Source organism: Pseudochaenichthys georgianus, chromosome 2 (genome assembly GCF_902827115.2).
Source record: "Pseudochaenichthys georgianus chromosome 2, fPseGeo1.2, whole genome shotgun sequence".
NCBI classification, from domain to species: Eukaryota; Metazoa; Chordata; class Actinopteri; order Perciformes; family Channichthyidae; genus Pseudochaenichthys; species Pseudochaenichthys georgianus.
Window position 1 is genome coordinate 6437373 of NC_047504.1, and position 142483 is coordinate 6579855.

The 142483-nt window shown below is 43.3% G+C and overlaps 10 protein-coding genes and 1 long non-coding RNA gene across 21 annotated transcripts; 6 read left to right on the forward strand and 5 right to left on the reverse strand.

The window, feature by feature from the left end:
• The first annotated feature begins 8243 nt into the window (after window positions 1–8243).
• LOC117458637 (double-stranded RNA-specific editase 1-like) lies at window positions 8244–17620 on the forward strand. The gene is made up of 10 exons (XM_034099230.1): window positions 8244–8322; window positions 8444–8518; window positions 10621–11555; window positions 12333–12447; window positions 12590–12758; window positions 13028–13182; window positions 13274–13442; window positions 13942–14123; window positions 14447–14625; window positions 15686–17620. The coding sequence occupies exons 1-10, from the start codon at window positions 8268–8270 to the stop codon at window positions 15860–15862; spliced, it is 2211 nt and encodes a 736-aa protein (XP_033955121.1). The 5' UTR covers window positions 8244–8267; the 3' UTR covers window positions 15863–17620.
• A 2527-nt stretch (window positions 17621–20147) lies between these two features.
• Window positions 20148–25034, forward strand: cep70 (centrosomal protein 70). The gene is made up of 16 exons (XM_034099266.1): window positions 20148–20278; window positions 21250–21349; window positions 21501–21624; window positions 22276–22510; window positions 22630–22805; window positions 22888–22947; window positions 23036–23129; window positions 23202–23290; window positions 23364–23441; window positions 23610–23688; window positions 23771–23908; window positions 24050–24202; window positions 24290–24458; window positions 24539–24647; window positions 24731–24810; window positions 24945–25034. The coding sequence occupies exons 1-16, from the start codon at window positions 20276–20278 to the stop codon at window positions 25001–25003; spliced, it is 1746 nt and encodes a 581-aa protein (XP_033955157.1). The 5' UTR covers window positions 20148–20275; the 3' UTR covers window positions 25004–25034.
• Window positions 25035–28272: 3238 nt separating this feature from the next.
• On the forward strand, window positions 28273–31559 carry sowahcb (sosondowah ankyrin repeat domain family Cb). Its single transcript, XM_034099278.2, has one exon. It carries the CDS (start codon window positions 28424–28426, stop codon window positions 30047–30049), a length of 1626 nt encoding a protein of 541 aa, XP_033955169.1. The 5' UTR covers window positions 28273–28423; the 3' UTR covers window positions 30050–31559.
• Window positions 31560–32475: 916 nt separating this feature from the next.
• On the reverse strand, window positions 32476–40233 carry dhrsx (dehydrogenase/reductase (SDR family) X-linked). The gene is made up of 7 exons (XM_034099324.1): window positions 40109–40233; window positions 34727–34834; window positions 34408–34476; window positions 33857–33958; window positions 33557–33764; window positions 33241–33448; window positions 32476–33157 (listed from the first exon to the last, which is right to left on the reverse strand). The coding sequence occupies exons 1-7, from the start codon at window positions 40206–40208 to the stop codon at window positions 32984–32986; spliced, it is 969 nt and encodes a 322-aa protein (XP_033955215.1). The 5' UTR covers window positions 40209–40233; the 3' UTR covers window positions 32476–32983.
• On the reverse strand, window positions 34973–40198 carry LOC117458645 (E3 SUMO-protein ligase ZBED1-like). The gene is made up of 2 exons (XM_034099239.2): window positions 40109–40198; window positions 34973–38220 (listed from the first exon to the last, which is right to left on the reverse strand). Exon 2 carries the CDS (start codon window positions 38169–38171, stop codon window positions 36129–36131), a length of 2043 nt encoding a protein of 680 aa, XP_033955130.1. The 5' UTR covers window positions 38172–38220; window positions 40109–40198; the 3' UTR covers window positions 34973–36128.
• Window positions 40228–43807, forward strand: LOC117458761 (uncharacterized). 7 transcript variants are annotated; one of them, XM_034099420.1, is made up of 11 exons: window positions 40228–40352; window positions 41119–41201; window positions 41493–41601; window positions 42199–42228; window positions 42523–42567; window positions 42640–42669; window positions 42853–42882; window positions 43054–43095; window positions 43298–43318; window positions 43482–43616; window positions 43693–43807. In XM_034099420.1, exons 1-10 carry the CDS (start codon window positions 40244–40246, stop codon window positions 43592–43594), a joined length of 612 nt encoding a protein of 203 aa, XP_033955311.1. In that variant the 5' UTR covers window positions 40228–40243; the 3' UTR covers window positions 43595–43616; window positions 43693–43807. The 7 variants fall into 7 exon arrangements, with proteins under 7 accessions (XP_033955311.1, XP_033955319.1, XP_033955335.1 ...); XM_034099428.1 differs by lacking the exon at window positions 42640–42669; XM_034099444.1 differs by lacking the exon at window positions 41119–41201 and having other exon boundaries at window positions 40287–40352.
• A 3552-nt stretch (window positions 43808–47359) lies between these two features.
• LOC117458805 (uncharacterized) lies at window positions 47360–50089 on the reverse strand. The gene is made up of 4 exons (XR_004553448.1): window positions 49875–50089; window positions 48886–48950; window positions 48603–48668; window positions 47360–47795 (listed from the first exon to the last, which is right to left on the reverse strand). It is a non-coding gene; the product is annotated as an uncharacterized lncRNA (long non-coding RNA).
• Window positions 50090–57846: 7757 nt separating this feature from the next.
• Window positions 57847–69868, forward strand: cd99 (CD99 molecule). Of its 5 annotated transcripts, none has more exons than XM_034099519.2 (13): window positions 57848–58065; window positions 59891–59920; window positions 60760–60822; window positions 61855–61887; window positions 62283–62336; window positions 62525–62566; window positions 63340–63393; window positions 63563–63640; window positions 65024–65044; window positions 65124–65144; window positions 67794–67910; window positions 67999–68052; window positions 68177–69868. In XM_034099519.2, the coding sequence occupies exons 1-13, from the start codon at window positions 58002–58004 to the stop codon at window positions 68203–68205; spliced, it is 660 nt and encodes a 219-aa protein (XP_033955410.1). In that variant the 5' UTR covers window positions 57848–58001; the 3' UTR covers window positions 68206–69868. The 5 variants fall into 5 exon arrangements, with proteins under 5 accessions (XP_033955443.1, XP_033955436.1, XP_033955410.1 ...); XM_034099529.2 differs by having other exon boundaries at window positions 67797–67910; XM_034099552.2 differs by lacking the exons at window positions 67794–67910; window positions 67999–68052; window positions 68177–69868 and adding exons at window positions 65273–65358; window positions 65451–65576 and having other exon boundaries at window positions 57847–58065.
• Window positions 69869–70289: 421 nt separating this feature from the next.
• On the forward strand, window positions 70290–77531 carry gyg2 (glycogenin 2). Its single transcript, XM_034099507.2, has 12 exons — window positions 70290–70452; window positions 71072–71210; window positions 71294–71468; window positions 72004–72166; window positions 72294–72420; window positions 72654–72813; window positions 73076–73231; window positions 73470–73589; window positions 73750–73881; window positions 74031–74138; window positions 76650–76742; window positions 77274–77531. The coding sequence occupies exons 1-12, from the start codon at window positions 70446–70448 to the stop codon at window positions 77397–77399; spliced, it is 1506 nt and encodes a 501-aa protein (XP_033955398.1). The 5' UTR covers window positions 70290–70445; the 3' UTR covers window positions 77400–77531.
• Window positions 77532–83506: 5975 nt separating this feature from the next.
• mxra5a (matrix-remodelling associated 5a) lies at window positions 83507–94573 on the reverse strand. Its single transcript, XM_034099564.1, has 8 exons — window positions 94397–94573; window positions 93680–93908; window positions 93382–93511; window positions 92668–93058; window positions 88544–92512; window positions 87222–88140; window positions 86795–87121; window positions 83507–85801 (listed from the first exon to the last, which is right to left on the reverse strand). The coding sequence occupies exons 2-8, from the start codon at window positions 93868–93870 to the stop codon at window positions 84211–84213; spliced, it is 7518 nt and encodes a 2505-aa protein (XP_033955455.1). The 5' UTR covers window positions 93871–93908; window positions 94397–94573; the 3' UTR covers window positions 83507–84210.
• An 11595-nt stretch (window positions 94574–106168) lies between these two features.
• Window positions 106169–126037, reverse strand: prkx (protein kinase X-linked). The gene is made up of 8 exons (XM_034099574.2): window positions 125374–126037; window positions 119247–119415; window positions 118455–118718; window positions 115301–115420; window positions 112034–112129; window positions 108349–108406; window positions 107250–107327; window positions 106169–107120 (listed from the first exon to the last, which is right to left on the reverse strand). The coding sequence occupies exons 1-8, from the start codon at window positions 125513–125515 to the stop codon at window positions 106995–106997; spliced, it is 1053 nt and encodes a 350-aa protein (XP_033955465.1). The 5' UTR covers window positions 125516–126037; the 3' UTR covers window positions 106169–106994.
• Window positions 126038–142483: the final 16446 nt, after the last annotated feature.

The following is a 142483-nucleotide window of genomic DNA, read 5'->3' on the forward strand; positions in this document are numbered from 1 at the left end:
AAAAATAAAATACATAAGAAATCATTGTATTCATATCAGATCTTTTTTCATTTCAGAGCAAGACATTGGTGAATCCTTCCAGGCGGGGAAGAACACTGAAGAACACTTACAGGTTGGTATCCCTTATTTATTTGGTACACATTTAGAAATAAAAAAGGTCAAGGTCCCAAAACTCTGGATACTACATTTCCCACAATGCATCTTTTGCTTAGAAGCCTGAAATAAGGTCAGTGGTTAGCACGAGCTGAAGAGATGTTCACGTTTTCTTCCATAACAGAAAATATGTCAGTAAAGACCCAACTGGTGTCTGAAGCTTCTGTGTGTCAAAACGGTTGATGACAAGTGGTCACGTGAAGTCATGTGACCGTGATGTAGCTCCTCTATAGCCTAACATTAGCTTATTGCTTCTGCCGATTGCATTTATTACAAAACCTTTTAAGTATCATTGGCGAGGGCAATGGAGCGATTCTTGCTTCTATACCGTCCGACAAAATGACATCAACACTGGACCACTCTATAAAAGGACACATCTTTTCAACTTCATGGCATCGAGATTGGATTCAAGTGACTGATCGCTGTGTATATGACAGGCCAGAGGGTACTTCAAATGAATGTGTCCCTTTAATGTTACTATTTGAATATTATATGACTTCAATAAGTTGCTGTTTCCAAACTCCATATGCTTTAGGTCAGGGGGTCCCAAACTTTGCCATTTGCCACTCCCCCATATAGCATTATCCTCTGGCGGGGACCCCCCCTGTTGCCATTTTTTTTTTTAAATGATGAGTACATTATGATGGAAAATATGACAAATTAATCATGCAGCCTAATACATTTTCTTACTATATATTTGTATTAATAATTAATAATCAGTTTTTGTTCTAAAACATTTTTGTATTCATCTTTTGTTTGTCATTCACTACATTCATTGTGTCTTCTGTCTAAACATTCGTAACACAATATTAAACAGTAATATCAATAGTAAACATATTTTTAAAGCATTTTTAAAGTGATTTCTGTCTTTATAATATTATATAATCTTGAACAGTAATATGAACAATTAACATATATTTTTAGCATTTTTGAAAGCTACTTATGCCTTAATAATATTATATATAATATTCAACAGTAATATTAACAATAAACATATATATAAACAACAATATTTGCTACATCCGTGCTCTCAGCTGCAGAGCAAAATATTCACTTGCTCCAAAAGCTGAGCAGATACTCAGTTTCACTCTCAGTAGCGGCAGCTCGATTCTGATTGGCTTGAAGGGCGGTCGTGTGATTTAAAAACAAAAAAATAAAATATGAATAAATGAAAAATATTAAAAGATTGGCATCAAAGGACACATACAGTTGCAAGAAACCCTTTGGAATGACCTGGATTTCTGCATAAGTTGGTCATAAAATGTGTTCTGATCTTCATCTAAGTCACAACAACAGACAAACACAGTCTGCTTAAACTAATACCACACAAACAATGATATGTTTTCATGTTTTTATTGAACACACCATGTAAACATTCACAGTGCAGGGTGGAAAAGGTATGTGAACCCCGAGGCTAAAGACTTCTTCAAGAGCTAATTGGAGTCAGGAGTCAGCCAGCCTGGAGTCCCATCAATGAGACGAGAGTGGAGGTGTTGGTTAAAGCTGCCCTGCCCTATAACAAATACACACCCGTTTGAATTTGCTATTCTTAAGAAGCATTGCCAGATGTGAACCATGCCTCGCTCAGAAGAGCTCTCAGAAGACCTACCATTAGGAATTGTTGACTTGCATAAAGCTGGAAAGGGTTCCAGAAGTATCTCAAAGCCTTGATGTTCATCAGTCCACGGTAAGACAAGTTGTCTATACATGGAGAAAGTTCAGCACTGTTGCTGCTCTCCCCAGGAGTGGCCGTCCTGTAAAGATGACTGCAAGAGCACAGCGCAGCATGCTCAATGAGGTGAAGAAGAATCCTAGAGGGTCAGCTAGAGACTTAAAGAAATCTCTGGCACATGCTAACATCTCTGTTGACGAATCTACGGTACGTAAAACACTGAACAAGAATGGAGTTCATGGGAGGACACCACGGAGGAAGCCACTGCTGTCCAGAGAAAACATTGCTTCCCCTTTCCCCCAAACTTTGCGTGACCCCTTTGAGGGGGGTCGGGGACCCCACTTTGAAAAACACTGCTTTAGGTTACACTGCACACCTGTACACAATGTAAACAAAAACGCCTGTGGGGGGGGGGGGGGGGGGGGGGGGGGATAGTTGGGGGATAGCCTGTGTGGATAGTTTGTTCTGCAACGGATGGAATCCACTAGAATAATAGGTACCCTGCATATTCTGACATTACTCTATAGTTATAGTACGGGTGTCTTTTCCTAAGGTTCCCTTTAACTGCAGCCCAGCAGGGGGCAGTGCTGGCTTTCTTACTGTCATAGCATCCTGTAGTTTGAGTGCTTTGTCAGTCATCCTTTTACGGATCATGCATATCTCATAAAGCCTGTATTCCTGCATTACAGACAGATTCACAATGTAAAGGAAAATGCACAGAAACAAATATGAATGCATGTTTTTCTTCCACTGTCCAATGATCTATCAAAGACCCGAGGTTTCACCAGAAGCATGTTTCAGATAGAAGTCCATTTGTGGTTCTCTTTCGCTGCTAATGCTCCGATTGGGAGGATTTTGTGTGAGTGTTCCCTGCTCTCATTGTAGCTGCTCCAGTGTCATGAAGTGAATGCGAAAGGCATTGTTTGGTCTTTTTTGAAGTGTGCTCCAAAGCCAAGTTCAGTGTGGATTTGAGATTGGGGATGAAAACATAGAGGAGAGGCAGAGGAGGGGAGGAGCAGAAATCCCTCCCCGTTTATCTGACAGCAGCGAGCCCATGTGCCGGCAGCCCCTCCCCCCGCTCAGTGTAAAGTTGTGTCTGCTGAGCGTCGGGCTGAGTGAGCCTGAGGGAAGCTGAGGGGACACACCATGGCTCTGCTGCTGGACGGCCCCCCCCCCCACGGCGGCTCCATGCTGCCTGAGCCACCGCAGGTGCAGGAGGAGGAGGAAGAAACGCTCCGAGCGCAAAGGTACCTCTGGGGGAGGATGGGGGTCAGGGAGGGGCCGTTTTAATCATCTGATGCCACTAGAGCTTTTGTTGGTGGTTATCTTTTCATTTCTTTGACTTTCAACTTTATCCTAGAAATAGCTTCATATAATAGGTTTGAAGTGTAAATGATGCTTTTGTTAAAACTCTTTTAGATGTTAGTAGAATCAGGTTTATTGCCAATAGGTTAACACATGTGAGGAATTTGCCTTTGTGTTTGTGACGATAGACGGACACAGTTAAGAAGATACAAAGTAAGAAAAGCAACATTATTTACATGAAACCTGGATATACCAATAAACGACATACAGTATACTATGAGAAAATTACATCAAAGAGGCATGAAGAATGCAACTTCATATTTTGTTAATCCATACTTCATATCAATATATGTCTTGATCATTTTGTTAGTGCGTTACTACTTCTATTATCAGAACAATTATTTCATGAAGTTCATGAAGTGTATTGCACTGATATTACAGGGTAACAGATATTTGATATATGTTGAAGAATGACTTTTTTTGATATAGACTCCCCTGATGTCGTTATGTTAGGGGAGTAAACAAAGGAGTCCAATGGAAGCTATTCTGGGTGTTTATCCTTTGCAGACCATTTGCATGCACAGAAAGCTATATCGCGTGAAAACTCTAAAAAGCAGAATAGGGGCTCTCTTTAATTACAATACTGGAGAGATATTTTCCTATTTTTGCAGAAGCGTTTCCTTTACCCCTCAGTCCATATAAGTGAACATGTGAGTCTCACAGCAGCACTCTTACGTCCTGTGCACTACTGCAAACCTCTGCTCATATGTTTCACTGGCTGCTGAAGTCAAGTGCACTAAATCCTCAAATTAATTCAAATTCCGGCTCTGGCCACAAAACGCAGCGCGGCAGGTACACCCAGATTTGTCATATTTGTATCCCACTCGGGAATATTCAATTTGTCCTAAGTGTTATTCATAGAGAGTGCGCTAAACAGTATTAATGTGTAAAGGAATGTACATACTTTGCATGCGGGGCGCGAGAGCAGCCCATCGTTTCCGTGTCCCTGCTAAGCGAGGTGTTGTGAGATGAACTGAAGTGTGAGTTTAATCTACTGGGAGCAAAAGTGAATTTCAGACGAGGAATAAGCCGATGTGCTCTGAGGCGTGGACGGCACGCTGCTAAGGGATGTGTCTGTCGGCCCAAAACCGCAGCTCAGATCTGTGATACAGCCCCCCCCCCCCCCCTGAAGCTCTGCTGATAACCCACCCTCTCCTCAGGCTCCGCCACCCCCCATCACACAGGTGGAGCAGGAGGCAGCTCCCAAGCATCGAGGCAGCACCTGTCTTTCACATTGACTCTTAATTGAAGCAAGATTTGTATTTAAAATGCACTCGTCGTATCAGATCAAATCGGAGGCAGGCGAACCGTGTGAATGTTCCTGTCGGGCGTCACATTTCCCAGATCAACAAGAAATGATTCATCGTAATGAAATGCAAAGGCAGCAGCAGATCCATAAAACACTTTCTTTGATGATTCGTACACAAGTAGTAAAACGTCATAAGCATGTCCTTAGGTGAAAATATAAATGTTCCACTTATTAACTTTATGGATCATCCTTGGGATTCTTCAGACACAAATGATGCCATTTCTGGAGCCATGGAAGTACTAACCTTCGAACATTCCGGGGCGAAATGACATTACGTCCATAAATCCATAAATCCACCCTGCCCCTCCACCTGCCTGTCCATCAGCTCCGGCTAATCCTGATGCCATGGGGTGTGAAATTCAACATCAGCCGTGAGCCCCAACTGGGAGATAGCAGGTTGCTGGCCTGGCCCTGACTGGGGTGCAGAGCACAGTGATAGCCATCTGTTGTGCGCGGCGGGGCCGGTGATGCAGAGAGAATGGGGGGGAGGAGGGTCAGCGAGGGTCTTTCAGGCAGACCTTCTGAGACCCTATGGAAAATAAAGAAAGTCAGAAAAAAGGACGAAGCTCAAAGGTTGTGGCGGCTACACATGTTGAATTATTTGTATGTATGTAAGTGTGGACTTCCAGGGAATCCACACTGTTGTCCGTCACTCAATTGGGCAGCAAATCATTTATTTTCCATTCCCCAAATGGGAGTAGTAGGAAGATGTAGTCCCGCTCTAACCCTTGTTGCTCCACTGGCTCCGCAGCGTGCATGTCTCCGTGTCCCAGCAACCGTTTTCAGGCCCAGGGGGCAGGGCTGTGACAAAAGCGTTAAATGGAAATGCGAGTGTGTGCTAGGCGAGCAGTGAGGCTGGGCGATAAAGTGGCACAGTTGTGCTAAATAGACAGCAAAGACCCCTGAGGCATGCAGGGACATATCTCAGTGCTACATGTCTGTATTCACAGCTGGAGGTATAGACAGCTTCCATGCAGTCGCATAACACGTTCTGGCAGTGGCTATATATCTTTTTTACAATTGTATTCAGCTCTAAAGGATGGGATGTTTCTCAGTCAGGTTGTAAGACTGAGAATGTGTGTTCCATTTGTCCAGATCCTGGTCACTTGGTGGTCACTGGTCTTCCAGATGTGTGAGCTTCAGCTCAGTCCCCCAAGCAAGTCCCAAATGTCCCATCTGAACCATTGTCCGAAGAGAAGTTGAACTCCAGTAAAAAAAGAGGGAAGGGGTGGCGGCTGACCCTATGGAGCTTCTCCAGGTATCAGTCCAGTGTCTATGATTTTTCCCCCTGGAGTTTAGGGGAGTGTTCGAAGTATACAGACTCACCTGTCACACATCTGTGCTCTCAGAGAATCTCCGTGTGTCTTTAAAGAGTGTGGTGCTCACTTCCAGCTAACCTCTCATGACCCTGACATTTATTTCACATGTGGCTCCTGTGGTTATTGGCCCCGAGGCTTCATTCACAAAGCGCCATCCCAGCATTCTGTCTGCCTGGCCGCTGCAGTGTGGAAGTAGATAATCCTCCTAATTGCTTCACCTCTTCTCCTTGGCCCCCGGTCAGAGGGCGCTACAGTGGTGTGAGCAGTCTGCTGTCAGCAGCACAAATACCTGCTCAGGACTCCGGTGGTGTTAGTGCGTGGAACTGATACAGCAGTGGGCCTGCAGCCGTCACAAAGATTTCACAGTGGGAATGATAGAAAGATGCCAGTGTCCTTGGGGAGCAGTGAGGGGTTTATTTTCTAGCAACTTTGCCGTTTAAACATTTCTCAAACATACAGATATGTGGAGAGTCGAATACCTCTAGGTCTTCATTCAAAAAAGATAGCATAAATGAACATTGATGTAGCCTTATTCATTTATTTCCTGTGATTGAATACGGTGGTTTTACATCACGCAGACCTGTTGTGATTCTTATTGTCATCTGCTGTAAATGTCACATCTCAATCCGACTCCAGAAGCCTGTGAAAGTGACATTAAAGTGACTTAATTCATAGTAGTCTGTCAAAATGTCAACTTTACAATTATTTGATGAACGGGTGAATGTTAGCCCCACGTGTTTCTAACTAAAGGAATACACATGTTCCCTTCTGCTGTGACTCTACGATCCTAGAGTTTCTGCTCCGTCCCTCCTCATCCATCATCTCATCACCTCCAATTTCTGCACGCCTCAAAATGTCATTTCACGGGGCGAGGCTGGAGTTTGCGTGTGAGAAAAGCATTGTGTACAACAACGTCTTTTTCTTTTTGTCTCCATCACATGTTTGAGTCCACCGTGTTTTCCCTTTTCGCTGTCTGCTTCTCCTCAGCATCAATCCGTCTACATTAGATCGCTAAAAGAGTTCTCTGACAGCTGTTTGCAGTTGTCCCCCCCCCCCCGGTTCTGACTGTAACTCGCCTCAAGCACCAGAAAAAGCCTCTGAAATCCATCTATCACTGTCGGCTCAGTCGCTGATGGCCGTGGTCCACATTCTCTCCTTGTTGATGGGCTCTCCTTAGGGCTGCACACGAGGAAAACATGGGACATGGATATATGTAATGTTAGGTTTCTTCAGAGGAGAGAGATAAACATGTCTGCTTTGTTGCTTCTTGATTGGTTTTCGCTTCAATGTCATATTCTCCTGTTCCTGCTACTGCTGTTGTTGGAGTGTACACAGCGTCAGTGTGGTAGTGCGGTGATGCATGATCCGAGGCTACGCAGCGTAAATAGATTTATTCTTTCCTGCTTATCTGATAAACGTATTCTCCCTATGCCATGCATGGGAGGCCACGGGTTCCCTTAACATACGTGCCACTTCCCAGTCTGCACGTTGTTTATCCTCCGCCGTATCATCTTCTTTCCAATTTGGAGACGGCGCTTTGTATATATGCTCAACAAAAAGTGTTTCATACTGCATGATAAAAGTCCGATGATCTGGATATTCAACAGTATTCTCCCATCATGCAACACAGTGGGGATGTCCACTTATCCTGATCCCTTATTGTAGGAAAAGGAGAAACCTTTAAAACACTGAGATAAAGCAGAGTGTGTGAGTCTGTAATGAGGTACACAGGGTTTCTGAATAATACAAACACTCAAAAGTTTTACATTTCTGTGACAATCCTCGCTTAACTCCATTTCTTGGCATTTTACGTCTGAGTTCATTTCCTCCCCGCACTATCTGGAGAACCTGAGCCGTGTTCCCCTTGCTGCCGTCTCGCACAATAGAGCGGCGGCGGCGGCAGCCTGATAACGTTGTCATTTCTAATGTGAGGAGCCAACAGCTGAGTGGCAGCGGGGCAGGAGGACATATCTGTCGACAGAGAGCGATTACACAGCGAGTGCGAAGCCTTGCCCAACAGCCTCCGTTCCTGTTCCAGAGGAAGGCAGGTTTCAGTGGCTTGAATTGAGCTCGCTGAGTAAAGAGTGGAGAAGGGATGACGTTTAAATGTAGGACAAAAAAACCTTTGAGGAGGAATCGAACAGGAAGGGGTAAAACACATACAGTAGTGACTTTATGAGGTCTTCTGATATGAAAGAATCTTAAAGTGTGAACACCATTTTGAGAGTAGCCCCCTGTGTACGCTGACAGCCCACATGTCAGTTAATCAAAGATAATGATTGCGTCATTTCTGCCCGCCGCAGTTTGTTTATTAGCACCGATGGCGTGCTGAGTGACAGTTCCCTGATTAAAACGCAGGAAATAATCAGCCTGGTGTCTTATCAGCAGACAGACGAGGACCTGTCTGCTGACAGGAGTAGGAAGGGCCGGGTGGAGGGTGAGCTGGGTGATGAGGTGTGACATACGAACAAAGGAGAAGTGCCAAAGTGACATGTGTTCAAAAGGTTTGTATAGACATCTGCGGCGCTAACGGTTCCAGCATGATGGAAGGACTGATCTGCTGATTTGAAATACCTCCAAAGTGTACTTTCCACCACTGGTAACCATGTGCTGTGTGCCCTTCAGGTCGAGTGGGAGATCGGACCGCTCCAATCCAACAGAGGCTGCCCACCGCTGAGGGGGGGCAAGTCAAAAGCATGAGTGAGTGATCCACGTGTACATTCATGCTTTATTACATACTGTCCAGGTTGTGTACGAGATGCATGCAGGTAAAGGAAGCACTGAGTTAAATACCCATGGTGCATTGAAAATATACCGTCCAATTCCTTTTGGCCAGCTCAGGGGGAGGTCGGAGCTTAATCCCAGGGTCAGGGTGTATCTACTGTGAGCTTTCACTCCACTTTGATGGTCCATTTCTCAGCTTTTCCCGTTGCTCTAAACAAAAAAAGCCCCCTAAAGCCCCCTCTCTGGCTCTGTAAGGTAGGTCTATTTCAGCCCTAACACCGCCTGACCCACGATAAGCCTCGATGGGATTTTATGGAAAAGACAGATTCCAAGTGAAGTTAATGCAGGGCAAAGCAAATCAACAAACAGCTTCACTTTCATCTCACTCCATTCAGGTGCCTGTTGAAAGCTCAATCAATGGGAAGCGGTTTGATAAGTTGGCTATTTATTTGCAAAAGTGATAGGATCAAGCTTCAAGAAGCGTTTTGAGAAAGGGGCTGCTTGTCAGGCTGAAGGGAGTCTGTTTGCTTGGGATCCAGATAGCCCGTTTAGCATCGTGACCGGTGCTGCTGATGCTAACTGACGGGCTTCTTTAAGCACTTTCTTTATGTGTGTTGGCAGTAATCCTGTCCCTGCCCCATGTAAGCCAAAGTGAAAGCATGGGGAGAACATGTGGATTATGGCCGAGTGTAGGGAGAGTTGCTCAACGTCATCCGAGAGCTGCTTGCCTAAAATCCTAAACAGGAAGTCACGTAGAAGACATTTCAGATGCAAGGTAACGTGTTGATATCTCAATTGGACATGCCAAGGCACATTTGGAAGCATTGACCTTGCAGCCCAGTGAATTCTCTTTTTAATGGATAAAGGGTCTGTTTCTGCTTCAGTGATTGTCTTTGAGCCACGGCAACAATAACAGCACGTCCCCCCGCAGACCTATAATCATCCCCCCCCTCTGGTTGCTCAAGGCATTATCTGCTATTGTGTTTTTTCATGTTTCAGCTCCGTCCCCCTCCGGCACGCTTGTTATTAACTCTGCCCGCAGTCGGCATCTGGCTGTGACTGAACGACACACTCTGTGCGAGCACTGCCCTCTTTGGTTTAAGAGGAAGTCATTTCAAATGGAAAACAATGCTAAATGTGGCTAACAAGTCAGTTGTTTACAAACGGGAACATTGTGAACATTTCACTTGTTTTGAAGTGTATTGGCCGTGTTCAGTCAGTCGGTATTGTAAAGAGAGAAAGAGGAACTGTGAATGAAAGATTTTGATAACCTGCTGAAATACGCTAAAACATTCTGAAGGGAGCTCGGTGCTAAGATATTTGATCATTTTTTAATATAAACATATGTATTTTTGAAGCTTTTCTGTTGTCTTTTATCCAAATAATCCACTTCCTGCTCCTGCTCAAGTGTCTTTGTCTGGTTTTAGATGCTACAAGTGAATAATTTCTCTGGTGTTTCTCTTCAGGCTCAGTTGAAGTACTGCATTATTTTGGAAAAGTTGACACCCCTTGTTTGCACCTCCATCTCTCCCCACAACCTCTCTAAACCTGCGTCTTATAGGATTGTTTTCTGTCCTGAGCACCGAAAGGAGTAACCTATCGAGCTTTTGCTGGAGGATGTTATAAATGGAAGTTTACATTAAGTTCCATCAGCTTTGTTAACAGGGCCGGGTGATATGTGTTCCCAAGACACCATCGTCCAGATAACGACATGTAGAAATAGTTCTCAAAGCTCCTGGTGTAAATAGTTTATCCTTTAGTTTGCTAAGTATGAGTATAGAAATAGCCTGCATGCTAATTAAGGTTTTAGGGGAAGTCTTTAAATGACGATTTACGTAATTTTGTATACATTTGCAAATATTACTTATGTTTGTGTGAAACACCCTCATTACATATGAATGTGTTTAGAATACACTTGTACCAAAAGCTAAACTGCCACTATACATTATATTTCAATAATAATTAAGGAACACACATCACTTGTTCAGTTGCAAAGAAAGGTAAAGGAATCTCTAAATTTTACATTTACAAGATCCTGCAACGAAGGCATTGTAAGTTACTCTTTCTGGGCACCGCAGGTTCATGCAGCACAGATGTTAAGGAAAATCGCAACTTGGACAACCTCTTCTCCAAAGAGGGGGTTGCGGCTGAGGCTGCTCAACTCCCCAATGGGAGTGCTGGGGGTGGGAGGAAACGTCCCTTAGAGGAGGGCAATAATGGGCATGCACACTCCAAGTACAAGCCCAAGAAGCGTAAGAAAATCCCCGGGCCCATTCTGCCTAAGAACGCCCTGATGCAGCTGAATGAGATCAAGCCGGGGCTGCAGTACAAACTGCTCTCTCAGACCGGGCCGGTCCACGCGCCCGTCTTCGTGATGACGGTGGAGGTCAACGGGCAGTTCTTCGAGGGCGCTGGTTCCACCAAGAAGAAGGCCAAGCTGAACGCAGCAGAGAAAGCCCTGCGCTCCTTCGTCCAGTTCCCCAACGCCTCTGAGGCCCACATGGCCATGGGCCGGACTCTGTCTGTCCACACGGACTTCACCTCGGACCAGGCCGACTTCCCAGACATGCTCTTTAACGCCTTCGAGACATCCCCCCCCGCAGATGACCCCTTTTATCTCACGTCCAACAGCAACGGTTCCTTCAGCTCTTTGGGAGTCGAGTACCCGTTGCTCCCCTCCCCCATCCCGAACCTGATCCAGGCCCCCTTACTTCCAGTCCCCTCCACCTTCATGTCCCCTACAAGCGGCAAGAACCCTGTCATGATCCTCAATGAGTTGCGGCCGGGCCTCAAGTACGACTTTGTGTCAGAGAGCGGGGAGAGCCACGCCAAGAACTTTGTCATGTCGGTGACGGTGGACGGGCAGAACTTCCAGGGTTCTGGGCGGAACAAGAAGCTGGCCAAGGCCCGGGCGGCGCAGGCTGCTCTGTCCGCTCTGTTCAACATGCAGCTGGACCAGGCCCCGTCCAGACAGCCCATACCCAGAGAGGGACTGCAGCTGCACCTGCCTCAGGTAAGCAGGGACCAAGGTTAATGAGTGCTGAAAGGCCCCGTTACTTTCCTTACTTATTTTTAGGAGTAATAAACCCGCAAACTGGGACTAGTGAACGTTAGATAATGTGGGTTTCCCAATACTGTTACCTAAACATCTACATTGTCCATTATCCAGATGTGTTAGGTTGCACATGTGGTCTGCCAACTCTGCAAGTTAACGTCATATTTAGTGGTTTACCAGACGGCAAATAACCATAAAGCAGTTTTGAGGCATGTCGTGATTTGACAGTCGCTCCCAGGTTAGATCTGTCGTCTTACGAGACGGTTGTTCGTAGCCAACCTGACAGCGTGTGAGTGAAGACGGCTTCAGGAGAGACAAGTCCAATTCACTGGGAATCTATTTACACATAGGCTAATCCCCGGCTGTAATCCATGCACACTGATAAAACAGCTGCTATCTTAATTAGCATCACCCTGTGAGTGCTATTCAAACACTGCTGCTCATTATAGCAGTCTCTCCGCTTTACTTCCAGAGCAGTGAGTGAAACAGAGGATCTGTTCTAAGCCGCTCACATCCTGCCTGTCATCCACACCCAGTGCAGCATTCCTAATTGAAATATTCAATAATAGTTCCGGGGCAGATAAGAAGAGCTTTCACTTTCTTCTTATCGCATTGTTGTCTCTTCGTCTTTGTATTACCCAGAAGCCGCAGTCCCCATTTTCAACCTTCTGCTCAAAGTTTCATTTTCCATCATTTTGCTTCATGTATAATCATTTGATTTGTTTTGGTGCTCAGGTTCTGGCAGACGCCGTCTCCCGCCTGGTCGTCGACAAGTTCGGCGAACTGACGGACAACTTCACGTCGCCGCACGCTCGGCGGAAAGTTTTGTCAGGGGTCGTCATGACAACAGGTGATTTATTTCGTGTCAGTCAAACCCAATGGAGCTGCAGCATTATTTGTCTTTAGCTGCATTTTCATTGGGGAGGGTCACAAAACACCTGACTCAGCAGTTTTATGTACGAATGTCAGGACTTCTTTCCTTTGGCGTACAGGTGCCGATGTGAAGGAGGCTCAGGTGATCTGCGTTTCCACGGGGACAAAGTGCATCAACGGTGAATACATGAGCGACAGAGGGCTGGCTCTCAATGACTGCCACGCTGAGATCGTGGCTCGCCGCTCGCTCATCAGGTTCCTGTACTCGCAGCTGGAGCACTTCCTCAGGTCAGTCACACTCTGTGTCTGCACACGGCTACAGTTCTTACCGCAATAGGAAGAAGCAGAATTTTGATTTAGAACGTTTGTGAAATCTCAAGGAATATCAGAGAATCAAGATAGTTCTTAATGTGTATCAGAATCAGGTTTATTATTTGTGTGTAATAATAATTCTAGAATTCTGATTTTACTTTAGAATTCCCAAATGTTTAATTGGAACAGCTGTCAGTTTTGCTGTGCATTCATCCCTTTTCGTCTCCTGCGTGTCAATCCTCCAGTAACCACGAGGAGGAGCAGCAGAAGTCCATCTTCATCCGGTGTGACAGCATACAGGGCTTCAGACTGAAGGAGAACGTGCAGTTCCACCTGTACATCAGCACGTCCCCGTGTGGAGACGCTCGCATCTTCTCCCCGCACGAGGCCGGAGTAGAGGGTACGCAGGAAGAATTATGATGAAGATACATGAACATAATTTGCAAACCAAAAGATCTAAAGTGTATTCTTCCCCCCCCCCCCCCCCTCAGATTATGGGGATAGACACCCGAACAGAAAGGCCCGGGGACAGCTGCGCACTAAGATCGAGTCTGGAGAGGGAACCATCCCGGTGCGCTCCAGCAACACCATCCAGACGTGGGACGGGGTCCTGCAGGGGGAGAGGCTGCTCACCATGTCCTGCAGCGACAAGATCGCCAGGTGTGTGTTGTATCCCGAGCCTCACACACACTGTCAGCAGCTACACTACGTAGCCATGTTCCTGGGACGAAAAAAGCCGTTTGAGTCTGAGCAGTTGAATCAACATAACCTCTCGCGCAGCTTTACCTTGCTGCCCTGCAGACACTCTTGAGATGTTGAAGGGTGTTTTAGAGCAGACCACTACGATCTGATGAGGATGTGCACGTGTGGAGAGGATGAATGATCTCCGTGTCGCGCTGCAATCACTCCAGCTCGGGTCCTCGGGGGCCATCAGGCCGCCGGAGCTTTGATTAGACCACTTGAAACAGCAATGGAGACATCAGATAATGTAGTAATCTGTAGATCACACCCCGGACGGGTCTACATTCTGTCCCCAGAGTCAAACTAGACATGTAGAGGCAGCGTTCAGTTATTACGCTCTGAATATCTGAGCTATAAAAAGAAACTTGCCTTGCCTAAACCTTTGGGACTTACTAATGGGCGCTTGGTCCCCCTCCAGGTGGAACGTGGTGGGATTCCAAGGCTCTCTGATGAGCTACTTCACGGACGCCATCTACTTCTCCAGCATCATCCTGGGCAGCCTGTACCACGCGGACCACCTCTCCAGGGCCATGTACCAGAGGGTGACGGAGATGGAGGAGCTGCCCCCGTCGTTCAGCCTGAACAAGCCGCTGCTCAGCGGTGAGACGCACTCCACCATGATCCCACTCATCTGTCCGCACACATCTGGAGCTCCTTCACTGAGGGGCAGCGAGGGTTTGATGGGAGGTCAGGGGGGGTCAGAGGAGAGGGTCTCAGGGAGATAGGGTAAAGTATGTTAGGAAGTCAGGAAATTAAAAATATTTTAAGTTTACCAGTCAACAATCACCAATTTAAATTAGGACTGTTCAACATTATTAATAAATTAACTGTGGGGTCAAAATGACGCTATTTGCCTCTATATCTAATGGGAGTATAAAATGATGTAAAGATAGTGAGTTGAATCCATCCCCTCCCCCCCTCAGGTATAAGTAACGCGGAGGCTCGTCAGCCGGGGAAAGCTCCGAACTTCAGCGTGAACTGGACGGTGGGGGACCCGGGGCTGGAGGTGATCAACGCCACCACAGGGAAGGACGACCTGAGCAGACCCTCCAGACTCTGTAAGCACGCCCTGTTCGGACGCTGGCAGCGCCTGCACTGCAAGGTAACACCACCCCCCCCGGGACCCCCCTCCCAAACTCCGCCTCTCTCATTCACACACCTTTATATCAGGACGAGCCACTTATCTGTGACTTCTCCTTCATCTGCTGTAGGTTGGATTCTTAGATCCCACCTGCCAAGTGAATAATATGTTTTATATGATGCTGCATTGATTCCTATGTTCTGCCACTAGTGTGTGTTAAGTTTCAAAGCTCTTTCCGTGGTTGCTAACAGTACAGAATCATTTTACAAATCAGTCCATTTACCATTTATCCTCTTAGCTAAGTGCTTTTGTGACTTTTTAATCATTCTTGTTACATATGTTTTATTTTGTGCCCATGTTTTATTTAACCATAGTAAAGTAAGAGACCATCTACAGGGGTGTCAAACTCAAGGCCCGGGGGCCAAATCCGGCCCGCGACTTCATTTCATGCGGCCCCTCAAGAGCTTGCAAAGAATATAATATGTTTATTATACGGTTACATGCCGATTTACAGAAGCACGTTGCCCATAAACTACATATCCCACAATGCATCTCAAATTTGACTTTTTTCTCAGAATCTGGCTTTTTTTCTCAGAACAAGTTTTTTTCTCTTATTTTCTTCAAAATATTATTTTCTTCTTAGAATTTGCCTTTTTCTCAGAATTAGATTTTTTTTTAAATCATTTTGTAACATTCTCAGTGAAAAGACCTGCAATGATTTGCCCTAGACTTCTGCTTTCAGACATAGTTCATTATGAAGTTATTACCCTATCCGTCATATAATACATTATTTTATATATATTAAATATTTATATATGTATTTTGATATATTATCTTAAAGTTACAACCGGCCCTTTGAGTGCAACCACAATGCTGATGTGGCCCCCGAAGAAATTGAGTTTGACAACCCTACAGACTATTTTTATTAACTTGCCTCTTTTTTTAATACGTAAGTCAAGTTTCTTATCTGCACTGTCCGTTAGCTGTAAATGTCCTCGCTGCTGGACAACTTAATCCTTTTCTGATTCTGATGTAGTTTCATGATTCTCACAGCTAACGTGTGTTCTTTGTGTGTATGCAGCTGTCCTCCACGCTGCGGATCAGCGCGCCGCGGCCCGTCAGCTACAGCGACGCCAAGCTGGCGGCGGTGGAGTACCACGATGCCAAGCAGTCGCTCTTCAAAGCCTTCCACAAGGCGGGCCTGGGCGCCTGGGTGAAGAAACCCATCGAGCAGGACCTGTTCTCTCTCAACACTTGAGACAGGAAACAGACTGCTGCTTCACTTCCTGTACGGGGAATCCTCCGTGTGCGTCGTCATGGACTGGCCTGAAGCTCTATAGCTCCTCCCTCTGCCAGCACAAACTTATGCAACTTTAAATATGTAAAAACAGACATTGGGAATGGAAACTCTTTAGCACTTGTTTGTATAAAAATAGGGATGTATTTCTTTTGCATGTGTGATTATACCAAATTGATTCAGTAGAAGGTTTGTCATCGTGTGTCGGTGTTGTGATATGTTGGAAAGGTCCTCCTAAGGGTTGTTTCTGCTTTGCTGCAGTTCTTACAAACATATTTCCATTCTTCTCAGAAGTCTAGAATGACAGGAAAGACTTTAGAATGCGATTCTACAGATCCCCAACATGTGGAGTCACAATCCTGCAACGTTAGGAAGGCATGCATGTGAATGTGTCTGTGAAATAACACACAGCTTCCTGTTTTAAAGGCTTTTTCAACAGCTACATTTGGTCTAGGTGTACCTGATGGGAGCCAAGGGGAAAACACCATGTTTGTATGTAATGTATGAAAAGGAGTATTGTGTCATTTTAAAAGTGACCGCACTATAAGGATGGATTAAAGTGGAATCATAATATATTAGTTTTTTAAGTCAAGGTAGCTAAAAAGTTCATATACCTTCACTTTTTTCACAATACAAAAAAATATCAGGTTACTTTGATTTGGTTTGCAGTAAAAACACGAGGTATCCATCGAGTTTAAAACACATTTAAATAGTACCCCGGCACATTAAACACTACTAGAACAAACATGAACAATCAAATAAACAATAAATGAATAGGTGTTGCTTTCACAGCATCTACGTGTCAAGGAACATCAATTAACAAGTGATAACATATATTTTTATATTACTTCACTCGGTAGAAATTGAGAATAGATATGTGTCATTTGAGCTCTCTGAAACGGTGTCACGACTTTTTCTGGACTGTTTAGTTGTTCCTATGTGATGTCATGATGCATTTGAGTACGATTAGCCTCTTTCACATCCGACAAACCAATTAAACTCTCTTGTCGTGTTGCACTAGATCAGGGTCATGACCCTTATGCAATGAAACTCAACAGCAGTGATGGTCCATATGCAGCGATGCAGGAGTGATGTCACTGTCACCACCAGTAAAAGCTCACCAAAGATGTCAGCAGATGACACTTTTTTTATTTTCTCTCTTGTTTTACACTCATTCAGATGTACTTTTGTATTCCTGTGATCTGCCTCTATGTGGTGTTGATGTGTGACGTTCAACTCTTTCAAGCCAAACAGACCTGTGTCCTCGAAAGCACCGAAATGATCTCTACTCCATGTCCTGATTTAGCTTGTATTTAGAACTGTGTTTTTAATGTTGTAAATTCCTTTTTCTGTCATTTTTATTTGCTGTTAATCTCCTCCAAACACACACAGGGCATACTTAACCAGTTGTTTTCTTTTTAAATCTTCCTGCTTCTATGTATTGCTGAAAATGTGTCTGACCTTTGAGCATGTGCAGACCTGTTCCTCGCTCCAGATTGGGCCCTCTGGGGTTTTACAGGGGTTTCCAAAGGGAGGAACTGTTTTCTCCATTGCCTGTGAGGTACAGCTGGAGTGAACGGTGCACATGTTGGTGCTGGGTGAGCCTCACTACTTTACATGAACAGATGTGGGGCCTGATGCATGAGCTCCGCCTGTAAAGCATGAGAACTATGAATATAAATATGTAGAGTCAAGTCACTGAGCTAGAGATTTAATAAAATGCTGTTACAGTCATGTGGATGGTTGTCTGCTTTTAATTGAGGCCGCTGCTTTGGAACCAAAAGGTTTCCAGTTCAAGTCCCAAATTGGTACCACCACACATTGGGACTCCCAATGTAGGTGTGGTGGTACTTAGAGTTACATTTACTGTACTTAAGTACCTAAAATGTTGAGGTACTTTATTTGAGTATTTCCATTTATATTCTACTCCAGTTTAAAGGGAGATAACACAATGCATAATAATTCGTTTTTATACTTTAAAGTAAGATTTTGAATGCAGGACCTTTACTTGTAATAATTTGACAATAATATATTGGTACTTCTTTCACCTCGCATTATGACATTATCAGTGCTATTTTATTTATTTGCCCAATTTATCAATACAATACACCTACAGCAAATATAATACAACCCACTCAAGAGCCAGAAATATGAAGCAAAAGAAAACATTTATTGTGAAAAGCACAACTTTCTGTTTCACAGCATGACAGTCAAGGTGTCAAAATGATGGCGTTTAGTTAAATCTTGCTGCCTTGCTTTTGTTGTTGTTTCTGTCTATTTTAAGCTTTTTTTGAGCGCCATCTCCACAGACGCCTGTTAGTGTGTCCTATCAGCCTGCAGCACCTGTGCAACATGACAGAGGAAGATAATCTGTGTGTGGATTACCTGTTTTCTGCAGAACCAGGGAACAGACCCCTGCAAAAACATGCCTTGCTATATTCACCGTTTTTTGGGATGTGTTTTTGCCAAAACCTCTGGCTCCATTCCTCTTCCTATAGGTCACAAACAAGAGCAAAGTTCGGAACAGGATTTCCAGGCAGTGGGATTTGAGCTGCAAATTAGAGAAAATAGAAAGCTGCTTCAAGGTGAAGTGGGATTAGTGAAAACAGCTCTTTATACTTCTCCACCTTCCCCAATGTATCTGCAAATTACGTTCCCTGGCTAAGCCTCTGACAGGGGCCATAGAACAGGCCCTTGTCCTCTACACATTTTAATACTTGGGAAGTCATTTCTTAGCAATTCTGTTCTGCTCTGATGATTCCAGTTTTTTCAAGATATATCTGCCCTGCTGGCTAAGAGCTACTATCCACAATTAGGCTACAATCAATTGACTTAAAGTGCCCATTGGTAGTTGATACAATCACTGTTGGTTTAACTAGCAGATTAGATTTGCACTACTTTCTGAAAAATACCCCAGTAGACTATCATCTTGAAGCTGAAGAAGCACATTTGGAGCAGAGCCGGGGTGTCTCGTCCCCCTCCATCAAACTCTGTGGCTGGGTGGTCCACCCATAGGACATCTTCTCATTTGTCGCGGCTCGTTTCCCTGGCGATCAAACCCCATTAGCCACTTAATGGGCCTCTGCACGAACGTAATGTACATACAGTAACGCAGCACTCAGCAGAAACTAATCCCACCACCTTCTTTTTGAGTCAAATCAGTGCAATTATCTTAGCTGCTGAATACCAAAGTGGGATATTGAAGCTTCCTTGAATGCACTTCTGGCTTATTTCCAAGTATATATTATGGTAATATTATGACTCGGAGATGATTTTCTTCCCCTTTTGTCATTGTCGCACTACACGCTGTCTGACATTCGTCTTCCCTGGACGTGAGGTCTCGCTGTGGAGCACCTACTGTACCTGGCCCTAATGTACCAGAGTCTCGTTTTCACGGATCCAGAGAGGAAAGGCCACCAGCGTCTGTTCCTGAATAGAGGCAGCGAGAGCCTGGCTACTCACTGTGTCCGCACATACATCAACTCCACTGAGCAGAACATTTAAATGGAAATGTAGGCCTGCCTTGATGGAGTCGAGGGTCCCATTGACCTGTGCTGTATGATTTATGGCGGGTGATTACGTCACCTCCATTCTACCTGGACCACTGAGTTCATCACAGGCTCCAACTCAAGCTGCAAAAACAACATCACTTAATTTGACTATTTATTACCTGAATGTAAACATATTGATGTACATGGACTATTGTGTCATCATACTGTGTGATGAATATGGTTTTATTATAGCCTACTTTAGTTTAGTTTCTCAACCTACAAATCAAAATCACCCCCTCCTTTAAATAGACTTAGCATATATGCACATTAATGAGGATGAACTGTTTGAACAATACAGGGAGAAGGCAGTAAGATTTAAATACTGTTGAGATATTTGTAGATGTTGCATTGTGCAGACGCGCTGAGACATGTCTGCCATCCTGTGGTAACTGGTGTTTAGTGCAGCTGTATTCATTCTGAGAATACAAAATCATTTTTATTGAATGACCATGTACTTGGTATCAAAACTAATGTGATTTTCTTTCAATATGGCTAAGTTCAGGGTTATCATTATATCTTTGTGATATACTGAATAAAAGACTTGTGTACATTATCAGTGCCTTAGAAAGAGGAAGGCTTTTCAGGTAAAACCTTTTTGGCAGTTGGTACCACACGCTGATTGGTGAAGGATTTAAATGGCCACATCCCATTGGTTAAGCACGATGACGTCAGCGCGCAATTGTTTGAATCACGGAAGAGCCACACATGAAACGTAAATGCCTGACATAAACAGTGAAGTTACGCTTATTAGTTCACAAACATTGACTGTATAAAGGTGCAAAACTATCGGATAACTCTGCAGCTGGTAACGGCGACACCAACAATGGTAATACATAATAATTCATGTCTTATTTTCATTCATAAAGATCTCTTTCAGGACCAGACACACCGCTAATATGAAGTGGTACCTTGTTAGCTACAGCCAGAAGCTAACCGAGCTAACTAAACTAGTAAAGGACGTCAAAAGTAAAGTAATAAAGGGTCATTATATACTAATATTGTTAGACCTTTGTATAGGAACTGCATATCAATAAGCTATCAGCTGGTTCTTCATTTCTGTTTGTTTTTGTCGGTTTAACTTTAAACCCATGGAAAGCTACTCAGATCTAAGTAGTAATGACAATACTATGTTACAAGTAGAATTTCTGCTTTCAGAATCTTACTTAAGTAAAAGTACAAAAGTAATGGAATCCGAATGGCCTATTTCAGAATATTGCATACTAAATAACTTAATTATGTATGCATTAATGTCTCATAACTGGGAAAGGTTGAGCAAATTAAATATAAAACAACAGCAGGATATGTTAACCTATATTTTTAGGTTACCATATAATTTTTATATCTTAGTTGATTTAATTTTGCATTGGCTAATAATGTGAATCTTTAAAGTAAATAAAGCTGTCAAAAAGTGCATCATTGGCTTCCAAGATGTAGTGGAGTAGGGGTATAAATGTGCATACATTGAAAATACTCAGGTTAAATGAAATAATACAGTACTTTAGTAAATGTACTTTATAGAATTCCACCACTGCTGAAGAGGCGTGTGTGTGGAGGCGTGGATCGCCTTTCAGTGCTGCCTGTAGTTCAGCCCTCCAGCTGGAAGACCTGCAGACGCTTTGAGTTGCTTCTGCAGTGTAAGACATGGACAGCAGGAGAGCGACTTTGCTGCCAACAAGAAATAAGACATATGTTTATCTGTGGACTTCCAGGCAGTTTCAGGTAGAGCTCAGATGTCATCAACAGCTTCACATTGCTCTGTAATGTTTGCGTGTACATTGTGTTGTGTGTGTGTTTCAGGAGGAGCAGGCAGAATGGGATGGGGTGAATAAACTTCTGCAGCATCACGGTTTTAAGCCCGTGTATTTTTCAGATCCTGTAGAGAATAGGAATATTTCTGGTAAGAGGCAATAGCTCCCATCCCTTGTCAACATTTCTGAGTTTACATAAATGTATTGGATTTAATTTGTCTATAAGAGACATTTCCAGATACCTTTTCTTTTGGAAATAGACAATATTTATATGTTGTGTGAATCTTCATGTGTCTTTAGATCTGATTCTGCTTGACAAGAAGTCTGCTGGTGAGATGAGGATGACTATGAGGACGATGCTCACAGACTCGGACAGAAGACAGGCTCTAATCCAGGAGCTCATCAAGTCCAACAGCGAACTCAAGTTAGTCAAACTACCAACCAATTCATCCTGAAATGTAGAGGTTTATCCCAAGAGAGAAGCATTATTTGAAGTACCAGTTTGACATCAAATAAGATATTTGTAGTCAAACAGGAATCCGTTTATTAGCTGCATAAGGTTAAATATGAAAATGTCATTATATAAAATAGCATCATCCTCCTGGAATGTATGGAATTATTTAGATTGATCTGAAACAGCTGAGGGTCTGTCAGTGTACATGCCTGCAGTAGATGTTACTGATAGTGTCCGTATCTACTTAATAATGCATAAGCAGACCACCTGTCCTCCTGCTATCTCATCTCATCAGAGGAGTTTGACAGAGATACAGCTCAGTGCAGATATGAACACTCAGTGAGGGTGGGGGCCGGGTGGGGGGCTGAAGGCCAGGTGGCTAGTGGGCAAAGGGAGAGCAGCTGACTGGAACACTGCTCTTATTTCTCCACAACACCTCCAGGGCAAGCAATCGTTTGAATGAATGTACTGTATGCTATGTCTGAATGCTTTTTGTCAACATCAGACATCGGCCAATCGGCTCGCTGATCACTGAAGCTAATGTACTCGCAGCATCTTGCTTTTTAGAATGTAACAATGCACTTGTTTGATCGTTAGAGTGAATCTTGTGTATGTGTGTAGAGAGGAGGTTCAGGAGCACATGAGGGGGGCCGCTCAGCAGTCTCAGAGGGCCACAGAGCTGGAGGGGCTGCTGGACGTGGTGAGGACCAGGGTCCAGGACCTGGAGGACCGCTGCCTCAGCAAGGCCGTCCAGCAGCACAGCCACACTCAGCAGCAGCAGCACAGCCACACTCAGCAGCAGCAGCACAGCCACACTCAGCAGCAGCAGCAGCAGCAGCAGCAGCAGCAGCAGCAGGTACGTCCACAACACACAATGATGACAGACATATATGAAAATAAACTAATAGATGGTGAATATTGTCAATTATTAGCTTCAGTCAGAAAACATGGTCTGAGAGAGAGATGTTTGTGTAGAAACTGTGTCAGGTTCTGGAGCAGAAGCTGTCCAAGCAGAGGGAGGAAGCAACCGACCTTCAGAGGAAACTCTATTTCACCGTCAAAGAAGAAGAGCGACGCTCGACCCGACAGAGCCAGACCTTCCAACACATCTGTAACAAAGTCAGCCAGCAGAACTCCCCCGCAGACCAGCAGTAAGAGCCTGACACGCGCCATAGCTTTTAAAATGCATTGTGATGAGATGTGATGAGTTGCTGCTGGTTCTTCTCTCTGCAGGGTGTTGGATGTGATTGACTTCTATGAGACCAAAATGAGTCAGCTGCTGGATGAGCTCAGGTAACACCCCCCCCCCCAAATCTGACCCTTTTATTACAAAATACTTTAGTACATAGACAACAAGACACACCAACGTTCTTTCCCCCAGATCTGTGAAAGCACAAGGTTCTCAAGTGGCTCATCAGACAGGAATCAAGAAGACATCCAGCAATGTGACTCCATCTTTCAAAACTATTCTCAAGGTAGCCTGACATGTGTGTTTTTCATATTCTCTCACTTAAAGCAGTACTTGATGCTCTTGCATTCCTTCCAAGGCATACCACGAGCAGCAGAAGGGAAGCCAACGTGAAATAGAAGAGCTAAAGAAGGAGGTTGAGCGCCTGAAGAGAGAGTTGGATACAAGGTGTGTGTTCATTAAGTCTCCAGCAGAAGTGCTTGGATATGAGTAATCCCACTGACGGTGTTCCTCTGTGTAGGCCCACACTCAAAGAGGTGAAGTTCTACAAACACAAGCTCCGCCGGTTGGAGGGCTCAATGAAACACAATGACCAAAGGTAGGAACTCTAAGGAAAGTCCTGTAAGGCACCGCTCTGATTTGCTGTTTCAAAAAGTAATATCCATCTCTGTTTCGTAGCCACACCTTTCTTGTAACTGAACCCCTTCAGTAAAGCATATGTAAGCCTCAGTATCCAGTATTTGATCCATTTATTCCATCTGTTCAGTTCTCCTAAAGAAGACCTCCCTTCAGATATCAGTGAGAACATCAATGACCAGGGCAATTTAAGCGCCTACTATCACCATGTAAGCATGTCCTTTGTTCTTTCTGTTGTTCACCCCTCCTAACAAAACACAACTAACTGTGATTTTCTTTCCTCACTACCAGCTGTTACACGATATTAAATCGCTGGTGTCTGATCCCAACGCGCCTCTACGCCTGCACAGAACCAAACCGTCCTCCGTTGAGTTTCACACCATCCTGCCCACGCTGGAGGGGTGGGCCCAGCAGCTCCACCTGCTGAAGGTAAACTCCACCTGCCCAGCACTGTAGGACTCGCCTTCACCTGATGCCCGTGCGCATTGCATAACCCTGTGTGTTAGCCACTATTCTGTGTTCAAAAGGCACATGTCTACAATGCTTTTTAAATGACTCATTTGTTGGTAGGATCTGCAAAGAGGATTAAATAAACTGAGTGTCAGACTGATGCCCTGGCAGCCCTCTGATGGGGGCCATGCTGCGTCAGAAGTGGTGAAGATGGAGGACATGATGCTGCTGGTGGACACCATGCTGGAAAACACCGCGACTGATGATGAGAAGGTACAACACTGCAAGACTTTTATACTACCTACTCAAAATAAAGCTGTCTCTCATTGGGTGTCTTTGTGGTGCCGTTTGTCCTGCCAGGTGCTCAGGAGCCCCACCCGCTTCACCCTGGGCTCCATGCTGTCTCACTTCCAGAAGCTGTTTGACGTGGGCTCGCTGAGCGGAGTGTACCCGCGTATGAACGAGGTGTACAGTCGGCTGGGAGAGGCCACCAACACCATGAGGAACCTGCGAGACGTCCTGCAGCTAGGTGGGCTTCAGCTGGAATCCAGGCTTCATGTATTCCTCTCTGATACAATGGAGTTAAATAGTGTTTTCTTTCCCCATCAGACAGCAGGGTTCCTCCTGCAGAGGTGGTGAACCGCGTGGCCTCGCTGGTGTCCTCCGCTGAGCACACCGCCGGACTCCATGATGTCCTAGGAGACGCTGACATTGACAGGTTCATACATTTGGAATATGAGCTGCATTTTAAGGCCAGGTGTGTACAAGGTGACAGTAACCCAAGATGCTTTTGTTTTACAGTATCATCGTGAAAGTGAAGCAGCACGAGGAGTTCTTCCCTGCTTTCCATGACCTCATTCTGGATATTTTACACACTCTAGGTAATATAACACAATGCAACACGTATTCCACATTAATACAGAGAACATATTCCAGCAAAGAGAAAAATAAATAAAGCATCAAAAATGTTGACCACCACTTATCATCAAAATAAAACCTTGTGTGTGTATTCCAGGAGTGAGACACTTGGACGACATCCTTCCAGCTCTGAGGTCTCTGAAACACACAGACTGACGCTCTCACTGCTGTGGTGTGTGCGTAATGCTTGTGGTTTTTGTTTTTAATTAAATTAAATATTTTGTAAAAAATGACTGAAATGTGGATCATTTCTTTATCTACTGCAGCAGCAATAAATTAGAAAAATGTATTTTGAAATGCATTGCCTGGAACATCTCCAGTAGATGGAGTGCAAAGCTATGAGAGGCCGTCTAGCTCACAACTCGTACTTGGTCTTACAAACAATATCAGAATCTCACACATACACCATTAAACTCTTTTATACATATTGCTAAACACTTTTACACGCACAATCATACTCTCTTTCACACACTTTTGTCTGGGCCATAAATCAAACTGACTTACATACCAAACTGTATTTTCTTAGAAACACTATTATTCCCACTTACATACAACATCATACTACAATATAATACTCTAGTAGTGTATGCAAGATGGAGAACTTTGTGTGTGTGAGAAAGAATGATAGTGTGTGTGAGAGAGGAATTGTAGTATGTATGAGGGTATAGTAGTGTGTGTGAGAGAGAATGATAGTGTGTGTGAGAGAGGAATTGTAGTATGTATGAGGGTATAGTAGTGTGTGTGAGAGAGAATGATAGTGTGTGTGAGAGAGGAATTGTAGTATGTATGAGGGTATAGTAGTGTGTGTGAGAGAGAATGATAGTGTGTGTGAGAGAGGAATTGTAGTGTGTGTGAAAGACAATGCAGGGTTGCGGTCGAATAGTCCGTTTCTCTTAGGAACCTTCCTAACGGAGTGAAATGACCCGGAAGTACCTCCGTGGCAGCCATGATAAGAGCCGTTCCAATTCTCTAGATGAAAGGAAAGGAGGTTTCAAACTTCCTTTATAACCTCCTTTAGTTTAGGAACCACTGGAGGAGAAAATGCTGCCCCACAATGCCTTGCAGCCACAGCATTTGCCGTCACACAACATTCGGCAGTTCATAGAAACAACCGATTATGACCGAGAAATGATATCATGAAAGTTACGGTGCTTATTAAGCATTTTAAAACGTATGTGGTAAGTTGCCAAAGTGCTTTGTTTTGAACGTTCATCAGTATTATAATCAAAAAGAGAAATATACGTTTACATTTACTGAAATGATCAAATAAAGTCAACATTTCAGTGTTTACTGAGCTGTGTGGAGTTTGTTCAACTTTTAAAATACTATACGGTGATAGATGTTAAGGACTAACGTTTATAATAAATACATTTGTATTTCTTTTAAGATATTTTCATACAATAATATGTATTGGGATCATTTGTATTCATGTGGACCGGAGGGAGAGGGTGACGAGCATACGTTTAACTTTCCTTTTTTATTTCAATTCCAACTTTGGTCATGAAGAATATGTTTCTCTGTTGTCCACATTCATAAAGCAAAGCATCAGAGCACGGTGCAGAGTCTCCAGATGAGTTTACACTACAGTAGTCCCTCGTTCTTATTAATAGTACTTAATATTCGGCCTTTCATTCACTGCTATTCTGTTTTACGACTATTGTTATTAACATGAAATACTATTCCCTCTTACAAAGGTTATTATTCTGTCTTACATACATTGTTTACCGATTACACACATACTACTATCCTCTTTCACATACACTATTATAATGTTCTATTAGATTATAGTTGTTTGTGAAAGACGATAGTGGTGTGTACGAGAGTATGATGGTGCGTTTAAGAGATTTTGTTTTTGTGTGTGAGAGAGAATAGTTATTTATGTATGATAGTAGGATAGTAAATGAAGGAAGGAATGACAGTCCGTTAAAGACGGTATGATGCTGTGTGTGAAAGAGGCTGGTGGTGTACATGTGAGATTCTAATATTGTTTGTAAGACTAAGTATGAGTTGTGAGCTAGACGGCCTCTCATACAAAGCAGATCTTTGCTGATTACATGGTAGATTTTACGTACATAAATGCAAAAAAGACAGGTTACCCTCAATTTCTTTGATTTTTTACACAAGTTTAAATAATATATTTCAACTTTTAAGTACTATAACTGTCAAATAAAAGCATTTATATAAACATAAGAAGTTAAAGTACTTATGCAATGAACTAATACATAAATATATTTATATTAACATTAGAAATTAAGGTAAAAATATGCACCCTGTACAACAATATCAGAAGTGATTGATCCACAGCAAGCTGACCCATCAGTGTGCATTGCTGTGTCAAGAGGTGTGCACATGTGATTCTAAAACAAGGTACCTGCCCTGAGCTGTCGGCCCACTATAGTTCTTTCAGACTAAATGTTGAACTCTGCAGCAGCAAAGGTGTCTGGGCACGTCAGCACATTCTTGCACACACTTGGAACGTGTTCATCCTGATTAATTAGGATTTCTTACAAGAATTGAGTTCTGTGTGTTATATCTGTTGGATCAGAATCTGAGATAAGGCTCATCTTTATGCTGAACTTAAACATAATCACAATGTCCAGAAAATAATTGTATATAATCTATGTATTTTTGCTATTTGTTTGTGTTTGGCAGTCAAGTGTTGGTTCACTGAGCTTTAACTGTTATCCTTTCAGTTATTTAAAGATACTATTATCTTTATCTATAGGAGTTGCTTATTTTAAAGCCACCAGCAGCTGTACTTTACATTATTTCTTTAATGTCCATGTATTTAAAACATTTTTGAACCAATTGATGGTATGCAGAGTGCAGACTAAAACCAAGGGGGGCAGATTTGAGGTGGAAACCTTGGAATGTATTCAGCCTTTTTTCGCCCCATAATCATAGGATTACGCAACGTGTAATATTCTTCACAAGCTCTGACATGATCTTGCTGAGTCAGGAGCAGGATCACTTGTTCAGTCCTGTTGTGCAACGCAGCAACCACGTTGTTTTCCCATAACAAACAGTACAGTCATTACTCATTCAAAAAACATCAATAACCAGATCTTTCAATCAAGTTTGAACCATAGACTGGTTTGAACCATGGTTTGAACAAACAGTGGTTCAGTGCAAAACTGGAAATCCGACAGAACCACTTAAAAGGGACCAAACAAATAACGTTAGGTTGTATTACTGTTATATCATTTCAAACATATTAAACTTTGAAAGGCTACATAATAACACAAATATATATTTAGAAGTGTATCGCAACCGCAACACGAATTACGTTTTAACTACTACATATGAATGGTACGGTGTCAGTAACCCCCCTCTCCCTAAAAGCCAATGGTACAGTCCTGCTCGGTTGCTAGGAGGCGGAGAACGCCAGAACAGTAGAAATAGACCGCAGGGAAAAGCTCCACCTTACTTGTCTCATTATATATGCATGACCTGTCGTCATTAACGGTTCTACTGTATTCAGTTCTGCCCCGGTCTGACTCGGTGAACATTCGGGTGCGGGACACAATCACAGTATGTTGTTATTAGCGTGATTGAAAGTGTTTTTGTTAGTTTACAATGGCTTCCGAGTGCACTCAAGAGACAATTCTGAACTTTCTAAAGCAGAACGGGAGCAAAGTGAAAAACGCCGATTTGATAGCGCATTTTAAAGCCGTATTCCCGGAGCAGCCGGAGAAGAAAGCGGCTGCCCGTCAGACATTTAAAAACAACGTTGACAAGATTGCTTTTGTGAAAAGTGAGAGTGGAGTTAAATATGTCTGCGTGAAGAAGAAGTTTCTCGGATCGGAGAAGGAGCAGCTGAGTGTTACCGAGGACGAGGCGGTGACGGTAGGCCTGCACACGTTACATCCAGAGGAACTAGTTCACCGTTATTATACCGCAGGTGCACCACACGGCACGCAGGCTCGTGCTGATGACGCGGCGGACTCAGCCCTGCACACACCTGGCTCAGGTTACGGAAATGACAGCCAGGTTAGAGTTCCGCATGTTTTCCCCTCTGAAACTATTCACCCGGACATAACAGCCGACAACAACAACAAGTGTCGGGAGTTTGTTTGTACAGGTGAGATGGGTAACAGAGGAAGCATCAAAAGAGAGAAGTCCAGGAAGGAGCAGGAGAGAAATGCGCCTCACGTCCCTGAGATATCAGTGACTGAAGCATCGCCTCTCCCGGCAGAGGGGCCTGTGTTCACCCTGCCTGGGCCTGTACACACCGCTCCTCTCAGAGACACTCTGTCCCTGGAGGGCCTGCAGGAGCAGTCTGATGAAGAGGAGGAGGATGAAGGTCAGTCAGACACACACAGTTTGTCTGGCAGTGAAGGGGAAGGCAGCCGGGAACACTTCATCCAGGCGATGATGAGCTGCTCCCCCCAGGTAAGCATGGTGTTACGCAACTCTGTCTACCTGTCCTCCAGGAGTGATGGGGACTCGGCCTCCTCGGGCATGGACGACGAAAGCAGGACGTCAGTGACCCTTGACCCGCTGGAGCACGAGTGGATGATGTGTTCTTCAGATGGGGAGTGGGGCAGCTTGTCCCAGCTCCTCTCCACGGATCCCAGCCTGGTCCTTAAGAAGGACTTTGTCTCCGGGTTCACCTGCCTGCACTGGGCGGCCAAGCAAGACAAGCCCGAGCTCATAGCGCTCATCATCAACTTCGCCAAACAGCACCATGTTCCCATCAGTGTTGATATTCGCTCCAACACAGGCTACACACCGCTGCACATCGCTGCCATGCACAACCACATGGAGGTGGTGAAGCTGCTGGTGGGGGCCTACAGTGCAGACGTGGAGATCAGGGACTACAGCGGGAAGAAGGCCTGCCAGTACCTCACTGACAACGTGAGCCTGGACATACGGGACATCATAGGAGCGTACGAGCATTCTGAGTCGACGAACGCAGAGAATAGAGATGGAGGCCGCTGGAGGTTCTCCAAGGTTCTCCAGTCCAAGCCCCTCAAACTGCTCACCCCCCACGACGATGACTGTGTGGATGGAGAGGGTCGACCCAGGCAGAAGGTGGTCCGCAGGAAGTCTTCCCTCAGCAGGATGAAGCCCAGGCTGCAGAAGCTGCGCAACAGAGCATCGCAGATCGTCCACAGCACGACGTTCCACGACCCCGAGGAGATGGAGGACTCTGGGAGAAGGTCCTTTAGGTCCAGACCCAAGACAAGTTTCTTTGGCTGAGACCAGGGGGGGGCACAGGGGGGCGGCAGGTAACGCACACAGTGACGACAGTGGTTTACAGTAACAGACAGAACAGACTATACGTTTTGAGCTGGGGTGCAGGGCAAAGCTCATAATTACATACATGCATATGTATTTACTCTCACAATGCAATCATTTTGATGCAAAATACTTAAAAATCAAAAACTAGGCTAATAAATGATCAGTTTGCATCAATAGGATGTGAAGTACCTTTCCCCCTTAATATGATGGAAATACTCTTTGCAGCAACAGTGCACTCAGAACTCACTCCTGTCAGTCCCTGCAGCCTGTATCGATGCACCGTACTGTAAATGCTCATAGTGTTAATCAGTGAAGGCTGATAACAGATGCTGAAGAGTGCATGGTGTGTGCCTGCAGGCCCGCTGACACGAGAGCCTCCTGACCTTCAGTCTGTTGTCTGCAGGAATATGTGTGCGTCATCATTACAGAGGCCATTGGCTTAACATACTGTAATCTGTGCTGAGGATGATTCTAAAGCATGCCTGTAACTATTTGGACCAACATGACGTTTACAGCCTCAGCTCTGTGGGCAAAGTCGTGTTAATATCCTCTCTCAACATTTAGTCTCCAATTTGAGGGTTAAAAAAAAGTTCCAGTCCTCTGCTGGAAGTACTAAAGCCATCTGTGGAATAATCCTCCACAGCACTGGCGTTTACAAATGCTTTGCTGAGCGGGAATGTACGGTATGGTACAAGTTGTTTAACACGTGTACAGCATGAGGTGGTTTATAGATCCAGACTGGATCAAAGCAGCTTGCACGGCAGCATCAGGTTGTCAACATAGGAGTCATCGGACACATATCTCTACCAGTGATGGTGTGTGAGGATGGGAGCTTTCTACATGTGTCAGTGCTTAAGCTAAAGAGTGTATTGTTATGTTAGCCACTCCTTTGCCTGTGTGACCACACGTTAAAACCTCAACCTGTTCAGTGTTTACAGCGAGCGTTTGAACGTGTTGGAGGGATGTTACATCCTTTTAAATAAGGATAAAATAATGAACTGTACACTTAAACTGCTATTAATGTTGCTTCCTGTAACACCACAAGGATCGCTAAATCTGGCTATAACTATATATTCAGTATTTGGTCTGTTAGTGGACTTAAACCCTCCAGGAATATTTGTTGTGTGTATTTAAAGTGTAAAATATTGACAGTACGCCGCTGCTCACTGTCTCATTGTTATTAAGTTATCCATGAACAAATCCAGTGTGTGTCTACAGTTAACCTCACATTATTTGTTGTCGTCATTCATCTCGGTACTATATCTTATTTTTTTTTAAATCAAAATGGCATCTTTAATCTTTTTGTATTCCAGCTTTGCACATTTGTATACAAACGGCTAATAGATTTAATTTGCACATTGTGATCTGTTACAAAAGTTTTACTTTTAAATTACAAAACTACTTGTACTGGTACAATAGGGGTAATTGTAATGATGTTTTACGCTGATTTAATAAATAATACTGTACATCAGTGCAAATCTATAAAAGACTGTCTGATTTAATTATTTTTTGGTTGCAAATGTAAACATATGGATGTCACCTAAAATCTTCACTTACTAGCTTTATAATTAACTTATTTGAAAGCTGCAGAAACAGTTTACTTGGAGAACATTTAGTTAGATCAATATTGTCATAACACTGTTAAATAAATCCAGAATGTGAGTTTGGATAAAAGCGTCAGCTAAATACAATGTCATGTAATGTTAACGGTAAACAAACCGTTTTCAGTTCAGCCACTAGATGGCAGTGCAGTGGAGGAGTCCTCTAATCTCTGCTGCTGCACTTAGTGCCCGTTTGTGTTGAATGAAGGCTTTTCGTTGTGTCCTAAACTGCACAGGGCACTCAAATCCCAAAAACTCCACGTTTGTTTTAAGGGAAATCTGAGCAGGACTGTGAGGAATGATGTAGGCATGTTTTCTCTCGGGGGGGGGGGGTCGTGGAAATGTGCAATAATTGGAGTGAAGTTCTTGGCAGAGGCAGCCAGAGGCAGAGCAGTTCCTCGTAGATGTTTCTAGAGAGAGAGAGAGAAGCCTGCGTCGACTCTTAGCTCACAAAGGTTTCCCTGTCATCATGTTTCTGTCTGCTCTCAGGGTTAGTCTCTGCACCAAATCCTCTTTGCTGGTATTCCACAAGCAGGCCAACTTGACTGCTAAGTGACTGCTTAGTCAAAACTAACAAATATATCTATAACCTAAAATCTAGCTGGATAGGTTTGGTATTACTCATTTCAGATAGATTGTTAAACCATAAGAAATAGCCACAACATTAGGTCTAAAGCAGCATTTTAAAAGAGGCACATCGAAACATCAAACCTGCAAAAATAAATTAGAGGATAACATAGTTTATAGATAACACATTTAAATAACTTCAGATTTCTGGGACTCTTCAAGGCTCTATGTTTATTAACAAGGTAATACATTGGACAATCTATTGGTATAATATGTACAATACAACCCAGTGGAAAAAGGCATATATCACAGTGATCATTGTAAACCATTATAATCAATAAATTAGGCATTTGATTAAAATACATTCCGAAGGTGATGCACAGTCGAATGTTAGTCATTTGGCATCTCAAGCATTGAACCGTACCACAGTATAAACCATAATAATACAATCATTCAATATCCTTCCTCTTATTATTATTATCTGCATTTACATAACAGTTGATCATTTTTAAGGTCATTAAAGTAATGGTGAATCTTCAAGTTATTTCAGTTTGATTTCTAAACATTTTTACCAGAGCATCAGCACTTACACAACATAGATAGTGTGCGCTACAGTTAGCATTAGCATCTGTGTCCTACATGATGGGACAAAAGTGCTTTTCAAGTTTGGCTGCCGTGAAAGCTTCAAAGGCACGTGTGTGTGTGTGGGGGGGGGTTAGACCTCCTAAAGGCCCACCAGCTCGCAGCTCTTCTTCCACAGCTCGGCCTGCAGCTCAGAGTCGTAGGACAGGGGGGAGGACTGCCTCTTCTCCCCGTTGTACAGGTAACACCCCCCCACCCCCTCCATCTCAGAGGCGGCCGCAGCGTAGACGGCGATGGACGCTCCCTCTGCCGGAGTCTGAGGTAGGAAACCGTGATCAGAACAATTAGACACTGGTAATATTGAAAACTTAACATCATGCGTTGTTTTCCTCGCAGTACCCTGAACAGGATCTTGGCCACAGGTTTCTTCATGGCCTGAGCGAGGCTCCACAGGTTGTCGTACAGCGCCGTGTCCACCATGCCAGGGTCCACGGCGTTGGCGATCACCGGGAGCCCCCCCGCCATCATCTGCTCCTGCAGGTAGTAGGTGAAGAGGACCAGGGCCAGTTTGCTCTGCGAGTAGGCCCCATGGGAGCTGTAGCAGATCCTGGGGGGGGGGGGCAATACTAATTATCATTCTGACATATTTGTTTTTTTAAGATAGAGAAAAACAGATAAAGCTTGGGGTGTGAGTTTAAAAAGTCTGATGTCTTACCTCCTGTTTAGGTCGTCCAGTTGCACCACCCCTGCGTAGTGAGTAGCGGAGGACATGTTGATGATCCTGGAGCAGCAGCCCCCCCGCCCCGACCTCTTCAGGGTGTCCAGCAGCAGGTTGGTCAGCAGGAAGTGGCCCAGGTAGTTGAGCCCAAAGTGGAACTCAAAGCCGTCCTCCGTGTTCCTCTCAGGCACCAACATGGTCCCCGCTGCAGCACACAGAGGACAGGTTAGTGCCACTTTGTTATAATGGATACTGTGACCCCCCCCCCCCCAACCCAACCCCTGCAGTGCACCCTACCATTGTTCACCAGCACGTGGAGCGGGAGGCGGCGCTGTTTGAACGCCTGGGCAAAGTTCCGCACCGACTTCAGCGAGGTGAGGTCTATGTAGACAAACTCAGCTGTGAACACAAAGCCACACAACACAGGATTGATGAAGGGTGCGAAAAGCTAACGTTAAAGTAACAAAGGTGTCTCCAGCTATGTTCAGGATTGCTCTCTGGGTAAGTGATCTCTCCATGTGGATAAGAAGAAGAGGACGCGAGATATCATGTCTCCTGTTGCCCTGGGCTCATGTCCTCTGTACATCTTTATTTAGATACTGGCTATAACACAAACATATTTCTCTCATATAAAGCTTTACTCGTGGTTATAAAAGCTTATACAATGTACATTTCCCCTCAGTGGGACTAATACAGGTATTCTGATATTCATTATTAATATTCAAACGGGGGCTAATGTTTTATATTATTAGTAAGGATTTGATGGCTGTTTTCATAACTGAAACTATCCAGACTGCAGTTATTTAAACCTTTGTAATCTGCATTGATGTGTTGGACAGAGACGTTACCTTTCCCCTCGCATCCTTCCTCCTTGATCCTCCTGACGGCGGCGGCCCCCTCCTCCTTCTCGTTCCCAGCTGGAGGTGATGGAGATCACAGAGGGTGGGTGTCCAGCACAAATGGACTCACGCACAATGACTAACGCTCATCTGTTTACAGTCCTAGCTATTAAAGATGTTCACTACACAAGGTAGGCTGCGGCCAAACTCTTTGAAACATTGTAAATGTAGAAATAGAAGCTGCGCTGAAGAGATGTAGTTAACATGTATTAAGGGGTAGCAGGTCGATGTAATGAGGCTCGAGGCATGTGAATGGACAGTAGCATACCTATGATAACATGCATGCCAAGGCTGGCCAGGTGTCTCGCTGTCTCATAACCCATCCCTCTGGTCCCCCCCGTCACAACGGCCACCCTTCCATCCTGCCTGGGTAAGACTGTAGGAGGAGAGAGCACCACAGCATTATGAAGCCTGCATTCACCTGCTTTCCTGGAGTCGAACAATATGTTCTACAATCACAATGTATTCAAAGAGAAGCAACAATAAAGGAACATATGGACATCAACCAGTCAGGCACATTTTGAAAATAAAATCTTTACTTTTTTTAACATTTCCTTCACATCATAAAAGTGCCAGTGTTCTGCAAAGCAAGTCATTTGTCAAACTCTGCCATTGATAGGGTTTGCAATACAGTACAAAATCCAGCCCCACATGATACAAAGTTCAGTCAAAGAGCCTAATTCTTTTTTTAATATTCCTAATTGATTACATAATAATAAAGATCTCCCAGCTGCTTCTGCTGTTTATTTCCGTTAACTACATTTTCTGTACAGACTTAGTAAAATCCAAAATAAGTTATTTTAATAGATATTTTAGGTATTTGGTAATATACCAAAAATAATGTGGGAAATGAGAACTTTGATCTGATGTGTCCTGGCGGGTCAAAGAGCCTATCTACTGCTCAAACCAGTCATTCAAATCTCTTAAAACATCTGCAAAAACAACATGCTGGGACGAAGCTAGTAGCTAAGACCGGCACAGACCCAGACTCAGCCGACGCCACTCCACCTCCACCTGAGCAACAGCGGCTGGATTTTAACCAAGGGACTGCTAGCCAGGGAAAAGTCGATGAAGCCATTGCACTGTATGTTGTAGAACACATGCAGGCTATTGCTACAGTGGAGTCACCCGCTTTCAGGGAGCTAGTTAGCATGATAGCATGTCCGGGCGGCACACGGCATATGGGACGGAAAACTTTTTCCAACTACCTGGAGAAAGAATATACAAAAATGTAAAGCCAGCTAATATCGATGCTATCCAGATTGCATATAATGCATGTCAAGTTGATCAACAGATTGTATTATTCTCCAATGCAATAACAGTACTGAAATGAAGGCTATAAGGGCATTAATATAATGGGAGCCCTTTTTTTAAGTAACTAAAAAGTAACTTTTTAAAGTAACGCATTACTTTTTGGTGTAAGTAATCAGTAAAGTAACTGAGTTACTTTTGAAATGAAGTAACTAGTAACTAGTTACTGGTTTTCAGTAACTAGCACAACACTGGTGATAGCACGAGATGAAAAGCAGATTACTTAAACCATTAGGATTCATCCACAGACATTGAAGTGATAACAATCTTCTTATCTGAAACGTTTTAAAGATATGCAACAAGGCATTTCCCCACAGTGTATAGTGTGCAGGGAGTCACCAGCACTCTCTGGCAAACAGTCATTCCACCGGCGGACCGAGACTACAGTTTCCTTCCCAAACATTGTCCAAGTCATCCTCACAGGGCTCAGGCTCATAGTAGCTCCGCGAGTTCTCGTACAGGAAGACCTGGTGATCCACTAAAGCTGGAGCTATGCGGTTCCTCTTCCCACACAGAACCGTCCCAGAGGAGCTCAGCAGCCGGTGGCATGGCACACTGGTGGCGGGAACACACCAGTACTTCTGGAGCACCTTGGGGAGGGTGGGGAACAAGAGAGCATGGCTGGACCACCACAGCAGAGGGTCTTCATTCAGACCCAGGACTCTCTGTGATTTGTAGTTGCTCAGCTCCTCCACCACCTGTGCGTGCAGCTCCTCCTGGCTCTGGTCTGCATCGGACTGACAGAATATGGCGGCCAAAGGGTTCTCTTGGGTTGCGCTGCCGGCGGACTCTCTGTGAGGCCTTTTGCTCGGTGGCTCGTCAGACACCACGGAGAAATCTTCAACGCATGGCCGCTCTCCAATCTGCTTCTCGAGGATTGCTTTCGCCTCCTCTATGATGTTACTCTCCACCTTGGAGCGCTCCTGTGTGGACAGGAAAGGAAGCTTTTTGTACCGGGGATCCAGGAACGTAGCGATGTTCAGGAACGTTGAGATTTCTTGTGACAGCTGTGTGTTTTGTGAATAAGTGCTTGATAGGACCTTTGCTATGACTTCTTTGGCCATGCCGATCTCTTTGAGGTCCCCTTCATTGACCTTAAGGGTGGTGTTCAACAACATATGAAGCACTGGCCTGACCATGCTAATGGTTGGGTACCTGCAGGAAGTGAACATATTTGCCACTACTTTAAAAGGCTGGAGCACTTCAATCAAGCCCGCTAAAAAGGTCCAGTCAGGGCCATCGAAGCTGAAATGATGGCTGCTGGAGCCCTCGATCAGTGTTGCCGTTACAGCCACCTGTTGCTCCTTCAGTCTTTGTAGCATCGCCAACGTGGCCAACCAAGACCTGCCCCTGTCTGTGATGAGTGGGCACTGAGCGAGGCCATGCTGCTTCTGTCTCTCCCTCAGCAGGTAGATTGTCGGTCCTCTAAAGTGATCAACAAGTTTCCTGCAACTTCCCAAAAAGCTGTCGACTCGCGGCAGCTGGAGCGCTTCATCCATGGCGCGATTGACGGTGTGTCCAAGGCACGGCATTTCTACTGACAGCTCCAGGAGAGAGCATGCTTTCACTATGTCCACAGAACCATTTGTGGTGGCCCCGATGACTTTATGAGTTATCCCCCATTCCACAAAGGTTTCATACATCGCTCTGGTGATGTTCTCAGCTGTGTTGTCGTCCCGCACTTCAAACGTTTTAAGGCACTTGTTGGTCATGGAGAAACCAGTTGCACTGTTGTGATTAACTGAATGCATTGAGAGGGAGATGTATGTCCTGTTCTGGGTTTGGCTTTGCCAGAGGTCTGTAGTGACCCCACAATTCAGAACCCCAGCAAGCTCATTAAACACCATGTCCCGGGTTCGGCAGTACATCTGAGGAAGCATCTTCAGTGCCAGGTCGCTCTTGCTCGGTGGGGAGTATCCAGGATCGACGGTGCTCATCAAGGTCTTGAAAGTAGGCTCTTCCACTACAGATACAGGGTACAACCCCTCGCAGATGAAGTTGATGACGGCTATTGTCAGATCATTATGTCGTCTGTTTTCATAGTTTAGGTTCTGCCTTAGGTTGGTGTCCTGGGATGGTTGCTGAACGTGTGTTCCTGTAGGCTCGGTCTTTATCCTGGAGAATGCTGTGGCAAACGCCTCGCGCATCTGATCCGTGTTGCTCTTCACAAACTCACTGAACTCCACAGGGTGGTTCTTCTCCAGGTGGTACGAAAGATTGGACGTGTTTCCAGAGTAAGCTATTTGACTCATACATACTCGACAGTATATTCGTTTCCAGTGCAGAATGCAGCCATCTGCATCTGTGTCGAAGCCAAAGTATTTCCAGACTTTGCTTTTTGCCCGTGGGTGAGCTACCAGATTGAGGCCAGAGCATGAAGGTCCTGAACTTTTACCCTCCATGGGTTCCTTTGGTTAGCAATCCACTTGGATGCCTTCACTTACTGAGCACCTAACAAGAATAGTGAAATAGACATTTGAGGATGTTGATTAGACATTCTAGCTATTTGTGAAGCTATGCTGACTGAAATGGGATTTTGTAATCCATCATAAATGTTAACATGCACACAAGAAACTTGATTACAGTGATCGATCAGATTTAAGCCAGAATATCAGAGAACTTGGGGAATTGTTCAAAACTTCACATGAGACATCAGGATTCATTACAGGACCGTAGCTCGGTGTACATAATAAACTGGCAACTGAGTTTATTTAAGCAGGTTTAATAACTTTATGGAAAGTCAGTTATGAGACATTGAATTGGATTTGATTAAGTGCATGCAGAAACAGTTTAAGAGGGTAGTTCAACATTTGGATAAATATGCAAATGTGCTTAACAAAAGTTGAATGAGACATTCATTTCATTCTGCAGTTTCTGGGCTAAGATGACCATCTTTTGGGTGCACCTGAAGAGCCAGGCAGAACAACTGGAATGTTTGCTTCATTTATTCACTTACGATCTAGCAGTCATGATGCTGGATATTCCATAAAAACACCAAGAATGCAGGAAATCCCCTTATAACTTTTAAATAGCCGGCATTCTTTGTAAGATTACGAGCATATAAAGCTCCTCTCAATCCATTTCACAGTCTGGGGACACAATGGTCCTTTTTCTGTGTATTGATCCCTTTCTACCATCACATGCTCTTACGCAAAATATTCTGAACTCAAAACAACATCACACTGAGTGTCTAATACTACAAGATAGCAGCTAACAAAGTGTTCGTTGTTTTCCGTGTTTTGGTCCACTCACTAGGAATTTCCTAGTGAGTGAACCAAAACAACCAAAGTCCTATTTAACAGAATAAAGGGAACTGAAAGATCAGATTTTGTTTATTATTATTGCAAAAAAAAATGCTCTTATTTGTGATAGTGAGAGAATAAAAGCTATTGAGCACAGCTTGGGTGCCTGTCTATTTCTTAATGTATTCTAAATGAAATGCTGTTTGCCAACACAAAAAGTGATATCGGTATCGGAAAACCGGTATCGGGGAATGGAACCTATATGAAAATATCGGGATCGGAAGCTAAAAAATGAGATCGGGACATCCCTACTAGGAAATAAACTTAAGTTAAAAGTCAGTTGTTTGTTTTATAGTGATATATACAGTATATGTTACGGGTAAAAACATTAGTTTTAGAAGTGTTTCAAGTGTTTGCATGTACACGCACTATATCAATATCAGAAAATATCCTTATCCATATGGTTAAAGTATTTTTAAGACTTACTTTTTTTATACACATACACTGTGGACAAACCTGTTTTGGGTTACATATGATTCATAATTATGAATGGAAGCATGTTATCTATTCTAGACTAGAGCGCTTGTATTAGACAGTATGGCAGTGACATGCATTTATAGAGTTTCACCAAACTCTTTTAAGAAAAGCAACTATTTAGTATTAGCTTGTTGTGCCTTTTGAAAGTAAAAAAATAAACATTATGGAGATCTGGTTTTATAATTTGTAATAGTTAGAGATTACACATACATGATCCTTCTGCAGTGGCGTTTTACAGATTTGGTCCACATGGTTTCTGTTATTGTTTTCATAGAACATTATAATAAACTAACGTTATAACAAGTGAACGACACCTCGTCATTTATTCAGATGGATGCCGAAATCATTAGAAGACACCATTATTACATTTTAATAACTCAGGATCCATCAACTATGTTTTTTTGTAGATTAAATTAGATAATCTATTTGTAAATTGTCGCATTTCTAACGGAGTCCGGAATAGAAACCAAACGTACTATAACTAGCTGAAATATACAACACAAATATATAACGTTAGATTTGCAGGAAGCAGACATTTTTAAGATATCATTTGAGCTGACCTGGTAGTGTAAAAGACTTGTTGAACATCTGATAGATGAGGACTTTAACTCCGCAAAGATAGAGCCGCAGCAGAGGCAGCAGCACTGACAGCAGCCACATTCCTCCGCCTGATCCGGAAGCGGTGCTCCTCGGTAATGAGTCCGGTTCGGCGCCTGCACGGGATTTATCTGCCCCATGGTTCCGCCTCAGATAAACTGCGTCACAAGACCATGCACAAGAAGCCACAAAGCTGCAGATTAACTGGTGAGCAGAAGATAATAATAATACACTGTAAAAGTAACAGTACTGCATTTAATATGGTGCTGAAAGTATTAGGATAAAAAAATACACATTGCAGAAAATATATAAATGTAAAGCAGCAAATCTTTATATTTGACAAGCTGGTGCTATGAAATGTTTTCCCCCACACATACGTAAAGGGGACCTATTATGCAAAATCCACTTGTTCATGTCTTTTATACATAAACATGTGTCCCCTCTGTGGAAAGAGATTCTGAAAGTTTCAGGAAAAAAGATTCTCTCTCTTTTTGTCCTGATCCATTTATATAAAAACCTGTCTGAAAATGAGCTGATCAGGACACTTTATGATGTCATAACGATTTGTTGGCTTGTGTTACCATTAGCCAATAACCAACCAAGGTAATACAGTATGGACAGACGTGCAGCTGAATGGGGGGGCTGTAACTGTACTCAATCGACACAAGAAACTCTTTAGTATGTTTCCAAATGAATTGCTCCATTAAGATGAAAACCATCAGTTTTCAAACATAAATGTTGGTTTTGATCAAATAACTAAACGGAAGTCATTAAAATATCCAAAACGCTGGCTATGACCATTTATATACAGTCTATGGCTATGACCCATACTTAACTTAATTTGTGTATTATTTTGTTTATTTTAATAATGAATCCAGAGTTCCCCACAGACAATTTTTTTATAAATCACATGTTGAATATGAACAATTACTTTTTACTTTTTATTTTAAAAGTCTTTTTTTTGTTTTTGTAGATCAGCTACCAAGCAACAGTCGATCCAACACGGAGCATTTTCATTGGCTGGGACCCACATATAGTTCATGCAATGGTTTCTGGGTAAATAAACACTTTAATGGTAGGCTGTGGATTCTAATCAGTTGCCTGTTATGATATGTACATTCCTGAATACAATTATGAAAAAGGTAATTTCACAATTGTTACTAATGGTCCATAACAAATGATGTAAAACACCAACAGGGAGGCTCCTTGTAATGTTGATACTACAAAACAAGACAAGCTCACCACTAATTGTTCTGTTCGTTTTGAAATAATCTTTTTTCGTCAAGTAATTTTTTTCGCAATACCCCTGTTGTAACAGCCTGCCCCACCCGGCGTGTTCTTTAAAAGGTGGAGGTCAGCTGCACCTCTGGATCTCTTCGAGGAAACACCGTCACCATGAAGTTCAGTCTGAGCGTCGCTTTCCTGCTGCTGGTCTCTGGGACCGTCTCAGCCAGAGGTAAGGTCTCTCTTCTCCATAAATGTCGTTTTTGTATTTTAAATGTCATTAAAAGGCATTACTTTCCTCTTTAGATACATTTTTTTCATTTGTTTCCACTATGAATGCTTTCTTTCTATGTTCCATGTACCACCCACAAAGTGCTGGAGCATAACTAACATGCATTCATATCAGCCTAGGGAATATTTAATAAACTAAGTATAGTTAAATGCTAAATCTCTGCTGTTATATTAGTTATTATAACAGAATGATAAATCCAAGCATAGGTAACACTCAGCCACACACCGCTTATTCAAAGGGTTTCAGATGGGGTGAAGTTTGTTAATAAAGGTCACCAATATGAAAGCTTATTTTCTCCAGATGTTATGGTTATAACTTATGGTTGACAGTTCTAGTTTTTCCATCCATTCATCCTTTATCTGTAAGTCTGTTATACATATAAAAGCTTTTTATCATGAGGGGAGAGATTACACATACACACCCTTATTTCAAATAACAACCACAAATCCCCTCTCCCACTCGTTTCACAACAACCTAAAGCAGGGAGTGGACCTTACATCTTGTGTTGTAATGACTTCTTCTGTCTTTCTCAATCAGGGTCCCTATTTGATGGCTTTTTCGGCAGAGGTGAGTTGCTTCAGTAAATGCAAAAATATTGATAAACACTTTGGGTGGGTTTGAATTTGAGATTCAATCAAGTTGAATTCTCCTCATCACTACTGTAGGTCTAGTTAATAGAATGACTTGATGTTGTTTTTCTAATCTGTAGCAATCCCCCAATCTCTAATTTATAAATGAATGGTTGTTTCCCGACTAAAGACGGTAAAGGTTTGCCATTGTTAGCATGAATCAGCAGTTTGATGCTCTCACTGCTCATGTGACATGTGTGGAGGGAAGAATAAAAATGTCTGTACTTTCCAGGATCCTCCTCGGGACAAGCCAAACCGGAACCTACTAAACCCACTGGTGAGAACTCTTCACTCACACTTAACATATTCCCACCTCATTACGCTGGTTATTCAATCTTTATTTTTTCAGGGTTCGATCTGGCTGATGCTCTCGGTCCAGGTAATTATTTCTGATATAAACTACGACTAAGCTTTGTGTAAATGGACTTTATTCAGTTGGTGGCAGTACTTCATGTATTGTCCACAAGAGGGCAGCAGAACCACCCAAACACACAGCACTGTTTAAAAACCTTTTTTGAAATATATACTGTGCCATTATCTATTATACGTTTGTGCTCCTCAGATCCCAAACCTACCAAGATTGCTGGAGGAAGTGAGTAAATCCTCCCTTTCTTATTTAATAAATTATTGACATACAAAAGGATATTAATGTGGGGTAAAAAAATCATTCTACAAAGACAGCATTGTAGGTAAAACTCTTTATTTTTTCATGTCTCTTTAGGTATCGAATTATTTACAACAAACATTTATTTTGTCATTTCAGACGCCGACTCTAGATTCCGTATTGATTACGCTCTCCGTCCAGGTAAACTCATTTGTTGAATACAGACCTCTCCCCTGCTACAGAGTAATTGTACATTATACACTTTAATGCTGCTATTTTACGTTACACATTTATCTGATTTGTTAACATACTTGGAAGGATGTTGGAGATAAGCACCTCCGACATAACCTCCCTATGGTTGTTATTGATAACTAATGTTGTATCAATGCTCTTGTTCCAACAGCTGTTGCACCCAGTGCTGGATGTGAGTCTGCTTTTACTCTGATATGATACTAGAGGTAGGAGAGTTGTGTAGGGACCACAGGGATTTACATGCACTGGATACTACCCGTCTTTTATTCATAGGCTTCTATGTTATTTCTTCACTTATGACCAAATCAGTGACACCTTTCTTCGCCTTCTCTCAGGTAACTTGGAGTTAGTCCAAAAGCTGAATAAGATCATTGAGAATCAGGACGACGAGCTGCGCCTGCTGAAGCAGCTCACTGCCCCCAAATCTCGCTTCTACGGGAGAAGCTGAGTGTGGAGATTCAGGAGAACTTGTGAGTAAAATATATTTTTATCTAATCAAACAAAGTGGCAGATTTATTTCACTGAGTCTTGCTTGTGTTTTTTCAGACATGAGGGGGAGGAGGCTCGGATGACGACATCTTCCTGAACTTCATCCTTTAAATAGAATACAGCGTGTCATTAAAGGAGGAGAGTACTATCAATAAAGATGATCAATGGTGAACTTCTGTGTGCCAATCATTACAATAATCTAAACTTGACCATTGTGGTTTTGAATGAGTCTATTCGTGTGTTCACATTCAGGACACAGGTTCGGTAATCAAAAGAAAAAGGAAACTTGCTGTAAGATAAAATCGTGGGTTATAAAAAAGAACTATTCAGTTTAAAATGATCTTAACAAATATGTAAGGCAAGGCAAGTTTATTTATATAGCACTTTTCAACACAAGGCAATTCAAAGTGCTTTAAAAAAAATGAAAGACATTAAGAAAATGGCATTTAAAATCAGTCATTAAAAAGAAAAGCTAATAAAAGAAACATTAAAAGAAAGAATACATGGATAAAGGTTACAGTGCAGCCTAAGATATACCCAATCTTTAGATAAACCTACCTTTTGTACCTAAAATGCAACACTAAAACTCTGTATAAGAACAACAAATCAAAACTAGGGTGGGCTGAGGCCAGTCAATGGGGTGGCAGGCTACTTCACGTGACGCTAGGGTGCATCCAAATACTCACCAGGTGTAGTCACAGCCAACGGGCTCCTCACGCGTGCCCCCCGGTGCTCTTCACTCCAAACAGTGAGGGTGACTAGGCCCTTCCAACCCTAAAAATAGCTCACCATGTGGCAGACAAACAATTCAGGCGCTGCCTTACTCACCACAGGAAGAGGTTTTGGATACTGAGCTTCAGGACAATCTGCAAGGATGTAAGATAAGATAAGATAAGATGAACCTTTATTAATCCCCGAGGGGAAATTCAGTTGTACAAAGCAGCAACAGAGTAAGCGTGAAAAAAAACAGTACAGCAAAGATTCACACAGATCAATAAAATCTAAAATCAATAACATAAAATCAAGGAAATAATGATAATAATAATAAAAGACTATAAAAATAGGAGATAAATAAAAATAAGAGTAAAATAACTGTCAGCATATATACATATTTCGTCATCATCTAAGTTATAAAGTGCATAATAAGTTAAAGTGACAAGTTAACATGGGTTGTGAAAACAGTGTATACTTATGGACCAGTGATTTAATTTGATTTCTTTATCATCATTAACCCCTTGTTGTGCAGCCTGATGGCTACAGGCACAAAGGACTGTCCGAGGCGCTTGGTGCGTTGTTGTGGAGGGATGAGTCTGTGGCTGAACGTACTCCTCGTCTTCACTAGCTCTGCGTGGAGTGGGTGGGAGGGGTTCTCTAGGATGCTGTCGAGCTTCCTCCTCCCCTCTGCCACCTCCTCCAGATTGTCCAGTTGTACTCCAACTACAGAGCTAGCCTTCCTCACCAGCTTGTTCAGCCTGCCAGTGTCCCTAGTGTTTGTGTTTCCACCCCAGCACACCACGGCAAAGAAGAGCACACTGGCCACCACAGACTGGTAGAACATCTGCAGCAGCCTCGTGCACACGCTGAAGGACCTGAGCCTCCTCAGGAAGAACAGCTTGCTCTGTCCCTTCCTGAAGAGAGCATCGGTGTTGTCTGTCCAGTCCAGTTTGTGGTTCAAGTGCACTCCCAGGAACTTGTAGCTGCTCACCACCTCCACATCCTCCCCCCTGATGGTGATGGGGGTCAGAGGCCTCTTGCTGCTCCGCCTGAAGTCCACCACCAGCTCCTTAGTCTTGCTGATGTTGAGCTGGAGGTGATTGTTGTCACACCAGCCTATGAAGTTCTCCACCAGGGCCCTGTACTCCTCCTCATCGTCATCTGTGATGCAGCTGACAATGGAGGAGTCGTCAGAGAACTTCTGTAGGTGGCACGAGCCGGAGTTGAAGCGGAAGTCGGAGGTGTAGAGAGTGAACAGAAAAGGTGACAGCACAGTTCCCTGGGGGGCCCCGGTGTTGCTCAGCAGCACGTCAGACACGCTGCCCTGCAGTCTGACATACTGAGGTCTGCTGGTGAGATAGTCTGTGATCCAGGCCACCAGGCTGCGATCCACCTGCATCACTGACAGCTTCTCAGCCAGCAGGTGTGGCCGGATCGTGTTGAAGGCGCTGGAGAAGTCGAAGAACATAATTCTCAGTGAGCTGTAGCAAGTTAGCATAGAAATACTAGCAGAACTGAGAACAGTATCCTATATTTTAGTTAGGCAGAGCAAAAGGAAAGAACAAAGGGACCCAGGTGGCTTTTATACTCTAATGAGGGGAGTGTTTGGGGGAGGAGTCAGGCCTTGAGGTGCACGACTCACTACATTAGTACGAACAAAAGTTATTGCACTCAAATTACCCCTACAGACGTTGACTATCAAAAGCAGACTCATTGAACTGTATTCCACAGTAATGATATCACTGGTACAGGCTATGTAATATAAAGAAGTATTCCCCAGGTCAAAATATTTGATTTGATTTTGTCTGTACAACCATCCCAGTAATGTTCCTGTGACTATGATGTGTGTGTATAGCTCCACCTGGTGGTCACTCACTGCACATGCTCTCCCTCCTGTCTGCAGAGCAGGTTCAAGACTTTTCTTTTGGTCAAACACAGCAAATAGTTAAGTTCTCCAGTCGTTTTCCATGTATGTATTTAATACATTCTTTTAAACTATATTCTTTGAACTTTTAAATGTTTTTTTTAATGTTTTTTTATGTAACTCCCAAACAATAGAAAGCTTCACAGATGAAATAGCTTAGAGAGATACACAACCGCTCAGCAACCCTAAAGTCTTAGGTTCGATCCTCGTGAGGTGCAGTGAGTTTTGAAAGCCAACACCCAAAGTGAAGAATTAGATTAGAAAATGAAACGAAGAAGAGCCACAACAAGTGGCTCAGAGAGATACAACACTGCCCCTAAAGCTAAAGGTTGTTAGTTCGATCCTTGTGAGGTGCCTTGTTTCTTAAAGTCCATCATCCCAAATAAAAAGGCAAAAGCACTTCAAAACCTTCTCGTACTGTGTCAGGTCGAATGGCTCAGAGCGTGAGAAGACTGACGGAGAGACTGAAGGTCGTCGGTTCAAGGCTCTTCAGGTCCAGTCATCTTTAAGGTCCACGAACCCAAATGAACAAGACATAAGCTCTACGAAACAATAACGTCTCAGGTCAAATCAGAGGTGCTTGGGCTGTGTATTTTAAGGTCCAGACCTGAGGTGAACATCTCAGATAGGCCAGGGAACATCTCACTGCGTCAGGGCGTATGGCTCACTGTGATAAGAACCCGTCTTGGAGACCAGAGAACGTGAGTTCAAACCTCGGGTTTCCACTGGGTTTAAAGATCCCAGGAGTCTGAGTCTTGTGCCGTGCAGAGTTTTAATGTGTCTTTCCCGTGATGAAGAACTCAAATACAAGCAACAGCAGAGAGCTGTCATCAGCTCTCATAGCTCAGGGAGATAGAAGGGTGCTTGGTAGACCAGAGGTTGCAGGTTCGATGCAGAGATGGAGATGGACAGAAGGATAATGATAAAAGGGACGGGTAATAAATACATTAATAGGATGTTGATTAAGGGAATAGAATAAAGGAGGGTTAGGAAGTAAGAGAGAAGTGAATAAGACACTATCTTAGGAACTGGAAATGAACAAAGGAGACCAATGTATTTTAACTTAAGAAACTTTTTTTTATTCACATTTATTCATTTTACTCATACATAGCAGTGCAGCCTTTTCCCCAAGTCTGCTAAACGTCCCCAAGTCTGTTAAGTCTAATAAGCGGCCGATAGGTGGCTGCCGGCTCTCACTGCACTCCTGTGCAGGGCCCTGCAGTCACTGCCGATAGTCTGCTAAGTCAGTAGGCCTGCTAAGTCTGCTAAGTCGGGGGGGCTGACGTGGCTGGGGGGGGGGCCGCTCGGCACCCCAGCCACCGCCCCAAGTCGGCTAAGTCTGCTAAGTGGCTGTGTGCTCTCACTGCAGCCACATCGATAGTCTGTTAAGTCTGCTATACGTCCCTCAGGCTGCTAAGTCTGCTATACTTCCCCAAGGCTGAAAACGTCCACAAGTTTTTCAGAAACATAGGCAGCCGGGGTCTTAATTGATGGCGTGGCGGGGGGGGGTCCTCTCTTCACTCTGTGGGAAGAAAAGAAGAAAAAGACACCATGAAGTCAGTATAGCTAACCCTAACCCATGAAAACATCGTATTTTATGTGGAAATAAGGCACGGTGTAGTGCGTAGACACAAGGCGTAGTATAGTATGTCGATAACGATGACAGAAAAGTAATAATATAGCATTTCGAAAAAATTGAAAAATTAGAAACGACATAGTAACGACATAGTATGTATGTCGATTTTTTGGGAGAAATGCAACAAAATAATAAAAATATATATTTTACGCCATAATAAGGCACGGCATAGTGTGTGGATACCAGGCGTGGTATTTTATTTTGTTAGAAATGACCGAAAAGTCATAATATAGCATGTTGGAAAAAATGACAAAGAAGTCATAACCCTAACCCTAACCCTAACCAATGTCGGAGAAAACATCGTATTTGATGTGGAAATAAGGCACGGTGTAGTGCGTAGACACAAGGCGTAGTATAGTATGTCGATGACGATGACTGAAAAGTCATTATATTGCATTTTGAAACATTTCAAAATATTTGAAACGACATAGTCGATAAATGTTGAATGTATGTCGATTTCAAAAAGAAAATGCAAATAAATAATCTAAACAATTATTTGATGCCAATTATTTGATGCCATAATAAGGCACGGGATAGTGGTATTTTATTTTGTTAAAAATGACCGAAAAGTCATAATATAGCATGTTGAAAAAAATGACAAAAAAGTTATAACCCTAACCAATGTCGGAGAAATGCTAAAAGAAAACATCGTACAGTATGTCGAAAATATCCTAAAAAGTCATAGTATAGTACCGTAAGTTCTTCAGAAACTCAGGAAGCCACCGTCTTCATTGATGTCAGACGAATGTCCTCGCAGTCCTGTGGGGAGAAAAGACTCCATGAAGTCAGAATAGTAGATCAAAAATGTCAGTAAAAACTACACAGTATAGAAGTTTTAGAAAAAAAACATAATATATTAGGGTGAAAAATGTGAATAAAAAATGACATAGTATAATATAGTACTATCAGAAGACATTTTGAAATTAACGACATAGTATAGTATGTCTAAAATATCATAAAAGTCATAGTATAGTACTGTAAGTTCTTCAGAAACTCAAGAAGCCACGTCTTCATTGATGTCAGATGAATGTCCTCGCAGTCCTGTGGGGAGAAAAGAAGAAAAGACACCATGAAGTCAGTATGTTGAAAATATTCAACAAAACGACATGGTGCAGGGGTCGGCAACCTTTTTGATGTGAAATGCCATTACAAAAAAAAATTGTTATCAGCGTGCCAACGATCGTGAATTATCAACGGGGTGGGGGTGAGAGGAGCTCGACGCTCGTGAACTGTCAACAGGAGGGCGGGGGAGCCTCGCTGCGGAGAAGCAGTGTGTGGACCTGTCAGCGCAACTTACATGATGCCGAATTTAACAAACACATTTAAATAATTGGTTTAAACGGCATAATAATAAGGACCATCGTCCGTTCTGTGATTCTCCAGAACACACATGTTATGATATTAGGGTCATGCAGAGTGAGATGAGATCGCTGTCCCTTTAAGAGAGAGAGTGAGGGGTGTGGCGTGTGCATGTGTGTGTGTGTGTGGATGGTAGAGCGAGCGTGCGTATGTTTCTGGAAGTGAAACGAGGCAGCAGAAAAACAGAGGTCTGTGGTGTATTTTGTAGCATATTATTTCGATGAGAGATGAGCAGATCGCCACTGGGCGTTCAACTAAAGACACAGCCACGCAGCGGCCTTTGTACAGCTCCTTATGGGTACTGCAATTAGTGAAGTGCTTTCCTCTGTGGTGAAACGATCAGCACGGCACCACGGAGGAAAGTCGCCTGGAGTTAAAGAGAGCGGGGCTGCGTTGCGTGCATGGCTTCCTTCTGCAGGTAACGGGGAGACGCACCCAGGCGGCGGTCTCGTTCAGGAACCACATTTTCTTTTTAAATATTTTGCACACTTATTCCTAGTGTGCCACTGGTTATGGTGCCGCGTGCCAATGGTGGCACGCGTGCCAGGGGTTGCCGACCCCTGGTATAGTATGTCGAAAAAATCAGAAATGGTCATAGTATAGTACCGTAAGTCCTTCAGGATCTCCAGAAGCCACGGTCTTCGTTGATGTCAGATGTACTTGCACTCGGTGTTACGGGAAAAGAAGAAAAAGACACCATGAAGTCAGTTTAGTAGAATGAAAATATCTATAATATATACAAATGCAAAAAATCAACATAGTATAGTAAGTTGACAATATCATAAATAGTCATAGTACAGTATGTCGAAAATATCCTAAAAAGTCATAGTGTAGTACCGTAAGTTCTTCAGAAACTCCAGAAGCCACCGTCTTCGTTGATGTCAGATGAATGTCCTCGCAGTCCTGTGGGGAGAAAAGAAGAAAAGACTCCATGAAGTCAGTATAGTAGGTACTGATTGGCTGTTCAGCTAGCGAATCAGTGCATGAGAAGCGAAACGGAAGTGAGGGACCCAAACAAACTATTAAGAAGGCAAATCTGAGATTTCATTGAGCTCCAGCTCTCGACACAGGTTCGGGAAAGCCCCGTGAGCTTCTCACTGTAGAGTGAAAATGGAACGCACACGCTATTTGTTGTTTGTTTATATCACGCAGTCTGTCTTCCGGTTGTTGCCTCTTTTGAATGACGAATACAAACTACCGCCGCCTGCTGGAAAGGAGAGTTATTGCCACTCACGCATGCGCAGTTCGTACGTGCTACTTGGCCGTCGGCTGAAGTCTTTGCGGTGTGTTCCAGTGCGACACATGGCCAAGACGCAGGAGACGCGAGGCGACGTGACGTCGGGGCGTGTTCTTCGGTGTTCTTTGGTGTCAGTTTGATGTGTAAGGAGCTTAACACCCTCTCTTGTAAATGAGCATCTTGAAGGACACTGTTCGGGGAACTATTTGTCCCATGCAGCCCTGTATGTGATGACTACTTTCATTCTTGCAAGGATAATAAATACATGTATCCTGATATTGAAGAGCAAGCCGGTGACGAGTGATATTTTTCTAACAAAATGTCATAGTCAAGTATGTCATAAAAGGCATAAAAAGTCATGATATGTCATAAATAAATAAATTCATAGTTTAGTTACTCATATAAATCCCACATATTGTTCACTACAATGTGATTTAGTGATAGTTATATGTATAAAATAACGGAGACAAACCTGAACTCCTCCATAGTTCCCTCTGTAAACACCAGTCCATCTGCAGACCTCCGAACGCTGAAACACAAGACAAAGAAAGTCCTCAGGATTTAAAGTTGCAATCATTTCCATTTGAAAAACACACATTATGACATGGTTATAAGAAAGGTTTCGTAAAAAGGTTATTAAAGGACTGATAAAGGAAACATTTTGTACACTATTAATACATATCAGGGTTTCCCACACATAGACTATACTTGGGCGGGCCGCCCAGGTATATTAACGGCCGCCAAAGTATATTTCAATACCCATTTAGGTTTGTTTTTTTATAAAAAATTCGTCCGTGACCACGACGCCATCTATAATCGATTAACTTGAGCACAATGATCCCTCGCTCTACGCCTCCTGTACCCAGTCCCGAACTGGCCATCGGGAGGACCGGGGGGTTTCCCGATGGCCTGGCCTGTTAAGTGGCCTGCCTCACACAGGGTGACTGGCTGTCTACATGATGTGGCCTGCCAACATGGCCACTGTCATCATAAATCAAAGCCCTTGATTGGTCTCTGTGTGTCATTCAAGCTCGGGATATCCTCAGTTCAGGTGAGGTTAAGGACTCTCTGAGTGTTTAGATAGTTAACTTAATCTAAGTTCTCAGTAAGTCTCAAACGGTTTGGTCACCATTTATGTAAACACATATTTCCATTTGAGAGGGTAGTGATTCGTAAAATATGCATGAATAAAAAATAAAAAGTTAACTAGGTGAAAAAAGGTAAGATACATTTTTAAAACTTGTTGAGAGCTAAAACTAGTCTTTGCTGCTGCCTCAAAGAGGAGGGAGACAGGAGAGGCTGATTCAGGAGCACAGACACACTCACAACTATAAAGAACCAAAAATAAATTAATAAACAAGTTTCAGTGTTTTTTCATATTGGAAATGGGATGTTATTGGTTATGGCCATGATTTTATGATTATTTAAATGTATACAGTTTTGTTTCATATAGGTGTTTCCATAGATCTAGTCTCTTTATTTTCCCCTCAAAATGCACCAGATTGATGCATTTCACTCCAAATTGTAAAAATCCCCCTTAACCAGTTGTGATTAAAACACATCAATAATCATGTATAGGCTATATATATATATATATACGATTCTGAAATGGGCCATTATGCATAAGGGGTACTTTTAATTTGGGTACTTTAAGTATAGTTTTATGCAGGACTTTTACAAATAACAAAGTAATTTGTAAATGTAGTATTGTGTGTAACTCCACCTGGTGGACACTAACTGCACTAAGTAGCATGTGCAGTTAGTGACCACCAGGTGGAGTCACACACACACACACACACACACACGCACGCACACACACACACACACACACACACACACACACACACACACACACACACACACACACACACACACACACACACACACACACACACACACACACACACACACACATCATAGCTACAAGATAGGCGCATTATGAATTAAAACTGCACCCTAACACCACTGCAGACAGAATATATCTGCTGCTAAACATACAACACAAATGGATTAAATACCTCGACAAACCATGTTTAAGCTAGAGAAAATGTATTAAGAGAATCATGTAAGTGATGTGTGTACATTATCAGAGCCTGTAAACCGGAAGTGCTCCCCCACTGTCAACTACAGTAGCGAACATATCACACAGTCCATTAAAAAATAATAATGAAATGTCATGGTACTTCTCACAGTATTTTATTATTTCGAAGTGAACATGACTCGGGTGAATTTGACAATGAGCGGTTTGTTTATTCGGCTGAACTGTAGCAACTGCACCGGCGTTAGCATAGCTGTAAGCTAACACAGCGGTACCGTGTGTGTGTTTGTTTGCTTATTTGTTCGCTTATGTGTTTGTTTGCTTATATTTTTCACATATGTGTTAGTTTGCTTATTTGTTAAGTTTGTGTGGACGTTTGGCCATTGACTGACCTTTTAAATCACAGGAAACTAGTTATCCAGTCACTCTTCCGTGTGCATCTCGTGAGCTGGCGAAATTGTTGTGAGCTGTTGCCATTGCGTCATCCGTATCAGTCAGCTGACCTTGGCTATGTGGCTATCTTGGCCAGTAGGGGGCGGGGCGTATACAGGTCATACCATCCTCTGGGGGGGCCATGGCAGAATAAACCATCTTCATGTGTAGTTTGTTACCAGTGAAGTGTGCCTGCTAAAGTTGGGCTATCCATGGCAAATAATTGTTGTCATAGTCATTGGAAATTGTCTTATTCTCACCTAGTTTACTTTATCATCTCCCCCGGCTTCATCACCATGCCTACCACAATCATCCAAACCAAAACAATACAAGGAAGATGGAAGCAGATTTCCAAACCCCTCTTTCTACAGTGTAGCCCTCACCCTGCCCTCCTATGATGAGAGGAGCAGGGTGGTGGGTCCTCCCTCCCCTTCAAAGCCTGATAGGGATGTGTGTGTACAAAACGCTGCAAACTGATATCTGCTGGGTCCAGGCTCAAGGGCGCATGGCACTCTCAACTCTTTCCAGGACATGCCGGGGCCCTGCCTGCCTGTAGCTTTGCCGATATCTGTGTTGATAGGTAATAGATTAAGACAGCTTGTTACAAAAAAACGGACTGATATTGTGTTTAACGAACTTAAACTAGCTTTATTAAATGTCAGGTCTTTGGCAGGAAAAACATTTTTAATCAATGATTTTATCACTGAGCACAATCTCGATTTTATGTTTTTAACAGAAACTTGGATTGAAGAAAATAACAGTTCAGCTGTTCTTATCGAATCAACCCCTCCCAACTTTAGTTTTATGAGTCAGGAAAGAATGCATAAGAGAGGAGGTGGAGTTGCTATTCTGTTCAATGATTCCCTTCAATGCAGAAAGACATCGTATGGAAACTTTGCTTCTTTTGAATATGTGGCCCTTCAGCTGAAATGCTCCTCTCGAGCTGTGTTCCTAAATATCTATAGACCACCCAAATACTGTGCAAGCTTTTTTGATGATTTTACCGAACTGCTGTCTATAGTGTGTATTGACTTTGACCGTCTAGTCATTTTTGGTGATTTTAACATCCATGTTGACAACCCTCAGGACAGAGGGGCTAAAGAACTGTTTTGTGTTCTTGATAGCTATGGACTGACTCAGCATGTGACGGAGTCCACGCACAATAAGGGGCACACTCTGGACTTAATTATCTCAAAGGGTCTGAATATCTCTAATGTTGCACTCTCTGACCATTCCTGTGTTTTCTTTGAGAGCTCTATTTCTGTTCACACAAATGTTCAAAAAGAGGTAACCACAAAGCGATATTTAACTGAAAATACTAGGGAAATGTTTACTCAGAATTTTTCTTCCACACTTGCCCCTGCTAACATCTCAGTAAATGAGCTAGTAGATCATTTTAATTCAAACATTTAAAATGTTATAGATGCCATTGCAAAAAATAAAGGAAGTGTCTGGCAAGAACATATCTCCATGGAGAAAGGCCATGATCGTGAAAACAGAAAAAAGAGAATGTCGAAAAGCTGAACGCAGGTGGCGAAAAACAAATCTCCAGGTTCACTTTGAAATCTATAAAGAGAGACTTGGCCTTTATAATTTGGAATTGAAAAATGCACGACAATCATTCTTCTCTGACATCATTACCAAAAACAAAAACAACGCACGTGCCTTGTTTGCTACCATCGACAGACTAACTAACCCCCCAGTGTCAGTAGCCTCTGAATTTCTATCCACCAGGGCGTGCAATGATTTTGCCTCCTTCTTCACTGACAAAATTCAGAAAATCAGACAAGCAGTCAGTGCCTCTGCATCAGGAACAACAAATATGTTGTCTCTGTGTCCACTTAACATCAAGTCAAACACCATGACACAATTCCATCAGATTAATGATAAAAACCTAGAGGACATTATACAACTTCTGAAGTCCTCCTCCTGCTGCCTTGATATTATTCCAACAGGATTTTTCAAAGATGTTTTGCCTTGCAGATCTACTTCATATAGTAAACAAATCTCTTCACTCAGGTATTTTTCCACAGGCCCTGAAAACTGCAGTCATTAAACCGCTCTTAAAAAAGAATAATCTAGATGCTTCAGTAATGAACAATTACAGGCCCATATCAAACCTTCCATTTCTAGGTAAAATCATTGAAAAAGTAGTTTTTCAACAGTTGAGTAATTTCTTGCATTTAAATAACTGTTTTGATGTGTTCCAGTCAGGCTTTCGTCCAAACCACAGCACTGAGACTGCTCTTGTAAAGGTCTTCAATGACATCCACTTAAACACAGACAGTGGCAGAACTTCAGTGTTAGTATTATTAGATCTCAGTGCTGCGTTTGACACTGTTGACCACAGCATATTACCAGACCGACTGGAAAACTGGGTGGGACTTTCGGAAACAGTTCTAAATTGGTTTGAATCCTACTTAAAGGACAGAAACAACTTTGTTTCTATAGGTAAAATACACATCTGAGTAATATGACATGTGGGGTACCTCAAGGCTCAATCTTGGGGCCTCTTCTCTTTAACGTCTACATGCTACCATTGGCTCAGATAATGAAGAACAACAAAATAAGTTACCATAGCTATGCGGATGACACACACATTTATGTAACAATTTCACCAGGAGACTATGCTCCAATTCAAACACTGAGTAAGTGCATTGAACAAATCAATGACTGGATGTGTCAGAACTTTCTCCAATTAAACAAAGATAAAACTGAGGTAATGGTTTTTGGAGCCAAGGCAGAACGTATAAAAGTTAGCGCTGAACTTCAGTCTGCAATGTTCAAAACAACAGATAAAGCCAGAAATCTAGGTGTAGTCATGGACTCTGACCTGCGTTTCAACAGTCACATTAAAACAGTTACTAAATCAGTCTACTATCACCTAAAGAATATATCTAGGATTAAAACACTAATGTCACAGCAGGATTTGGAAAAACTTGTCCATGCTTTTATCTTCAGTAGACTCGACTACTGCAATGGTGTCTTCACAGGTCTCACTAAAAAATCTATTAGAAAGCTGCAGCTGATTCAGAACGCCGCTGATCGAGTCCTCACTGACACTAAGAAAGTGGATCACATCACTCCTGTTCTGAAGTCTTTACACTGGCTTCCTGTGTGTCAAAGAATAGATTTCAAAATACTGCTGCTGGTTTATAAAGCACTGAATGGTTTAGGCCCAAAATACATTTCTGACCTCCTGCTAAATGATGAACCATCCAGATCTCTCAGGTCTTCAGGGACTGGTCAGCTTTCTGTCCCCAGAGTCAGAACTAAACATGGAGAAGCAGCATTCAGTTGTTATGCTCCAAATATCTGGAACAAACTCCCAGAAACCTGCAGGTCCGCTGCAACTCTGACTACTTTTAAATCCAGGCTGAAGACTTTTCTTTTTGTCGCTGCTTTTAATTGAACTATTCATATCTTAGACTGCACTGTAACTTTTATTCATGTATTTTTTCTTTTAATGTTTATTTTATTAGCTTTTCTTTTTAATGACTGATTAAATGCCATTTCTTAATGTCTTTCATTTTTTGTAAAGCACTTTGAATTGCCTTGTGTTGAAAAGTGCTATATAAATAAACTTGCCTTGCCTTGCCTTATATTTATTGTAAACATTTCTTTATAGGCTATATATGAATGCTGATTTTTAAAAATAATAAACAGTTTATCTCACATTTTCGACATACTATGCCGTTTTTTTTCTTACATTTTTTTCCATGGACAAAACATGTTTAACCAACAGAAAATGTATTAAAATAATGAATGTATGAAATGTGTACATTATCAGAGCCTGTAACCCGGAAGTATAGTAATCTATATATAGATAGTATAGTAATCTTTGACATGTAAAAATATAGAAACATTTCTACATACAATACTTTATTGTTTTTTCACCATATTTTCAACATACTATACTACGTCGTTTTCTTTACATATTTTTGTCATCATAATGTTTAGTTTGTTCACAGAGGGGACTATGCATAGTGCATACCAAAGTTAAGCTATCCATTGCAAATAGATATTCTATAAATACCCTTTAAAAACATGCTTCTCTAATGAAAAAGCCAGTTTACTTTAAAATTCGAAAACAATGCAAACAGTATGTGTGCTATACATTTCTTGTATGTGTGTATATTCACTTTCAAATCCTTATATATTAGTTCCTTTTTTTGTAGAACTAAATCACAGTGTTTATGTATGGATAAACCAATTTAGAAATAAACCTGATTCTGATGCATTGGACTAGTCCCTCTCTCACACACACACGCGCGCCCACAAACACACATTATAGTTAGAATTGATATATTATTGCATTTAAATAACTTTAAAAGGTTTGAAGTCAACACATCTGGATTCCGTGGCAAAAAGAGTAAATATATTTTTATATTGTATTGTAATAACATCATCACTGTCAGCCAGGTTCAGATGTGTGTGTACAGCCGGTGTCTGCCCTGCAGGCGGAGATCTGCCTGTCCACGGATAAAGCGGAAGGATGCTTGAAACGCTACAGACATGCTACTTCCGGTCACCGAGCTAGCGTTTAGCATTCAGTATAAAACTACATGTTACAACATTAATGATAGTTAATTAAGCTTACAAAATATTACGAAACATATTTAATATTTGGAAAATGTAATGAAAGGTCAATGTAAAACAATATTTTTTTAAAACATCATAGTATAGTAGGCCTATGTAAAATAAATCATGAATGTCCAAATAAGTCATAGTATAATATTTAATCGAAAAACAGGAAAAAATCATAGTACAATCGAATATTATATCGAAAATATAATCTGACTACACGCATGCTATTTCTTAGACAAGCGTGAAACGCCCCTCAGCAGGGCTGCCACACCCTTCATAGGCAAAATTGAGTCATGACTGTGTAACAGGACACCAGAGCTGCTCTGCTTTTCACTGTGCACAAGAAAGCTGGGTCCACAAATACCTGCCAGCTGAAGCAGACCGTTTAAAAGTAAAGTAAACTAAATTAAAACTCGAAGGAAGTAACTCTACAGTCACCATGAGGCTCTGTTTGAGGATTGTCTCCCTTCTTTTTGTTGTTACTGGGACTTTAACACAAGACGGTAAGCTCACTACGTCTATTTTTATCCCAACTTGGGTTATTCCTACTTTATGTTTATGGTAGTGTTCGTGTCTCTTAAAGTGAAGCAGGAAAGCATGCCTTTTTTATTTGGTCCATAGTAAATACTCACATAATACACAGCATAATAGTGTCTGCAAAGAAAAGCTTTTATATGTTTTGCTATAAAATAATCAGTGTTTACTACTAGTGATGGTGTTGAAGACTGTCCCATTTTCCATCATGTGGAAACTGTGAAAGGTTTGGGAAGATTAGGAAGATATAATCTACTCCTGTCCTGTGATTGAACATCCATAAAGGACTATATGAGTCATGACTGACCCAGCTGTATTCCTCTCAGACACACTGAATGAAGAAGTGAATCCAAATTGAGTTAATTATATATAAAATAGGTAATTGCTCTTAAAAGAGGATACATTTAGGATAGTTGTTTCAGGATGAAACAGGAAGGTGAGGTTCAGTTGTTCTATAATGCAAACTTGTAAGGACTCTAAAGCCGAGGACATGAGTCAAGGTCCCTTAATGTTCCCCACCAAGAAAACTAGTAGACCACTTTTTAGACTATTATTTTCAGTGTATTTGAACTGTTTAATAGTATTTTATGTTAACATGACTCTCGTATTTGAGGGTTAAATGCTAAAGAATGTTATCTATGAACTAAATTACCCTACTTTCTGGAGGTTCTGGAATGTGAACTCCACCCATGTTGCCAAAACCCGCCAATACTTATATATTTGCTGCACATACATTAAGGTTATCATAACAGTGAAACAGCTGCAAATACAGATGAGAAAATGCACATACATTTCAATGGGCTCATTATGTAACAGACAGTTTGGGTAGGATAATAACTGTACATGGATTATTACAAGACTATTAAAAGACTGAACATTCAGAAAAAACAGAAACATCCCCCAGTGTAAATTAAAAATAATTATAACCTGCTAAAAGAAATACAATTAATTTATTTGATATATACTTGTACAGAATTGTCTGTGTGCCGTGCATCGCTGCTTCCTGTTTAAACCAAGGAGGGCTGGCAGAGAAAACCACAGGCACGCATTGACAGGAAGATGGCATGCTGTCTTGAAGTCAGTTTGGTTACTAAGTCACGGACGATGTTTGATATTTAGCACAGATTTCGATTCTGCAAAATGACTTATTAAAGTTTAATTTGCAGTAAGATCATTTTTTCTGGAATAGCATCTGGAACAGTATAAACACAAGGCCCCAAAAGAGAGCAAACACCCATTTTGAAAAATATTCAAAACTGCCATAGCTGCTGTTCCCTCATATTGAGGCAGGGAAAACACATGTGAAAATCTATTGTCAAAAATATATTAATATATAATAATAAATATTGCAATTCGTGTGTTAAAGCCTTACTAACCCACAGACGGGACGTATTGACCGAACGTATCCGAGGGTTGTGTCAAATGACAGAAGAAACATGTTATTTCAGCCAAATGCTTTGTAAAAGACAGATAGGAGTACATCCTCACAAGTTCATTGTAAGATTACCCTGTGTGTGTTTCACTGTGACACCGTTTTAAATCGTCCTGGGCAACGAAGTGTAGGCATCTGCTTCTCTGTGGGGAAACAACTCACCGAGCAGTGACTCATTTGTCAGAGCGTATCACTCAGTTGCCATAGGAACCTGCAAATACACTGTCTGACTGAAGCGTCCAAACACAGAACACATGTGCTTCCACTGTGGACACAGAGAGAGATTCAAACCCTGACTCAGCTTGAACATGTTTCTATCAGTGTTGATTATTAATGTCTGATTAATGGTGTACTCCTCACAGGATTTAACCTCCTCGATGCTCTCGATGAAGGTGAGTGGCCGTCTCTGTGGTGCAATTTGGCACCAAATTCATGCTTTTATGAGTGAAACAGTTATGCATCCAGGGTTGGGGATGATTTAGTTGAAAAAGCATATCTTTTTTTTGCTCCTAAACATGGGAGATTAAGGCCAATATAAGAGCACTGTATAGCTCTAACAAAGTAGGTACAGAAGCACTTACATCAACAGAATCATCATAACAAAATTATTATAAAAACATTTTTATAAACAGTAAAGAAAGCCTTATAGCCCACACATTTGAATCACTCTTAAGGGGTCAAATGTTATTCCTCACTTATATATTTTTGACAAAATACATTTTCATCATGAGCTTTCATTCAAATGTCATTGTTGTCTTAAGGGGATGGATTTTGCTCCATTGTCAGTCATGTCCTATGAAAATGATGAACCTCAAACACATGTCTGCTGGGGAAGGTGAATGTAACACAAGCCGTTAGGTGGAATTTGAAGGCTCATAGACACTGGCCTTCTGAATCATGACGTCTGTCCCCTGGAAGCATGCGGTGGTGCCTGAACCTGCCTGGGGTTTCTTAGTTTGCATTGTTGGGGATGTTCTTGGGCGTCGGCATCTCTAACAATTTAGCAACCGAGTGCCAGATAGCACACTAAAACGCTACTAAAATAGCAGACACAGCGGTAACATATTACATACATAGCTTCTTTTAAAAACAAGAGTAATCTGTGGAATGTTTACAAACCACAGCCTACTAATCCTACTAACCTGTGACACTTTTGGTACATATGGGGACGTTTCAGAGAAAATTGGAAATGCTAACTGTCAGAAACGGCTCCTTTATTTTTATTTCTTAGTACCACCTACACCTGCGAAACCCAAAGAGGAACCGAAGGCCCCAGAGGATCCTATAAGTGATGGTATGTATCCTTCCACCTGTCACATTATTCCATGTGTTATTACAAAAAGCCTATCAGGGAAGCCACCTTTTATTTAACCTGATCACAGTATTCTCTCTTGTGCGCACACTATCACAGCAATATCTCAACATGTCATTTTATTTCAACCGAGTTCGGCTCAGTTCTATTAGTTGTTATTGTACATTAATCAGGATGAAATGAGTGCGAACACACGTATCAGACTGCAGTAAAGGGTGTTTTCCAAATGCCTTGTATTACTTTAGACCCGGCAACTGTATTCTAATCTACAACACCACATCATGACTGCACCACTGCATCAACCAAGGCTTAAAACCATGACCTAGATTCTCTCACTCACACACACACACACACACACACACACACACACACACACACACACACACACACACACACACACACTGGCTGCATACAAAATAAGCCTGTCTCCACTGACTGGCGCTGAGTCATGAGGGAGAGGTGTGTCTTGTGACTCAGTGCTAAAACAAGGTATTGACAATGGTGACAGTTATATAAAAAAAAAGACGTGTGGCAGGTGTACACACACACACACACACACACACACACACAACACACACACACACACACACACACACACACACACACACACACACACACACACACACACACACACACACACACACACACACACACACACACACACACACACACACACACACACACACACACACACACACACACACACACACAGCCCCAGAGGTTGTGTGACCTTTGTTGGCAGTACATACCATGAATCCAACATACAAGAATTCCTCACACGTGACATTTGGTGTATTCTATTCTTTTTTTCTGTGTGATTTTTACGGTGTGGTTGAACCTGATGGGTTGCATTGTTAATGTGTGGTTGCATCCCTATATCGCAGCCATGAAGATGTGTGCGTGTGTAAATACTGTGCAAAGTGATGAAATCACTAATCCTGAACAAAAGGTATTCCTTCTAATGGAGCAGTTCAGTTCGTGTTTAATGCTTTTTCCCCCTCCTTCTCCCTCCAGATGGGCTCAGCCTTTCAGATGCATTTGGACCAGGTAAATACACGGTGCACTGTGTGTGGTGTCAGGGCTTTCATACCAGGCTAAGTCTGTGTTTCTTTCTGTATCAGCTTTACATGATTTAAATATATATAAATATATGCAGGCTTACGAATGACCTTTTGTCCATGTATTTTTCCTTAATGTTTATTTTATTAGCACTGTAACTTTTATCCATGTACTTTTTCATATTTTAGACTGCACTGTAACTTTTATCCATGTATTTTTCCTTAATGTTTATTTTATTAGCTTTTCTTTTTTAATGCTTAATGTCTTTCATTTCTTTTTTGTAAAGCACTTTGAATTACCCTGCATCGAAAAGTGCTATATAAATAAACTTGCCTTGCCTTGCCTTTTGTTGTCCTTGTCTAAATAAATGTTTTTTTCTGCAGCTGAGCCTATGCCGACCCCTAAGCCAACAAAGAAACCGAGCTCAGGAGATGCTGGTAGGTTTCCCCACTAAGATCTCCTGGTTTGTAGCCATGTTCCCTTCCTGTTTCTCTGTGGGCTGACGATCAAAACACAGCCAAAGGGCAAAAAGGAACCTAATCAAATCACAATGACATTAAATAGTCACATGTAAATTAGACAAGTGTTATTTAAGAGTGTTTAATCGTGTGTTTGTGGATTACAGGTGGTGGCGGCGGATTTGATCTGGGGGATGCTCTGGGTCCAGGTGAGGGGAATGTCTCATATCAAATGTGTAATGTTCTCAATGAATGGCTGAAGCTTGGCTATTTGTATTATTTACAAGCATTCTAAATTGGTTTGAGAGACCCCTCCCCAGCAGTCATGGTCCGATAATAGCTGCTGAAATGGTAGTTATAGAGTTTGGACTGAGTTGTCCTTCTATCTAGCGTGTATTTGGAGTCACTGGGTCACATGACATTGAGGCTATTAAAACAAGTGATCTTCTAGTGTAACTTCCAAGGCCAGGGGAATTTCATACTCTTCCTTGATAGCCCTGCTCTTCATAGCTCCTGGATGCTAATGCTACTATACAAGAGTGTAAATAAGTGCTACCCCTCATGATCTGAGGTAGTGTTACTTCCATCACATTAAAGCACGCTTTCTATTTTTGATCCAGTCCTAGCTGTCCTGCTATGTGAGCTACGCAGCCAGACGGGGACGCTAGAACGAAATGCTACTTTAGCCTAGCTTAGCTTCACGCTGCAACACGAGAACAATGCCATGTTAAGATCTGCTATATCCTATATCCTTTCATCAACTGTTATTTTAGCTGACAGATCGCCTAGTTCTAGCTGGAAAAATAGTTTAATCCTCCATTTAAACTAGACAAAGGACACTCAAATATGACTCCTTTTCATAGACAGTACAGTCCTTTTGTGCAATGACACTGATAAACAAAATTCTGTATATTCTCAAACTCACTTGATTTCTGGCCTGCTTTCTTACTGTATGTCCTTAATGATTGATTTGTGCCCACAGACCCCAACCCCAAACCTGACACACCTGTAGTGAACCCACCACCCAGCGGAGGAGGTCAGTCCACACATATCATTTATTACGTCTTTAGACTGACTTTAAATGGCTCTTAAAAGGACACATCTGCTGATATTCTTTTTGATCTTAATCCCATGTGGAGTCAGAGTACAGCAGGTTTATCCTAATAAATGTCAACTTTAATGGTTAAATTGTACTTTTCTAAAAGGTGGAGGAACTTTCGATATCAACGACTTAGCTGATGCTGGTGGTGATGGCTACAAGCCCGATGAAGGCCCAGGAGGAGGTGAGACCTAACATCACATTGGTTCAATTAAGCTTAATACAATATAGTATGAATATTTGTGTTAGATATACATATTATATATTTGCCTCTGAACACTGGATGTAGTTTTGAATCTTAATGTAGTTTCCTTCCTTTGTTTTTGGTGTCTGACTCATTCAAGCTTAGCGCCTCAAGAGAACTGCAAAACATGTATTTACTGTCACGGCAACGCTGACACATTCCAATCTGACCACATCTTATTCATCTATTCTCGTTGTTTTGAGGGTGAAGTGAAATAGTGTGCTTTCATGTTAGGGGCATTAGTTCTGCAAACCACACACACAACACAGTTAAAGGGTTTATTCAGAAATCATAGTGTAAGACGGTTGACAGTAAGGTATATAAGTATGTTGGCTAACATGCTGTGACTCACTTGTTACGTTAGTGATGTTTACCAGTTGCTACAGCATCGCTTGTATTATGTTCTCCTTGGGTTAGGGTTACCTGTCGTTAACCCTGTCGTTCACGGGTTTCAACGGAAAAATAAGTGCCGACCGGTCCATATGTCCTGAAGAGAAAAGAGGAAGATCTGGCGGTCAAATATTATCTGCGTTTATTGAACTTAAATATCACTGCCATGTGCAAAATGGACACCAGAACACTGCTTTAGGCATGCTTAAGGTGGACTCACATTTGTACGGTAATTTGAGTACGGTAATTGTACGCTAGTTTATGATTTAAGAAGATGAACCCATAATGAAATAGCTCAGCAAAGGAATGGTCATACAGCCTTTGTTTTGTGTTTCTTTCCTGCGGTTGAGCTGGAGCATGGAAGTCATTAGTTGTTCTTCTACGAAAGAAAGAGGAATAAAACCCACAGGCTCTGCAGTGTAATGGGGAACACATGGCTGGTTTCAGATCACATTCTGCTGCACAGCCTACACCCCCTCTCAGCTGGAGTAAGAACAGTCAAAGAAATGTAGAAGGGGAATCCCAGTGATGACACTAATACTTATAATACTATCAGGGTTGGGCAGGAAGTGGGACCCAGGAGCAGTGAAAAATAAGATGTCAGTTCGTTTTTACAAGAGCTGGTAAACAAAAAGGAACAGTTTAACACTTGTACAAACCAGGGAGCACGAGGGGAATACAGGCAGGAGTTCATGGAAAGACGACAAACTGACAAAGAAGACACACTCACAGTGACAAGACACAGCTGGGGGGGGGGGGCAAGGACATGAGGAGCAGCATTCTTATTATACATCCATGGGGGCAGCAGGTCAACACAATCAGACAATCAGGCAGGAAGTAAAGCAGACAAGACACAAGGAGGAAATACATTTCAAAATAAAACCGGTATCATTAAATACAACAATTAAATCTAAATGTTCTTTTTGAATCCAGGTGGTGGCTACGAATCTAACGGTACGTCTGATATATTTCATTCTGCAGTATTGTTATAAGTTTGCTACAATACTAAATCTCCTTTGTGTCCTCATCCTAGATGGTGCTGAAGAGCCTCAAGGTAAACCCCATATCTCATCCTCTTCTCTACTTCCTGTCTTTGTGTTTGTGCGTGGGCCTCTTTATTCCTCCCTGAAGAGTTCGTCCGCTCTTTAAGTCTTGATGAGATTTCCTGTTTACGGTCTTTAGAGGAAGTTGGGTTCACTTCTTCAGTTTGGTCGCCGATCCAATACTTGCTGTGGTGGTGTTCAGCCTCAGTTCACCGGAACAAACTGGTGTGTTTGGGGGTGATTTGACATCTTTGATACTTGGAACCCCGGTCTGGTTTCTGTGGCTAAAACACTGCTACGATTGTGTGTCGTTGCAGATCCAGACCTTCTGTGGGGCCACATCCTGAAGATGCTAAATGCTAACATGCCAGAGGAATTCTATATGTGGATGTCCAACTTAAAGCAGGTCCTCGCCCCTCTGTTAGAGAGGGCCATGAATCTGCTGCAAGTTATACCCTGAAGCATCTCACATCTGATTGGCTCTCAGGTTTAATAGTGATTGCTTCAATGTGAGGGAATTGTGAAGCTGACGGCGGGACGATTACTGGGATTTTTTATTCTTTCTTGAAGGTTAATTTGAAACTGTGTAGCTAACCCGGGTACACCCCCTGTGCCCTTTGACCTCTGTTATCGTAGCACATAGCTGCATGTCTGAAATGGAGCTGGGAGATCTGTGTACGGTGAACCCCCGCTAAAAGACTAAATAATATAGTGTTGACTTTCTCCCTGTTATTCCAGACTTACCAGACACCCTGCTGTATGTGGGTGTAGACCTACATTCATTTTATTCTCACTCCACCCAGCAGTGCCATGACTCATAATGTTGTTAGTGTCTAATGTGTGACTGCAGCACACAGCTACTTTTCTTACACAACAGTAATGTTTCATGTTGTTTTAAAGCTTGTAGGTCGTTGCTGTCCTACATACAGTTTCCACGTGTGTGTGTCTTCGCACCGCACACACATACTTTACATTGCCAGCATTCAAAGCTGACAGATCCAACACGTACAGTTGGTTTTACTTCTCGTTTGTACGAAAACATCCTCACCAACTTGAAAAGTATATTTGCATTTCTCCTATGAAAGTGTTTTGGGCCATTGTCGTGCGTTCGCTCCAACGGGCCACCATACTCGTCATTGGATTCACTTTGAAGAATTGGATCATATGATGTTTTTCCCTCTGGCGTCTTTTAGCTCATGAGAAGCTCTCTGTGTACTTTTCGGTTTCCGTCAGCGTATTTATTTTTGGTGTCTTCTTTGTAGTTTTTCTTACTTGTGGTCTTCATGGAGCATTGCTGCTGTGAATGCAATGTTAAGTCATGAGATGTACGATGCATAATGAATAAAACAAACATGTGGACTGATCAGAGTTGACTTCACCACGCGTCTGATTTATGAACCATGGAAGGTACACCTGACTGATTACTTTTGACCTGGCACAATGCACATTTTAAACCTTTTAAAACCATTCTATCATCCACTGAAGCACACATTCAGAACACTGGCTGCATGCTCCTGCAGGCAGGCGGCATCCTGCGATTCTTTTTTCATGTCCATGCAACACCTTGTTTTAGCACTGAGTCACAAGACACACCTCTCCCTCATGACTCAGCGCCAGTCAGTGGAGACAGGCTTATTTTGTATGCAGCCAGTGTGTGTGTGTGTGTGTGTGTGTGTGCCCCACCCTGCCCTGGAGCCTGGGTGTATTCCCTTGTAATCCAGCTCTCTAGACCTGTCCTTTCTCTTTTTTATTTGTTTGTCTTCCCACTGACTGGTTATCCTCCGGTTGATACCAACTGCCTGTGTGTTTCTTATGTTCATGTTTCTTTTACATGACTATATTTAAATATTCCATACAGAGTGTTCTGGGAACTTTTTCCCAGTGTGTGTGTCGGTTCTGTCATCCAAAGTCCAAAGACTGCCACCTTGTGGAAGACTGAGGTGATGCAGGTTACTGTTAGAATAACTCTGAATTAAGATCACATTCAGGACAGAAACGTCAATAATTATGTAGTGAATACATGACTATTGACATGTTGGTTCTGAGCCAATCAGACACAAGGATGTCCAATCATCTGTATTGTTCTTATTACAATTTTAGATTAGAAAAACTTTAAAGATTCCAAATTGATTTTAGAAATATTTATCTATAGAGTACACAATATGGACATATACAGAATGAGTGGGAAAACACTATAATAGATAAACCTACTACTAAGGAGCTATAAACATAGGATATTTACATCTTTAATTGTGCAAAGTAATAATAATTTGACAATTTCTTTCAGTGATTTGTTAAAAAAAGAAAATGCTTGTTATTTTTTAAGCTCAATTAATTTTATTTGCAAAATGTATCGCAGTAGAAATGACCATTATTTTACACACTATCTTTATATATATTTGAATAGACTATAGCAAATTAACTTGAATTGACACAAATAGAAAAGTCAACTTTAGTTAGGAGACATACGAGAAATAACAATATATACGCTTTGTGTGTGTGTGTGTGTGTGTGTGTGTGTGTGTGTGTGTGTGTGTGTGTGTGTGTGTGTGTGTGTGTGTGTGTGTGTGTGTGTGTGTGTGTGTGTGTGTGTGTGTGTGTGTGTGTGTGTGTGTGTGTGTGTGTGTGTGTGTGTGTGTGTGTGTGTGTGTGTGTCACAGCAGCAGGGTCTGGAAAGATTGCAGGGATTGCCAGCGCCATAGGAGTGGCTCTGTTGGGAGCAGCGTCCAGTTACTTCGCCTACCAGAAGAAGAAGCTCTGCTTCAAAATACAAGGAGGTGACTGCGTTACTCCTGACTCATCTGATCATATAGACAACATACATATATCTCAACATGTCTCACTGATCACATGTTGTGTGTTTAGGTGTCGATCCAGAGAGCGGTAAAGGCCAACACGGTAATCAGTCTGATCCTCAAGGTAGGTGGAAAGATACTTATGATTATTAGCAGCTAAGCATACTCAGGGTATCATAAGTAAAAGTACAAGTGTAGTGTCCTACAGCAGGAAGTGCACTAACTCTTTCTTCCTTTAAATGTTTCAGTTTTCAGCAATCTGCTCAAGACGTCCTAGACACAGCGTCTGATTTCTACTCAAGAAAAGTCAGTGGCCTTCTCTGCAAAACGTACCTTCAACCAGCGGTCATATTTCTCTAGGTCTTTCTTAAGCCTTATTAAACAACCTACGGGAGCAGTGTGTAGGATTTAGGGTGCAGAAATATAATCTAATATTCCCAAACAAGTTTCATAATCACTAAGAATGTTTTCATGAGCTTTCAAAGTGCCCTTCATATAGGGAGTCTACATATCGCCCGCAATGATTCAACAGCGTTCATCAAGTTCTTTTGGTCCTTGAAGGCCACCGTAGTTTGCATGTCACTAAATCCTACACACCTTTAAATCTAACTTGAAAATAAATATGGCACTTATGTTTCATCACTCTTCCGTTCACTGCTGACATCGCTAAGATGATAATAGTTTGTGTGTTACGACTGAACACATGAAATCATTGTCCTGTTTTAACAAATAAGTGTTTCTTTTTGCGGTGTCTACCTTTGTTGTATTTCCCCACTCCAACATGTCTTTGTTCTTTTTGTTTTTTGTGAAGCGACCCTTTAATGTACACCTCAGTCTGCCTAAATACGGGGGATTTTCAAATGAAATAAGGTATTCAAATAAGCCATGCTCACTATGCTGCCCTTACATTTTAATTCACTGACTTGGTGTTATATTTAAATAATAGTAACTAAGAACATCAGGACTTTAGTTCTTTGAGTAAGACTTTTATTGTGAAATGTTTATCACAGAAAGCTTTGGTTTCTTATTGAGAAACCAAAGCTGTTAACACGTAACAGCATTCTCTTTCAAATGAATGAGACATAAGTACTTCATTTTGTACAGATAGGAATCTACAGCATGGTACAGGCATGTTTGACCTTGTATGACATCATCATGTAACTGGATGCAAATCCAGCGGAAGGAGCTTTTAATATGAAATGCTGATTGTTTCATTTTAAGATCTAATAAATGTAGACAGTGTATTGGTAAATGCTTAAAATCTTTTGCATCGCATATCTAAATGTAACATACAGTAGAAGCTTTTTGTTTGTTGTTGTGTTTAAGTGTCATTTGATTCCTTGAAGTTTGACTTTCTTCTTCATGTGTAATATGAAAGGTGCTACAGAGAATTAGTATCATTAGCTCATGGTTTGCTATTACAGCCCATGCTAGCATCGTTAGCTGCTAGCTACACCATTAACATAACCACTATATAAGGTTTAATGCTTCCAGCTTCACAACAAACCATGAACAGGACTAAACTTTCCTATTGGATTTCAGAAATAATGTTTTAGAAGTCAATCGTTGACAGATGATTTTTTGCAGGCTGTCTATCTTATCAGTTTGACTTCAGCAGCACTCTGAGGCCATGCTGACGCACTTTTGTCGCAGTGATGATAATCAGAATCAGGTTTTATCCTCAGACTCGCCCATGAGTCATGCCTTTATTGCAAAGTGTCATAAATCAGAATGATTGTTGCTATGACGCTGAAATATGAGAGTGTGAGCTGTAAATACTGGAGGATGTGGATAAATGCTGCTTTCAGTTTTTACACCATGATCTGCTTTCAAGTGTTCTTGGGAGGTTTTTGTCATGTCATTTACAAGCTTAGATCTAATCCGGGTGTACTACGTCTGATGTGTGTGTGAGTTTTTCAATAAAGTGGTGTTGTACAGTTCGTCTGCTTTATGATTATTACTATAAAATGAGTGAAAATGACCGTGAGACAGAATAATCACAACTCAAGATCGATTTACTGACTACTTTAAAAAACTCTTTATATACCAATTTAGTTGCATTACATTTGATTTTTCATATTTGATATAAAAGTAAGAGAAAGTAATCAGGTTACACTTCTTTGACATTGTGATACTTAATAGGGGCAATACGTATTTTAACAGAATATGTTGTTGTGCTTCATGTTCCCTCACTGTGTCCTGTAATGTGTAAAGCAGGGTGAACCCAGAGCAGAGGGCAGCTGCTGAAGGTCCACACAGTTGCACAACACCTGGCAAGACTCACTAGTTGAATGACCAGATGAACACACACACACACTCCCAATACAGAATGGGATGTCACTTCCTGCTGCGGTGTCACATTCATCCTGTCAGTATTTAAGGTTCCGCAGCAGCGAGAGAGATGTGCACCTGGGACCCCCGCTGACTGCTCCTCACACCCCCAACGAGAGGCCTGCTCAGTGAAGGGAAGCTAACTCGTATGTTCTGGATAAAGAGAGCGGATCTAACGCACGGAACATGTCAGGTAGGTGATCGTGTGTGACCTAAGTGATGTGTATGATGACATTGTACTGCTTTTTGTTGAGTTCTCTTGAGGAGGTAGTGTCCTAGTTGACCCTTTCTGCACATTTAAAGAGACTTTGATCTGAGGGGCACACTGTTGTTGGATTACACGGAGTGCACTCTAGTGACCCAGCTTGATTTGAATCAGAATAGACTCTCCTGTAACTCTACACGCAGCCCAGAGATGTCTTCAGACAAAAGCGCACGAGCTTCTGCCTCTGACCACTGGCTCAGTTACAACTACATGCCCCCACCCTTATGTTCACCCATAATGGAAAACAAGGCACCAAAATAACCATTCGTGTCATTTTGTGTGAAAATTGCTTTCTTAGGAGCAAAATATAATAATTCTTAACTGTAAGGATACTAAAACTGTCAAATAAAGACGTATGCAGACACACAATCATAAATATATATATTTTGTTATTCTCAAAGTGTAGTTTTGGAAAATTATTCAACCTTTAAAGTCGATTGCTCTTTTGGAAAGTGGTATACACGTCTCTTAGCAACCTATTTACAGTGATTCTTAGGTTTTAAGTGTATATTTAAATTGTTTAAACCTTGTGGTGACCATTTTGTAGGTAGGGAGGCCTTCGTCACCCTGGCAACCACAAACTCCTACTGCATGGGAGCTACAGTGGTGGCCAGAAGTTTGCGGCGCCACGGGACGACTCGCAGCATCGTCGTCATGGTAACACCCAATGTCTCAGAGCAGTCAAGGTGAATGATTTCATTTCTCTGGCATATAAACTGAATATATGGCATTTGTATAATTCTCACCGTGTCATGTATGTCGTCACCAGGCTGGCCCTGCAGAGTGTCTTCGACGAGGTGATCACCGTGGACGTGATGGACAGTGAGGACCGTCTCAACCTGTCCCTGCTGGGACGTCCTGAGCTGGGCATCACCTTCACCAAGATCCACTGCTGGACTCTGACCCAGTACAGCAAGTGTGTGTTCCTGGATGCCGACACACTGGTGAGTCCTGCTGCACACACAGAAACACATGTGTAATATTGTACTGTGAAATACATCATTATGTCCAATAAGTGCACTCTGTGTGTTTGATGCTGACCTGAATCTATCCTCACTGAAGGAGCTGCAACAGGAAATGCTTGTAGCTCCTTCACATTAAAAGAATTCCATTGGCAAAAGAGCCAGGTCACTTTTATTATGAAGGAGCTTGGGGAAAATGGAAAAGCGATCATGGGGAAAAACAATGTTGTACACATGGCAGTGTAGCATGAGGAAATGCAGGCTCAATGGCCGTACTCTCCGATCACTATCTGGAGTTATCTATCCCTGTCCACCAGTAAACACCCGTCAGTCTCTTTGAGGGTCACTCATCATGTTCCTATAGGAATCAATAGTCCCCCTGCCTCTGTGTGCTCAGTGTCAACATGTTCTCATGTTAAACACGGAGGAACAGGCAGGGTTCTCAAGGTTGTGTGTCACAATCATAGACTGTATATATAAAGGTCACAATATATCATGTCCCACACTGTCCTCTCAGGTCCTGTGTAACGTGGACGAGCTGTTCCACAGAGACGAGCTGTCGGCGGCTCCGGACCCCGGCTGGCCCGACTGCTTCAACTCCGGGGTGTTTGTGTTCAGACCGTCCCTGCACACACACCACCGCCTCCTGGAGCACGCCCGGCAGCACGGCAGCTTCGATGGTAACCCGTGACGACTCTTTGTTCTCATTATTATCATCACCGACAATAAAGAATAACACAGTGAGACTTATATCACTCCATCTACAATGACTACTTTTGTAATACTGGTGACATGTGTTGGCTTCAGGAGGGGACCAGGGCCTTTTGAATTCTTTCTTCAGCGGCTGGCCGGTGGAAGACATCAGCAAACACCTGCCGTTCATCTACAACCTCAGCGCCAGCTCCCTGTACAGCTACCTGCCCGCTTTCCAACAGTGAGCCCCCCCCCCCCCCCCCCCCCCACACACACACGCTCTGTTTTATCCATCACAAGTTTCAAAGGCCTCATTGTTGTCGTGTACTAAGTGTAGCCCATCATTTATATCCGTTAAAATAACACGGTAATCACTAACGTAACTGCTCCTTTCTGTGGTGTGTCGATACACACCAATTATATAACTCTGCTGCAGTGTGCACAGACATCCTGAGCTACAGTTTGCTCCTGCAGGTTTGGCCACGATGCAAAGATTGTGCACTTCCTAGGATCAGAGAAGCCCTGGAGCAGCAGCAGCCAGAGGGAGGGCGGCCACTCACACATGGAGCAGTTTGTGTCTCTGTGGTGGAGGGAATACAACACGGAAGCATCTGCAGCAGAGACGCCACAGCAGGTACTTGAGTGTATCTATCTCCTCTCCACCACTTGTGTCACTCCTGGTTGTTGTGCAGGATGTCAGCCATGGTCCATGTTTGGCAGGGGCTCTGCAGATTTCCCCTCACTGGAGCAGAACATCCCTCTGATGAGTCCCCCCTCTTCAGCCACGGAGTTTGGCAGGAGCGTAGACATGGCCGAGCGGCCAGACGCCACACATGGCTGCCTGGCTTGGGACTGGTGGTTTTCCAAACACTAAAACACCCTCCCTTGTTTTGCAGACCCAAACCAAAGAAGCTAAGATGCCAGTTGTGCTGAAGATGAAAAAGAGAAAGGCCAAGTTGCCAGTGAAAGGAAAACTGGTCAACTCTGGTCCACTGCCAGCACATCTTACCCCGCTTCAAAAGGGGCGCCATGCACCGCCTGACCCAGAGATAGTAAGCACATTCATCTGTTATGGGTCACTAATGGATATTTTGTTGATATGTGTAATTATTAGCTTATTCTTTTCGTTTTTTCCAGCATAAGTAGCTCTTTTTAAGGGAAAAAAGGTGAGATAAAGTCACTGTATTTTTGAGGCCAAACACGTTTATGCGGTATCTGCAGCCAGACACCACATATGTCTGCCCGGCCAGGGACTGGTTCCATCACTAAACGTCCTCCCTTGTTCTGCAGGTCCAAAAGCGAAAAGCCAAGGTGCCAGGGAAAGGAACCTCAAACATTTCGAATTCAAAATGGCCCACAAATCTTCTCCCTCTTCAAAACGAGCTCCGTTTACCATCCGACCCAGAGACAGTAAGCTGCTGCACCTCTTCACGTTTGTGTTACTGCTTATATACGGTTATATTAACATCTTATTAACGTCTGATTCCTTGTGTTAAATATTCTATCGCCACATATGTCTGCCCGGCCCAGGGTCTGGTTCCATCACTAAACGTCCTCCCCTGTTCTGCAGGTCCAAAACAGAAACGCCAAGGTGCCAGGGAAAGAAAACTCTAACATTTCAGATTCACTGCCCGCAAATCTTCCCCCGCTTCAAAACGAGCTCCGTTTACCATCCGACCCGGAGACAGTAAGCCCAGAGACAGTAAGTGTCACTGCTTATATCTGATTCCTTGTCTTAAATATTCATCCATGTAATGTTGCAAATGGCGATACAAGAAAAATGCCTTTTTGCTCTCCCTTTCCAAGTGATTAATTTGCTCTACATCCTCCCTTGTTTTGCTGATCCAAAAGAGAGAAGCCAAGGTGCCAGTGAAAGAAATCTTGGACATTTCCGATTCCCTACCAACGCCTCTTCCCCCGCTTCTTAACGTGTTCGATGTACCGTCTGACACAGAGACAGTAAGCTGATGCGTCTGTTCACCTTTGTCTAACGTCGCTGCTGGATATAACACAAGGTGTTGCTCTTAGGGACAACGTCAGAATAAGTATCAGAACTTCATGACATACAAGAATCAGACATACGCATACAGGGTTCAAACAAGGACTTAACAGGATAGCAGGACTTACTGTGTGTATGATGAGGGGATGAAGGTCAGGTGGTTGCAGGGATGATGGGGAGCAGTAGGAACTAACTATAGGCCAGGACAGACGATCAAAACTGATGGGAAAACACTAAAAGAAAGGAAGTAAAAACAGACATGAGGTGAAAATACTTTTCAAAATAAAACAACAGAACAACCAAAGACTGGTCTCATGACCTTTATGCAGGGGCGGACTGGGACTACAAATCAGCCCGGGACTCTCGACCGGCCCACTTCGGTACCGCCGGCCCACCGCGGTACCGCAAGTAAATACCGCTAGTAAATACCGCTAGTAAATACCGCTAGTAAATACCGCTAGTAAATTGTCGGGGGGACTGGGGGGGTAGACAATTTACTAGCGGTAGACATTAAGGGTAAATAATGTGGACTTGTATTATCATTGGCCCCACCATTGTAACCACTGGCCCGGAGCATTCGTCCAAAAAAAAAAAAATCGACTAATAATGAAGAAAATTAACACATTTGTTGCAATAGTAATGTATGCACTAACGACATTACTACGTGTACTACAACATTTTAATCATCAGTTCTTCCTCATTTTCCTCAATTGTTCATATTTGGTTTATTAAAATAATGATATTGTGGTCATTGTTAAAAAATGTCTGCTATTATTATTATTATTTGTATAATGCACTTTCTGCCTTCCTGTCATTAGGAGTTAGACATGTAATGGCTATGTAATAGATTAGATTAGAACCTTCATTATCCTAAACTGCTGGGACATTTCGCCAATACCTTTTTATATGGTCTACTCTTCACTTACTTGTCAGCATAGGTCGGCATTGATGTACAGAGCCGACAGAAGACCTTGTTTATATGGGCATCATATGGAGAGGTGCAGCAGTGACGCGTCCTGAAACCAGGAAGTAAGCTGCTGGTTCCCTCGACAAGGGTTTTGGAAAATAGCTGGAAATAAGGTCTGTGGAAAACAAACCTGTTTGATAAATGCACGTTTTGTTCAGCCGGATAATCTCCACATGTCTACCCTACTTTTATAATTTTCGAATCATAAATCTAATCGATAGATTATAAAAAGTTTTTAGGACGCGTCACTGCAGCCAACTCCATCGATCAAGCTGGCTGACACTTTCTCTCCCTCTTCTTCTCATGCTCCCTGTCACTCTCCTTTAATTCCTCCGGTGACTTTCTTTTATTTGAAGATTGTTTTTTGCCCGGCGCTTGGCCGGTTACCGCTGGTATTAAAAACATTTGGCGAATGGTTAGGTGGCGCGATAGTCTGTAGTGAAGCAGCGTGCTCCTGCTCCCGCTGCGCTCCGGAGCAAACAGCTGTTTGCTTTTCACCCAACAAAAACGACAACCGACTCACGGAACGCTATGTTGTAGCGTTGATAAACGAAACAATTTAACTAAATTGCTAGTCAAAATACCAATACCACAGGACCATTTTTATATTTTTAGTGGCCCGAGCGGGCAAGTGGAAAGTACGTTATGCTGGCCCGGGGTGTCTAAATAGTGCTTCCGGGCCAGCGGGCCATTTAATGTCGAGCCCTGCCGGTTACCGGCCGGCCCACATCGTCCGACCGGCCCACTTCAGTACCGGCCCATCGGGATTCGTCCCGAACGTCCCGATGGCCAGTCCGCCCCTGCCTTTATGGCTCACACACTTCTATAATCAGAAGTTCTAGTAGCAGCTGTTTAATTAAGTTGCTGAACTAAGTGAAGGGACAGACAGAGATGTTTCTCAGGACCAAAATGTAGCTAAAAATGTGATTATTGGAAACATGTTGTTCCGAGTCTGCTGCATGAGAAAATAGGCCACTATTGCCTTACACATACAGAGATGGGTCTATAGCAAGTTAGCCTAGCTTAGCATATAGACTGGAAGCAGGGGGAAACGGCTAGCTCCATTAAAAGAAAACGTAACTCGGAGTTCATTTGAAATATTTTGTGCCGCTGAGAAAGTAGTCATTAGACATATTTGCAATCAATCCACGAATTAGCTTAATGAATGACCTCATTAGCATCGCTGCTTGTGTTTTGAATACATCACGGTGAATGTGATGGGGGTATTTAGGCAGCTCAAGGGCCTCGTGTTAGCTCCTGTTAATTTACCATTTCTGCTTGACTGCCTCTGACTGGAGCTGAACAAGAAACACGGCGTCTGTTATCTGTCACAGCTTCTCACTGCGTTGGTTTCATTCATTTCCACTTGATGCAGTGTGCTTAAACAAGCTTGTAAGATAAGCCTGAGCAGACCATGAGCATACATCAACAGTGTTATCACGCAGTGCAGGAGGAGAGCTCATTCGGCTGCCATTATTGTGCTAAAGAATGACTGTGTGTACAGGGTTCTGAGGAAGAGACCCATACCCAGGACCTGGCTTCAGAGGAAGAGGAGCCTGAGGACAGCGATGACCTCTCTGATATTGAGGAACTTCCTGTACGTTTCACTACCTGCTTCAAATACTGCTCAGGGTTAAAGCCTTTGTAATGTGCAGTGGTGGGGGGGTTATTCAGATGGATAAGTTAAAGTACCAATATGTAGAAGTACTCCAATCAAAAGTACAATATCTGTAATAGTACTAATTCCACAGAAAACAAATCCTCTATCTGATATTTTATTACAATATTAAGGTGGCAATATTGTGGCGTAAAGTAGCATTTTACAGTTGTAGATACACTGTAAAAAAGTGTGTCACTTGTATCTAAGTAAGTCATGTAAACTGCTAGATAATGTAGTCGAGTAAAACGATATCATATTCCTCTGTACTGTAGTATAAACTAGCATTAAAGGGTAATACCCAATAAAGTACAAGTATGTGAAAATAAGTATGATATTTTAGTAAATGTACTTGGCTAAATTCCACCACTGGACTCAGGTTAAAGTGTTTAAAAGAAGAGCATGAAAGAAATAAAGCTAAACATGTGCCTGCTTTTCCCTCCTGTTCCCCCCCCTCCCCGATGGTGTCAGAGGGCGGAGGAGACAGAGGCCGAGCGGCTGGAGCACCGCCAGCTGTGGGAGGCGGGCCAGGCCGACTACCTGGGCCGAGACGCCTTCAAGAACATCCAGAAGATGCTCGACCGCTTTCTGGACTAACTGCTCACACACAGGAACCACTCCGCTACCAAACACACCTGAGCCAGCGATTACTCTTGGCCCAGTGCTCATAATACATGACTGATTTATGACTAACTAATAAAGCATTTTTGAAATGTCGTAAAACACCAACATCTCCACATTGTGAGTGTTCCAATGTTCAATAGTGGGGATTATTTGTTTTGTTTTTGTGTGACTGATTCACAATTTCCTCATGTCATTTGAGTGAGATAAACAGAAAACTGTCACATGCAGACACACAGTGAGTGGATTCTTCCAGCAGGGGGCACTGTGGCTCTTCTTCCAGAACGCTCCACCATGGGGAGCGGGAAGACCTGAAGAGATGCTGTGTGATGCTTACCCATCATGGTGCGTGTCCTTTTCATACGCTTCCTCCTATGACAAGGCTCTATAAGGCAACCTGGCCAGCTCGACTCCCATCCATCAAGATTAAAGTGGGAGAAGATGCTGGTTTCTCCTGACCTCCTCGTCCATTAGGCTCTGAAAAGGCAAATAGAGTCCCTTCAGATGCTGCTGGGAATACTTAAGTTGACTTCTACAGAACAAACTACAATTTACATGAAAATGGTAATGCTCAAGTTTGTCAAAAATAGTATGTACCTTGAGTAAATGTACCCAGTAGTTTGCTCTCAGGTTGAGTGTGAGACGTGTCCCTGTAATGATCAGCTGGAGTCCACTCCCGTGTGTGTGTGTTGTGTGTGATTAGCATAAATATGACCTGTCAGCCTCCTTCATGCTGCTAATTACAAGCAGGGGAGGACAAAGTGTGTCCTCACATGCAGCACACTGATACTGATGAACCAGGGCTTATAATCACAGTAATACTATTGAAACCAGTACAGAAGTCAAGCTGCAGTTTGTTTATGGTTCAACAATAAACAAGATGTTTTAATGTGGGGGCATTTCCTCGCGATTAACCCCAATTGCAGCATTTTGAACTCCTTGCACAAACAACGCTTTAATACTAACAAACATGTATCTCTTCTACAACCTAGAGGCATGAAGGGCCATTTTTACCTATAGTCCTCTCAGACCCTTTCTAACAAACCCTCTCTGACTCTCCGGAGCTCAGCACTTTGTCCCTAAGGGAGAATCAACCATTACTTTGAAAACTCAACTCGACAATTCGATGGATCATTCTAAATGATTAGCCGTGCTCGAGGGTAGGTTTGATTTCCACTCCTCTGCTCTGCAGCTCTTATGATGTACGGCGCTTGGAAACACTGAAGGCCGAGGAGAAGTAACCGAGGGCATGTTTAATGATTATTGAATGCACCATGATTCGCAACAAGCTGAGGAAAATGATATTGTACAGCCTGAAGCCATGCTTGGGGCTCACCCATGCTAATGATGTTCAGGTATAATGATAACCATGTCTTTTGTGTGCGTTGGCATGCTCTGTTTGTTGCCATATTATACATAACACACTGTATAAAGTAAGAATGTGTTGATATTGTGTTAGGAGCTTGAAATGCTGCCAGGAAGACCACCAATAAAAGTGGTTTTAACTTTCTGATGTTCTGCAGGTTTAATGATGAGTTCAGCAGTTGGCATGGTAACATTGGTAAACGAATAGCAAAGGCTCTACAGTTCTAGAATTATCAATGATGTTGGAGCTAGATGAAGTTGGGGTATCATTAAAAAGGATAACAAGGCTGCTTCCTCCAGGATATTTCAAACGTTACCACAGTTGTTGGGATATGTAAGTCACCAACACAAGAGGACATTGTAACCCACAGAGCTCCACCACTAGTGTGGCCAATACAAATGGCCAGTTATTCATTTCCCCACCTCTTGCCAGTAAAGTTTACACGCTTAAATGGTTTCTAGGAGACTCCTCACTGAAGTTGAACTCGTCAGTCAACAGTAATGTCAGCCTCCAGAGAAAATCTGCTGTTAGTTTGAATTTAATCTTCAAATACATAACTCAGACAGCCTTCAGCCGCACTTACGTAATCGGCACTGACACGACACTGACCCCGCAAATAATTCCCCTTTACACTAACCCAGTCTGTTTGTACTGACACCCATATGTGCTTCCAAGAAATGCCACCTTGGTAGGGCACATCAAGGCACATCTCAGGGAGGATGAAACCGAGCTTAGTCAAATAACCAGAACACTATTTGCCGAAGCTTCCCCCTTCTCTTGTTTAGTCTTTATTTTCCATTTGCTCTGAGCATGTGTACATGAACAAAGTCTTGATAAAGCCCCCACCTGGAACTCCTCTGTGGCTTGATGAGAACACTCAGGATGGTGGTGTGTGTGTGTGTGTGTGTGTGTGTGTGTGTGTGTGTGTGTGTGTGTGCGCAAGCCGATGAATGAGTGTGTGTGCAGGTGTAGGCTCCAGCCATCAGACACACAGCGTGGACCAGAAAGAAACGTGAGCTGTCAGAGGACTCTAAGCAGCTCCATATGTTTTTGGGTCTCCGGACCGCCCCCCCTCATGTGTGGGAGCCGTCGCATGACTAAGTTGATTCATGCTCAGATAATTTGATCAGTGGTTCAACCGCCTTCCTAATGAACCCCAATCTGCGATCAGGCTAATTGGGAAGTAATGACAGTCAGCTGTGGAGGAGATCTGTTCCGATTCAAGGTGGGGCTCAGCAGCTGGTTGGAGATCAGTGGACGGATGCTGATAGGAACTGGGCCACAAACCAAACCAGTTTCCCAAGAACTCTATTTAATGGACAGATGCATCTTCTGGAACATTCAACGTGTTACCTTTTCACACGCCAAGATCCATTATCCAGAGAGCTTGTAAAAAGATTTTTACAGTTGGTGTTTCTGCTTCTGCGGTCCAATTACATACCGATTGTGTGAATCCTTTCAGACCCAGGAAGAATATAAAAACAACCGTCAGCCGGATGTTGGCCTGCAGACATGTTCACATCTGCCCCTGGACTTAGACCCTTAATTCCTCGAGGGAGAAGTGAACCAAAGGTCCAAAGATAACAGCTGCCGGACAATCTTTGGGGAAGTTTCTGTTCCAAGTAGCCTAGCCGATAACTTTGCAAATCTATCATTCTTTAAAAGTATAAAATGTTTTTTTTATACAGCTCAGAGGCATAAAGTAGGCTAGTTGGAAAAGATGAAAATAGGAAGTCATGGTAAATTAGCGGTGGAATTCAAGTAATCGTCGGGTAACATATTACTAATATATAACAGAGATCTGATTGAAGGGTCCTGAAAAAATCAAAGTTTTGACAATTCTCTACTAAGCCTTATCTTTGGAAATGTATCTGAGCCTTATCTAAATCACATATTTTTCTGTTTCTTAGTGCGGTGAACAATCCATTCATTTTCATCCAATTTTCCTCTGCAGAACTGATGTGATAATAATAACATATGGCAAGCTTCTCAATGCATTAGTGAGACATTTTCTCAAGTACAAATACAAAAGTCTCTGTGTTTAAAGCTTGTCTCTGGTGGATAACACACCAGAGCTCGTAAAAGAATAAATATTTTATCTCGTTTGATTTCAAATTAATGTAAATATGCTGATGTGGAACTATTCCAACTTCTTGGATAATAGCTATCGTAAAAGTCAGAACTCTGAATGAATTCGTAGAAAACAGGCACATTGACTGAGCCCACAATACCAACGAGCCACACATGTGACAGCTTTTTACACGTGTGCATCTTATTTACTGAGACTGATGATCATACGATTTATTATGCCCGCACTCGTGTCAAAAACAAGCCATATATCACACTCAGTTTAGTTAGCTTGATGCACATGTCAACATCACAGCAGAGTAGCTCAAGACGCTTTCATCACCAACACGTCTACAGCGTGTTCTCGTGCACTGCAGAAAGAAGCCACTGCTTTCAACTCTGCTTTAAATTCAGCTCCTCTGTTGCTCAGACACGAGGCGCCTTGATGTTCCCATGTATTGATGGTGTTGCTGTAGGACATAGCTCGCTCGTGCCGGTGTTGTGTCAAATTATGCACACCCGTCGAAATGCAGCCCCTGGCCTACTGTAAAAAGCACCCCCCAAAACAAGATGCTTCTATTAATCACCCTCAAGCACTTTGGAGGGTATAGTTGTTGACTAGTACCAATACATGAAGTTTCATGGATGTGACACGTTTATTGTCAGAGATAGCAAGGGGTGCATATCGTGGCAACCAGGCTGTTCATAAAAAGCACCACCCAAAAAAAAAAAAATTATATTAATCCCACCCTCAAGCACTTGATGTAAAAATAAAACAATGCATTTTAAAGCACAAGTACAAGCAAAAGTATACAGACAGGACGTCACAATGAAATAAAAACATATATTAAATAAACAATGAACTGAAAAATAAGTGACGAATGAATGCAAAATCCAGGATTCGACAACCCAATCATCAAAAAGACACCATAGAATAGCGGACTATACGGTCAAATGAAATTAGGCCTCCATTAGAACTAATCGGTGGCATATTAGACCGCATATTTAGACACCGTGGTATTACTTTAACAAAGTAATTATTAAGTTACAGTCAATCTAATACAGTATACAGTGGTGGAAAGGACATTTACATTTAAGTACGGTACTTAAGTAAATATTAAGGTAATTTGAAGCAAATACTGTCATTTTAACTCCACTACATTTATTTGCAAACCCTAGTTTCTAGTTACTTTAGGTCCATATTTCTTGATAATACTATATTCTGAGTTATGATGCATAGATTAATATACTGAGTAGTATAACACGTCATTGAAGTTATCTCCACTTTCACTAGCAAAATGTAAATGATGTCAGTTCAATGATTATAATCCAATAATATAATATGTGTTAAGCTCTCAGAGAGTGACCAAAATGAATCCGAAACTAAGGTACGATACAGAAGCAGGGTTCAATGTGGGCATTGTTGCTCACCAGGACAAGGTAAGACGGTCAAGGGTCCAGGGGGAGGACCGGGCCCTATTCAGGTGTAGGTGGCAATCAGGAAGAATGAGCAGCAGCTGATTGGTGTAGAGGCAGGAAGGGGAACCCAGGTCAGCCACGCCCAGCCAGGGAGACACACACAGACAGACAAGAGAAAACAAGAGGGAACACTTTGGATCCTAACAATATGTATTATGCCGAATAATTGCCAGTGAGCATTCAAATATATTTGAAATACAAAAACTAGTACCTTTAGTTTAATGAATGCAGGTTTTTTACTTTCAACCGTCAACACAGTGTGATTTCTTCCACCCCTAGCCTGGATCCCTTGAATACTAAGTCGCTAAGTCAGAGCGGATGCATACAGGAAAGTAACGGTGCTTATAAACAGCGTACACATCCGGGCGCGTGGCATGACTTTACGCTGATGACTGTCTCTTTCAGTAATTAGAGTATTCTACAGACACACGTAAGATAAAACAGGTGGGTGCTGCATGTGAGCGTTTCCAAAGTGAATGAAGCAGGTTCTGGGTCACAGACAGACAGCTTCATAACACAAAGAGAGGAGAGCGCTGCGAGCCATCTGGATACGCTGTCAGGCTCCTTCGGCCACAAGGGGAACACATGCATCACTGCAGACTAATCACTTCTCACAGTGGAAAATGTGGATCTCATCAGCAAGGAAAAAACTAAAGAAAAGTCCTTTTATTTTGTTCCTTCCTCAGAATTTATCAGGGCTTTCTTCCTGGTACTTTTGCTTATCTCCGGAACATAAGTTGTAGGGGAATGCAGAAAGAGCTAAAATACTAATATTTAAAAGATAATCTAACTGCTCCAACAAGAGTAAATGCAGTTTCTCAGTGTGACTCTTTCTGCTGAACTAATGAGGGATTTCCTCATGGCTCCAGAGGTTTTTTCTTTCTGGAAGACGAGACGGTGGCTGTAGTCCCAGAGCGATGATCGCAAGTTTCAAATCCTCAAGAATAACGGTGACCTACTTCCTTCAGCCAAAAAGCTAAATTGAGTATTTTCACAGATTTCTTTCTGTCTAAGTCCAGTCAAAAATGTCAGTATATTTCCTAAAGTCTGTGACATTTAAGTCATTTAAAAGCATTATTCTTCGTTATGGTGAGTCTTCATTTTTCCAATATCTTCCTTCCCCTGTATCAGCAATAAAAAAGTGTTTGCTTCTGACAATGAGTTTAGTAGATTCCGGTGGAGATGTTTTATTAAAATATGGGAAGGTGGCTTTGCCTCACAGTCCGTCAAAGACAAATCAAATATATATAAGGACATAGAACCTGAATCAGCATTTTTCAGAAGCAGATTCAAAGATGGTGCACACTGCTCAGAGCAGGACACTTCCATATCACTTATTGAAATATATTTCAGGTATGGACACAAATAGAAGATTACCGTTTATGCAAGGCACAGGATACCAACTGGAGTAAAAAATAAAAATCTTAACAAATCTTTATAGCATCATTATACATATATGTAATTAAGTTAAACAATATTTCCTTGTTAGAAAATGAAAAGTTATGCAATTCGCACGACATAATAATGTCATTGTCCAAAGCAACTGCACCACACTGTTAGCAGTTTATATAAAAAACGACCTGAAGTAAAAAATTACACTATCCCTATAATAGTTATTCTTTTGGTCAATGACCCTATGACTCCCATTTAGTAACCGGTAAACCAGATGTGGGATATTAGTCCTATGTACCATCAACTTCTGGCTTTGACACAGAATACACAGAAGCACCTCTGCAGGTTTTGAGTAATTCATTATTTCATCTTTGCAACAGCAGTTTACTAACATTTTGATCGTTAAAAACATAGGCTGCTTTTAACAAGGCAGTTGATTGGGCATACAGTATGAGAATGGATTACAATGATTGGTGAAGTTCATCAGAACACATTGAGAACCGTAGCTTTAGAGTCTACGCCAATGGCATTTCTAGCTGTGCATCGATAGACGCCAGCATCTCTCTGTGTGGGGTTCTGGATGATGAGGGAACCTTGGGGATGGAGGTACTTGTTTCCAAAAAGGCGTGGCTGTGCACTGACGGCCAAGCGTGTTTTATCAGGGGTTTCCCATGCAACCTCCACTCTAGGTATCCCAGTTGCTACGCAGTTCAACTGGACAGCAACTCCCTGTTTAGCGTAAGTCACAGAGGGCGGTCCGTTAGTAATTCGAGGAGGGTATGCGATTATGATCACTGATACAGAAAGCTGAGAGCTGCCGTACTCATTCGCAGCTCGGCAAACGTAGGAGCCCCGATCATAGACTGATACTTGTTGGATGGAAAGTGTCCCGTTTGGCAGGACTGCATATCGTCCGGCTCTTTGCGGCCTGTTGAGGACAACTGCACTGGGCAGTGTCCAAGAAAGTCTGAGTGGTTCGCCACTGGTTAAACAATGAAGCAGAAGCTGTTCCCCATTCACAATGCTGACAGGAGAGTTGTATCTATTAATGATCTCTGGCTTTCTCCCCGGGGACAATGTTATTGTACGCTCCACAAGCCCTCGAGAATTACGCCCCATACAGCGGTACATGCCCGTTTCAGAAACAGATGGGTTACTGATGATTAAAGAGCCGTCGGGTTGGTGGAAAAACTTGTTGACTCGAGCACCCATAGATAAAGGTGTGCCGTTCGGTAAGATCCATGTGGTGTGAGATAGTCTTAAGTCCTCATAGGTGCAATTCAAAGTCATGGCATTGCCAACAGTCAGCGACAGGCCATCTGTTTTGGACCCTCTAGATTGTGGCCTCTCGATGACTTCCTTTACATCCAAGTTGACCACGAGCCTGACCTCCCCTCCTTCATTACGGGCGATACAAACCAGCTGCCCAGAGTCTGTTCTCTTGGCGGACCGGATTTCCAAGGTACCATTTTGGTGAACTGTCATTCTGTTGCTGTAGTATGGAGCAGGAAGGATCACATTGCCCGGTAGAACCCACATGACACGAGGGGTTGGGGTCCCCTTTGCCACACAGTCCAACAGTTTCTGCTGATTCGGGACTGCAGTCACCTTGACGTCATTGGCAGTTCCTCTTAAGCCATTAATCGTTGGTGATGTCACTAGAACGTCCAGCCTGACGACTTTATTGTCTTGTCCTGCGTTGTTTCTGGACATGCAGGTGTAGTTACCTCCATCAAAACGCTGGACTCTTTGAACCACTAATGTCCCGTCATCCAGGACCTGATATTTGTCTATTGCAGGGGAGATGACTCTATGTGTAGGGGATATCCATGTGATGACTGGCTTTGGTTCCCCTTTGGTGTGACATCTCAGCGTCATGGTCTCACCGTAGAAAACCTTGACGATCTTTTGGTCTTTGTCTTGGATTTGTGGCGGAGAACTTGCCACCTTTACCTTGACTCTGACTTTCATCTCGTCTTTGCCAAGTTGGTTCTCGGCGTAGCAGGTATAATCGCCTTCTTCTGGCATGCCCACATGGTTGAAGAACAGCGTACCATTGTCAAACACCACATACCTACATTCCAGAGAGGAAAGGGGGGAGGGATTGTTACAATTTGATGAATGTCATTGAAGACTGACAGTCCATTTTTGGGATTGTGATCAATATTGTTATTACATGCAATTATTACACAACTCGTAAAAAAGGGGCTCCTTTTACGTTGTTTTCCTTTTCCTAAGAATCCATATAAATGAAAGATGGTTTTGAATTCCTTTGAATACCATAGGGTAGGTTCTGTATTTTCCTCCAAAGCCATTTCTTCTGTGTTCAGTTATACGTGTCAGAAAGAAATATGGGTTGCTCAACCGGAAAAGATTGACATGAAGTATTTACAGTGTTTTCCATGCGTCATTGCAGGACACAATAAATAATGTGGAAATACAAAGGAGTTTTTGTATTCTAGCAGCACATGCCAAAATTGGTCCTTGAAGTAATTTTCTGTAGACGTCCTTCAGTCATCAATCTTAAGGTGTTGAGCTGTCACAGAAGCACAGTCAGGAAATAGTTTCCAATACGTCAAATGAACACATCAAAAGTGTTTTGGGAACAGCACTAGCCAATAGTGACGAATAAATCATTTACTGTTTAGCAACACCTTGAAGAACATCCTCCTGGATCATTTTTCTTCATGTTTGCATTTCATGTATATTTTTCGTTATTATAGGTAATAATAATTCTAGTTATTCCACACACAACATGTAGGCGACAGAGCCCTCCTTTTTGGCTTTCCCTCAGGTTTCTTTTCATTGTTACCCTGTTGAAGTTTGTCCTCATATAAAGCTAGGGGCAAGGAACAGTAGGTGTTGTTTACTGTATAAATTAAATAGCACCTTGCGGCAAATGTCTGATTTATTATATTGGCCTTCATAAATAAAAATGACATTTTAGAAAACATTTTAGTTGGACTGTATGAAGAGAAAACTACCATATTTACAACTCATGCAGAACTTCTTTCACATCCTTCTTCCAATGTCCCAAAACTAAAACAATGTATTCAACTCCTCCTACCTGCGGGTGCGTCCCCTGCTGACACTATCTCTCTGCTTGACCGGGTTGACCATGGTGCCGTCTGGCAGAGCCCAGCTGATCTCGGGGTTGGGGAGACCCGAGGCCACGCAGTCCACCTTCAGGTCCCCACCGTACACCACCTCCTGGCTGGACCTGTGCTGCTTCTGCTCGATCTTGGCCGGCTTGGTGAGCACGTCGACGCGCAGCAGAACGTAGTCATCGCCCATCTTGTTACGCGCCACACACAGGTAGTCCCCGCTGTCCTTGTCGGTCACAGAGTGGATGGTCAACGTGCCATTTGGGAACACCTTGATCCTGGGGTCAAAACTGCAAACATAATAGAAACAATAGTATCCAGAGGATGTTAAAAGTATGCAGTTTTGAAACATTTGATTGGTGTTCATTAATAAGCGTGTGCATTTGTTACCTGTACTGAGCATCCACCAGCTTATTAGAAGGGGTCCTCCAGATGATCCGGGGCTCTGGCTGTCCTTTTGCCACACAGTTGAGCAGCAGCCTCCCCCCATAGACCACATCTGTTCTCTGGGGTGATGACAGGGTGATGCTGGCCTTCGCAGAGGACAGATTTCTCTTTATGCTCAGAGTTACTGTTCTTGAGCTGGATGCCACACCGTTACTGGCTGAGCACTCATATCTCCCAGCGTTCCCCGGGCCCAAGCCCCGCATGTACAGGGTTCCATTTGGGAAGACAAGGAGGTTGCGTGCAGTGACAAACTGGGAAGCAGTGAGCTTTACGCCATCCGGTGTGGTCCAGCGAATAACAGGCCGAGGGGCCCCGGTGGCCGTGCAGTGGATGTACGCAGTGCTGCCCTCTGTGAGCGTGGTGTTCTCGTGTTGTTTCTGCTGAATCACAGGTGGCAACGCTGAGACCGAGAGGCGGACTGAGACCGTGTCAGCTCCAGCTGCACTGCTGCCAATGCACTTATAAATCCCTCTGTCTGTGAGAGTGGCTTGGCTAATCCTTAGGGTTCCGTTACTGAAGACGGCCACATGCTGCTGAGGGGAAACGCCGAATGGGGCAGCAGCCACGTGGACACGGTTAGGAAGCACCCATGTGACTCGAGGCGTAGGGTGCCCCTCTACATTACACTCCACGTTGACGTCCCCACCCAGCCGCACAGTGATGTCTCTGTGCCGGGGCTGCAGGACCCGCGGGTGCCGAGAAAGAACCACCATGTTGAGCAGCATCTGGTCTGTGCCGTACTGGTTCTGGACTGTGCAGAGGTACTGGCCTCCATCCATGGGTTGTGTGTTCCTGATGGTTAATGTACCATTTGGATGGACCTCAAATCTGTGGACCCTGGTGTTCTTAGCAATACTCGCCCCTGCATTGATGAGAAGAGAGAGATTTAGATTTTTTTCCCACATAGTATAGCATTTAAAAGGTCCACGTATTTTGTCTCGGATTATCACAAATACACCTCCGCAATTCAAAAAGTCAGCAGAAGGAAGTGGAGATTGTTCAATAACAAACATGGTACAATATATTATTTTTGTGCACTTTCAATACATTTGACTTGGTATCTTAATGAATATTTAAAATAGCGTTATATTAATGATTTATTTTACTCAGTGCTTTTCACTAAATTAAAAACATCTCCTGGACTGTAACCCTAACCCTAACCAGCATCCAAGAAAATGTACACTGATATAATAACTATATCCTTTTTATGTGACAAGCCTGAACTGAAGTACATAACACACTGAGTTCTAATGAGTCATACATACCACTGGCAACCTTAGTCCACGACAGGAAGGGCATCGGCTCACCCTCAGCCCCACAGGGGAGCTGAGCATCTGTTTCAGCTTCCACGGTGAAAGTCTGGAAATCGCTCTTCGTGATCTTTGGCTTCCCTCTTAGAGTAGATCCTTGTCCAGGTAGCTGGTGATTCCTGGACACATCCGGGCGGCTTGTTTGAAGTCCCTCTGTGAATGGAAGAGTTTGGATCGCAACAGTTGGGGTGGGGGTGGGGGTGGCACTCGGGCTGATTTGACTGCTCATTGTTATGGCCTGGGAAGTTGGATTGTCACTAACAAATGGATCCGGTTTGTAGTAAGGTGGCTCGGTTGCAGGATGGAATTCAGATATTCTCCTGGGCTCTGAAGTGGTGAATTGTTGGTCTTGACTTTGGTTGTCTGGAATGTGGTTTATCCTGGGAGCCTCTTGAAAGGTGGCCCTCGAAGCAGGATCCATTCCTCCTGTGGTAGACATGCTTGGTCGTGTGACATGCATGAACCCGGCATCAGGCCTTGACGACGTAGTAGAGGGAGGTTTTGGTATGACAGTACTTGGTAACGGAAAATGATCTCCTATGTGTTCTTTAACATCTTGATCTACCACTGGCTCACTGATTGTGGTTTTACTTTCACTACGATTGGATATTTCAGTTACTGTAGATATATTTATAGTAACCTTTTCTTTTGCACCCTGAAAAAGCCTAAACAGTCTCGTCATTAAGCCAGTTTGAGTGTATCCAGAGGTTGTCTCAATTTCGTGTTCGATCAACAAAGCAGTTGAGGCGGATGGGGATGGTGGCAGTGAAACATGCGTGTGAATCTCTTCCAAAAGCGCATTTTCACCTTTTTCCGTGGGTGTGTTTTGATAGTCTGATTTATCCTGCTCGACATATGTTTGCGTCACTGTGGGAAAAAGCCCAGAGCTTGGCATAAGTCCGAGGTCTGCCGTAACACTGACCCTTTGTGTCTCCTCTGAGGGTTTAGCAGGTGGAACAGGGCTAAGTGTAAACCTCTGCTGAGTGAGGGATGTGAGCATATCCAGGCTCTCTGAAGGAGACACACTCTCTGAGATTCTCAAGGCTGTTTGAGAACTTGTCTTTCCGTGACCCACTCCTGGAGAGACTGTTGGAAATGATGGTGCCGTTGAAGTGCTTTCGAGTGGTGGTTTGGCCATGGGTAAATGGCTGTCTTTTGTCACGGAGGGAGAAGCTGGCGTTGAAGAGAGTTTAGTGGCTACCTCAGCGTCATGCCCTGAGACTTTGCCTCCTTCGTGACTCAGTCTGCCTGATGACGCTGCTTGGCTGAATGGAACAGTGGTATTGAAACTGGCTGTTGTAACTTCTAATGGTTCTATTTTTAGCTGTGTGGATGCAGTGGTCGTTACTGTTGCTAGGGGAGCTGTTGCAGGTGGGCTGGTAATAAACTTGGTGGGTTTGTTCAGCTTTTGTTTCCTTTTGTTTGGATTTCTCCGACGACCCCCATTCCTTCTCCTGGAGGATGGTTGTCGGAGACGCGGAGGAGATTGTCCTTCAGACCGCCGCCTTCCTGTTGTGAGGAGAAGAGTTGCTGGAGATACTGTTGTGAGCGTTGCTTCAGATGCAAATATTGTATCCTTTGGCTGAGTATGCAACTGCGATGTTGCTGCAGTTGCATTTAAATATTTTCCATAATCCTCTCGGGTCGTTTCTGACTCATTTGGGTTGACCGAAGGGATCAGTTGCCTTCCCCTTGAAGAGAGTTCTCTGTCATTATCAGAGCTGGAAACAACATTTGGTCGATCCATATTCCCTCTCCTCTCTGATGCCTTGGATCCATCAGCTGTTTTGACTCTATTAACATCTGTATTTGTGCTAAGCTTCTCTGTGCGCCTGCTACTCGTAGTGTTTGTGTTAGCCTGCCAGAAAGTGACAGCGTGTGGGGGAACAGATGTGGTCTGCTGTGGGAGGGAAAATACTCCGTTTGAAGTTGTGAAGCTCATATCTTGGATTGTGTGCTGTACATTGTGTGTGAGCGTTGTGTGTGGCTTTGCTGTTAATTGTATGCTGTGACTATTTGCTGTCTTATGCGCATTATGCGTGGTGTAGGTATTAGAAGTGACATGCGTGCTTTGACCTTGTGTATTCTGTGTATCCGTTTTTATTTGTGTATGTTGTGTTGGAATGTGTGTTGTCGTGAAGTAATCCTGGCCCTCCTGTTCCTGCACAAATATGGCGTCTGATGAGCCCTCAGTAACGTCGTGTGTTTGGGTTGTCTGCTCGGTCGGTTTCCTCTCTGTTGTAAGCTGAACTGGAAGTGGCGTCACAGCATTCTGACCTTTTCTATCCCTAATCTTAGACAAAATATCCGCCCATTTCTCTGGGTCTATTTTACTCTTTGAAATATTAACCTTCCGCCTGCCATCAACTATATTCTTCCTGTCTTCAACACGTGATCCGGTTGGTTTTCGAAGCACAGACGGCCTCCTCCACACATTCCTTGACGGGTGGACACCCCTCCTGCCAGGGGACACACCTTCAGGAATTCTCCTTCTCAAAGGGGTCATCGGAGCCCCCACCTGAGTGACCCCAATGTCCCCTGATGCCTCCTCCGCTTCCTCTGTGGGGACTTTAATCTGAGTGTTCAGCCCCGACGCTGACTGAGGTCTTGCTGGAAACTTCCTCAAAGGCCTTATCAGCCCTTTGCGCCTGACCAGAGTGAGTTTTGTAGCCAGTGTGTCCACGCCATGTTGATTAATAGCTACACATTTATAATAACCACTGTCCAATAACTGAGTCTGGGGGATATGGAGAGTGCCGTTAGAATACACCACAGCCCTAGAGGAGTTGGCTTGGAAACTAACTATGTTGTTGTTTGGTAGAATCCATTTAACTTCAGCATCAGGGGATCCAGATGTCGTGCAAGGCAGGGAAATTGGGTTGCCTGCAAATCCCTCGATGAGTGAAATTGAGGCGTCCTCCCCCGGTGGAGGGCTTGAGGATTCCTGCACTGTCAGATGGAATGGCATGGCAGCAAGGTCTCCATGAACCTTAGCAATGCAGTAATACATTCCAGCATCTGTGTGGCTGACAGGTTTAATCACCAGCCTCCCGTCAGTGGACACAGTCAACCTGTTGTCTGGGCTGCTGTACGGGGCCTCCACCTTCGAGCCGTCTGGCAGCATCCAGCGGAGGACCTGCTGGCCAGAACTGTGCACGTTACATTGCATTTCACTTGGACTTCCCAGGATAGCACTCAACACTTCTCGGGTTGTGTTTGTTGACTCAATCATGACCCATGTTCTCCTCTGTCTCCTCACCGTCTCGGCCGGCACCGTCTCTGAAAAGTCCGTGCTCAGGATCAGTTTTACCATCTTGGCTGACGATTGCAGTCTGTTCAGCTGAAGGTTTGCAGATGTCTGCATCAGCCACACCGGCTGGGCCATCATGTTAACTTTAACACCTGTGAAGTACTGGGCATCCTTCTCAGAGTCCTGCTTGTACACATAGGTTGGATGAGGGTCGTTTTTGAGCAGAACCCCCCTTTGTAAGTGGGCTGGCACATTGCTGTAGTACGCAATGAGCCTCCACAGTTGCTCATACTTTTCTCTATCCACCGGACATTCAAGATCAACGGACACAGAGATGTTGGATGCCAGCTGGACCTGGTTGACCTGCTCCCAGCTGATCTTGGAAAGTTCTCCTGGCTCACTAATCCCGCACTCCAGGTCCACTCCATTCCCGTGTTCGTCCGAAAGGCCCAGGGAGATGTTTCCAAATGGTTCCCTGAAATCCTCCGTGGTCATGACCTCACTTTCCACGTCATCGGGTGGAGAAGTCCTATGAGGAGAGCTGATGACAGGGCTGATGCAGACCAGGTTCTCCATAGCCTGAATTTCTTTCTTCTCGAGGTGCCTGGGAGAAGAGCACATGGGACACAGTTGGCCACCAGGAAGGGCCTTGTCCTTTTTACATTTCAAGACACCTGCGGACAAAAAAACAAGCTGTCAAATAAGACCTCAAAGTAGACTTGAATTATTTTTGAATATTCTAAAATCTTCTCAATCAGTTCACACGACTTTAAACGCAAGAATAAAGGCATTTCAAAACCAATTGTAGTGCAGGAATTCTGCGTCTAACCTGGTGAGGTTTTATCCCAGCCATGGAGCCATCTCATGTTGCAGTCGCATCTCCATGGGTTCCCATGGAGATGCAGGTTCTCCAGCTGAGGCATGGTTGCTACCAGCCTGGAGGGCAGCGAGGTCAGCCCGTTGTCAGACAGATAGAGGTGCCTTAGAGTGGAGACGTGGAAATGGCCCATCAGAGTGAAGGTGGAGAACGTTGCTGGGTGAAGCTGCTGAATCCTGTTGCCTTCCAGCTGCAGCATCCGCAGAGAGGTGAGGCCCTGGAAGGCGTCCGGGTGGATGAACTCCAGGTGGTTGTGGTCCAGGTGTAATCTGGCTAAAGCCCACAGACCATGAAGGGTGTGTCTATTGATATTCTTCAGCTTGTTGTAGCTCATCTTCAACATCTAAACCAACAAGGAGAAGCATAGTCAGGATTAGTAATGATGACATCAGGATGGAAACACCCTTTTTCAAATGTGGTGATGATAGCACTTAAGTATCGCATTTTCCTGTACGTAGTTATTCTGAGGTTTTTATCCAGGTTGACACCTAAAAAGGCCATTTGGTGACTCCAAAAGTGGCTTAAGCTATATGATATTATTGCCCACTATAGAGCTGTAAAATACAATAATTTGGAAAAAATCAACAGAGCATACCAGACTCATTGGGATTCAGTGTCTTACTAAAGTATTACTACGACCAACATTCCTGTGTTCATCCAGTGTACCTGTAGAGAAGAGAGATCCCTGAACACTCCATTGGGCAGACTGTGGATGTCGTTCCCATGGACCATCAGGAGCTCCAGCTTCCTCAGACCAGCCAGCGATTTGTCTGTAATCTTATTAATGCTGTTGAACCTGAAACAACCGAACCAGAGTGGGCGGTGTTATATCTAAACATTCATGAGACACAATGATCGTGAATTGGCATGCCATAAAACGAAATCCCGTTGCATTAAGAGTGTAATCCAGTCACTGATGGTATAGCAGAATAACAGACAGGCTGAAGATGCAAACTTCACTGACCCCAGGTTCACTCGCTCCACGTGTTTGGACACAGCTGCTGGGATGCTGAGGAGGGAGCGGAAGGTGCAGTGGAGCTCAGCGGGCTGGGGGCAGGAGCAGGGCCGGGGGCAGGGCACTGAGGCTGCAGGGGGCCACATCACCATCAGCAGCACAGTGTGGACGAGGCACAGGGCGGGGGGGTCCATCTTCATGTAGAGAGGAGTAGTCACTGCAGCTGCCTGTGTGATAACTACAATAACAGTGGTAAACATGACACATGCAGTTAGTATTTATAGTTTATTTGTATATTAATAATGACCATGGAAAGAGGGGCAATTCAGAATATATAAGACAATAACTTGAATACATGATTTATTTATTTAAGATGCAGTGTACCAGATTACATCTAAACCAATGTTTCTCTCAATGTCTCTGTTTTTAGGAAATAAAGGTAATAAAGAATGTAAATAGAATAATGGAATAACGTATATTTTAATATTTTAATTTAATTGGAGATCGTGTTTAAATAACACTTTTTCCAGGAAAGAAAGGCAATAAATATAAAGCAAAAAGTCTTGATTGGATAAAACTTTAATTTGAATTTCTTAACATTATAGATGTCAGAAGAAATCCCTCAGAGGGCTTGAACGCGTATCCGAGTTTGGCTCTTGTTTTGTGGGTAACTCTCTGTCCCCGCATGCGGTGAACTGCGGTAAAAAAAGATATAAATGCTCTTACCTTAAAATCGCGATATCCTCTCTTGAGGGAACTCCTGGTATTCCATTTGGCTACAGTCCCGAAAGCGCACTACCAAAAGTTGGTGTTGCAAAATGAAAATGCCGTGCAGAGCAGAAACCGAAAACAGATTTGTATATAAAGCTTAAGGAAAAGTTTGTGTCACTCCTCAAAGCCCCTCGTGCTCTGCGGACCTCAGTGAGGACAGAGTGAAGGCTGCTCCGGCGCGCGTGCTGAGGAGGCGCAACAGGAGGAGCCAGGAGTTCCTCGAGAGGATGGAGAGAGTCTAGTGGATGGTCTCCATGAAGAATATGATACTGTAATAAATACAAATACACTGTGAAGAACGCTTGGATAGTGTTGCTGGGATTGTAGGGAGTAAAAGGGAACACGGGGATCTTAGCCTTTGCAGATGCATTTACATGCACACAAACTACATGCATTTATTCCCCCAAATAAATGATCTTTATTTAAAGGTAAACAAATATATCAGAGTGTTTGTAGCGCTGTGCCACAATTCGCCCATAAACTGTGCCGTCAATATTAAACTGCTGCCTGTGGAGAGGGGGAGGCTGGGGGGTAAAAGGTATCAAAGCCCTTTCATTAACACTGACTCACGCACAGCTTGCAGTCTAGACACACACCCATTGGAAAAAGCGTGCACAGACAAACACAGGACAACAATGGGCCTCACATCAAGAAGCTGATTGCCGGCAGGTGGGCTAGAGGACACACACACACACACACACACACACACACACACACACACACACACACACACACACACACACACACACACACACACACACACACACACACACACACACACACACACACACACACACACACACACACACACACACACAATAGTGACTTCATGATTTATTTTCAATATGCTTCCAGGATTAAATATGACTCTTATAACCCTTTACAACTAGCAGCTAAAAGAAAATTGTGCTCCAAGGAAAAATAGTAGATTGCAGTTTCAATAAAAACATGATCAGACATAAATAACCAAAACAGCATTAAATAAATACAATACATATCAATTAAAATGAAGTAATTTAATCAAAGAGCTAGTGGTTTATGTAAATCATATTCTTGTTTCATATTATTTTAATATAATTTACAACATGTTAATAGCTTATCAATGGAGCAGGATCTAAAAAGCACATCTGTCAGAAAAGCTTTTATGAGTAATTGTGTTACAGTAATTAGAGAGAGAGAGAGAGAGAGCAGCAAATGGACGTGTAATTATAGGAGAAAGTCGTGATGATTACCATGCAAATGCCCCCCCCTCTTGACAAGCTGTCAATCACACAGAGATGCATGGGTATACAGCTGTGCAGTCATCAAATATAAAGATATTTGTTCTGCCATAATCATAAATGTTATTGTGCAGTGAACGGATCTATTAAACTGGAAGTCAAGTGGAGGTTTTTCCTGATAAAACACAATTTGCCTTGGTCCATGTTTCATCTTTACAACAAGGGATTCCTTCCATGATGCTCGGCCTGTGACGAGACGTTCATGGACCGCATTTGCTTCGATGGCTATAAAAGTGCAGACAGCTTCAGGCTCTATAAAAACTGAGAGAAAAACGCTGCAGTTGGAAAATTCTATAAACAGAGGAAGTGGTGGCTGTAATGTGGTCTCTCTTATCATGCTTTATTATTCTCCAGTAATTACTCAGTATTTATGTTGAATTCAAGATGAATTATCCCCCATTAGAATAAACAAGTCTTTTCACCAAGTTGAAACATTCCCTCATTCTGTTACAGCACCCGACAGTGGCCTGAATTCCAAATCATCGTTATTTTTCTGTAGGACCTGTAGCCTACAAATCTTCAATTGGTGTTAGTCCAATCATAATACATTCCAGATTACCTCCAAACAGTCATATCTGCATTGGTGGACAATATACGGTGATTTTCTATTTACAAACCCCATTTCTTAAAATACTTACTCCATTAATTCAGCAATCATATGACGTTTTAAGGGAATAGTAAAGTATTTTATTTGATAAACTAAGAGAATAGACTCAAATACAATACATTACTGAATTAGGAGTCAGATTACGTTATCACAAGAATAACCCCTCCGGTGTTGACTTTCCATAACCTTTCCGATGTCACTTGTATTGTAACCATGACAATGAAAGGTGGTCATTTTAACGTTGTTTCCTTGAACCTAACAGAGAGTTTCTGTGCCTTAACTAGCAGTTGGGAAGGCAAAGACAAACTAAAGGTGGAAATAACGAATCACTTCCCTAATTGAAGTGGTAATCATTCACTATTTAGTTTGTTTACTTGTTTCCTAAAATACACCGTCTCAGTTATTACAGAATCAGAATCAACCACTGTATAAGTTAGCAGCAACGTAGCTTATTGATAATGGTATCACGTTATGATGTAACGTTACTGTAAATTGTCTTGATGCTAAGCTAGGCTAGCAGCAGCTCTGCATTCACATTGACTAAGGAATAATATTGATCTTCTTGTCTCATATGAAAGCAGATGATATTGAAGGCAAATCGAATGGTTGCCAACAGTAACATGCGTTGGACACGAGGTTGGACAGATTGCAGTCGATGGTACACTTCCTATGAGTCCAGTGTACGGGCATATGAAGGCCTGAGGATGAGGAGAGCCTCTGTGTGCTGTCAGCTACCGTGACAAACCTGAAAATAAACTGAGTTCCAGAAAGTTTGAGTGTATAAATATGTCTGACTGTGCCTGTCGGAGAGAAAAAGGCAATAAAAGAGGGAGAAGTGAAAAGAGTATTCCTGCCTTTACACACCCTATAAATCTCTCCCAGTCAGACATATGGCTCTCGTATGTGCTCATGGTGCCTTTCTGCCATTGAATGACAATTTGCTTGGAGAAAAGCCTGCGGAGTCGTGCCAGAGAGCGCTTGGATGCAGTTTGGACATTACATGAACACCAAGGGAAGCCTAATGCCTGGAAAGTCAGAAAGTGAAATCCTCAACATCTGCAGACGCATCCCGGGCCGCCGTGTTGGAGGCTGTCGAGGCGGCAGGAGGGAAAGGGATTAGCGCTTCATCCTTCTTCCCTCCAGACCCAGAGAGGCAGCGCACGGTGAAGCCGAATCCCTCAAGATTTATTCACACGCCCACGTTATTCCAGCCTCGAGCACAAAGGCAGAACTTGGCAAATGGGTACAGATATGAGAGTCATTACAGGCAGAGGGAAAAGTACCTCATTGCCGGGTGGAAAATCATCCATGACCTCGTCACCTCTGGACATATTTTGGAACGTTTACATGCGTCAGCTTTTACAACACGACCTTGACTGATTTTCTCCCCCGTGTCCTCCACGCTGGGTCGGTTATGACCTCATGTAAGAGCCTGACCCATGGCAGATGACAGCAGGGGGAGGCTGAAGTATGTCACTCAAGTGTAGAGGCAGACAAGAATGGTGAAAGAGAGGAGCTCTTCAAGCAGCCAGACCAGAATCACTCAGATCGGACATTTGATCTACAATCAGAGGCTTTGAACTGCTTTGATTGACATCCAAAATCACTGTTTTTACCCCCATACGACTCCTGATGTGAATTTAGTTGCCAACTGATGCACCCAGAGATATTTTTGGTGGACTTATCCCTCACTTTGTGTCACTGATGGACTGTAATCCCATTCCTGCACCGCCTCTCGCACTCAATATGCTCTTGAACTAAATCACTGAAGTTTCCATGCTCTGTGATGTAGTCACACACACACACACACACACACACACACACACACACACACACACACACACACACACACACACACACACACACACACACACACACACACACACACACACACACACACACACACACACACACACACACACACACACACACACACACACACACACGGAGCAGGAATGACGTCCGTTCCTCTGACACAACCACACAGGACCAATACTTCCAAATATCCACTGCATAATAGATGTTTATATTGCTAAACAAATCAAAGCATTCTACCAAGTCGTATATTTGAACGTAGAAATGGCACCTTGATTTGTGTAATTGTCTGTGATTAAAGCGTCTTTATTATTGTTTTGATGGCTTTTACTTCATGTGAACATTTTTGTCCATGTGAGAAAAGACAAGAATTCTGAGCAGGATGACCATCTGCTGGAGGGATATTTCACAACCTGGCAGCCCATAAAGTGATCTAATAGCGGCTTTTAATTGATCCATGTGATTTATAACAAGTCATGAGTTACAATGGTTGCATTTATATAGCGTTTTTCGTCTCGTTGCGACCATCCAAAGCACTTTTACAACACATTCACACAGATTCATATATTGGTGGCAAAGGTTACCATATGAGGTGTCACCTGCTCACCATGAGCCAAAATCATTCTAACACACCGTTGGCTCAGCCATTGGAACCAATTTGGGGTCTATATCTTGCCCAAGGACACCTCAACAAAGTAGACCTGATTAGACCATTTCTCTATCTCATGAGCCGAAGCCGCCCACACAACTTCAGTATATAAACACATTAAGAAGGGAGTGACTGATTTCTGCTCATGTCACAGTTGTATTAAAAGGCAATGATTCTTAAATATGGCTACATACTATGGCTACATACGCTCTGTAAATGTCCGGCAGTAGCCCTGAGAAAGCTGCTAGCTTAACTGCGTGTGCTCTGTCGCAGGTTTCTAGGTCAGTTCCCGAATTCTAGGCAGGCCCCTTCTTTCACCGTTCTGTATTCTGCTGGCTTGCAGCATCCCTTCAGAGAATAAACAGACTCCCCTGCTGCAGCTGTTCTCAGACCTGCAGATTCCTCGCGTGGGCTGGCTGCTGGGCAGAAAAAAAGCGCCAGGGTCTGCCCGCCGCCATGAAGCTGCAGTCGCCTAAGACGCAGGGGCAGCGGGTCACACTGCGCCAGGTGTCGCCCTCATTAAACATGCACAGCAATAATTACAGGAATGTGGAGGGGTTCATATTAAAAACACACGTGCATATCCCAACAGGCTTGTACAAGGATGCTGACTCATTAAATTAACCAACACACGTTCCTATTCCGTTATATTGGCCCTGAGCTGTATCTCTCTGTGTGCATTCTTGAAACAGTTCCTGATAATAAATACAATGGCGTCTTGTTCAGTAGCCTACATATTTTTTTTATTAGCATTTTTTTTCCATTTGGCTTCAGTGCTCTGCTTGCTGTTTGTTGTATGTTGTCCAGTATATCAAATTGTAGCATAATATTGTGTATAACATTTAGAAATTCCATTATTACAGTCCTTGAATATGATTAGCCTAATATGCAAACTAATTGAGTTATGGTGAGCATAATATCTCCATTTCTCCGAAGTTATATTGAGTAGATATTATCTTTTCTATACTTAAAATCTAAATATTCACTCTTTCTCAAGTAATATGTTCACTTTTCTTTAGTGATAGATATACTAATACTTTTCTCTAGTGACCTTTATATGTTTTTTTGTGTCTTTCCTAGTTATTTCTTCAGTTTTCTCCATTTAATAGCTTCAGAGTCTTGATGCATGTCGTTAAACTAACACAACATAATGAGAGTGCCAATGTGATAAACACTATTTTAGGAATAGCACATTTAATGACGATATCTGTGATTTCCCAGCTCTGGGATTTGGTGAAATTACAGCCTGAAGTGCTTTATTGCCTAATTTGTGCTCCACATACCTGAAGTGTCAGTCACACCTCAGTCCAACTAAACAAACAAACACGCAGTTGTGGATATCGAGGGAATGCTATCTGGTTACCTGAAGACTTTCACAATTCAAGACAGCGATCAACAGGTTCTATCTAGATATGGAAGATGTGAAGTGATGTGGGGAGGTATCTCCACTCCCAGGGGAGTAACACATCAGCTGTAAGTGACTCCCTCATCTGGCATGTCCAGTGCATAAAGAAGAGGGAGGCAGCTGGATCATAAGAAAGCTATGCAGTGGAATAACGATGTGGAAGCTCCAGTTTCGTGGGAGAGGAAGCCACCTGTTATTGAACAGGATCCTGCATGCACTGTGTAATGTCTCGTTGCTGAAAGATCTCAGCCACGTTGCTTTTTAAAACCCTGGGTCATCGAGAAGTCCCTGTGACCTGAATGCAGTCCCACAGAGTCAGAAGACATAAAGCAGTCTTTAGTGACGTCTCCACGGAGCATCGTTCTATCTCTAAGGCACGTCTGCTCTCCATCGAGTGTCTCCTTCTCGCCAGCGTCCTCTCCTCTGGGCCAATCAGCCGCTCCATTTCCTCAGCTGGGAAGAGAGAATGGAGCCAGGTCCATTTGTCTCCATCAGCAGTGAGATCGGTCTCCATAGAATAATGCACAGCGATCCAGAACAGCTCACGCTACTCAAAGTTTCAAGAGACATTTCTGGCGGTTTAAAAGCCGAAGCGCGCCCCCTGAAAGCCAGTGTTTAGCTGCAGAGAATGATGGAGTGTTTTGCTGAAGAGCACTTGTTGTGGGCAGGAAGCTTACATTGATGTGTCAGTTTAGCAATAGCCTATTGGCCAGAATAACTGATGGGACCCATTTGTCCACACAGCATTCTGAGGCCAACTCCAAGGTCCCTCGTCCGAAAAGGGCGTGAGCGGCAGGAGCTCATTAGCGAAGGATGGAGGCATTTGGAGGGGCTAAAAAAACAGAGATCGAATGTATAAAGAAAACAAGGAAATCTGCCAATGATCTTAAAGTGGGCGAAAAGAGGGGAAAGAGAAGCCGTTAGAAGTTAAAAGCTATAAGGCTATAACCTCTCTGCAGAGACTTTAGGGAGAGTGGGGAATCATACCGAACTGCTTACAGCTGCTGGAAGGATACAGAGATCCGTTTATTGGAGTAGAAATAACCTCATGATCAAAGACAGGATGTATGGACCAGAAATCAGATTCTACTGTAATGTTCCATGGCCTGAAATGACCTGAAATAAACACAATGCTTTCCTTTCGATTACTGAAGAGACACAGAGATGGGAATCCACTCCAGTGAACTGAAACAGAGCGCTCAGGCCAACTGCCGCTGACAATCCATGTGACGATAGCCGCCTGTTTGTGTTATTATGCTCTTTCCGGGTCATGAGGGGATAGTTATGTTCAAGCTGGCCTCAGTTTGTCGAGCAGCACACAGTGGAGGCTCTGCAGTCATAGCCAACATTAAGCTAGAAGTGAGCAGCCACACTTTAAGCCAGCAGACCTGTATTCACAATTGTGCAAAAATATCCCCTAGAACACATGGTATCACTCTGCAAATCATTTACTCATGCCTAGATCTTTGGGCGGACGTAGAGAAGGAAGCACGTAGGAACCTGCAAATGACTTTTAGCCCCATTTCACAAGCTAAATAAAGTTGGACATGCGCCAATGCATTTTCAATATACTTTTTAAAACGATACAACCTGGATTGCTTTAAAATGTATATTTGTACCTATCTGGACAACGCGATACTTAGTAGAATTAGCCTTATACAACCCACTGTGCCGCCAGGGATGCTAGCACTACTTAAAAGCATTTTCAAAGGCTTTGTTGGTGCCTTTCAAAATGAGAATTTCACGAGGTGACACTGGTAAGGATAAGGGAAACGGCTCACATGCTTCAGTCCATTTTCCAAGCCATATCATTTATTTAGCTGACACTTTTATCCAAAGCCACCTGCAGTCAGTCCACCACAACAACACTTTACGGAAGCCTTTGTTCCGTATTGATTAAAGGCATATGTTCCAACCACCAGAAGACACAACAACACAAGCCTTTTTGTGTGTTGTGGTCAAGATGTTCATATCAAAGAGCTTCCAGAGCGGCTCCAATAGGATTGTTAGCAATTGTTTTCGCCTGATAGATACTCATTATGGACCTCACTGTAAAGACACTAACTTTTTACATCATGATAATTTCACGCTCTTCAAACTGAGATAGACAGATAGAGCCAAACACAAATCATACTCCACATTTTTTTTTCTCCAGGCTCTCCTCTTCCTCCTAGGTGAAACATAACATAATACAGAGAACACACATGTGTATTGCAAAACAGGGATGCTCAGGAGGAGACAGATGGGACTCAGAGTTTTGGGAAGCAGATGCATCTCTGAAACAAAAACACATGGAGAAGGGACCACAATGCCAGGCTAACACATGCAGACAGACGGGGAGAGGAAGAGGAGGAACATGCTCAGTATGTCTTCATACATCCACAGCATCCAATTCATTGTGCCCTTCACAAATAAGAGATGGCATACTTCTATACGAAGTTTGAAAGTGTTTTAAGGTTTACGCAATCAATCAGCAGCCTGCCCTCTGTAAAAAACAGTCCACATGTGCTACATTTCAAAGAGTGACCACGCAATTCATCATCGAGCACATATCTCAGCAGTAAGACGTGAGTGGGGGAGGGTGAGCGAACCAGATTTCCATTACAACACGTTGGCGTTGTGTCTGGACAGTGAGTTATTCATCGAGGGAATGATGGGGATTTGCAGGGGAATTAATTTCTTTCCTGGACCGTAGTAAATATTTGAAAACACTCCCGACAAGAGTGGCAGCTATTCTTTGAGGACGGCCATGCACACCATCTAACACGGTCAAACTGTGTAACGAAGACACATTAGGCGTCAGGAATCGGGGTGATTCATTGGCTTTCGGTGGGCCAAGTGAACTAGGCAGCAGTGTTTGGATGTGTTCCTGGCCTGCAGGATGATGAATCCCGGACCCCGAGTCTCTCCCTCTTGTCTCACAGCCATCAGACTGTGTATAATGTTTCCTTTCTCCGGTGCCAAGAACTTGTCTCCAATAGCGCCGAGTCCCACATTGTGCTCGACAGCAAAGCGTCCGTGTTACTCGGCGCGTCGAGGGGTCAAGAGGCTAAGTGGGCTTAATGTGCAAACAAGCATGGATCCAGTTGGAGAGGGGAAGCTAATGTCCATAAACAAATCATTTCTAGGCTAGGCAAGAGAAGTCAGGAGTAGATTCGAAACACATGGGAGGTATTTGAGGGAAGCCTGGGTGATTGAGCTTGAAAGTGGGCTCCTATGTTTGGTTGGGAGGAAGAGACAACAAGACGATATTGTGTGAGTCAAGCCCCATCACATCCAGTTGATGTTCTGCTGATGGATGTAAGCACCGGTGTGACGTGTACCCAAGGCTCATTTCCGAAGTTGGCAAAATCCAACGTTTCTTATGAGAAAAATCTAAAAGATAAGTCTTTGGAAAGCGTCTGTGCTCAGTCAAACACTTAGAAAAACAATATGTTGTCATTGCCAGATGTATGAAGTGGTGTTGAGTCATGCTTACCAGACTCTGATTCACTAACGTTTCTCAGACTCTGATTAACAGCCAAGGCAAGCAATATTTCTAACATTAAAGGGATGGTTCAACCAGAAAGTGGTATCTATCATCCAGATGGTTTGGGTTTAATTTCAAGATGAATTGAAGTGCTCACAACAGGAAGAGACATTTCTAAAGTCATCAGCAACTGTGCTTCACATTCATCTGCTGGGTTTGAAATAAAGAGTCTACCTGATCATAAGGCTCCGATGTCAAGGATAAAGAACGGCAGCTGCAATCAAAGTGAGCCACCGGGACCCTCATTAAAGCAGATAAGGCAGATCCTTCAAGAGATAAGCTCCTTTCCTCAGTCCTAGGAACATCTTCATGCTTGCTTTAGCACTTTGTGTTTGAATTAGTGTATTAACTCAACACAAGCCACCACTGAACTTCACTGATACTCTCGGGGAAATGAATTGATTGGACCAAGACATTGTCTCGGAAGAAAGCCTAAGACAATGGGATTAAAAGGAAATCAGTGACAGATTTGTAATCAGATGTAATGGGTAAAGTTGTCCAGATTCTGGGGAGTCAGAAGTTACATACTTAAGTTTGATTTCAGGCAAACTCCATCTGCTGATGAAGACTTTGGAATGCGGTTGAATGCTCTTGAGTTTCAATTATTTTAACTGAACATTTTCTTTACTTTCGTTCCCAGTTCTTCTCTGTCTTTCTCAGACATATTGTTCTGGCCTTAATGATGTGGGGACAGTGCTTAAGTTTAGCGAGGACAACACTAAGCTGAGTCTGGGTGGGGGGGGGGGGGGTTGGAGCCCTCACAACGTGCGCTGATGAAAGGAAGACCAGCAAGCTTTGTCGACATGACCTGGGGGGGTTATTAGAGCGATATCACAGGGCGCGCTAACAAGCACACCCTGTTGTTTGGCCGGGTGGGGCTTCACAGCAACAACAACACCACAAACACCTCGGGACGGGCTCAGGTTACACAGAGCGTGTGCTAACTTTATCTTGAGTGTCTGAGGAATCAATTCTGTCACAAGAAGTGGAGCGAGTGGACACACATGCTGGAGACTGCAGGCAACAGGAAGTTTGAACAGAAGATGGTTCAGAAACTCACAAAGACAGAAGGTAAAAACAGACGGGACACAAGGGGAGAATACTCTTCAAAATAAGATCAACTGAAAGCATTAACAATTAATAAACATAAGAAAACCTCAGGGACAGCAGCCCTAGAAGAGAAATGACCAAAAGAACCTAAGCTAAGACTCAAGGAGGAATTCAAATGGATTATTTTTGATGTAACACTTGGAAGCAATCTGAAAACTTAATCTCTCACATAAAGGAGGTGCTGCACAGCTGCCACCTGCTCCTGCTGGAACACAAGTGATGGGAGCAGAGATTGTGGGCCAACGAGCGAAACAATGATGATTTGCTGCAAATACTTTTGTACTTTTACCTTGGTTACATCTTTGAATGCATTAGTATTGACTTCTTTGTAGACACCATTAGGTTGGTTTACAAGTTAAAAAGTTAAAAACACACAGTTGTAACTTTGATTTGTGTCAACCAGAGCAACCGCAAACATGGCTGATCGCCTCTCTGCTTTTACCTGGCCAAGATGGCGGACACTTTTTGCCTTTTTATGAGCACTTTCTGGGTGATCAGAGCATTTTGCCATACTTCCTTTTGGGACCCTCAAAAGAGTATATCGAAGTACATAAGTACGTGATTTCGAGACACAGAGGAGTTTTTATTACCTCCTGATTTCGATGATTTCCTGTCATAGAGGCCTTCTGGGAAGTATCCCCCCGCACATCAGGCTTTCATTAGCTGACTATCAGTCTGTCATCACTCACGGCCAGACACATGACTCACTGTTCCACTGTAAACACAGAAACCCTGTGTTCAGCTCAGCACATTTACACCATTTTACCTCTGGACTCAGAGGTAGACGGAGGAAATTAGAGATCATGCAGTTAACCCTAATCCGTGTAAAATGTTGGATTAAAATTGTGATTAGCCGTAAAGAGATACAGATGAAAAAAGCAATAGATACAGTCACACCTCTGTCGGAAAACACATGGTCACAGCTGGGAGACGCCACGTCAGCGGTTTCCTGGTGAGGCGGTTAACCAGACAGAAACCACCGACACCTTGCTGCTGTCAGCGCAGGAATTACCCACGATTCTTAATATCCACCATCTGAGCCTCAACATAGGACAAAAAGAGGTGCTGGCAGACATTAATGCTGACTCGTCATTGACTTCACATGCATTCTGTGCCGAGTCGTCCTCAGGAACGTACGGAGTAATGAAGTGTGTATTTAGTCACAGCCGAGAGACAGAGTACACACACCCCTCAACACGTTTTGGGATATTTATTGCTAAAGTTAACATTTTGGGAAATATATTTAACCCCAAATTTCTCCCGTAGGTCTATGGTTTTGAAATGTATGCAAGTCACGTCAGTAATTATATAATGAAGGATGAGGCACAGAAATCACATCATCACTTGTATTTTAATGGCAGCGAACAGAATCACATGACGTCTTCTCAATTAAGGCCAGTATTGTCCTGCTTCTGCACACTGCACTGATGAATACTGACTGTACTGTGTTTGCACCTGTCACCTCGCATAACTCGGCGTTTAAAGCATGACAACATTGATAATGATGACGCTGATAGAGAAGAGAAGGGGCGTGACAGCCATGGGAAAGTGTGCAGTTCATGTGTGGAACAGCTGTGCTAATGACTGAAGCGGCAGCGGGGAATAACAGAGCAGGAAAAACATGGCCGCTCATGTGACGTTCATAGAGTGAGCATTACGCGAGACATCATGCACCTTTTTACAAGTGCTGCGCCTCTTCAAATAAAGTGTCTGACTCGCATACAGTAGAGGGAGTCTTGAAGCACATGAATGACTACTGGCCAGCTGACAGCACCAGTCCTGAGTCACATTACATATGACTGCGTGGACATCATAAAAACATATAAAACATGTAAAAAAAGACCTGAAAATTCTCCTTTTTTAACATATAAAGTAACAGTCTTTTGGTTTTAAAGGAACCACGTTCTTTTTTGCATATGAGCAGGCTCAGAGAAATAAAAAAATGCAAAGGCTCGACTTAAGTCGCATAAATAAAAGTATAAAAAGCTAATCATGTCTACACAGCATCAGGAGGTTGTCTTTAGGAAGGCCATATTGTTATAACAGGTTAAATGGGAGCCCCGCCTTTGATAAATAAGGATTCTCTCCATGATAGCGGCTGTAAGACGTTAAGTATGCTTAGTGATATTCCATCAATAAATTAAGCAAGGCTCAGGGGTCAGAAGCTCTTGAAGACATCCAGGTCCTTCTGAGGCACGGGGGGGTCTTTCTTCCACTCGTCCTCCGGGTACACGTCGAAGTTGGAGGTGTCGCCCTCGTGGGACACTTTGGGAACGATGGGAGGCTGCGGACACAGAGGAACATTCTAGATGATTTTTTTCAGTCCAATCATGAGCATTCTGCCCGTTTTACTTGAACCGTTATATTTCTATAAATATTTTAACTTTTATTATCTTCTTATTTTAGCTCTCACCTTCAGTTTCCTCACAGGAACTCCCTCCCAGTCCACGGTCTTAAACCAGCGGTGTTTCTTCACATCATCCGCTCCGTTCTGTAAATACAAATTAAATAGCTGTAGGAGAGTACTGTACGTATTTTATTTGATATAAATATGTATTTTTGTTCTTGCAATGGACTCACGCCATCATAAAAATAATGATATTTCTCTGAATAAAGTCCTCAGCTGCACTTAACACCATATGTGTATTCCTCTGGGTTGAACTGACACCCTTACATTATGATATCAACCATGAAGTACATCAACAGAGAGATTGAATGTGAGCAGTACTTTTTCAATCATTAAAAACACATATTTTACTCTCCAATCTCTGTCGATTCATCACTGAAAAATAATTAGGTTTTTTTTAATGCGTCATATAAATTCAAAGCTTTATTTAAAGTCTCTAATAATGACTGTCAGAGCGGCGCCTGCAACAGTGTGGAGTTAATGCTCAGCAGAATATTGGCAGCCACAAATCAATACCATCTTGTGTGGGATTATGTGAGTTAATCACAGGCTTACACGAGTGCTTGCTTTATTGGGAGCGGCTCCTCACTGAGGCTAATTGAAACGCTGCAGTACTCCAGTCTGATCACAGCGAGGGGCGAGGGACCACACACACACACACACACACACACACACACACACACACACACACACACACACACACACACACACACACACACACACACACACACACACACACACACACACACACACACACACACACACACACACACACACACACACACACACACACACACACACACACACACACACACACACACACACACACACACACACACACACACACACACACACACACACACACACACACACACACACACACACACACACACACACACACACACACACACACACACACACACACACACACACACACACACACACACACACACACACACACACACCAGGGTGGGATGATAGTTGCTGGCTGTGGACAGTCTCTAATGTGAACCATGTGGCGCTGCAGTCCTGTGCTGCTCCTCACCCTGCTGATGTCACCCCCACCCCCCCTCCTGTGAAATATGTGAGCTGCAGAGGAACTCACCTTCATGTTGCCCAGCCGCCTGGCTCGGTCAATGACCAGGAACTTCTTGATGAGGTCTCTGGGGGAGGGGGGGGGAAGAAAGAGCCAGTGAGTGTGGAGCTGAAAAGTCTCCCTCCTCTCTCCCTGACTAGGAATGACTCTCACCGTGTTCTCCCTGCTCTGTCAACATGACGAATGCCTCCTCAGCACGGGCACGCGGGGGCAGGCTAAGCGACTTGTGACCCTTTGACAATATTTTAATTGAAGAAAGTGAGCCGACAGGAACTTTCTGCGCGCTATAAACCCCGTGCAGGTGAAGCAGACGTTCGTGTGAGGGGACTGCAGATGATTCACAGGGGGCTTTAAAGTGGCAGTGTCGGCTTCCCGATGAAATGCGAGCGCCGCTGACGAACGGAGATAAAGCCGTCGTACCTCACAGCTGACAGCCTCGTAAATACAGACGCATCAGAGATTCATCAGTTTTTGTCTAGATCCTTCCTGGTGATACGTCGCGGAGAAATATATTAATCAGGTCCTGGGGAACTGTGCCTTTTCATTCTTCGAAACTAAGAGAACAGACATTAAAGCATGGAAACATATCCCAGTAGAGGCACACAGTACACCAATGAGGAGGAGGATAGTAGGCTTCTTAATAAGTGTTGTGATTAACTGAATATCTGGCGTTTTAGCATTAATGTGTTAAATGGGAGCGCATCTCTATTAAGATATAACTTAAGATACATCGTTCCTGCAAGATCAAATCTGTATTGTTTCATAGAATCATTGTAATTTAGCGCCGTGAAGAATAATTTGTATCGTTTTCCACCATGGGAGCTCTCTTTGGGGCCTTGTGAATAACTGTAGTCTACACCGGGATGGGGTTTTAACTACGAGGAGAAATTCTTAGAGGATATCATCATTTTTCTTAGAATTTCGTCACATCTTTGTGCTCGGAATCCTTCTGAATACGGGCCAAGACCTTCTCCTCAGAGATGATCCAATGGGATGATCGTGTTGCTCTGTGTCTGATAAATAAAATAAAGTGATAACAGGCCGCTTGTTCCACAGCTGCTTTAGTTTCTCAGAGCATATATATATATTCATTTCAATGTAGAACAGTATTTCTCCTTTCCTGCAACATTTAATTACCGCCTGGTTATCCTTAGAAGTACATTCAAAAATATATGACGTTCTTTCTTGGTATAATTATACTCTAAAGACTGTATTATTCATCAAAGTGTAACAAAGCTCTTTAATATACAAGTGAGCTTCACACCCTTGGGCTCCTTCAAAGTGGGCGTGATGTCGTGCTCAATTAGTAGCTCTTAGCATTTATCGTTAAAGCGCCTTCTGACACATTCTGCTCGGGCAAAAGTGAGTCAAAATAGAGCCATGGAGGACACTGAGGTGGTGCAGGGTGGAGGTCAACACAACATCTCCATAACAAGTCTTTGACCCTAAGCCTGCGGACACAGCGCTCTGCAGCAGCCTTTAAACCAACGACCTGTGGCAGGCAGTGATAGTCTTCCTATAGAGGGTCAATGATGCACGAGCCCCCGATTCTAATGATTTTGGGAGGTCTATACTGAAAGTTGAAGGGGTCATTTCCCACTGAAATTAGTTCAGCTTGAGTTCTGTCCTCGTGCGGGTTGGGTTTCCCGGTGCCTCGGTAAGAAAGGGTGGAAGTGATGCGGCACCCCTTTAACATGGAGGTCAATGAGATCTGCCGGGGGGGGTGACATGGGCCACTGTGTCAGGGCTAATGGAGTGCACACACACACACACGGCCAAAGGGCGCCGAGTCTGTAATCTGGCACATTCCGGCCCCCCCAGCTGCTGTAATGGCCGGTGAGGGGGGGTTAGTGAGTCCCACCTGAAGCTCCATCAGCTGATTCACATCCACAGGGACTATGGACCCCTCCATCATTTCATGTATCATGAATAAATAGTCATTGGAATGGGGGGGGGGGGTGCCTCTGCCATTTCCTGAGTTGCAACATCCTCCCAGAGGCAGGAGGTGTGAATGAGCCCCAGTGGAGCTCCGGCTGCAGCTGAGGACGCTGAGCTCAGATTATTTTGTTTTTGCAGAGGGGGTTTGGAGGTTTCATATTCCAGTTCAAAAGAGTCACAACTTCTTTAGTAAAGTCATTTTTATCTCATTGCAATGTGTCTCCTTCTCCTTCTTTCACTATTGTTGTTATTCTCTACATGTTGCTGCATCGCCTGTGATAGTGGGCTGTATAAATAAAAGGGAAATTATCTGGCAATAGCCAAAGGAACTAGAAGATCATATTATGAATAAAACACCGCTCCAGGTTAGTCAAACTTATTTGAAATGTGAAAAAACACAGCTTGCTGCTTTAGGACTGTCATTGTGTCCACACTCGCTGCTCTCTGGTCCATAAGCTCGACCTATTGATCAGTAAACTCAGCTGATACATGGAGATGTAGAGGGACACTTGAGAGCAGCCTTGTTGATCACACAGTCAAAACACTCTACATCTAAATGGCCAACAGCTGGTTGGTTTTAAACTAAGCCACTGTATTACTCTAGCGCAGTGGTTCTCAAACTTTTTCCGTCAGGGAGAAAGAAAAAAAAGTCAGGCCCCCCCCCCCCCCCCCAACACAAATAGTCAGGCTCAGTGGCGGCGCCAGAGATTTATTTTGGGGGTGCTGTGGGGTAGCTTGACGTTTCATAGAGGGTGCTCAAACATTAATGTACCGGGCGCTACAGTGGAATTTTCTACTACAACACTCCCCACGCATATACACAGTGTTCCCGCAACTGTTACAATGAAGGCTCGATAATCAGCTCACGGCATAAGCTGGGGTCAAGTGCTATTTTTACAGGTGGTGTGTGGACCTCACATAGGGGGGTCCGGGGGCAAGCTCCCCCGGAAGACTTTTAAATATAGAAGTTGAAAGCATCAATCTGGTGCACTTTGAGAGCAACATGAAGAGATCTATGGATACCTCTCAACACCCATTTGAAACAGAACTGTAAACAGATTTACTTTTTCTTTATGGATATTTTACAAATCACCCTTTTAAACTTTACTGTCATATAGTATTTCATACCCGTTTTTCATTTATTCTCTTATTTTTTTACAACTACAACTATATAAACGTGTGCCTCGGAAATAACTGTTTACATTAATGGAGACCAAAACGTTTGAGACCCACTGAGATAACACTGAGAGAGTCCTTTAGCTCACTGAGCCTCTCAGTCTGACAGGAGAGGACTCTCCTCCACTTTGTTGTTAAAAAAACTCCTTATATCCGTTAGCGTAGCTCGCTAGCACCAGAAGCTAACAACAACGATCTCCGGTACCGGTGTGCTCTCTCTCTTTCTCTCTCTCCGTCGCGCACACAAAATGGCTCGTTCCACACACACACAGAGCTTTAATGAAACACAGAGACCCAGACGTAATAGTACTGTATCATATTATTTTCGAATCAATCATTTTTCAAATGATGATTGTTTTTTTCTCTCTTTTATTTGTATAACAATTTTTCCTCCTGGTCTCTCGCGCCCCCCCCCCTGGCATGACTCTGCGCCCCCCACTTTGAGAACCACTGCTCTATAGCCACAAATAATCAAAGGCTAGTTGCCAACCAAGTGATGCAGCAACGTCCCAGCTATGAAAAATAGACATTATGCCTTGGATGAATGTAAACCACACACACGTTTGGCCTGGTGTCTTACTTGACATAGAAATCCAGATGGCGAGGGAATTCCAGTTTCCCGGCCAGGATCTTCTGGTAGATTCCGAACGGATTGTCATCAAAGAATGGCGGGTACCTGAGGAGAGAAAAACATGTGAGCGGTAACAAACATCGTGATGCAAGGAGCCGGTAAGACCCCAGTCCCCCCCACTCTGAACACGTGGGCAGGTGAACATTTAGAGCGTTGGGGGGCAATGATAACTTTGTAGACTTAGTAGACAGAGCGGTCTTTGTTGGAGGCGCTGCACCCCGCTGAATGCTTTCCCAGCTCTCCTGTTCTTCCTCTGCTCCGGCCTGGACAAGTCATTACCCACAAATTACATAATGGTGCCGGGCCTCTGAACGCATTACGCACGGAGCAGACAGGCGCATAATCGCACCGGTTTGTCACACGCCGCACGCCTGCCCAGTGAGAAGCTCCAGAGGCAGGAGACTGTGGGCCGGGGCGTCTGGGAGCCGGCTGCTCACCACAGGCTCCACTCAGCGCTGTCAGAAGGGGGGAATGTGGGTCACTGTGGCAAAATGGGACCGTTTCCTGACTTGTATTATGGGTCAGCAGTGGATGATGTCACATGTGACCAATACATTAAATAATAACAGCGAAATCTAAGTTTTGTAGTACTCTATAGGGTTTCCAGCTAGTACGATTGAAAACTAGCTGATTTTGTGCCGCGCAGTGGTCGTTAATTCAGCTTTCAACAAATACAACTCCATTAGAATCCTCTCACAGTGGCTTCATTAGTGACCGCGGAAGCTCTCAAGGATTTGACATCTCCTGACCATTTAGTAACGTCCCTCAGCGCTCACAGAGAATGACCTTGGCATGACTTGTACTCACACGAGAGCATTGTGAGAAAGATTCGTGCACTGGAAAGAGGCTTAGTGCGCAGATCATTAATTCTCCAAAGGGATTATCTTTTATTTGAATGTCCCCGTTTGCTTTCCATTGGAACCCAGCTCAGGAAGACATTTTATTTTTAGCCTGAATTCTACAACAAGTGGAGGAATAACAAAACGATCAGTGCATTGATTATTCCTCGCCACAGCTTTTGTATGAGGACAGAATAGAGTGATGCAGGGATGACGTATTCTTGTAAACAGACCAGGAAGTTAGAATCATTAGGGCTCCCGCAACAACAATCTATGGGATCTTTTTAATTTATTGGATTTAGCAGAAAACACAATTCTGTGATCTCTGGAGGGGAAATGCAATCTCAAGAATCAGAAAGCTAACGTTAGGCTATAAAGGAACTATATCACGGCACAACCGCTAAGCTAAAGGCGGCTAATGTGCAGCATTATGTTCAGCAGACTCATTAAGCCACTTGTTAGTATCCCATGTTTTTAGGACATATATAAGCTTCAGACGTTTACTGGTGGGTTATTTACCGACGTGAACATTTCAACAGACCTTATTTCAGGCGTGTAACCAAAAACACATTGACTTTGAGACTAGGGAACCAGAAGAGCTAAAATTCGGACTTATTTCTGGGGTTTTAGGACTCATTCCTGCACCAGTCAATGGCTGCTGCAGTCTCCTGGAACGTATCCAAGATTGAAACTTTTGTTCTCGTTTCTGTCCGAGGGTTGATTCGTGTTAAAGGGGAGCAGAGAGTTGAGAGGAAGGAGGCCCAGAGCTTAACCGTCTGTCCCGAGCCCGAATGCCTCCTGCTCCGTGACAGCGTGACAGTGTTCCTCCATCTCTAATCATCAGGCTGCCGCCGCCGCACTGAACTGAGCGCTGACCGGGGAACAAGGTCAGTGCTCAGTTCAGTGTCTCATGTGAGAGACATGAGGCGGGTCAATTTCATTTTGGAGCACTCAACCCAGAAAATGAAGTCTGGGAATAGACATGCTTTGATTGAGTTGGGATTAAATTCGGTTTAAATACTTTTTGACGCAACGTATTTCAATAATTAACATGAAAGCGACCCCGAGTGAACCCCGGGCTTTCCTTCAAACTGAAGCAGAGCTCGGCCTGGGGGAGGCACATTGTTAGTGAGAGGAGTCAGCCACGGGATGATTGGTTTCCTTTAAAAGCAGAAATCTGGCCCCGCAGGCAGGATTATGGAGGGAAGAGTCACTCTTTTCCTTCTACTCTCTCGTGGCTTCCTCCCCTAGGGGCCCGGACCCTTTACTGAATGTGCTTTTTGCACTTCACCCCAGAGCAGGATGATGTACCACGCTAACTTTTTCAGAAGCAGCCGCGACATTCTTGGATCAGGACCTCTGACGGACAGCTACACAATACCTCAGGATGAAGAGGGCTCTTTGTCTGAGGGATGTTACAGTACAGAGACAGCGTCCTGCCTCTGAGCAATGACGAGGGAAGGTCACATTCTTTACGCACATCTAAAAGCCACTGAGCTTTTCCTACCGGGATATAAAGAAGCTTCCAGAAAGACGCTCCATGTTTGGAATGTAAAGCTGTACGGTGCTTTTCAGATAGAGTGCTGCAGGAATGAGTCCTAAACCCCAAAATGTGTTAGCATCTCAGCATCTTCTGAGTCCCCTCGTGTCTTCCCTCATTTGTCGTTCTCGGTTTTGTTCTATAACAGAAAATACGTCTGCAAATACGCCACTAGTGAATGTCTTAAACTTATTTGTGACTAATCGAGACTACTAAATGTCATCACTCCGAACATTAGCCACCAGAGCATGGTCCCCACGAGCTAATGGTGTTAGCCATGAGCCAGACGGATGAGCTAACGCCGTTAAGCTAGCTCAACACCTGGACAAATAGGTCCAAAGTATCTCCGTGTAGAGAGAACAGTTTTTCCCCTAATGTCAATTTGGTGAAAGAGAGACTGAGTGAGTGCTCTGAAGTGTGCCAGAGACAGGGGAAATCAATGTCATTGTTCTTCATCTACATCAATGATCCCATTCTCTGCAGTATCCCATCAGCAGACTGAATACAGTCCCCACACCGAGACAATGGCAGATGTACAATTATTGAAATAATGTGCTCAGCCCTCTCCGTTCTGTCACTCACTTTCTGTTGCAGGGTTGTCATGGTGGATTGCATCACTGGTGTGCAGGTGATTGTGTCCACAAAGTGTGTCTATGCAATCGCCTCGGTGTGTGTTACTCTCTACACAGACCAACACTTTTCTAAAGCACTGAAACTAACTTCTAAAGTTGCTCTGTTGGAGTTACCGTTGCTCCGATGGAGGAGAGCGCCCCCCGGTGTCAGTGTGGCTTGTGTGTGTGTGTGTGTGTGTGTGCGCGCGTACAGTGCAGCACTCACCCAGCCAGCATCTCAAAGATGAGAATGCCCAGAGCCCACCAGTCCACCGCCCGGCCGTGACCTTTGCTCTGGATGACCTCAGGAGCCAGGTACTCCGGAGTCCCACACAGAGTCCAGGTCCTGAACACACACAGAAGGAGACATGAGCTTTGTAGAAGAAGAATTGAAGTTAATAAGTTAATTAGCACAAACCAAACATTCTGAAGGGACAGCTTCTCCAATTCAATTAGGATAACCGTCTTCATTGTAATGATCTTTTAAGGATTTGGTCGGGTGCCATTTTTGTTTTTCTTCATGATTTGTTTCATTCATCAAATGTTTGAAATATCTAGCCATCTATCTAACAGTTCGATCACCAGCCCCTGCAGTCTCCAAGTTGAGTGTCCTTGTGGAAAAATGCTTCACAACAAATTGCTTCTGTAGGCATGCCAATGGTATTAGGCATATATACTATCTTTGGATAACAAGCAATGTAATGGTAATTGATAGCCTCAGTGTGTAAATAGAGATGGTCATGGGGAAGAGAACACTGCGGGTAAAGTGACCCGCACAGGCCACCTGATCCACCATCTCTATATTACTATAAGGGTATGACCCATGTGTGTGTGGATCCAGAATGAAGTCAGAATGGAAGCATGGACAATAAGTGAAGGCTGTGTGTGAGCAATAAGAGGAGCTCTGCAGCAGACTGTGTGTGTGTGTGTGTGTGTGTGTGTGTGTGTGTGTGTGTGTGTGTGTGTGGCAGTGTTGCCTGACAGCCCCTCGTCCTCTGATGAAGAGCACTCGGCCCGGCGCCAGCCTTTCATCGTCTGTCTCCGACATCACCTGCCTAATGACCTCTTTGGGCCAGTTGCCACGGCGACGTTAATTTGTATGGAAATGATGTTGGTCCTGGAGGAGGGCTGCGGAGGGGATTAAAGCGAAGGGGGTGTGTGATGGCGTCTGCCAGCAGGGGGCAGTGTGGCAGCATCACCTCCTCAACATGGAGGTAAAAGACAGTCTTCCTGTTTATTCGACGCTGCTGCCCTCCATTTCTAGAAGTGGGTCACTCGCCCATCAGAGGTTTCTACTCCCCATCTGCTCTCGTAAAATGTAATCGTACTCCATGATGTTTACATGTCAGCAGGGTCAACTCCCCAGTGCAAATATAATGCGTCTCCTCTACTGTGCATCCTTTCAATTGTCACAGGTCAACAGGAGGCTTTTCTGAATCAGACTAAATGAAATCATTCGGGGTCCTTCAGAAGCACTGCCTTGGTTTCTTGGAGTTAGGAGGATCCCCCTTTTATCTCACAAGAAAATATGAGCTTGATAAGAACACACAGGACATTAGCCCCATTCCTCTACGATCCAACACTTGATTTCCCAACAGAGGTTTACAACTAATTACAAAATGGCCCAACCCCATTAAGTACAAAGAGGAAAAAGGAGGGAAACTGGTCCAGAAACGTGTTGGATGACATTCCTTTCCTGAATGTTCTCGGTAAAATATCTTCTGTCACCTCCTCCTCCTCGTTGCGGACTCCAATCCATCAATTGTACAAATCAGCATAACTACAGACGCTGCCAACAGAAGGCTTTGAGACTATAGGCGCGTTCACACTGCGGTACTTTTCCCACAAAGGTTCATGCGAACTTAGTTCATGCGAACTCTTTAGTTCTCATGAACTAAGTACAGATCGCGTTCACACCGGAAAAAGTCCCTGGGGGAGGATTAGGCAAATGAAGCCGCTGACGTCACTTCTTCTTCTTCTGCTTTGGGTTTACTGGCAGGCCGCAAACAACTTCACGGCGTATACTGCCGCCCAAAGTCTTCCGAGTAAATCGCCAGAACGCCGACACCTCCTCATCTCCACCGCTCCCATGTTTTATTTTGTGTTGCCATAAGTTAGTCTCTCTGCGTTTCTGCGCTGGGCTAATGCTAATGCTAATGCGAGGATAATAAAATGGCGGCTTCACAAAACTTTTTGGGAGTTTTACGGGGCGTGGTTTGCAATCCGCCCAGCCAATCAGACATATAGCTCTTTTCTCACAAAAGAGCCGCTCGAAAGTCCCTGCTCTCTAGCAGGGACTTTCGAGGGGGTAAAAAGGTTCGCACTAATTTTAGTACCGGCTCTTTTTGGTGTGAACGCGATCATGAACTAAGTTCGCATGAACCTTTGTGGGAAAAGTACCGCAGTGTGAATGCGCCTTATGCAACAATCCAAGAAAGACCGTAGGCCTTACACATGAGATCTTACGTCAAGGATGTTTCTATTATTTTTCAGACCTCTTCATCAACTAGATTTCTGTGCATTAAAAAAAGGTTCAAATCTTTAAATAATTAAGGTAGTCTTGGACTCGTCAACCGACGCATGACCTCCAGACAACACCGAGTCTCGGAAGGGATTTCCAGCAAATCCTCACTGTACAGCTGAATGGAGGAGTAGCTAGCTCAGCACAGAGGGACTGTACAGTAGAGCTTTGCATTTCACTCCCTACTGACAGTCAATGCAGCCACAAACACCGTGAGCTGAGAGCCGGAGCTGCACACACGGCAGGGGGCAAAAGGAACGGTTGTATGAGGAAAAGATGCCAGTATTAAATCCACTGTCACCAGCAGCACATCCACACGAGAGTGCGTGTCAATGCCTGTGCACTGGGACGACTATCAGTTCATTCTGTACGCTTGCCTGATTAGACATTCACCTTATTTATTGATGAGTAAACAGAATCATGAAGTATATATGTAAGCTTATAAGAAATCTTGTCCATGCTCATCTGAGAACCAGTGACTGATACCTTTATTTGAAGTGTTCAACCCCTCTGTTCAAAATCATTAAAGCACTGAATCAAAACAGCTGCTAATTAACTTTCTGTACATCAACAAATATACTAAGAGCTGAGGTCAGATCACAACCCACGAACAATTACTCATGAGTAGATGCTTAAAAAAAGAGTTCCTACGCTGCTACCGATCCTATAAATACATTGTAGTAGTTATTGGCTCCTAAAAATTCAGATTATACAGAATATCTTTTGAATCACTTGAAGATCTTGACTATTTATTAACAGTTTTTATGTCCCTTAATGTATATATCTCCGCTTGCTTATATCCTGATCCTCTCAATGTTAACTTTGTGGTCTAAATGGATGCTAAAGTCGTTTCTTTCACCTGTCAGAGAGCTTCTTAGCGAATCCGAAGTCTGTGAGGCGGATGTGTCCTTCGCTGTCCAGCAGGATGTTCTCGGGCTTCAGGTCCCGGTACACGATCTCTTTGGAGTGGAGGTACTCGATGGCGCACACGATCTCGGCGCTGTAGAAGAGGCCCGTGGCGTTGCTGAAGCGTCCGCGGCTGCGCAGGAAGCTGAACAGCTCCCCGCCAGGCACGAAGTCCATCAGCATGTACAGGAAGCGCTCGTCGTGGTGGGTCCAGAAGCTGGGGAGGAACAATGAGGTCTCTTTAATAAACACTTATGCTTTAGTGGTGACTTCTGCAGGGTGAAACTGTTAAAGTAGTCCCGAGCGGAGGAAATCCGATAAAATAAGCGGCAGCATCCGTCTCACACTCTGCTATCCCCCAGTGGGCTCTGGAGCGGTGTGATACAACTATCTCAGATGGAGGGGCACTTGAGAGGAATAAAACAAGAGAGCAGTGTCACTGATGAAGACGGAGAGTGCTCCAGTGTTTTCCATAAGTGCTGGCTGCTGGCCACAGAGACGATTACAGAGTCTTTGCTACGCGGATATTTCATCTCCACACTTCCTTTGCTTCTGCTGCTTTCTGAAGCCTCGACTATGTGCTGTGTTCCAACACTTATCTGATTAATCCCTGTACTGCCGTCTGTATATGTTACTGGGATCCTTACACAACAGATAAGTGCCGAGCTGATGAATAAATAATGGTAGCACAGAATGTCAAAGGTATGGTGGACGTCATGGAGTCTGATTAACAGAAAAGACTCACAGGCGGATGAGGAAGGGGTGGTTGACCTCCGTCAGCACCTCCTTCTCGTTGTGGACGTGCTGCTCCTGCTTCAGCCGGATCACGTCGGGGATCTTCATCTGCTTCAGGGCGAAGAAAGCCCGGCTCTGCTTGTCCTTCACCAGGAACACTCGGCCAAAAGTCCCGGTGCCTGAGGAGGGGTGACAAGGGGGGGGGGGGGGGGGGGGAGATTAGGAATCCACAAGACACAGGGCAACTAGACCATGACAAATAAAGGCTTATTTATTTAGTCTACATGCATGTATTAGGTCTGGGTGCTCTGTCCTTGCAATGCAGGAGAAAAAAGTTGTCAAGAACAGAAGTAAAAATGGTACACATTATAAATAAATTAAATAAATACACATTATCAGCGAACGACTCCATTTAAGATCTTAGAATCTAGTCATTTCAATGTCTTTAAAACCTTGTGGACATAATTCTGAGACTTTTGGTCAGATTCTTAAAATGTAATCACTTTTGTCCCTAATCCTCTTCCGTAGACCTCAGTGGACTTCCCTTCAGGGTGTTCCCGACTTATTGCAGTTCACGAGAAACGACTGACAGTTGATTTAATGTTATCTGCTTCCCTTCTTGAATGCTCTTACATCGATATTGGCATCGGGCTCAACAATCTGATGAAATTATGACAGGCGGTTATTGCCCGTGCATGTAGAAACACACACTTACGGTACAGTGTCTGCCTCCAGGGCCCCACATCAGAGTTCACTCAGTGTATTCTCTCTCCGTCTGCCTTTGTGGGCATGTCAGTAATATTCTCTCTGACTGCCGTTTGTATTCTGATATGAAAGACGATCACAGCTCCTCAAATGGTACCCTGGTGCAGTGAGAAACAACACTCCATTTATATGTATGCTTCTAAAAAGGTAGGTCGTGTTTGTGTCTACTAAAAGGTGTCCTGTGGAGCTGCCAACACCCCCTTCTCTGTGGGAGGGGTCGGAAGGAGTGTACAAACAGCTCGGGGTAAGAAGAGGTGTGTTTGCTTTCCTGCTGAAGACGAGGGGAAGCTGATAGGTGGCTGATGACAGTGTGTGATGTAACACTGAGGGCCCTTCTCACTTCGGTTAAATGGATTCCTTGCGTCCCTCACTTGCGTCGTTTCCCTGTGACTAGTCCCTCCCACTAGGGAAGCAAGGAGAGACGCAAGGAAACCACGAGAAGCAGGGAAATGAGTTTTAAGAGCAATGGGACGTCCTTTCCTCCGGAGCTTCACGTGAAGCGACGTCCGTTTGTGATGACGCCGCACAGCTGACCGTCTGACAGCAGCTCTGTCCCCGTTATTTCCACACACACCCCCGCCTCTGTTAGTACACATTTACTGACACAAACATTTGTATCTGTTGTAGACCCCAATACATTAAATAAAATAAGAACTCATTCTCAAAAAAGATAAACGCCATTCTTAAAATGTATAAATGAAAAAAGCGATCATGAAAATGTTTCCAATAAATGAAGAAAATGATTTTTGACCACTTTGTTGTTCAGATATATCACATATCTGAAACAAAACACGGTATAAACTGAGGAGGGACTCTCGTGAGGTTCATGCATTTTCTTCACTCCGCTGGGAAACTGCTCTCATGTCAAGAAGCATCAGATCAGTGCATGCACTGCCTCGTCCAATCAGTGAGCGATACACAGTAAGGGGGCGGGGCGAGTGTCTGAGGATTTCATCGAAGGATGGTCTGGTGGTTCCTCGGTTATAGCTCCTCCATTATCGCTCCTCGCTCCTCCGGCAGAAATAAGGCCATGGGGACGCTACTCAAGATGGCGCAGACAAATCAACTTCCGGAGAGACCGAGACCGAGGAGCGAGGAAATAGAGGTTTCTCAATACTCAAATTTCCCCTCCTCGACTCCTCGGTCCTCCGGTAGTGACCCGGAAATGAATTTCAGCGCGCCATTTTGAAGGACATCTCATTTCTCTAAATGCACTTCGAGGACCGAGCATCGAGCGTCGAGGAGGCTCTCTGGAGGAGCTATAACCGAGGAGACACTGATGGGTCCTCCACGGCTCCTCCGCGGATGCATTTCCGGGAACGGTGGAGGCGTGACGCACGGCCGGACTTATCTCAGCCAATGACAGCTCTGCATGCATCCCCTGGATATTATTGTAGAAACTGCTTTCATCGCAACGCGATATTTACAGTGAGAACAGCTGTGAGGTCCGTGCAGAAAGCAGAGCAAAATATATATCACTCAGTATAACAGGCCTACATTACTCTCTGTATTTGAATGCTGTAGTTTAGTAGATATCGACAAACAAAGAGTCGATATTTTTCTAAGACCATTTAGTGCTTCACATAATAAAATACACAACGGTTGTAGCTAGGCTGATTATGGTTTAGGAGCTGTAGGTGTGTGTGTGTGGTACAGTGTGTGTGTTGTACAGTGTGTAGATGCGGTGGACAGACGGGTCTCAGTTGGTTTGGTGTCCTATGCTTACTTTTAATATTTGTAAATACAACTTTTGGCCCGTAATTTCAATTCCCCATTTCAGCGACCAGAGAGAGGGGGGGATATATCCAGTCTCTGATTGTGTTACGTTATTATGAGAGTGCTCTCATACTTGTTTGATTCTGAAATTGTATATATTTATATAAATATATGTGTGTGTGTCCGCATCTGTAGCCTGTGTTCATGTTAACCTGTCTCATTATACCGCACTGTGAATGAATTAAAAGTAAATATATAAGTCACCATGAACACATCTGTCCATCAGACAGAGGGTTGCCGTGCCTCCTGTCATCATTAATGGACGTCTCTTTAAAATGACCGCTCAGAGGAGAGGAGTTCTCATTTCTCTAAGCGCCTGCTGCTTCCCCTCCTCTCTCCTCGGTTCCCCTCCTCTCTCCTCGGTTCCCCTCCGCTCGAATCTCCTGTGGGCGGCACCGAGTCTCGAGGATAGGAGTCGAGGAGGGGAAATTTGAGTATCGAGAAACCTCTAATGAAAAATAAGAGAAGTGAGAAGGGCCCCTGACTGAGTCACACGTGGAGCTGATGCAGCCTCCTAATGAAATGCCGGCTGTCTCGCTCCTCTCAACAATCAACCTTTGTTTCAGGGTATGGTGTTGCCATGGCAACAAAGAAGCAGCAGCGCCCCCGTTCTGTCAGGCGATTACCTCATATCCCCGTGATGTCAAACTTTTCAAGCAACAAATAAACAACAACGTGCTACACTGGTGTAACCTTTCACCTGCTGAACAAGGCCTGCATTGTGTGACAGTCTGAACAGATACTCAAGAAGAGAGAAAAACAACATGACGTGCCAGCGATTGTAAATCATGGTGTTTTCTATCCAAGCAGGGACGGAGGAATCAGACTCAACCGAGAAAAGGCCAGCTGATTTCTGGGAGTTATGTACCGTCAGATGAAACTGGGTCATCCCCACTCCTCTTCCACCTGCTCTGTTTCGGGGCCTAAGGGAAACAAATGCACCGCGCGCTACTTTAATGAGCAACATATTCCACTTTGCCGGATCCCTAAATGCCGTGTTGGAGATGCCGATGAACTCATTGGCTCTGACCGAGTGCTACCACAGCATGATTTCAATGACAATTAAACAACAGCAGGGCCAGTAAAGAGCTTTAGCGGATTTGTTTTAGGCAGCAAATTCCTCTCACCACACAAAATGGCTTGGCAAATTGGATTGTTTTGTTGTTGCATGCAGCTCATAAGCTCTCTCCCAACAGCGCAGGATGGATGCTGCTGCACACCTCGCTGACATGCAGTAAGCTCAGTGGCTTAATGCATATTGCTGAGCGACATGTCTTCCACAAGCATGAGATCATAACTCACGATGGATGTTAAATCTGCCTGCAGAATCAAGCTACTACCGGTAATGAAAAAAGGTCAGAGGAACGCAGTGACACCCCTCAATCTACTCACCATCCGGCCTTTTAAAATGGCAGGAAAGGCTTCATGACAAACGTGCATTTCGTTTCAATATCTTGACAAACATGACATTTTACCTGCTGAACTAGCTTTGAGATGAAAACATCCCAAAGTTCCCTCCAGAGTGACTTCAGTTATGCAAGCTTTGCTGCATTGTGGAAGTTTGAATATTGTCATTTCCATCTAGCCTGTTTAATTGGCTGATTTGCATAAAAATGCTTGGATGAATCCACAGCAATTTTAGAAGAAGCTATTTAAAAGAAATCTATGCTGCATAGCGAGAATTCAAACATTGTTTCAGCTAACTATTTGAATATGCATGGACACTCCTTTGCCGACGGCCACTTGATTTGTATGAGAGCTGGCATTGCAATGAACAGCATGGATTTAGGTGTAGTGCTCATTTGTATTGCGAATAATTGCATAATAGAGACACCTGAAGCATTGAAACATCCAACGGCACATGCTGTATCCTGTTCGAGCAACTTCCAAGACACCTGAGCTGGAATGTCATTCAAGTCAAAAATAGTGATGCACATGGCAAGTAAGAGTGCTCCGACTATTTTATATATGGACATTTTTGAGAGAAGAAAACATAGTCATTAAAACAAGAATCCAAAATGATTCACACTGGGCGTACAAACAAGCTCAAATCAAAGTTTGAAAATATTTCAGGAATAATAATGATGCTATGTCCAGATATTAAAATTCCATCAGAACAGCAACAGTTTTAAGAACTCTAAATCAGTACCGTACCTGAGCCTGGATTACACCATGATATCATAGCTTTTTTCTTAACCTTGACAGAGCTCCTACGAAGATTTTCTGCAGCTGATTTGATTGGCTTAGGAGTACTAAATACATATGTGTTAAATCAGTGAGTTGTACCCTTTATTATTGTGTTAAGATCTCTTTAAAATGAGCTATCTAACCTGGCTGTGAAATCGGGTGATTTATGTGCCATTGTTCATGGTATTTTATTATTATTATTTTGAAGGTAGATCTGTATTGGTGCAAGCTTTTTGCCTTGATTCCTTTTCCTTGAGTCACTCCTTGAGTCAGCGAAGGGTGGACCCGGGGGAAGCTGTTGTGTAATCCCAGGATGTAGGTGTGATTCTTTTAACTTTAACGGTACTGACTAACTCCTGAAGGGCAGGTAGGTCGTTGCCTGAATGCCTCGTCACAAACTGGCCGGAGAACATACCGCTCTCACATGGAACATGACTTTGGGCTGTTTCTGTTCTGAAAACCGACATCAAACTCTGATTTAGAAAAGTATTTTGATGAAAGCGCGATACATCTATTCCTCTAGTTTGTTGAAAACCAACCTCAGCAGCTTCGTACAAACTAAATGTGGGTAAAAGTAGATCAGCTGTGACTGGGTGACATTGATAAACAACTGATGTCAGTTCAGATGATATCCTGAAAGCACTATATCAAAAAGGGAGCTGCCACATTTATCTCAATATCATCAGTACATGATTATGAACCATCAGTATGACCCAGTTGGAGATGCTGGACTTGTGGACTAAGCTTCCAGCCGATTGGTTGGTTGGATGTCTTGTTAAATGTCACTGGTTATTGTAGCTATTGGGATTAATACTATTGAAAACCTTAATACACGGACACATCTGATTCCAATCACATGACAGAAAAATGGTTATCACTGTTATATGATTTGATGGACCATCTTAGACAGTGACAACATTTCACGTGTTGTTAACACAACAATCCTACTAGAACTATGCTTCAATGAAATACAGAAAACTAACCATGAAGCGTGATGAAAAGGACACATTTGAACTGTTCTATAAGCATCGCACAGTATATTTTTTATATTGTTTATTTAGAAGAAATAATTGCCAAATGACTAGGAAATTAAAACGAAAGCATTGGTTGATTTATTATATATTTTAAAGATTTTTTTTTTTTTTTAATCAAGCCTCTCAATTTGACATATCTGTTTTTTTAATGTTTAACACTTCATATAAATTGTATTAAAACAAATTCCATTTTATTTGTGGGATTATGCTTCCATAAACCAAATAAACTCAGTCATCAAATATTAAATGAACACTATCATTAGTTGCAGATCTACTGGACCATTGTAATACTAATTACTACAGTTTGGAGGTTTAATACCCACAATACTGTATTATCTCATACATTGATTTGTTAAGTGCATTGCGGTCACTCACCCACTGTGGCCAGGGTCTCCAGGTCATCCAGGCTGTAAATCCTGTTATTTGGGGATGGTTCTCCAGCCGAACTGCTGCTCTTACTTTCCTTCAGTAGGTTTGTCTCACTGTTGACTCCCACCTTTGCTTTGGAGGACGCCATTTCTTCTTTCTTTCAAGACGAGTTGACTATTTGGGTTGAGAAGTTTGCAGTGGGACACACTCAGAGTTCATGTCTCCTCATCTTCTTTGTTGGTCGTTAGCTGTGGCGGTGCTGCTTGTTGTCCGATAGAGACGACTTCCACATTGAATACGTGAGCAGAATTAATAGCCAACTTGTTTGTTTAGAAGTTTAGGTAACAAAGAGACAATAGAAACTGAATAAACCGACATAAGTGAGACAAAGAAGCTAGTGGCAGGTGCAGTGCACTGGTATGTAGCGTTAGCAGCTAACCGCCAACAGAGGGCTGAACACCGCTACACTCACTGGAGGAATGAGAGGGAAGCTCCGGTATAAACGTCTTAAAGTCAAGGATAACACATGTTTTGAAAACCGAACTAACTCGATAAGTCTCGTGGCTTTTCCGCCTCAACTTTCCTGTTTTTCTCCATTATTTACTCTGCCACAACAACAGACCTCACCCAGCGGCTCTCCGGTGTCCACATCAACCAGGAAGAGACGGTGGCTACATAACTTCCGGTCCGGACTTTCAAAAGAATGGATATTTATCAGCATGGTAACGTTTATTAAGTCAGGCTAAGGTCCAAAGAGACATTTATTGTTTCCTTTTAGAGAAAAATGTGTTCTAGACCAAAATAAAACAAAACTGTTTCCCTAAAAGATTAACTGAACTAGTAATTTCTTAAAGTTGCACATGTATTTTGTGCTAAACTGTATGACTTCCTGTATTGTCAACTTGACTATATGTAACTTGACACAGCTGGAACAGAGTGGCTGCATGTTGACAAAAATCGACCAATAAGAACGAAGCTGTACAGGGACTTTAACCAATCATCTGCGATGAAGGGTGTGGTCATTAAAAAAAAGCTATGATTAACCATAACGAGGTCCAAAATTAATTTAAATCAACGAAAGCTACAGCTAATAACATGGGTATGAATAATGTCTTTTAAATCGACTAATTCACAACAAGCATTTTATTTGAATATGATTAAAGCAAAGTAAATAGTTAAACAATTGGATTCACACATTCTTGTCAGTTTAAATTGATAAATACAAATGCAAATGTGGTCCATGTGTCTATCCAGCATATCAGCTTGATACAACACATCATAACGAGTAGCAGCCAAACATGAAATTGTCATGACATTTGGTTGAATATGCATAGGTGACCCTTTGACCTTTGCCAACATTGAGTCAAAATCTTGGCATCTTATTTTTGATTGATGATGATTTAACCTGCCAACAGTTTAGGAACACCTTTCCTAGTAAGCTTATACTCAATAATAAAATAGAGATTTTGATTAGTGCCACCTCAAACAAAGCTTTTTTTTAAATCATGATTTCAAATACCCAAAGGATTATCAGCCTCCTTTAAATATCCTATGGGTGCAGGCTATTTTTGGACACCGGGTTCAAGGTGTCACGGGGTTAGAAGAGGAAACTCAAGACGTGTGCCACTGCCATGAACTTAAAATACTCCACAGGCCTGGGTGGACGCTGTGACTGCTCAGGATTTATTTATTGAAATATGTCTCGAGGTGTAGCAGCTCTGCTTGTTCTGTCTGTCGTACAAATAAATATTTTACACTGACATAACTCTCCTTCAGTATTCCATTCATCCCCAATAAAGTCTAAATAAAACAGCACGTCTGCAAAACAGAGCTATTTAAAAAGCACATTAATTTTAATCAAACATAACTCAGATTTGCACATTCAGAGATTTTATAGTGTGAATGTTTTCTGACCACATTAGCGATGCATAGCAGAGCGGCTGCTATTAGTATTCATGCAGCGGCCTGTTTTTGTCTTTCAGACTGACTGCAGCATGAATGGAATAAAGATGCTTTTGATTCAAACAGAGGTGGCCAACATTTGCACTTGTGTCCTCAAGCTGAGAAACTATTTGGCTCTCCACTATGATATCAGCGCTGCTCCGAAGCTGTCCGTCAAACACAGAGAAAATGAGAGGGGCTTTAAAGAGGATTCCAGTGGGGGGGATAAGGCTTGGTGGAGTCATTCACCTGAATAATTATCTTGATGAGTGAGACTTTAAGTAATTATGTTCACAAAGAATGTGTGCAGTGATATCAGCTAATCATCTGCTATCAGGTTTATTAAAAATGACTTCAGTGATCAGAGGGAAGACAGACACTTTGTTCATCTCAAACTTAGAAATGTTTTATTCATCAGATCCTCTGGGAAATGATCTCCTTTGCTTGGTGCAAGTTCCAACAAATATGTTCCTCTTATGCATTTCAATCCTGAAACACTGACTGAAGACAAAGCAGACAGAAATGAGATTATCCATAAGGCTACAGAGTTTCCACATGAAAGATACATGGCGTAAACACCGACACTTCACACACAATGGGATTGAGATATATAAGTGGAGTCATGATCGTCATGCTTGTTTATTAGCTTTACAAAATGTGTTAGTGTCATAAACATTGGTTGGCCATCGATTGTATTTTCTGAAAGATTCCAAAATCCAATGCAGGAATCCCCTTTGCTTGTTGTCAAGGGAGCCCTTTGCAATGCTATCTTCCTCAAAAAACACAACTCTATTATGAACCGCGTTAAATGAATTTGAATTTAATGTCAGTCTGTAGCTTCTGCCACAGCTGTCCTGGGACTGAACTCCTTCCATGATATCCCCGAAGCAACAGTACATGGAAACGTTTATCCATTGAAGTCACAATGTGTTCTTTAGCACAAAGTGTTTCCCTAACATTAGTCATGTAATCCTCTCTGTGGGTGTTTAAGTCAGCTGCCATCACCATTATCTGTCCTTAACTGCTTCCATCTGCTCCAGTTCTGTGATATGGACATCCAGCTATGTAATTTGCCTTTGCAAGCTGTGCCCCCCCCCCCCACCCCGCCTGACCCCGCCCTGCACACACATCCTCCTTCTCTTAATGTTGCCTCCTGGCCGCTGCAGTGTTATCCGGAGGCTGATGGGGGGCACTGAGGAGTGAAGACAGGGGGGGGGGGCTTAAGCTGCTTGATATCAGAATGGTCTGCCTCCTCCATATCAGCCCAGCGGTAATGATTCCTGTCTGCTTCTTTAAAATGTATTCTCGCTGTCCTTCCATAACCTAAGGGGATATAAGAGGGACTTTAACATAAAGTTTTACTCCTGCATCATTTAAGCTTTCACTGGAGTAGGAGTATATACTGTATAGGGGGATTAGGGTAAGAATGAAACGTAGAGCTGTGTAAATCTGAAATGATGGACACGACGCTGTTTCCTATCATGAATTACAGAAATGTCACAAGCTCTTGAAAATTGCCTTTTTTGTTTTGAAGGACTACTGGCAATGTTTCATCTTGAAGTTATGGAGGGATTATGGGAATTAACTGGCGAAGTCAATTCGAAACGTTGCTTAAAGTGGATATTTGCATATAAAGCTACACATGTTGTGTACATTGTCTGTATCTCATACACTTAAAGAAGTTGGAAAGCCAGCAATTCAACACAGAATGCATTAGCTCTAACAATATTTTTAAATGAATGCAAGTTCATTTTCGGTGTTAGTTACTTTTGAGTCTCAGAAATCAGAAATATATGGGTACCACTTTACAATAAGACTACCCTTATAAAGGATTCATAAAGGGCTTATAAATAGGTTATTAATTAGGTTGTAAACACTTTATTAATCATTAAGAACCATTTATAAACCAGTTCTAACATAGTTTTCATACATCAACACAGGCTCACTATTTGGCAAGATGACTAAGCCTTATATTGGCACTAGCTTACTTCGTCTTCTTCATCAGCCAACATCCTTGGTATCTGTTGTTCACTGAGTTGATCCCCCCCTTCCATCTTGATGTTTCCTGGCATCTCTTTATGACCATTTATTTACGAGTTACTAACATTTATAGTTGCCAAAAGGGAGCCTTATTGTATAGTGTAAAACACATTCCCATGTATTAATGAGTTATTACCGTTTCTAATAAGGCTTAGCAGTACAGAGAAATGTGGGCTCACTATTTGGCAAGCAACCGGTCACAGTTGCCCTGTTTATCTCATGTCTTATAAAAGCTTATTAAGGATTTATAAAGTGTTCGCAACCTAACTAAGAAATGATTAACAAACTATTCTCAAACCCTTTAAGGGTAGTCTTATTGTAAAGTGGTACCAATATATTTATACTGTTACTACTTTTAAGATCCTAAATTCAGAAATGTGTAAATCATATTGCAAATGAATGTGTCTTATGAATTTTGAAATAATCGTTGGCATATTATTTAAAGAATATCTACATTTAAATCACAAAAGCAGTAGATTTATGATAAAGAACATTCAATGAACTTTATTAAAAAGATAAGAATCTGTTTAAATTAGGTGATATTCCTCCAACAGTTATTCAATGTTTCTGCTTTATGCATTAATGGGGGACATCTTAAAAGATATATTAGGATGAAAAGGATTTGGTGTGTGTAGCAGTTTTCTGCCGTGTCTCAGTGTGACGCTGGGAGGTTAAAGGGAATTACATTAATAACAGCTAGTGATTACTAGTGTGCATCTAGACCGGGTGATACTCTGTATAATTGTTCTGTAGTTATTGTAGCTAAAACGGCGCTTTTGAGAGATTTTAAATCTCAGATCTGTTCAAGTGAACCTGTTACACAGGTCTCAGTGGGCACTCAAGCCTGCATTACAATATAGGCAGGGCCTCTCTGCTGTCGCCCATCAGCTGTAGAGAGTTAACTAATTAGAGGGGCGTGGCCCCACAGCTGTGAGAACTCAGCAATCAGGCGTCCATTTTAGGTAGCTCTTTCCTGGAGCGTCAGATAGCCGAAGACTGACAAAGACATTGGAGTCCTGCGGGAGTCACGAGGGTGGCAAAGAGGAGGCAAATCCTACTCTGATTGAGCTAAGTATCGCTGGTGTCTTATTTTATTTTCTTTAGTTTTCTAGCCCCACATGCTATAATCATGTGTATTTTCTCCATTCCTGTTCATGTGTCTTCTCGCAATTATCACTGGCCCCGTGTATCTCCTAATCGCTATAACCGGCCTGCTCTCGTCTATCCCACGTGCTCCACTGAGTTCCAACATCTAGTTTCAGGCGGCCTGTGGAACTGCCAGTCAGCTGTTCCTAAGGCTGACTTCATCTCTGGCTACGCCTCCCTGCAGACCCTGGATTTCCTTGCTCTCACTGAGACCTGGATTACTCCATTCAACACATCCACCCCAGCAGCTCTCTCCACAGCATATTCCTTCTCCCATACACCCAGACCCACTGGCAGAGGAGGTGGCACTGGTCTCCTGCTCTCTCCCAAATGGAGCTTTTCCCTCTTCAAGCTACCTAACTTCACTCCTTCCACCTTTGAATTCCATGCCGTCTCAGTAACCCATCCTATACAATGAACCATTGTTGTTCTCTACCGTCCACCAGGCGTCTTGGGGGAATTAGATAATCTCCTCTCACACATCCCTGAAACTGGCCCTCCCGCTGTACTTCTCGGAGACTTCAACCTCCAGACAGGGAAGATAGACGAACTAACATCTCTGTTAACCGCCTTTGCTTTCTCACTGTCTCCGTCCCCACCAACTCATAAAGCTGGCAATGTCCTTGATCTCATATTCTCAAGGAACTGCACTACTTCTAACCTCTCTGTAAACCCGCTCCACACCTCCGATCACTTCTTCATTTCATTCTCTCTACCCCTTTCCAAACATTACAAACTAATCTCTTCTCATCCTGCACCTGTCCGCCGTAACCTTCGTTCCCTCTCCCCCTCTACCTTTGCCTCATCGGTGCTCTCAGCCCTCCCTTCCTCTGATTCGTTCCAATTGCTGCCTCCAAACTCTGCTGCAGAAACTCTCCTCTCTACTCTCTCATCCTCTCTGGACTCTCTCTGTCCTCTCACATCTCGGCAGGCTCGTCAGTCCCCTCCTGCTCCCTGGCTAAATGACGCACTGCGTGCTAATAGAACCGTCCTTCGGGCAGCAGAGCGGAAACGGTGGAAAAACACCGTGACGACCTCCTAACCTATCAGGCTCTCCTCTCCTCTTTCTCTGCTTCGATCTCTCAGGCAAAAAGCACTTTCTTTCAAGATAAGATCCAATCTTCCTATTCCAATCCCAAAAAACAATTTTCCATCTTCTCCACCCTCTTGGACCCCCCCCAAGCCCCTCCCCCTCCTCCCTTCTGTCAAGCGACTTTGTTAACCACTTTGAAAAAAAGGTTGATTATATTCGCTCTTCTTTTTCTGACTCACCTCTACTCACCGCTGGGTCACCAGACCCTCCTTTCACCCACACACTGACCTCCTTTTCCCCTCTCTCTCCAAGTGAGGTTCTTACCCTCATTACCTCTGCCCGCCCTACCACCTGTCCTCTGGACCCTATCCCTTCAAACCTCCTTCAGACTATCGCTCCTGATATTCTACCGTTTCTCTCCCATTTCATCAACACTTCTCTAACTTCTGGTCACTTTCCAAACAGTCTCAAGGAGGCAAGAGTAAACCCTCTCCTAAAGAAACCCACTCTCAACCCGTCTGATGTTATAAACTACAGGCCTGTCTCTCTCCTCCCGTTCCCGTCTAAAACACTTGAACGCGCTGTCTTTAAACAACTCTCCTGTTATCTCCATCAGAACAACCTTCTGGATCCGCACCAGTCTGGTTTCAAGGCAGGTCACTCCACAGAAACTGCTCTCCTTGCTGTCACTGAGGAACTGCACACTGCTAAAGCAGCATCCCTCTCCTCTGTCATCATCCTGTTGGACCTATCTGCTGAATTCGACACGGTGAACCATCAGATCCTCCTTCGCACTCTCCAAGAACTTGGAGTTTCAGGCTCTGCACTTTCCCTCCTCACCTCATACCTCAAATACCGTACCTACAGGGTAACTTGGAGAGGGTCCGAGTCCGACCCTTGTCAATTAACTACAGGGGTCCCTCAGGGCTCTGTTCTTGGTCCCCTCCTCTTCTCCCTGTACACAAACTCGCTCGGATCAGTCATTAGCCCGCATGGTTTTTCATACCACTGCTATGCTGACGACACCCAATTAATTCTGTCCTTTCCCCGCTCAGAGACCCAGGTCGTCGCACGCATCTCTGCTTGTCTAGCTGACATCTCTCAGTGGATGTCAGCTCATCACCTCAAGCTCAACCTTGACAAGACTGAACTGCTTTTCCTTCCGGGAAAAGATTGTCCCACTCTTGACCTGACAATCAACATCGGCACCTCTGTTGTTTCCCCGACTCAGACTGCAAGGAATCTGGGTGTGACCCTAGATAACAACCTGTCCTTCACTGCAAACATCGCTGCTACAACCCGCTGCTGCAGATACACGCTTTACAACATCAGGAGGATACGTCCCCTCCTGACCCAGAAACCGACGCAGGTTCTGGTCCAGGCTCTCGTCATCTCACGCCTGGACTACTGCAACTCCCTCCTGGCTGGTCTACCTGCATGTGCCATCCGACCTCTGCAGCTCATCCAGAATGCAGCGGCTCGTCTGGTCTTCAACCTTCCTAAATGTTCCCACACCACTCCGCTCCTCCGCTCCCTTCACTGGCTTCCGGTAACTGCTAGAATCCACTTCAAGACACTGGTACTTGCGTACCATGCTGCGAATGGATCTGGCCCTTCCTACATCCAGGACATGGTTAAACTGTACACCCCAGCGCGTGCACTACACTCTGCATCAACCAAACGACTCGCTGCACCCTCGCTGCGAGGGGGACCCAAGTTCCCATCAGCAAAAACACGTGGGTTTGCTATCCTGGCTCCAAAATGGTGGAATGAGCTCCCCATTGACATCAGGACCGCAGAAAGCTTACACACCTTCCGGCGCAGACTGAAAACTCATCTCTTTCGACTTCACCTCGAGCAAGGCAAGGCAAGTTTATTTATAGAGCACTTTTCAACGCAAGGCAATTCAAAGTGCTTTACAAAAAAAAAAATGAAAGACATTAAGCATTAAAAAAGAAAAGCTAATCAAATAAACATTAAGGAAAAATACATGGATAAAAGTTACAGTGCAGTTTAAGATATGAATAGTTCAATTAAAAGCAGCAACAAAAAGAAAAGTCTTCAGCCTGGATTTAAAAGTAGTCAGAGTTGCAGCGGACCTGCAGGTTTCTGGGAGTTTGTTCCAGATATTTGGAGCATAATAACTGAACGCTGCTTTACCATGTTTAGATCTGTCTCTGGGGACAGAAAGCTGACCAGTCCCTGAAGACCTGAGAAATCTGGATGGTTCATAGTTTAGCAGGAGGTCAGTAATGTATTTTGGGCCTAAACCATTCAGTGCTTTATAAACCAGCAGCAGTATTTTTGAAATCTATTCTTTGACACACAGGAAGCCAGTGTAAAGACTTCAGAACAGGAGTGATGTGATCCACTTTCTTAGTGTTAGTGAGGACTCGAGCAGATGGAATTACTAACTAAGAACTGCTAACAGAGCACTTATATACTAATAAAGGACTGGCTTATCTAAAGCCAGTTGAGTAGCACTTGAAATGTTTGGCTCTATGAAACCTGATGTACTTATATGATTCTGTGTTCTTCAAGGTTGTGTCTTCCTGGTCGAATGTACTTATTGTAAGTCGCTTTGGATAAAAGCGTAAGCTTAATGTAATGATTACTGTATCTTTATTTAATAATGATTTTTATTTGGATCATCATTAAAAACTAATGGTGAGTTTACTTGAATGCTTTCATTAGATAATTACTGACTCATTTGTCATCCTTGCATGGCTTTTCTGAGGGGCACGCAACTAGCAATTCATAATCAAGCAGTAGAGTGTTTAATTATTCCGCACTGAGACCTACTCGTGTATGCAGAGTGTAAGACAGGGTATCATTTAAATGTGTACCAGCAGCAACACATGCTGTACTGCACGGAGCTGCGGGATAAACAGAAAGCTTGAGGAGCGTTATAATGAGGATGCAGACGGTAGAATTAGACTGGGAATGTTTGTGTGGGTGTGTGTTCAGCTCAGTGATGAGGTATGTTGTAGGCTGAGCCAGAAAGTAGCAAAGAAATGGCTACCGGGACTAAAACCAATGGGACTTTTCCATTGGATTTTGGGTGAATGTAGAAAAGGGGTTACTATGCTGTGTTTTCCATGCATGGTATGGCTCTTGTTGTCATTTTTGATAAGGACAAGTTGTACCTGATTGGTCGGTGGTCTGCAGAGAGGGTATACGGAGGGGTTAATATCTGCAATGGCATACGAAAAATACAGAAAAGCACCTGCTACTGAATCGAGAAGGGCAGGTGGAAACACAACTTTAGACAACATTAAACACTCATGCACTTCTAAAAGGTACAGTTTGTACTTTAAGAGACACTAAGTCAGTGTTAGAAGGCGTCCTTAACTTCAAATGTAGATTACAAACAGAGTTTTCTTTGAGCTCCCATTAGACTGCCATAACTGTGCAAAGAATGACTGGATGTAAAGCAATGAGGCAGTTGTACATATACTCTAAAGGTCTTTAGTGAGGTTAAGGACAGGGTAGACTTAATGAGATACGATGTTGATTATATAGCCTTGTATAAAATTGCTCCAGTACTAAAGTCTGAAGCTTTAGCAAGTGGAAGTGTCAGGAAAACTGCTGTTTGTTTGTGTGGGTGGTGAACTGCTCTCTGCTCATTTATACAATGAACCTAATTTACATTGACAAATGACAAATATACATATTATGTTAGGGCAGCAAAACGTTCCGTAAGAAGTATTTTAACTGAAAATAAGACAAGACAGGATTTCAGTGCTTCAGTGCCACCCAAAGGTACACAGGCCTGACACTAGCTGAGTTTACTCGAATTGGACACTGAGCTTGATCTCCAAGTAAACATTTTGATCTTTTCTTGCCTGATCTCCAGCAGCAAACACAGCAGGATGGAGACATCGCGGCAGCAGTCCGACAGCTGAAGGATTCAGACTGACAGAGCCTGGGGCCAGCAAGCAAATACACTCATGCATCGGCCTCAGTTTGCCCAGAAACAACAATTTCCTTACAACTTTCACCCTTTTTCAAGCAGAAAAGAAGAAAGCACATGACTAAATGCTGTAAAACTTGGAAAGTAAGTAGGCCTAACATTGTTTCATTGGTTCCAGAAGTAATGTGCATTATCAGATTAATGAGATTATCTGTATTCTTAACAGTTAGCAATATGGAGACAACACTACTTAATACTCTTCCCTGGACCCTGGTAATAAGTCTTAAAGCCTTTTTTTTGTTGCACTTTCCTGTTCCCTTGTCTAGAGAGTCAATGGAATCTGGAAAGTGTTTATGGTCCGTTAACTACAAGATGAGGAGATTTCCACGACTTACAACACAACATACGTCAGTAAAAACACAGCTGGTGAAAGTCTGACGCTTGACTTGTCTTGATATTGGCGGCTGCTAACAAGTAGCCAACGGAACATTAGCCGCCTTTAGCTTAGCGGAAAAGCCATGTGATCATGTGGTCCATAGAATTATAGTTGGCAATATCAATTAACAGCAACATTATCAGTCTGCCATGACATTTTTCAGACTTTTAGGATGACTAACTCTTCTGACACACCTGCCAAATATCCTGCATTCCCATTACAGGGCTCAAGTTTTGAACAGAGTTCAGAGTGAGATTTTGGCAGCGGCGGGGCTTTGGGTGGGGACGGTGGTCTTATCTGATAAATGACACATAAATTCATATAAAAACATATTTATTTCATTCTTAGTGAAGGGATGTGTGTGTGTGTGTGTGTGTGTTTTTTGTTGTAGGTGTTGGTGGCAACCCTCTCCGCGTCGGCATTAGAGTGAGGGAGCACTAGAACAAGTTGAGCTATTTTAGTGAGCCTCCCAAACTGGCTCAAACCGGTCACCTTTAAAAAAAGGAACCATGGGGATATCCATCAGCTGATATTCCAGGAACTCCTCACACACCTAGGGTGTGAGAAAAAGTTTTTAGAGAGTACTTGTCCATGGACAAGTGAGTTTGGAAATGTACTTGTCCGAATACATTTTTCACTTGTCCAGAATGGACAAAAATTGGGGCCACTGGAATCTTCTTCTTCGTATTTTACATTTTCCCACGGTTTTTATGACACCGCTAACGTAAGTGAGAAGTGAGATTTTACTGCATCACACATAGGGTTGGGTATCGTTTGGATTTTAACGATTCCGGTTCTGCTTTTCGATTCCGGTTATTTTCGGTTCCGGTTCTTTGAGAGGGTAAAAATAAGTCCCATGACAAACTGGGAGAAAAATATATTTATGAAAACATTAAGTCAAATCTGTATTCCTATTTACAAATCACATACTGTTTAATTTCTTACGGTTATTGAATACAATTATATAAAAATAATCTCTGCATTGTTTAGTTAGTTCTAAGTGGTGCAGTTTGAGAATGTACAGTTGGCCCAGTCTCCTCTGATGTTACACTGCCTGTGAGACAGAGTCCAACCACACATGTCCAACACATAGGACATAACCTAATAATAATACATTATATTTATAGCCTATAGGCCTAGCGCTTTTCTACAACGCAAAGACGCTTGCACGCTTACACACGTCCTGCAATACACATGCTGCAGCTGCTCACTGTTTGTAAAAGTAAAGAAATAGTATTTTCATTTCCATAATGTACTTTCTATACCCTGCTTCATAAACAATACTGACATCCTGCTCCTCGAGTCTGGGGGTCCGGGGATGTGAGGACAGCGCGAGGACAGGCAGGGAGGCTGCTTCACTTCATAAAGGAAATGGTGGTTAATATTAACAACACAGGAGTTAAAACGCTTAATAACCTTCATTACGTGTTCGAGAAAGAACATAAGAAAGTTTGACAAAGATGAGGCTGTTATCCGCTGTGTGTAGAAAGGATCCGCTGGATCCGCTGTGTGTAGAAAGAAAGAGAGAGAGAGAGACGCTGAGCCGCACCGAGCAGCGATCAGCTGATACGGAGCATAGAGAGAGCTGCAGTCCGCGGGGCTGCCTCGCCTCCTGTCCTCACAACTCTTATTAATCCCGGTACCGGAAATTGTTATTTGTTCCTACTCGGAACCGAGTGTTGCTTCCCAAGCCTGCCACTGTGCTACACTTCCCGCCCCGCTCCGCCCCCGTCTAACTGTACAGAAAGCGGCGAGATGCATTTCCTTAGGAATCGACAAGCAGAACCGAAACTAACACTTCTAAACGAACAATGTCGGACACGTACAATTTGCGAATGAGTTCTGCCTTTTGTAAACTGAATGTATCAATAATTTGTCAATAAATCAGGTCGAAAAACGTCACTTGTCCGCCGGACAAGTCAATTGAAAGATCTACTTGTCCGATATTGTAAATAACACGTCCCGGACACACTTGTCCTGTTCCTCCGGCCCATGGAAAGGTAGTAGTTCCTGAAATCTAAAAAGAGCACCATGTGTAAAGAACTGATTAATGTATTCAATCAAAGTATTGAAATCCTGGAAAATGTTGAAACCCTTACCTGTCTATAAAGTATAGGGCAGAATGTCTAAATCCTACCCGGATACAGCCATGTTATTTTCTAATTGGCTGTTCGACAGCTTACATTCTTTTGATTGGTTGATGCGTGGCTACAGTGATTCTGTACTAGTTTGTTTACAAAATTGCGGCGCAACTTGGTGGGCGGTACCCTGGAAAGAAATCTCTGCGTGAGAAATACAAGGCGTGGCGTGTGAGCGTGTGAATGGAGTGGAATGCGTGTGTCTCACGCCAAATGCGTGAGACTTGAGAGCCCTGCCCATTAGCCCTTAGTGTAGCTACCTTGTGTTTAATGCTTATAAAAGAATGCTAACACAATTGTGTACATGGCATGGTGAGTCATCTCACTTTGAGCAGATTATTAGTATGCAAAACGTATTTTTACACAGCAGCACACTGTGGCTCTATTGAGGTTGCACCGGGTGATAATTATTCTTCCACTCAATTTGAGCCAGAAGGAAAGGTACCAGAACATTTCCACCCACACATCCTTCAAGAGGATTTATGCACTGATGTATTAATAACTGCTTCATTAAAGTGTCATATTACCACCTGCACCTTTGTACAGTCCTGAAAGTTTTGTCTCATAACTAGATATTATTAACTAGGATTATATGTAAATAAAGAGAGGCTTTGATTGGTGGATTGTCTGATAGAGGACATTCTAGTCTCACTGAGCTGAGTGTGAAGGAGGAGAATTCAGATCCTGATAAAGTTCTCAGTCTGAAGGAAATGTCACTCTGTAATTAAATACGTTTGTCAAGCATCAACTCCAGAGTAGAATGTTACTGCTTAACTACTTTATATATATATAGCTCCCGATCATCCTTCGAACAAGAACTCAAATCCATTTCTTTAAACACGCTTTTCCTGTCAGTTCTTACTGCTTCTCGGTTTTATCTCTAAAGTGTTTTTGAAAATGCTAATAGGTGAGATTTTCAGAGCAGGACTTTAAAGAGCCTGTGACACGGTTTTCCCCCATCATCCAAACCCATCAATTTGAGTACATATTGTCCCCTTGAAAACCGTTACTGAACTGATTTTGGATATTTGTACTTTGATAACCATTAATCTGCCTTCAATGTTGACAATTTTCTGGATCTTCTCGCGGATTCTTCAAGTCCCGCCAAATGATGGGTGACGTCATTGCGGGCACAGCGCTCCAGCTGCACCGTCCAGGATCCCAGCATCTGCATGTAAACCTATATATATATATATATATATATATATATATATATATATATACATACAGTCAGATGTAAACGCACGATGGTGCACACAGCAGCAAGCTCAGACAGCGATGACGGGTTAATGTTTAACGTGTCTGAGAGCTCATATGAGGCTGAAGGATCGGTTTATGTTGTATCTTCTAAGTTTAGGAATGAGGTGCGTCAATATGGGCGATCATATGGTCATGTAGCCAGTGGTGGACTGGGACTAAAAATCATCCCGGGACTCTCGACCGGCCCACTTCGGTACCGCTAGTAAGCTGTCAACGGGGGGAGTGGGGGATGTAAAATACAAATATAATGTATAATGTCTGTGTCTTTGACATTAGCGCTGCTAGCCACCTGTGCCCTGTACTACGAAGCCAGTTCAACAGACCCTGGATATGTTTGAGTAACAAACAAACTAACAACAACAAACTAACAAACGAGATCTCGCTAAGCGGTCCTACGACGCTGGTTATCAACTCGGTAAATCAAGCCAGGGTTTCTCTCTCCAGCTGAGAGCGCGTTCACGTCTAAGACACGAGTGGATCTGACTTTAATTACATTTGTCTCGAGTGTTTCAACATGTGTTAAATAATACTTCTGCATCCAGTCTGTGACACTGTGAGTGTTGCACGGCCAGATGAGGCTGGAGAAGCTGACTCAGATAAGGAAATATATGATATTATCTGATCGATGATCTGATTGATGATGTAATATGAATGATAAGTGCGACACGTCGGCGTCTTCTCTGCATACGGCAGTTTAAACTGTATTTCCTTTATCCTGTAATATGACTTGAGAGATTTAAACTCCGCACACTGAGTGGATCTCTTTTCTATAGACGCCAGAGGCGGGCAGCGTCAGGTAAAATAAGTTATTTAGCCTTCTCAAACCTGAGCCTCACGCGCCGCCTATGGGGGATGTGCTAGTTACTTATCCGACCGGCCCACTTCGGTACCGGCCCATCGAGATTCGTCCCGATGGCCAGTCCGCCACTGCACCCAGCCCACGTAAACTGTCAACGGGGGGAGCCTCGCTGCGGGAAAACGGTGGACCTAGTGTCCCGATCGGAGTGGGAATAATAATAATAATCCGTGCATTTTATCCATTAATTTCCCCAACATTGTGGTAAAAAACCACACGTTTAATCCACGTTGTTGGTGTACTACAACTACAAAAAGCATCGGTTTGTTTTCTCATCAGTAAATGCAGACCGGCTCAAACAAACGATTTTTAATCATCATCCTCACTCATCATTTAATGTATCATATGTTCGCCGAATTGACATGAAAGCACTAATAAATGTAGTTTCATCCACTTGAGTTTATAACCACAAAAATAATCGATTTGTTTTTATATCACATCCGACGGGAGGAAATTCAGCAGCTCTCACTCCCGATTTTTAATCCTAATGTAATCATCATCTTCACCACCACGATCATTTATGTTTATGTTCGCCGAATTGACATGAAAGCACTGACAAATATGAATATACTGTAGTCAACTTCATTAAAACGTTATTAACGTGCCTAAACTCAGTAATTCACCATTTCTACGCATGACAACACACTTTGTCCGTGTTTGGCTCTCGAAGCGTTCCCGCATTGACGTCACTTCCGGCTTCCCCCAAAACTTCAAAATGAGTGAAGGAATTTCCCCGCGATGTTCGAAATTATTGATATTTAACGAAACGGTATCGCTTTTTCTTTTTTAAACTGACGGTTCGAGATTACTAGTAGCCCAATATTTCATTGCACAACAGTTGTTGGGATGGTGTCACAGGCTCTTTAAGTTGTTTTGTTGTGATTACCTGGCAGCTGTGTTCAGCACCTATTTCTGTTCAGAGACTTGTCCTCACTATAGCTACCCCGCTGTGTTTAGCCCCAGCTCCCTTGTTCACACAATAAAGTCTTTCTATGTCATTTTAAGGGCAATTTGAGCTCATGACGAGCAGCACTCTGTGGCTCCGTGGCAGAGTGCTGCTTGTTTCAGAAATCCAGTGATTGTCTGGCCATCTGTCGCTGCTACAGAGCCAGCGTCTGAGGCCTCACCCCCGATGTTTAATGAAAGAGCACGGTCCTCCAGCAGGGTCCGTGGCAAACTGAAAGCATCTCCCTTCTCCTTAACAGTCAAACAGCTCCGGGGCCAGACGTGCTCTTCAGACCGTCCCCGCTATCCGACCACCTCTCGAGACGAGCGTCTTAGATAAGCCATGAGTGTTTGATGGGAGAAACCGTCTCCTTTCCTTTATCAATCTCAAACAGAAAGCCTTTTTGCACCATTATTCTGCGCTCTAACTGATAAGGGTTGAAGAGCTCAGGGTAGCGTGAAAGACATATTGTGAAGGCCCGTGGTTTGCAAAGATAAAATGAGACTGAAGGACAAAGGTCAAAGGCATCGCGAACACTCTGAATGACTCCGTGGAATGTTTAATTCTGAGCCTTTATCCTGAAAATGTCCTGTTGCCTCTCAAAGCAACCTGGATACGATTCTGTAACAGAGAAGATAGGCGTTTAAATAATTCAACTTGAGCCCACTAGTTGGGTACAAATGCAATAGTGACAATTTAAGTCATATAACAAATAGTTCATATTTTTTAGTGTCATTTTCTGATGATTTGTTGTATTTAAACCATATAAAGGCACTATCTCTTAAAAACTATGATAACTAAATTGAATGGCTCTATGGAATAGCCACCCATGAGGAAAGGAGCTAAAATGGCACTATGAGAACCTGACAGTGCATCACTATGAGTATCAGGAAATATACAAACCTGTGTGTGTGTGTGTGAGGTGCTACGGTAGTATCAGATTCTGTGTGAGGCTGCCTGACCTGAATCTGCCGCCTGATGCCCCGAGCTACACCGTCACAAAGTGTCAAAAATGTCTTTCTTGACTTTAAGGGGTTTCTAAAATCAGCCTTCTGCTTCTGCCTGACATCTGGAGAGGTGTCGGAGAGGAGTTTCTCAGGTCACAATTCTGTTGAGTCGGCTTGAGTTACCAACGTACAAATATGCAGCAACGCACGTCTTTAAAACATCGGAAACCAAGAATAGTCAAAAGGAACCAAAGTCAAGTGAAGTTGAATCTACCTCAGGCTATAAAAGGCCACAGTCAAGAAGTGTTCTACTTTGAGCTTTTAGACACTTTGACGGCTCAATATCTCAACCACCTGTGGACAAGTCCTGCTGACGATGCAAAAATGTTCTTCTTTCTGCCTACGAGCCTATAAGTAAAGAGACCTAAAAAGAAGCACAAGCAGAAGCGCTCCGTGGAGG

Coding starts and splice junctions, on each gene's coding strand:
- LOC117458637 (XM_034099230.1), top strand. CDS start 8,268: ATGAGGTGTGACATACGAACAAAGGAGAAGTGCCAAAGTGACATGTGT. Junction 8,519..10,620: donor GGGGCAAGTCAAAAGCATGA/GTGAGTGATCCA, acceptor TGGGCACCGCAG/GTTCATGCAGCACAGATGTT. Junction 13,443..13,941: donor TGCAGCGACAAGATCGCCAG/GTGTGTGTTGTA, acceptor GTCCCCCTCCAG/GTGGAACGTGGTGGGATTCC.
- cep70 (XM_034099266.1), top strand. Junction 22,806..22,887: donor AACTCCCCCGCAGACCAGCA/GTAAGAGCCTGA, acceptor TTCTCTCTGCAG/GGTGTTGGATGTGATTGACT. Junction 24,459..24,538: donor GCGAGACGTCCTGCAGCTAG/GTGGGCTTCAGC, acceptor TTTCCCCATCAG/ACAGCAGGGTTCCTCCTGCA.
- sowahcb (XM_034099278.2), top strand. CDS start 28,424: ATGGCTTCCGAGTGCACTCAAGAGACAATTCTGAACTTTCTAAAGCAG.
- LOC117458645 (XM_034099239.2), bottom strand. CDS start 38,171: ATGGAGGGTAAAAGTTCAGGACCTTCATGCTCTGGCCTCAATCTGGTA.
- dhrsx (XM_034099324.1), bottom strand. CDS start 40,208: ATGTGGCTGCTGTCAGTGCTGCTGCCTCTGCTGCGGCTCTATCTTTGC. Junction 33,765..33,856: donor CCACGTGCTGGTGAACAATG/GTAGGGTGCACT, acceptor TGTGTGCTGCAG/CGGGGACCATGTTGGTGCCT. Junction 33,449..33,556: donor CTGGACGACCTAAACAGGAG/GTAAGACATCAG, acceptor CCCCCCCCCCAG/GATCTGCTACAGCTCCCATG.
- LOC117458761 (XM_034099420.1), top strand. CDS start 40,244: ATGAGTCCGGTTCGGCGCCTGCACGGGATTTATCTGCCCCATGGTTCC. Junction 42,229..42,522: donor TGATGGCTTTTTCGGCAGAG/GTGAGTTGCTTC, acceptor TGTACTTTCCAG/GATCCTCCTCGGGACAAGCC. Junction 43,096..43,297: donor TGATTACGCTCTCCGTCCAG/GTAAACTCATTT, acceptor TTGTTCCAACAG/CTGTTGCACCCAGTGCTGGA.
- cd99 (XM_034099519.2), top strand. CDS start 58,002: ATGAGGCTCTGTTTGAGGATTGTCTCCCTTCTTTTTGTTGTTACTGGG. Junction 62,337..62,524: donor ACCGAGCTCAGGAGATGCTG/GTAGGTTTCCCC, acceptor TGTGGATTACAG/GTGGTGGCGGCGGATTTGAT. Junction 68,053..68,176: donor TAATCAGTCTGATCCTCAAG/GTAGGTGGAAAG, acceptor TAAATGTTTCAG/TTTTCAGCAATCTGCTCAAG.
- gyg2 (XM_034099507.2), top strand. Junction 72,167..72,293: donor GCAGCACGGCAGCTTCGATG/GTAACCCGTGAC, acceptor TGTTGGCTTCAG/GAGGGGACCAGGGCCTTTTG. Junction 72,814..73,075: donor CAGCAGAGACGCCACAGCAG/GTACTTGAGTGT, acceptor CTTGTTTTGCAG/ACCCAAACCAAAGAAGCTAA.
- mxra5a (XM_034099564.1), bottom strand. CDS start 93,870: ATGAAGATGGACCCCCCCGCCCTGTGCCTCGTCCACACTGTGCTGCTG. Junction 88,141..88,543: donor GTGGACTAAGGTTGCCAGTG/GTATGTATGACT, acceptor TCATCAATGCAG/GGGCGAGTATTGCTAAGAAC. Junction 87,122..87,221: donor CTGGTGGATGCTCAGTACAG/GTAACAAATGCA, acceptor TTATGTTTGCAG/TTTTGACCCCAGGATCAAGG.
- prkx (XM_034099574.2), bottom strand. CDS start 125,515: ATGGCGTCCTCCAAAGCAAAGGTGGGAGTCAACAGTGAGACAAACCTA. Junction 112,130..115,300: donor ATCTTTGAGATGCTGGCTGG/GTGAGTGCTGCA, acceptor TTCTCTCCTCAG/GTACCCGCCATTCTTTGATG. Junction 107,121..107,249: donor TTCCTGTGAGGAAACTGAAG/GTGAGAGCTAAA, acceptor CTGTGTCCGCAG/CCTCCCATCGTTCCCAAAGT.